The sequence below is a fragment of the Cryptomeria japonica genome, chromosome 7 (genome assembly GCF_030272615.1).
Source record: "Cryptomeria japonica chromosome 7, Sugi_1.0, whole genome shotgun sequence".
Lineage (NCBI taxonomy): Eukaryota > Viridiplantae > Streptophyta > Pinopsida > Cupressales > Cupressaceae > Cryptomeria > Cryptomeria japonica.
Window position 1 is genome coordinate 716773606 of NC_081411.1, and position 144179 is coordinate 716917784.

Below are 144179 nucleotides of genomic sequence, written 5' to 3' on the forward strand. Positions count from 1 at the left end.
ACTTTCAAGACCTTTAATATCTCAATGTATCAAATCCTTCCAAAAATTGACAGATAAGGGTCTCACCCTCGAACGTGTCTTGTTGGAGGAAGGAACCTTGAAACATTACCAAAAATCAACACAAAGTTCTTCCTCTTATTATAACGACAAGCCAAAATTCTGGTCCAAAAACAAAAATGTGGTCAATGATGTTATAACTAATGCAAAGCGGGTCCAAACCATGGCCGCTCCCCCAAAATCCACCACCAACAATCATCAATTCAACAACCAAAATCAATCACAAAAACCTCACAACAATGTCTCAATCCAAGGACGACCACCCCGATCGAATAACAGGACTCCAAGAGATTTCACTCCTCTGGTTGAGCCTATTGAAGTGGTGTTTCAAAAACTTGTCCAAGCAGGTATAGTGGTTTTTCCAATCACTCGCCCATTTGACCCCAATCAACCTAAACCAAGATGGTATAATGAAAATAAGTATTGTGAATACCATCGTATCAAGGGACATGATACACGAAAGTGTATGAAACTGAATATCTACATACAAGATCTCATTGATAGAGGTGAGATTGAAGTAGCAAATGCAAAACCTGGTAATAACAATGACAAACTCAAAATGTACCAAGAACCCTTCCTGAAGCATGATAAAGGAAAAGTCTCATCATCTAACGTAATGGGTTATGACTACGCTAATCACATAACTAGTTTTGATTTTTTGGTAGGTCGCATTGAACCTACAGACAATAATGTCAATGTCATAACCATCCAAGGAGTTAATCATCCTTCTTCCCAAAGCAGACCAAATCCTGCTCGGATAGTCATTCAAGGCACCATGCCTTCCACCTCCCATTTCCAGAATGACTACAATGCAACTACACACTGAGGAAGAGTCACCATCCAAGGAGTTCCTCCCCCATCAAACCCCCCACCCATGTCTTCCACCCGCCGATATGACCTCCTTGATCAACTTGGGAAGACACCCGCGCAGATCTCCATTTTGAAACTTCTCAAGACCTCCCGGTCCATAAAGAAATTTTGGAACAAGCCCTTCTCCAATCACGCGTTCCACATAACATCAACGCCACCCAATTCCAAGCCCTCATTGGAAACCTTGCTGCCCAGCAGCACATTGTATTTAACTCGAAAGATGCTCCTGCAGATGAAGACCATAACAAACCTTTGCACATCGAACCTCTTATTCACAAGCACAAGGTCAAACGTATCCTGATAGATGGTGGGTCCGGGGTTAATCTATGCACATACAAATTAATAAAACAATTGGAACTTTCTAAGGATCTGATAGCCACATCAGAAAGGATCACAATAAAGGCATATGATGATGCAGAAAGAATTTCAAAGGGCGTGGTCACCTTACCTCTTCAAGTGGGCCCCATTACAATTGAAACCCCTTGCCAAGTACTAGATCTTGACCTCCCCTACAGCATTCTCCTCGGGAGGCCATGGATTCATTCCTTGCAGGTCGTACCCTCCACCTATCACCAATGCATCAAATTCCCCTATAACAGAAGAGAGATCACTATCAAAGGTGATCCCCAACCTTTTCAATATTGCAAACTATTAGAGGGGAAGCATCTGTATCATTGCCCACTAAATAGACCCTCACCAACACCTCCATCTAACACATCAAATGTTGCCTTCACATCATCCCAACCAGATAATCAACTCAAGATCTTGGACAATGGCTATGGAGAATACAAATTGGAGGACGTCTTATTAATAGGCAACCTCCCTCTCTCTCCTAAGTCCTTTGACAAACCAAAAGAGATAAAAAAAGGACCCAAAACCAATCATGCAATGCCAAAACACCACCTTCCAGCAATGGGGCCCACTTGATAACGAGAGCCTCAAAGCAGATATCTCTTCATGGCTCTACCGGGAAGAAGATGAAGATCCAACAAGAATATCCAAAGAAATGTACCCAAAAGCATCTACCATAGTTGAAAAAATGGGTTACAAAGGACACGGCCTGGGACTAGAGGAGAAAGGAAGAAAAACACCCACAAATCCTATCTCCTACAGATACAATAGAGGCTTGGGGTACACCTTGGTGCCTAAGATTACTATCGTTGGTGCCCCTTCTAGTCCTTCTTCGGATATCGAAAGCGCTGGCGAAGAGGAATTCCATGAAATGCCTTATGAATATGAGAAAGATATCTTATTGGATGCTTACATCAATATCATCACCCTCGTAACACCTCCCACTTCACATGAGCTACATCTTCCCAATCTTGAACTAATTGACTGGGGCCAACGAGACAAACCCACTTTAGATATCTGCACCGACGATAATGCTCTCATTGCTCTCCTAATAGCGCAAAATATGGAAGATTGTAGCAGAATCGAGGGTATTCAACTACACAAAAAAGGGATACTTTGGTAGTCAAGTCAATGCCCTTAGCCACAAAAAAGATAATAAAAGAAAAAGATATGATTCCCTAGGTGAAAACCTCCCTGAGGCGCCTTTGGATGAACAAGAAATAAAAACAAAGGGCGTATCTGAAAGTGAAAATCTGGAAAAGGCACTTGACAATGAGGGATTTGACCTCCCTACCATTGGTTACCTTCCATAGGACAAATCCAATTTGTTGATAGAAGAAACAGACAGCATCAACATGGGCACCGAAGTCATTCTGAAAAATGTGCTCATTGCCAAATCCCTCACAGAAATTGAGAAACAAGACTTCATCAACTTCCTTACAGAGGTAAAAATCAATTTTGCATGGTCCTATTCCGATATGCCAGGGTTGGACCCTGCCTTGGTGGTTCACAATCTCGCCGTCCGCCTAGATGCAAAACCTGTAAAACAAAAATTGCGCAAAATGCACCCACATATTGCACTCCTGGTCAAGGTGGAACTCCAAAAGTTGTTAGACGTAGAATTTATCAAACCAATAGATTATGCTGAATGGGTCTCCAACATTGTACCTATCGGAAAGCCTACTAGGGGCATCCGCATCTGCACAGATTTCCGAGATCTAAATATAGCTTGTCCTAAAGCTGATTTCCCGCTCCCCAATATAGACATGATTGTGGACCTTACAGCAGGACATGAAATGTTATCGCTAATGGATGGGTTTTCTGGATACAACCAATTCAGGATAGTAGATGAGGATTAGCATAAAACTACATTCACAACACCATGGGGTACCTTCTGTTACCGGGTCATGCCTTTTGGCCTTAAAAATGCTGGAGCTACGTATCAATGGGCAATGACAACAATTTTTCATGACCTCTTGCACAAAATTATGAAGGACTACGTGGATGATCTGCTAGGAAAATCCAAGACAAGACAAGAACATATCCCCATTCTAAAATAGATCTTCGAAAGATTGGAAAAATACAAGTTGCGCCTAAATCCCAAAAAATGTGTGTTTGGCATCACATCGAGAAAACTACTGGGATTCATTGTTTCTCGCAGAGGCATCGAGGTTGATCCCGCAAAGGTAAAAGCTATTATGAAAATGCCTCCACGAAAAACTCTCAGACAACTACGCAGTCTCCAGGGAAAACTCTAGTCTATCACGTGTTTCATTTCACAACTAGCAGACAAGTGCCATCCATTTGCACACCTATTGTGTAAAGACACAAAATTTAAATGGGATTGCCTATGTCAAAAGGCCTTTGAGAAATTAAAAGAATATCTAGCATCACCTCCCGTATTGATGCCTCCTGCTCTTGGAAAACCCCTTATTTTGTATATATGTGCTACTGCAGTGGCATTGGGGGTATTATTGGCACAAACAGATGATCAAGGGAAGGAACATGCCATTTACTACATCAGTCGGACGTTGGTAGGATATGAACTCAATTACACCCCCATTGAAAGAGCATGTTTGGCATTAGTGTTCAGCACACAGAAACTACGACACTATATGCTAAATAATAAGACAAAATTAATTGCTAAAATTGATCCACTTAAATATCTCTTGTCCAAAGCTACTCTCATTGGCAGAACCGCCAAATGGGTCATGCTCTTAAGCGAGTTTGACATTGAATATGTGGACAGAAAGGCAATCAAGGGACAAGTCATTGTAGATCAGTTGGCTGAAGCTCCACTTCCAGGCAACCATCCTCTTCTCACAGAATTACCAGATGAGTTCATTATGACTGTTACCACATCCTCCACATAGAAATTGTATTTTGATGGCTCCTACACTCAAAATGGATCGGGGGCAGGAATATTATTGGTCACACCTCAAGGAGATGGCATCCCCAAATCATACAAGATAGCCTTTGCATGTACCAATAACATAGTAGAATACGAGGCCCTCATCACAGGTTTACGCTTGGCTATCCACTGGAAAATAAAGGAATTACAAGTCTATGGCGATTCCCAACTCATCATAAAACAAGTCAATGATGAATACAAGACAAAATATGATAAACTCCTTCCCTACCGTACCATGGTTGAAGATCTTAAGCAACATTTCATGGCAATCAAGTTTGACCAAATCCCACAAACAAACAACAGGGTTGCAGATGCAATGGCCACCATTGGCTCCCTCCTTCAAATGCCAGCACATAGTCAGAAGTGCGAGTTCTTGGTCAAGCAATTGTTTATACCGGCATAGGACCTACCAGAGTCTGAAATGGTGTGTGTTCTCGTTGGTCTCGAGTCCCCTTGGTACCAAGAAACCTTCGCTTTCCTCAAAGACAACACCATTCCCCCACACCTCACCAAAACCCAACAGCAAACCTTCATCCGCCGATGTGCCCGTTACACCATCCTTGTAGACACCTTGTTCAGAAGGCATTTTGATGGTTCCCTCCTAAGGTGTTTAGATAAACAAAAAGCAGAATGGGCATTACGCGAAGTACATGAGGGTATCTGTGGGGCACACTCGAGTGGACTCACATTGGCTAAAAAAATTTTGAGAATAGGATACTATTGGCCTAAAATGGAAGAAGATGCATAGAATTATGTGAAGAAATGCATCCCTTGCCAACAACATGGCGACAAGATTCATGCACCATCACAAGAATTGCAGCCATTCATTACACCATGGCCCTTCTCACAGTGGGGGCTCGATCTCATTGGGAAAATCCACCCTTCATCTTCCAACGGACATAAATTCATTATCACCGCCACCGAATACTTCACCAAGTGGGTAGAGGTTGTCCCTCTTACTTTCACCACCGGCAAGCAAATATCCAAATTCATCTTGAACTACCTGATCTGCCGATATGGCATCCCAAAAGTTATCATCATAGATAATGGTAAACAATTTAAGAACCAGGATGTCAAAGAACTCTGCCAAAAATTCAACATCCAACACCGCTTCTCCACTCCATATTACCCCCAAGGTAATGGCCAAGCTGAGGCTTCTAATAAAACCCTAATAAAAATCCTCAAAAAGACAGTCAATGAAGCGGGCCGTGATTGGCACCTCCAAATCCATCCTGCATTGTGGGCCGACCGCACCTCCATCCGCACCCCCACAGGTGCCACTCCTTATTCCCTAGTATTTGGTTCTGAAGCCATCCTTCCCCTTGAGATCGAGATCCCCTTTTTAAGGGTATCGTTGCAAAACATCCTACCAGAGGAAGAATACAGAATTGCCCACTTACAAGAGCTAGAATTATTAGATGAAAAGTGCCTCAAGGCCTTGAATCATCTTCGGGTATATCAAAACCGTCTACGCATGAGTTATCATAAAAAGTCAGAACCTGAGAATTCCAAGTTGGCTATCTTGTCCTCATGGAAAATCAAAAAAATCTACAAGAAAGAGAAAAGAAAGGCAAGTTTGAGCCTAATTGGCTTGGACCATATGTAATCACAATGAAATATGGATCAGGAGCTTATCAATTGGCTACTCCTGAAGGCAATCCTTTGGATGATCCAATGAATATCATGCACCTCAAAAGAATTTATGCTTAGTCCTCAGAAAGTCTTAAATTGTCAGAAAAAAAAAAATCAAGAAATTTTTTTTTAAAAAAATGAGAAAAAGATCCTGAAAAAATCATCACTTTGGTGAAAACCTGGCAAACAAGCACCTTATGACACAAAAAAATTAAAAAATCAGAAAAAGAAAGAAAAAACAATTCGTCCATTAGTGAAAACCACTTGGTGGCGCTATGGACAAGTACCTTGGTGAAAACCTTTGTGCAGACGCCAAGGTAAATAACCGGATCCACTGTCTATCATGTCGATACTACAAATCATCTGTCATCCAACCCACCCATGCACAACATTCCTTCTTTTTCCGCCTCCCAATAAAACATGCTTATGATGATGAAGTCTTCACCTGAGTCATGAATAAGGATGTCCCATTGAAACTGAGATTTTATGCCTCTGTGTGTAAGCTTCAAGGAGTCTTGAGAAACAATCCCAAGTCCATCTTAGTTCTACTCTTGGCAAGAGGTATCATGTGGTCGCAAGGAAGAGACTTGTTAGATTTTGTTAGATCTTTTCATATAGGCTTGCATCTTTTGCCCTACGATTGCCACTATTTACGACTACCTAGGTTCTTCCATATCCAAGTACGTTATGATAGGTGCATACTGGGGCATATTTCATAGTATGGCATGTTTTGGATCCTTCTTGTATAAATCGGTGACCTGGTACTAGTGTTTATCAACACTTACCTTCTCGTGTACAAGAGGTATCAGTGTGTTTGAGGGTTTCCTTGCACGAACCCACAACTATGTATTAGTGTTTCTTAACACTTGCATTGTTGTGTGCAAGAAATTCCCGTTTGTCTACAGAGTCAGTCCACGCCCTGCGTTTCTCATGGCATCCTGATTTCTATAATCAATGGTGCAAGTCACTCAGGGCAACATCAAACTAGGTTGGCTCTCCACATTTGTTGTGCACAAAATCTCACCATCATTCCATCAAACCCTAAACTCAATAATCCCATGGAGTTCTCAATTGCCCCCATTTTCCTCTGCGGTCTTGCATCTCGTATTCTTCTTTCCAAATACCTCACGACTACTTCATATTTGTTCCTCATCTATCCCTTCCACCTTAATTTTTCTCCCTCTATTTTTTTTTCCTCACATAATCAATTCTGATTCTGATTCATGTCTTATACAGGATGTATCCTTCCTAAAACCAGACACTCCGATCATGTCTTATACAGGATGAATCCTTCCTGAAACCAGACGTTGTGATCTGATCATGTCTTATACAGGATGAATCCTTCCTGAAACCAGACGTTGTGGTCTGATCATGTCTTATACAGGATGAATCCTTCCTAAAACCAGACGTTGTGATCAATCATGTCTTATACAAGACGAATCCTTCCTGAAACTAGACGTTGTGATCTGATCATGTCTTATACAGGATGAATCCTTCCTGAAACCAAACGTTGTGATCAGTTATGTCTTATACAGGATGTATCCTTCCTGAAACCAGACACTCCGATCATGTCTTATACAGGATGAATCCTTCCTGAAACCAGATGTTGTGATCAGTCATGTCTTATACAGGATGTATCCTTCTTGAAACTAGACACTCTGATCATGTCTTATACAAGATGAATCCTTCATGAAACCAGACGTTGTGATCAGTCATGTCTTATACAGGATGTATCCTTCCTGAAACCAGACACTCTGATCATGTCTTATACAGGATGAATCTTTCCTAAAACTAGATATTGTGATCAATCATGTCTTATACAGGATGAATCCTTCCTGAAACCAGACACTTTGATCATCTTTGTCTTATACAACATGAATTCTTCTTGAAACCAGACTAAATCTAGATCTTATCAATCGAATCAAATCAAATCTATCGGGATATCAATTTCGTAAAACTCCAAAGATCAAATACCTCAATTGATCTCTCGAGGGGGCATCACCATACCATAATCTATCAATCAAGAGCCGGGGCATCCTATCAAACCAATATCAGCATCAAAACAAGATTATTCTTTGAATCAATGTGTCATCACACCTCGCTTCAAAGAGGGGAAAAATGTAGACACTTAAAAATAATTATTTTAATTATTTTTAATTCCTTGCATAATTAATTAATTAATTATGTTAATTCAAATTCCTCTCAATATTAATTAAATATAATTAATATTGTCACTATAGCATATGATTGATTTATTTAATAAATCAATCCCTTTCTTTATTCTTCTAAAAAAATCAAATCCTCCCAAATCTTCCTCTTAGCTAATTAATTTCAATTAATTAGTTAACCTACATGATTCCTACAAATCATCTTCTTAATTCATTCTTCTAGAAACTCCCTAAACTCACTTAATATTATTCTTCTAATTTTTTATTCCCTCCACTCATTCTCTCTCCTAGTCAAATTCTTCTACAAATATTAATCCCACCTAACATTTCCTCTAATCCCCCTCCTAATGAGTCGTTAATGGTTAATCATCATGATTAGCCACAAAGTCAACTCTTTGTCCTTTGCATCCAGCCACTAGCTTTAAATGCTCTTTTCCTAGGTGAATGTAAGATTTTCGAAATCACACATTCCTCTAGGCATCCCCTCTCCCAAGGAATTTTTAATTCTTTTTTATTCCTCCAATCCCCATAATATCCTTTTTTGGAGAATTTTTAATTCCTCCAATGCACCTTGTGGAGGGTGGAGATACGAAATGCCTTTAAGGCATATTTCTTGGTCTCCACACCCTCTCTTGGAGCTTGTGTGAGCTCACAAGTAAATCTTAGCCCTTCATCTCGAATTCATCCTAGCCATCCATTTTCCTCTCCTCTTCCTATAAAATAGGGCTCCATCCATTCATTCAAAACATCTTGAAATCCAGTAAGTTTATGCTGCCCTTTTGAGCCCAAGAAATCATCTTGGCAACTTGATCATCTCATCCTTATCATTTTTCAAATCCATTCCATGTGTGCACAACATTGGAGAGCCATCCACATCCAGCAATCAAAAGAGCACATCAAGTGGAGCATTATCAAGGGGCGCCTTCACTTCATCATGCTCAATCCGAAGGAGAAGGTAAAATAGAAAGGTGAAATGGTCTTTTAGCATTCTGCATGTTTATTTTGTTATGTTTTGATCATTTGACCTTCAAATCTATTTTCCTCTCTTCACATCCAAGCTGGAAAAATTGGACAATGTTGAATATTGTTGGGCAGTCTCTGATTGTGATATTTCCATTTCTAATTCTTCGTCATCAAATTCCTCATCTTCTTGAGTTGAGTCAGTTTCAATAGAATGAATAACAACTTCTGGATGAGTTGATACCTGCGAGGTGGTAAGAGTATTACCCTCTCCTTGAAGTGTTGGTTCTTCGAGCTGTGCTTCCTCTTGATGAGGAATTTCCCCTTCTTCTAGTTCTTTTTCCTTCTCAGTTTCCACAATAAACCGCCGCTCTGGCTCCTTTGTTGTTGTCTCTTGCAATGCTGAAGAAGATTCACCTTTTTTAGACCCTTTGATTGTGAATTTGATTTTAGGTCCTTTTCCCTTAGATTGTGTCGAAGGGACTGAAGGTGGTGTTTGTTGATCTACTTTTCTTTTGGTCCTTGTTTTGGCTATAGCTGTTTTACTGACTGGACCATCACTGTTGTCATCATCACTAGAACCAGCAGGAAGTTGTTTCATTCTAAGATTCTTCTTCAACAACCATGCATTGGTATTTGCCAAAATAGGGGAAATTCTTTGAGTAATAGATTTACTCTCCTTTTTCAACCATTGCACCGATGGGAGTGGAGAATCAACAATTTTCCTTTCATAATAGAATGGGTCCACTATGTCATCACTATCCTCCATGGTCATTGGTATTTTAGCCAGATTTGGATTTTTCAATCTGCTCTATGGTAAGACGATTGAAATCCATTCTCCTTATGTCTTCTTCATCTTGACAATCTGCCCATACATCTTCAAACCTAAAAACATGGGTGTAATTTCTTTTGAGCTTATTCTTCATGCCACGAAAATCAAAATTATTTTGTGCTTTGAACCTCCTCATGGTATTCCATTGCATTTCCTCTTCCATGTTCTTGGCCTTGGGATTAGTCATAACTGAATACCGGCCAATAGATTCCAGGAATTTTAATCCAGTATTATGGGCTTGTGACTGCTTTTCGTGCATATAAATCAGTTGTCGACATAGATCCACGAGTACAATTTTGTCATATGGATATCTTGGCAAAATGAAAGGTTCTCCTGAGAAACATCCTATTCGGATGTAGGTGAATGTAGGGAACTGAAGAAAGACACATCCAAAATGAGAAACCTTGTTATATGCTGCCACTGACAGTCTCTTTTTCTTCAAATCTTTGTCAAACATACACTTCCATACAACAAAGAAAGTGTCATTGACTCTTTTGAAATGGTTCCCTTGATTATTGATCATGAGTTCATCATAATAATCCCAGATAGGTACTAACCTCCTATCACCTTTTGTAGATAAACCTAGATATTTCTTCATGGAAGTAGCTGCATATACAAGGTACGAGGTCATATAGAATTTCAATGTTATCTTAACCTCCTTCAATTGTGCACAGAGTGCATCACTGATCTGTTCACCCTAATCAATCTTGGTAGCTCCTTTCTTGATTATATTGATATAATAACACATCCAGCTTTGAAAATAATGAGAATCTTTCAAACCTTTCACCTGTGCCAACATGGTGACCATATCATTGTATTCCTCATTGAAGTCACTTCTATGGAAATACTTTGGCCATCTTGAAGTTGTGGAATTTCTAGAAGCAAAGAGAAAAATTGTATTAATTACTTTCTTACATTTTACCTCATTTTTCTCAAAATATTCTTGAGAAATGTCGGTCACTTCCTCGACTGGAGAACCCTTGAAGGCGTTGTTAAAGAAAACATTGTCTAATAACCATATTTTGATCAACATCCTTTACTTGTCTAGTATTTGGATTGAAATGATTCACCACTGCAAGTACAAAATCTGGATCGTGAGCTGCGACTGGGAAGGAAGCATATTTGTGCAGCTTTGATTTGATCAAGTTTGTCAGACATGAAGGAGCTTTCTCAACTCAATCAATGAACTTTTTCATATTGACATGACCAATTTCCGTATCCTTGATCTCTTTGATATTGGAATCTACTGAGCTTTCTAGGTACATATTCAAGTATTTATCATACTTGTACTTCATCTTCTTGGTTGATGGTTTGCTCGATGAGGATTCCAATTGACTTGAGGAAGGCTCTGATTTGTCTTGAGAAGGTTTTGACATTTGCAAAGCACTGCATTCAACATAGAAGATCATCATCATCAGAAACCCAAATTTTATCAAATGGATCAAAAATTCGGAGTCAGAACAAACTTGGGAACAAAACTGTCAAAAATTGGCAGGTCAAGGAAAAAAGTCCGATCTACACCTTAGGAGTTAAAAATTTGCACATCGGACTTTAAAGTCCGATGTGCAGGGGAAAACCATCTTCCTTGCATATCGGACTTTAAAGTCCGATGTGCAAGTTGGGAAAAAGTTATTAGCACATCAGAGTTTAAAGTCTAATGTGCAAGGGTAAGTATACTCAAAGGATAAACACATCGGACTTTAAAGTCCGATATATAAAATTTAACCCTCCTGCTAACACGTCGAGATTTAAAACACGACTTTTTAGCAAGAAGGATATCTCCTGCATATCGGACTTTAAAGTTCGATATGTAGGAGATATCTTCCTTCACCTGCATGTCAAGATTTGAAACCCAACATGCAGATGAAGAAAGAGGTAGGAAGAAAAGATTTGGAGTAATCGGATTTCAAAACCCGATGTGCTCCAATCTCCAAAACGAAAACCCAAAACAAAAAGGAATGACGAAAACGAAGAACAAAAGATGCAAAATAAAAGGGAAAAAACCCAAAAAGAAAACCTAGCTCAATCAAGGCAATTGATGAAAACCTTAACAAACAAGATGATTCAGAGCGAAATCGGAGGAAAGGAGCAGGAGGGCACGTGAGGAGGAGAGATTGCAAAATAAAATGAGGAATTAAAACCCAAATTTTAATAAATAACCCCAAAATTAACAATCAATGCCCCTATTAATTGTTAAGCGCGCCATGCATGTCGGACTTTAAAGTCTGACATGCAGGATTAAACCTGTTGCAAGTCGGACTTTAAAGTTCGACATGCAAGCCATTGAAATCAACCTGCACATCGGACTTTAAAGTCCAATGTGCAAGGGCAAAGACCCTACAGGTCGGACTTTAAAGTCCGATCTGTAGGAGAAGGGCCACCTGTAGGTCAGACTTTAAAGTCTAATCTGCAAGAGGAAAATGAAAACATTGCACATTGGACTTTAAAGTCCAATGTGCAATTCTTTCAAAAGGGAAAACCCTGCAGGTCGGACTTTAAAGTCCGACCTGCAGGCAAAACTAAAAAAATAAAAGAGCTTAAAAACAATAAAAACAAAAAGCGGAAAGCAAAAGGAGCTAATCGACGGAGTCAGTCAAGCTCTCCCAGAGGACGTGAGGTACGAAACAGACCAATTTCGTAGGGTTGCCTCATGATTTTAGCCGTGTTGAAATCGAGGACAACAAGGTTGAGCTTATTCAAGCTGATTCATCTAAGATTACATCTTCGAAGACAGTTAAGTCAATGAGAAATTGGAAAACTAGTCACAAGCTATTTGTACATAAATTTGAGAGGGAAATTTCTAATGGTGCATCCATTAGGCCATTCTAAATCCTTGAGAAAGAAAGAATAATAGTTAGAAGAAATAAGAATAACTAAGTTGGGGGCACAATTCTTTGGATTTGTATCATAGAATCTTGTCATTGTAGTTTAAATTAAAACAAAGTTTGAGTTGCCCCAATATTTCAAAATGAAGTGCAAGGGATCCCAAGGATCACTAAATGTTTCCATATGCATTTATTGAAAAGGTGTTGGATTTGAACCTTAGAATCATTTCTAGGAAGTTGTTATTCTCTTGGATTAGATGATTCAACCAAATTAAAGAACTTATAAAGCTCGATCCATTACTAAAAGATTGACCAAGCTAAGATAACTTATGGGAAACTAGTTTCCAATATTTCCATATATTATTAAGAGCGGTTGATCCATAGATTTTAAAATACAGGGATAAAAGAATCTTGTCACTCCAGTGAAGAGTGTTTCATATTTTTACCAATAGTAACTATTTGAATACAATAACAAACTAGAAGTTTCCACTTGATGAAGTTCCTTTCAAAGATATGTCAATCTATTTAGCTAAAAGAAAGACCCCTTTCATGTGAGGATTAATGATGTTTAATCCACCCTTCTTCTTTGGGATAATATAGTATGATCAAGAAGTAATTGAAATGTATTTTTATTCCCCATTTGGACCATATAAAACTTCAAATAAGTTGTATTAGTTGGTTGTAGCAGGTTGTAGAGGTAAACCAACAAGAAGAAATATAGAATTTACTAACCAAGGGGATTTTATTAGCCACCAATATTTGCCCAGCCCTAGATAGAAATTGATTTTCCAAAGATAACAATTTATATTTGTATTTATTTTAAAAACCCTCTCCACAAATACTTCAATTGAACTCCAATTCCAAAAGGAATGCCAAAGTATCTAGATATGATGCCATGTTTGATGCTACCATGATTTTAAGATCCAAGATTTAAGAGAGCTAGGATGTTTTATGAAAATTTTAGTTTAGCGCATAGCTAAAATTGAGTGTTCAAAACTGTATAAAAATTTCAAGGGTATCATGCAAATTATTTTTATAATGAAGAATATTTGTTTTATGAAAATTTTATTTTAATGCATAGCTAAAATTGAGAGTTCAAAATTATTTTTGCAATGAAGAATATTTCGAAGGAAAATCACTTTATCATTAGTGAAATGAGAGCTAAGAGTATCATAGTTACCTACTAGAGAGATGTCATTAATGGAGTGATTTGAGTAGTTATGTTTAGGAGATATCCCAAGGTAAGGTGTGTGAAATAAAATGGTGTATTGAAAAAGCAACCAATGTAGAATAAATTAAGCATCACGTGCATGCTATTCTGAAAACTAAAAAACATGTTCACATTATATGGCTTGGGAAGACCAAGCCATAACATGGGTATATGTTGTGGCTTCCATAATACATTTGTATTATTTTTTAAAAAATATGCTCACATCATGTTGAGCATAAAACGAAAGTGCATTTTATGCTCAACATAATGTGAGCATGTTTTTGAAATATAAAAACACAAAAAAGGTAGGTCCTCATTTGCAACCTACAACCTCAACTTGCAAATTTCACTATCTACATTTTTCTCTCTAGAATGTGATCTCGCTTTTCAAATTTCACATGGTTCTTCACAATGCCACATTGTAAAAGAGATAAGTGTTAAATTTTAGTGTATTAAAATTAAGTATGGTTTGGACTTAGAAAAAAATATTATTTTTGATTAATTTTATTTTAGATTTTAATTTTTTAATAAAAAGTCCTATAAACTCTAGTAATCCAAAGCCAAATCTAGAAGATGAAATGCTTGAAGAAAAGCTTGCAATACCTAAGTCTCCTCCTACACTTTAGATGAACCCTACACAAAGAGAGGAGGATTTGATAGAACATTTAGAACAAAATAAACTTCAAATTATTAAATTAGTTTCAAAATTGAATGCTTCAATAGTAGACCTCCACCAAATATTACTTTCTTTTTCATTGGAAGAAATGATGATCAATGTTGACATAGTGACAAGCAAATAAAATAATAATAAAAAGATAAAGATTCATGCCATGAATTTTATGTGATAAAATTATTGTATGAAGTGAAAAAGAAAGACATAAATAAAATAAAAACGTGTGCTCTTTTTATAGATAATCGCACCAATGCACCCCTTGTTGTGACATCAATAATATTTCTAAAACATTGGTGCAATCATAATAAGAGTGTTAGATTTAAAATTCTTGATATGTAGTCAATGAGGAATGGGAAAGATAGGGACAAGCTTTTTATACATTACTTTGAGACGGAAAGTCCTAACGGTGCAACCATTATGCCACCTACAATCCTTTAGAAGGAAAAAATAATAGCTATGTTGGGGAGCACAATTTTTTAGACTCCCATTATAGAAACCTTCTTGCCATAGTTTAGTTGGAAACATAGCTTGAGTTGGCCCTAGATTTATAAATGAAGTCAATGCCTTTCTTGAAGAGTTGTTTGGCTTCGAATCTTGGAATCATAGCTAACTAGTTATTATTTTTTTTGGGTCAAATGATTCTAAAAAAATGAAGAAGCTAAAAAGCTTGATTCATGGCTAAAAGTTTGATCAAACCAAGACAAATTATTGGAAACCATTTGCTAATATTTTCATTTATAGTTCAGAGATGTCGATCCATTGCTCGTAAAATATGGGACTAAAAAATTCTTATCACTCCATCATAGAGTTTTCCATATTCTTACAAATAGTAATTTTTTTAATATGATATCGAACTAGGAGTTTCTTAGGTGAAGTTCCTTCCAAAGATTTGCTAAACCATTCAGTTGATAGATAGACCACTTGCATGCAAGGATCAATGATGCATAATCAACCCTTCTCATTTGTGACATAATTTTTTAATTTTCTCATGTGGATCAAATAAAACTATGTATAAGTTGCATTAGCTACTTGTAGTAGGTTTTAGAGGGCAACAACAAGAAAAGATGTAGACTTGACTAGACAAGAGGATTTTTTTAGCCACCTATATATGGCCTTCCATACATAAAATGGTTTCTCTAAGATAATAATTTGGATATGGACTTGTTGAAAAGCCACCTCCATAAATCATTCAACAAAACTCCAATTCCAAAAGGTTTGCCAAGTTATCTAGTTATGATTCCTTGTTTGATCTCTTACCATTTTTTTGGGATCTTCAAAAGGAAATATTTGTAGGAGGTTTCATCCTTGTCTTTATCTCTTTTAAGGGGGATTTTTTATTCCCATGGGGTTTTCTTCCTTTCTCTGTTTATGATAGATCTTTATTTGTACATGGGTGTCTTATAAGGGTTTGTTCCTAGGAACCATCTTTTGATTTTTAGTAGTTATTACTCTCTAAGTATAACTTAAGAGTGTTAGTGTATGGGTTCATTCCTAACCTATACCTAGGCTTAAGTCACACTAGTGGCTAGGTCACTTAACCTTAGAGCTTAATTTCACTTTGAGGTTAGACAAATTTGTGTCTAACCTTCACTTTAGAAGTTAGCTATATTTTCATCTCACCTCATGTGTATAGATAATTTCTCATCTCACCTCATGTGTATAGATAATTTCTCATCTCACCTCACTAGAGGTTGGAGATATTATCTCCTCTCCTTATGGGAGCTATTTGCACACATGTGTCATCTACTTTGAGGGTTAGTCATAGTTGGTTCCTACCATTTCTCATCACACCCTACTTGTGAAAAGTTGTTATCAACAAGGAAACAAGATCTTACTCACTTACAATAACATTTTAGTAGTAAGGAAATCATATTTAGGTAGCTTATAATTTAGTAAAATTTTGTTGTTATAGTCATATCAGTAGTAAGAATTTTCTATATCAATAGAAAATTCATTTAGTTTTACATTAAATTAAGAAATAAATGTCTAGTTGGTTTTGTTGGTGTACATTATGTCTTATAATTACACTTTACTTAAGTTGACTTAGGGTAATGCATTTCATATTAGTTTGGATACAAGACACTTAGGGAAGTGTGCACATAGGGATGATGTATGTAGGAGAAATTACACCTTTTATGGTATTATCTTGTTGTTACATTCCACCTTCGGTGGGTGATCCACCTCATGCGGAATATTTTATTATTTCTCCTACCTACCCTCACCTACCCTTGTTTCTCATTGAGCCACATGTCATGATTGTGTGCTCACATATCCATATGGCCTTGCCTTTATAAGTAGGCTCATCTACATTGTATGTAATTTTGAATTATCCAGTTGATCAATATTTTGCATCTTGATTAGAATAGAGTTTATTCTGTTGGCAAGAGACATTGCATGGATGATAAAATATTGTCATTGATGACAATTGATGTCAAATATCCCATCCATAGTTCTTAATTTGTTCATACTAGAAGAGAGATTGAGTTTTGGTGAGGTCCGATGAAATATAATAGGACATCCGATAGAGTGTATAATAATTTGGTTGGTGGTTGAATTTTTTGTGTTGTGGATCTCAAGAAATAATTATGGGAGTATTATCTACCTTATTTCTTTTTTGTGGCCTCTAATGATGATTCTTGAGTAAGTTGGACGGTTCGGTGTACAGGGTTTTGGTTAGAACAATGTTCACCAATAGTAACGTGTGGATATTCGTTGTGAAGATCATGCAAAGTAATTTTGGTGATTGTAATTATGTTTGAGAATGTTTAGACAACATGTGGGAAGCATGTGGACAATTTGTTTTGGTCTACATATGCATTTGAGTTCGGATTGAGCCGACTTGGTATACACATTTCATTTGTGTGTGATGTGCTTTGGGTCAACATGAAGGAGACCTAAATTTATGTTGTGGATATACAAGAGCAGTTGATATGATCATTTTGTAGATCGGTGATTGTGTGGAAACTATTTTTGAGCAATTGTGCATAGTTTCACATGCACGTGTGAAGGATTTGTGCTCCAAAATTTAGCAGAACATCAAAGCAGAGCAGTATAGTAGAGCAAAGTATTTTGTGCCTAATCAGAACTATAATCAGGCATTTGTTGATGCTATTCAATAGTTCAAACCTTCTTGTAATCTTTGTAATCATTTTGTAAGGCAGTGAGCCTTCTGAGGTTGTAGCCCTTATTGTAATTTGAGCGGTGAGCTCTAGGCAATGTGCTTGAATGCATGTGCATTCCCCTTATGTAATATTTCTATACTTCTAACAGAGTATATTAATATTGTGGGTCTCAATCCCACCATGGTTTTTCCCTTAACCGAGATTCCACGTAAAAATCTTGGTTTTATGGTGTTATGGATATTTTCTTTATGTGTTTGCCTCTTTCCTTTATTCATTTGCATTAAGTGGTTGAAGTATCAGATTAAGAATGTTAAAAATTGTAGAACACAAATTTACCCCCTCACAGTGTTCCTTATTCCAACAATTCGTATCAGATCCTAGTTCCTCTGAAGAAGCCTAATAGCTTGAGGAGGACCTGGGAAGGTGAATCAATGGATTCCAGAAGTATTCAACATTAGCTTATTGTGGCACTTGAGGATCTTGATCAAGCCCAAGCTAAGATCCAACAAGTGAAAGCAAATCTTAGAGATGTTGAAAAATTCATCCAATCATTGAAAGATCATTTGAGCAAATCAAGGGAGAAGAGGAAGAAACTTGTTGATAAGCTAAAGGATAAAGAGAGCTAAAGCATTGATTATCAATCCCTAAAGGAGAAGACAGAGGAATGTGAGAAGCTTGCTAGAGAGAATGCACTTCAGAAGAATGAGATGGAAGCCATTGTGATGAAATTGACCAAGGAGATTGAAGCAAGAAAGAATAATGAAGAGAGTCTTAATCAGTCCCTAAAAGAAAAATCTAAAGAATGTTGCAGACTTGATTGTGAGAATGATCAATTGAAGCAGGAATTACATGAAACCAATGAAGATCTTGGAAAGCAGATCCTTTTTCTTAAATATGATCTTGAAGCGGCAAAAGAGTATAAGGAAAAGTTCAGAATTAGTTCAACCAAACTTGATGAGATGCTTGAAAGCCAAAAGAATGCTAATGACACAATAGGTCTTGGATTTGAGAAAGGTGAAAGCTCCAAATTACTAAAACAAAAGAACAATTCAAGAAGGCCTTTGGTAAGGAAACCTAATGCTCATAAGTTCAATGGTAACCTTTTTGTTTGCAATAAATTTGGTCACATGCTTAGTCAATGCAAAAATAGGGTGAATAATAGTGGTCCATCTTTCTTTGGTCAATTTGTCAAATGCAACAAGTATGGTCATAAGTCAAATGAATGCAGAAGTATGATGAACAACTTTCAAAATAGGAGAAATTTCAGATGTTATGCATGCGGTAGGTTTGGACATGTTGCTAATAAATGTAGACCAAGAGGAAATCAAATTAACTTCAGACCTAGACAAGGAAATGTCGTTTGCTATGCTTGGAGCAAATCCGATCACATTGCTAAATAGTGTAGAAGCATAAATGTGAATAAGAGAGGTCCAAAAGATAAAAATAAGATTGTGAAGGCTGATGAGAAGGGAAAAGTGAAAGTTGAAGAGATCATAGATCAAATGAGGAAGACATGGGTCAAAAAAAGTGATTCAGAAGCATCATGAGGAATTTGGCAAAAGGTTGAGGAATTTGGCTATGCATCTGACCTTGAGGGAGTTTTCATGAAAATATTATAAACCCCCTATCTTAGATCTATGCCTGATTCTGGCAGGTTGCAGATGTTATATTTGATCCAGTTGAAGTATTTTCGAAAGAGTTTGAGCCGAATTGAAAATCCGCAAAAGATTTCTTGAAGATCTGTCTATATGCAGGGTATCTGAAAGACTAGGGCAAAGAGAATTTATTATATCTAAAAGTTAGGTATGAAGATGATAAGAAGTAATTTAACCATACATTCTTCACCTTGCTTTCAAAGCAAAAGAAGAAAAGAGCGCTCTGCAATCAGGATTTTCAAATAACCAAAGCGAGAAGAAGATTTGGCATGAAATTTTTGCATATGGTTGTTAAGGCATTTTTCAATGAACTCTTTAAATTTGAAGCTTAACACTTTAAAAAATGGCATCCTTTAGTGCGGCAACCCCATTGGTCATTGATGTCACTAAAAGGGCAAGACCCAATTTCAAGAAACACCCTTACATATCAATGGAGAATTATCCACAAGGTGCGTTCTCATCAATTCCATACAATCTTGCACATAGAAGACATTAGGGTTATAGTCATTGCAACATTGAGGAACTTGGAAGCACTCAGATGTTGAATTTATACACCCAACACATGATTGATGGGATAGGTAGCTTGAAATATGAATTAAAGTTGATAGAAGAAAAGGGTTTTGCACAGTTTGTCAATTTTATAGTGTTTGATGAATTAGAATGGGTATGGTACATTCTTAGTAGGATGCATGATGAATTAATGTGGTTGGATAAGCCACACAAAACCACAAAGAAGATCATTCAAGCTATTACTGGCTTATGCTCAACTAGTGGCTTGTCTGTGTTGAAGGCAACAAAGAATTAGATGGTCACAGACACTACTGGTTCCAAGTTGGACAAGAGAGTGATGACAATTAATGATATCTTGGAGTTTGATGTCAAGTTTTCCTCTATGGTGATAGGTTACAAAGTCTACCATTCTATCCAAGATAACTCAATATCCGGAATGACCATTTATGCAGCTTATGAGATGATGAAGGAGGACAATAAGTATGATTTGTGTGAGTTGCTCCAGAGTGAGCTTATGAAGAATTTGGCCAAAATTAAACAGAACAAGAAACATATCTTCAAGTATGACACCTTGATTCTATTCTTATACTTCTATTTCATGAATGAGATTCTGAGAGTTGGAAAAGTGTAATGGGCTTATGACAAACCTGTGTTGGTGCAAACCAAAGAAACACTTTATGGCCTTGGAGATTCTAAGGTTTAGAATGCCACACTCTGGGGGTACTTCAAGAATTTTCAGAGCATGATGCAGAGTAGGGAGATAATCCATAAATCAGTGGTGGAGAAGTATCAGGATACCATCTGCTTCATGGTTGATAAAGACCAATGTCTGATGGAGGCAATGGAACCTGGGACTTCATGGATCATGCCCATGGGTTATGAGGTGGAAGAATAGATCCTTGAACAATATGCCCATTTATTGACCAAACTGGTGGATACAACAGAAGAAAGGTTTGGAACCTATGCAGAAAAGAGCTTGGACATACATGCTAAGTTCAAGAAGTAGAAGATACAGAAAAAGGTGAGGAAGGAGGTAGAGAAGTTGTTGGAGAACCTTGGGATTACCAAGGAGGTGGTTCAGAGAGCTAGGGAACAGAATATGCTAAGTGAAGAAGATATTGTAAAGCCAAAGAAAGCTAAACCAGAAGCCCCTGCTCAAAAGACAAGGCAATCAAGGAGCTCTGTAACCTCCTTTGATGCTCAAAAGCTTATTAGATTTGAAGCCAAGCCATCCAGTGAAGGTAAGAGGAAGCAAGTAAGATTTGTGGATGTTGAAGACGATGAAGAAACAAAGTCCAATGAAGTTGTGAAGGAGGTGAAGCAAAAAGCTAAGGTCTTAGAAGTCACAAAGGAGAAACCATCTGGTAGAATAAAATCTGGTAAGAAACCTAAATCATCCGAATTTGATGAGGTATTAAAGAAAGGAAATCTTGAAGTTAAACCTCCTATATCCTCGAATGAAATTGTTAACGAGGTAAAGAATGGTAATCAGAAGCCTCTGATAGAGTGGTATGACAATTTTGATGCAAATTGTAAAACAACATTAGAGGAAGCTACTGTAGAATATTTGAATGTGTATAGTAAAGCTCTAATTGAGATAATGTCAGAGATTCCCAAGAGTTTGTATGAAATTTTGGTTGCAAGGAGACTAACAGATAATAAGGAAGAGGAGAGATTGAGAGAATATGTGTTAGTTAACTTATGTTCAGTGATTTCTAAGGGGAGATAGCTAGAATTCTTAAATTAGCTAAGAATGAGTTTTGAAGTAAGACAAGGGTAAATAAGATAATGATTAGAAAGATAGATGAAGTTGTACAGGACACCGAGACAATTTTGAGGAAAATTTTTATACAGGATCAATATGAGGTTGTCCCTGAGAAAACTCAGGATGATCTGGAAGAGCAGACAAAGGATGATACTCCTTCTGTTCTGGATGTGCAGGCAGATGATCATGTAGACATGAATATTTGGAAGATATCGGAAACGAGGATGCAGTGAACAAGGAAAGAGAAGAAGAGCAGGAGGGAGATGACGCAATTGAGGATACTCTAAATCCTCTGGTAGTCACTGGTGTGAAGGATGATGAACTGCCTAAGGCTGATGATGAGAAGGAGGAAGTTGAGGTAAAGGTTGAAGCTATTATGGTGGCAAGAGACACTTAAGAGTCAATGAAGGGAAAGCAGACCATGGATGATCTAGAATTCATCCAAGGACCTATCAACCTAGCCTCTTTGTCCCCCCATCCAGAAGCTCAAACTAGCTACATTTGCCAAGGCCAAGGCTAGTGAGGACTTGTTGAAATTTCACTTAGAGGATAGTGAGCTGCTCACTCAAGCATCATGTATCCTAGAAATGATATTTCCATCATTTCATAAGGACGCATCAGATAGTCCCTTCGGTTAGCTAAGGAGTTTGATCAAATTAGTGGGTACTCATTTTAAGTCTCTTGAGAAGTCAGCAGAGGAGAATGTATGTAGTGAGTTCAATGCCAAGAGGATGAGGACATTTAAAATGATGATTGTTGGTGATAGAGCTATATTGGACACCTGCATCATGAGAATTAAGAAGTATAAGGAAAATGAAGAGCAGTTGGCAGGTATATCTCAGTCCCTTGATCCTTTGACAATCTCTATAAGAAGCAAGGAAGGTCAAGTAATATCTCTACTTGACAAGATGAGAAGCTTGAGCCATGGAAAGGAGAGAGTCATTGTCAATTCAGAGTCTCATCACTCCTAAGTTAGAAACATTGCTCAGGAGATTGCAAGATGCTCAGAATGCCATGACTTACAAAGAGCCCTTAGATATAAGGTTAGTAGAGATGCAAGCCTACCTATTCAACGACCTCATATCCATCTTAGAGAGTCTAAAGAAGGGTTGAGACAACCATTTGGAGTTGTTGAAAAACATTTTCACGGATCTTCAAGCTTTTGTAAGGATTGTACATATATATGCTCTGTATATAAATTTTATGCAGAGTTTTGATTTCTGGATCCCCATCTTTTTCATTGATGTCAAAGGGGGAGTGTAGGCGAGTGAAAAATGTTCTAATAATCTTAGTGGGTGTCTTTTGAAGTTTTTGCAATTTTTGGATTTTTGGTTGCAGTGTATAGTATTTTGGTTTTGGTCTGACACTTAGTCATTTTTCACTATGTTGCCATCAATGCCAAAGGGGGAGATTGTTGGCAAGAGACACTACATAGATGATCAAATGTTGTCATTGATGGAAACTAATGTCAGATAATTTGTTCATATCGGAAGAGAGATTGAGTTTTGGTGAGGTCCAGTGAAATAAAACAAGACATTCGGTAGAGTGTACAGGTAATTTGGTTGGGATTTCATTTTGGTTGAATGTTTTGTGTTGTGGATCTCAAGAAATCATTATGGAAGTATTATCTACCTTATTCCTGGTTTGTGGGCCTAGGTGATGATTCTTGAGTAAGTTGGAAGGTCCGGTGTACAGGTTTTTGGTTAGAACAGTGTTCATCAACAATAACGTGTGGATATTCATTGTGCGGATCATGCAGAGTAATTTTGGTGATTGTAATTATGTTTGAGGATGTTTAGTTGACATGTGGGAAGCGTATGGACAATTTGTTTTGGTCCGCATATGCATTTAAGCTTGGATTGAGCCGACTTGGTATACACGTTTCATTTGTGTATTATGCATTTTTGGGCTGACATGAAGGAGACCTAAATTCATATTGCAGATATATAAGAGCGATTGATATGATCATTTTGTAGATTGGTGATTGTGTGGAAAGTATTTTTGAGCGATTGTGCATAGTTTCACATGTGCATGTGAAGGATTTGTGCTCCATAATTTAGCAGAACATCAGAGCAGAGTAATATAGCAGAGCAGAGTATTTTTTGCCTAACTAGAACTATACCCAGGCATTTGTTGATGTTATTCAATAGTTCAAACCTTCTTGTAATCTTTGTAATCATTTTGTAAGGCAGTGAGCCTTCTGGGGTTGTAGCCCTTATTGTAATTTGAGCAGTGAGCTCTAGGAAGTGTGCTTGAATGCATGTGTATTCCCCTTATGTAATATTTTTATACTTCTAATAGAGTATATTAATATTGTGGGTCTCAATCCCACCAAGGTTTTTCCCTTAACTGGGTTTCCACGTAAAAATCCTAGTGTTCTGGTGTTGTGGATATTTGCTTTCTGTGTTTGCATCTTTCTTTTATATATTTGCATTAAGTGGTTGAAGTATCAGATTAAGAATGTTAAAAATTGCAGAACATTTATTCGCCCCCCCTCTCAATGTTCCTTGATTCCAATATATTCGTATAAATATATTTGTCTCTCTTATTGTGCTATTCATTATGATCTAGATCTTGGCTATATTTGACAAATTCTTACATGGTATCAGAGCCATTGGGGCTTGATTAAATAGGCTTTTTGGAGAGTTTTTGGAGCATTCAATTTTTGTATTTGGGGAGCTACACATTTTGGGGGCATCCTATGGCGATTTCTACCTCACCATTGCATCTAGGAGGCCATTTCCATGAATTTTGAGTATAAATTTGCCTATATTTGGTGAAAAGTGTTTTTCAAGCTTTGGAGAATTTTTCTAGCCAATTTAGCTAGACGTTACGGATTTGTCAAAAAAAATAAAATTAAACGACGGGCTTTTGCCGACCCTTTCCTCAACCACCCCTTCACCGATGATGCAGTTCTTCCTGATTCCAGCAGGCAGTTCTCCTTTCCGAAATCGACATTTTTTTCGACCGACGTTGTTGCTTTCTCGTCGGGCTTCCTTTTCATCTGTCATTGCTACTCCCTCTCCTCCACTTGTTTCCTAGCCCCCATTGTTGCATCTCTCACCGGCCCACTACAGTGCTACCAAACATCACCATCGTTGGTCTCCTCTTTGTGCCACTGTGTAATGAAGTTGCCACACGACAATATAGTATTTGCTTCTGCAGCCTCACATAGACACATGGCACAATGTGAATAGCCCGTACCTGCACAACAAATTGACATGTGTCATGATCTCATTAGTTCAGACAACCCAGTCATTAACCACATAGGACACAGACCAACACATTTAGCAGACACACAACAATCACTGATTCATCCATGCAATTGTATAAACGACACACCATTAGTACAAACTATCCAGTCATTGACACGTCACTCATGCGCAGTCATCATCTATACAGTCGTACCTGAAATGTGTCATCTGATCATTAGGTCATGACATCCTCTCCATACTATATGGACAACATGTTGGTAGGGGAGGCGAAGTTCTTATGATAGATGGATGATCGTCAAATTCAATCACATGAAATTATGATGTCAACACTACGTCAGGATTTCTTAAAAATTTATCAGCCCCTCTCCAATGAGCTTTTTGGTTTTGCAGGCCAACTTTGGAGGTCGATAACTATGCTTCATGAAAACTTTTTTTTTTGGGGGGGGTGTCTTGTGTGATTGTGCCTCTCTTTTCTTAGTGCTCTTTCATTTTGTTTCTATGGGTTCTCCTAAACTTCCACTTTTAACTCCTCATAACTATGCTTCATGGAAAATTGATGTATGGAGTAAGCTGATGGAAAAGGTATTAAATCACTATATTGATGGAACTATCACTACACTGGCTAATCCTGATGCTCGCATGGAATGGCTACTAAAAACATTATGGCTATTGGGACATTGAGGAAGTATATATCAAAGGATATCATCTTTCACATTGACAAGTGTATAATAGTTAAGGATGCATGGGATGTCTTGGGAAAATTTTATGGCCAAATTGATGAGATTAGGGGCTATCAACTTGATAATGATCTCACCATGTTGGATCCCAAGAACTTTGATACAATCCAAGATTATGTCACCAAGGCAAATGAGCTAAGAGCGCAGCTGAAGGATTGTGGCATTGATAAGAAGGATGCATAGTTGGTCTACAACCTATTGGGAAAGATTCCATCAAAAAATGCAACAATTGTTTCTAGCCTCCAAACACATTGCTTGACAGTGGGTAGTTCCTTCACTATTCCCACATTTGATGCATTCACAGAAATGATGTTGGAGCAATCAAAGTTGTTGAGCATGGGGATTCTCAAGTCTTCAAAGTCCATGGCTTTGGTGGTTAATCAAGAGAATCAAGGAAAGGATTCCAACAAGAAGTAGAAGAAGTTCAACCCTAAGACACAACAAGATAGAGCACAATATTCCTCTCCACAACAAAAGGATTCTACATCCTCACCTAAGAGGAAAATATATAAGGACAATCTTTATTGTTCATATTGCAAGAAAAGTGGTCATGATGAGCAGTGTTGCCACACCAAACAAATTGATGAGTTGGCCAACATCCTCAAGAAGAACAACATTGATTTTCCATCCACTTATAAGAAGAAGGATTCATCTCCTTCACCTTCCTCAAGCTCTTTGTGCTACTACAAGTCATGATTCAAGGAGATGGCTTCTAGATTCGGAAGCTTCTCATCATATGGCATATGCTCTCTTCATTTGAGTTTTGCCACATGCCATCGATTTTGATGGGAAATCATACATACATGAATGTGATTGGGAAAGGATCTATTGCTATTAGGGATAACTCCTTCAATGATGTGTTGTGTGTACCTCACTTAACAAACAATCTTCTTTCCATCTATCAAATCACTCATGGGGCAACAAGGAAAATTGTGGAGTTCAAACCTGATTCAATTATCATTATAGACTTGGAGACTAGAGCTATTATTGCTACAGGGGTGGTGGATCATGCATCTCGATTGTATTCCTCTGAAGATTTTGTTCCTATTGATGAGGATGATTCTTCAATGTTGATCACACTTCGTGTGATGATTCAGATATTCAGGAGAATTTTGGGCACTTGAACTTGGGTATTCTCACATGTGAACCCGTTCTTGAGCCTCACATTTCATCTTCTCCTATTGATATCACATCACCTACTGCACTTGTAGTCACATAAATATGTCCACTTAATTAAATGAATACTTAGTATTTATTTGATTATTTAACCATCAATTAATGAATTAATTAAATTAATATTTAATTAATTCATCTTAACCCTCTTCTCCTATTAATTAAATAAATTATTCAATTTATTTGATTTAATTCACTTAACCAAATTCAGACCATTAATTAAATAAATAAATCATATTTATTTAATTAAATACTCTCTCACATTTAAATAAATTAGTATTTATTTAAATCCCCCAAAATCCCACCTCTCACATTTAAATAAATTAACATTTATTTAAATCACCTTTATCCTCTACCCACTTGCATTTTCCTACAAATGCAAGTTGCACAATTATTTTAAATAAATAATTTATTTAAATCACCTTTATCCTCCACCCACTTGTATTTTCCTACAAATGCAAGTTGCACAATTATTTTAAATAAATAATTTATTTAAATCACCTTTATCCTCCACCCACTTGTATTTTTCTACAAAAGCAAGTTGCACAACTATTTTAAATAAATTATTTATTTAAAATCCTATTTATCCTCACCCACTTGAAACCTTTAATGGTTTCCCTTAAAGTATTCAAACTTGATGGCTTTAAAGTCTTCAAACTTGATGGCTTCCTTCTATAGTCTTCTTAAGACTTTAATGGTTTTCCTTAAAGTCTTCAAGCCTTTAATGGTTTCCCTCAAAGTCTTCAAGCATTTTAATGTTTTTTCTTCATTTTTCTCATTTAAATAAATTAATATTTATTTGAATATTTATCCAAATGCAAATTACACCATTTAATTGAAATAAATGATTTTATTTTAATTGAAAATACCAAAATTTCTCCCACTTGCATTTTCCTACAAAATCCACTTGCATGCCTAAACCCCTTCTAGAATTTTCTAATCACTTCTAAATAACCTAACCCCTTCTCTAAACTTTGTCACATTCCTAAGCAAAAGGGAAGTCACTTCTCAAACCCTCAAAGTCTTTGATAACCATTGAAGGCTTTCAACCTTCAACCACTAAATGGCTCAAAGTCTTTGATAACCATTCAAGGCTTTCAACCTTCAACCACTAAATGGCTCAAAGTCTTTGATAACCATTGAAGGCTTTCAACCTTCAACCACTTAATCCCCAAAGTCTCCAATAACCATTAATGGTTACCTCAAACCCTCCCACATGGTTAAAACATTTTTTTTGACTCAACCTCTACCCAACCCAAAGGTCTCATCAGGCCATTAATGCTTTGACCATGATTATCTCTTAAACATTTGCACAAAGGTTTATCCTTGGTTTAACTCTTAATCCAGTGGGTAATCTTAATTTGGACTTGACCCTTAACCTCTAGATAACCATGAGGTCTTCTCAGGCCTTTAATGCCTCCAACCTCTTCTCTCAACCCAATCCTATGTTGACACTTGTCACCATTTTATTGGTACCAATTGTGCACATGGATCCCCAACTTTCAAACTTGGCCCTTGATTAAACCATTCAATCTTAACCCTTCATTTCCCCATTTCTTCTATAAATAGAACCCTTCTCCTCAAGCAAAAAGAGGAAGCATTAGAGTATTGTTGTTATACTGGCATTAACATAGAGCTTTCTCATAGCATCACTATATACACTTGCATAGCATTTGCTTATCATATTCAACTATCTTGAATCTCCATATGGCATCCATGGCTAGTGCTAAAAGTTGAGAGCTACACTCATTTGGGACTTGGAGAGGAGAGGAACAAGGGAGGAGCAACTATGAGCATCTTGATTAGCTATTTTATTCTATGTTTATATGGTTTCTATTTCATGCTTAATATCTCTCTTGATATGCCTGTTTAGGATAATCTTTTGTTGCTAACACTAACGTTTGTTTCTTGTGCTCTTGTGTGTACGTTAGTTTCTTGTGCTCTTGTGTGTGTTGCCATCAAACAGATTTTCTAATCCTTTTTGCAGAGCATCATTTGGTGAACCTGACGTGAATCCAAACACCAAAAAGATCAACTTTTTTTTTTAACCAATAACATGTCTGAATGTTGAAAATGTCACACAGGTTGCATTTTTGACACTTTTTTGGTGCGTTTGACATTATTTTGGCGCTATTCACCCTATTTCAGTGCTTTTGCCTTCTCTTGTCTTTCCCTTTCTTTTAGTGCGTTTCTGTTAAATAGCGCCTCTGTTCAAATGCAGACTAGTGCTATTGTAACAGAACGTTGTACAAATCACCTTGTAACCAAAAAAAAAAAAAAATTAGGCTTGTAGAAGCCCACCAAATAGGTGGATTTTACTAACTATTTTTCTCTTTTGTGCATATTTAAATTAGATTAAAAAGTAGATTTATATTTCTTACTAACTTGTTTTTGAAGTTGGTTTAAAAAAAATGAATTCACTTTTTATTTTGGTTTAAAATTAACTTCACATTTCAAATTTGGGTTTTTAAAAAAAGAATCACACATTTGTTTGGGGCTCTTAAAAAGAATTTCATTGTTCCAAGGTAAAAAGAACCACAAACTTATACAAAACAACTTTATTTCTTGCAAGTTAGGAAACAAACTTTGTTTTGGTGCTTAAAATCAACAAAACAAAATTTATTTTCTTGCATCAACTTAAAAGAAATTTACAATCAACACTTTGTTTTGGGGCAATCTAAAAAGAACAAGCCATTTTTCCTTCAAGCTCAAAAACAATTTTACTTCAAGCAAGACGTGTTTTCAATTCAGTTGACTAGGATTTCAAAGTTCCTAGTTTACAAAATATTTTGCCTTTGAAGTTAAAAAAACACCATGACTGTTGGAGCAACATCTCCAAATAGTTAGATCACATTGCAATGACAGATTAAAAAGAACAAGTGTTTTTCGTGCTTGGCACACTTGTGCAAAGAGTTGGTCGAGTGGTCCTACTTCTAACACACACTATCCTCTCCCTTGGCTTTCGTGGTCCTAGGTGCAAGAGAAAAGTGTTAGTAACACTTAAAATTTTATCTTTTTAAGAGAGGCCTGCCAAGGGATCGATACTCTTGGGAACGACCTCGAGCGGTAAATCCTTCGAGCCGCTATAGAAATCAGGTGAGAGCGAAAGCTGTAGCCTTGGGTATAGCTGTTCCTACAGTGTAACTGGCCGAAAGGACAAATGGGCCCCACCACCAGTTACAAGGCTCTTAAGTGAGTCACTGCAGAATGAACTTATGTCCAAAAACATCGAACATGACTAAACACCTTTTAGTAGTAGCCCACCCATTCTATTGATTGAGGATATTTGCGATATAATTTAGCGCAAGAGCATAGATGGTTTTGCTCCCAAGATACTCACCATACATATTTCCTTGAGTCGAAACATAGCTTTTTGAAAAGTCACTTGTGGCTTGATAAAAGTGGTGACTCCCCCATCATAGGGATCATCTATTTGTTATGCTCGTGCAAGACTTAGTATATCACATCCTTACCTGCCACGGCGGGATTCATAAGGTATGTAGTACCAAAGTCGAAGAAATATCAAGATGTGGGCTAAATTTATCACAACTGGCCATTTGACCTTAGGGATAAAAAGTGTTTGAAATGTGTTCGTTTTAAAGACCAAGCGCAAATTGAGCTGACTTCGGGCTTTGGAAATACACCTTAAAATACATCTAAAGGAAGGGTCATATACAAGTCCAAAGATTGGGTTGATCTAGACCCATACTCATTTGTGCCTTTGAGGCAACATTTTGGTGTTTGTGCGCTTGCTTTGTTTTCTTGTCAAAGAAACATCAAATCAGAAAATCAATCCCCAAAAAAAAGTATTCATCCAACCAAACATCTTTAAAAAACAACCAAAAACATCAAAAACAAGGTACAAACAACAAAGAGTCAAATTTTATGAACATTCTTCACATCTTGCGAAAGAAGAAGCATCATCAAAATATCAACTTGAAAAGAAGACCATTGAGCTCAAAAGGCTTTGATCAAAAAGAGGAAATTCTTCTATATCAATCGACAAATCTTTGTCTCCCATAGAGTCTTTCTAAATCGCATGCGTCTATACCTTCAAGGTAAAACAAACGAATTTGATTCAGAATCATTAAACCGTAGAGATTTTATGCAATATAGAGCTCTGAGTTATCACAAAAACCAAGGAGGAAAGATTAATCCCAACTTCTTCCCAAACGTCTGTATCACATACAACATAGCTCGAGAAATACCACCAACACCCGAAAGGGAAGAGGTAGAGTTTGTCCCATTTGTAACACAAAGTTTTTATTGAAGTTGAAAACATTTCATCCATTATCTCACTCATATATCATCACTTCATCATCAATCCATTCCAACTCTCAAAACATTAAGAGGTTCTTGCTCCAAGTTCTCTTTTTAGATATTGCTTGAATCAAACGCATCACATCACTTTTTAGATTGTTTCTACATCTAGGATAAGCTCATCCTAAGAGACACATCTACGCAGGTTAAAACTAGTTCATGAGTGAATCCTCTCATTACTAGGTAGTTAAATTTGTAACACATCTCAGATTTCTCTACACCTTATCACATCCAACCTTATCAAAACAAGCAAGCAATTCAAAGAAGGAATTTCGGTTACATCTTCCTTAAAAGTGCTAGAGATCTACATGCAACACAAATCACCAACCATCAATCTTTCATTTCATCAAACAACTCATCATCATCTTCAATCAACTTCAACAAAAGCTTGCAAGCAAAATGGCTCAAACCCGATCACAGTCCAAGCAACGAGAAATAGAAAGGGAAGAAGAAGAAGAGGAAAATCTCAATGAATTTCAAGAAGCACTTGGAGGAAATGCAGATGGCGAAAACCCAAGTACTCCCACTCCTGTAACAATAGAAAGGGCTCAGCATAACCCTCTCTTTAACAGACTTTTTGATGAAATACTCAGGAGCAATGCGGATGCTCACTTCTTAAGACTCGCTCAAGAAGGAGCAAAACTCCCCTCTGACTTTGATCTTGCCCAATTAAGACAAGAATCAGAAAGACAAAGTCGCCATGAAGAGGAAAGAGGTAGAGATCCCATCAGATATAACATTCCTCAAGGTAACCCACCACCTCCTCCTCCAAATGAAATGGAGATGTTGCGGCAACAAGTCGAGAATCTCGCCCAACAGCTTCATAGTGGTGTCAAGACTAACCAATTCTCACTCAATGACATCTGTCCCTATCCTTTTGATAGGAATCTTTACATGCCACCATTTCCACGAGGATTCGAAACACCCAAATTTGAAAAATATAGAGGAAAGGGGGATCCCCGCGATCATGTCCGAGAATTTCATTTCGCTTGTCTCGAAGTAGCATATGAAGACACATACCTAATGCGCCTTTTTCCCCAAAGCTTGGGAGGAACAACCACATCGTGGTTTTCCCGACTACCAGGTGGCATTAGAACATTTGAGGAACTCATCCAAAAGTTTCTAGCTCATTACTCTCATAACATTGAACACGACATTACCATGGCTGATCTGTGCAACACTAAACAAAAACCAGGTGAACTATTCTCAGTATTCCTGCAACGATGGCGCCAAATGTCTAGCAGGCGTTCTCTTCAGTTACCTGAACGAGAACTAGTGGAAATATTCATTTCCAACTTAAACGAAGAAATGGAATTTCACCTGGATGTCAAAGACACAGACTCTTTTAATGATATGATCACCAAGGTTTGAAATGTGAAAGGGCACTTATCAAGAAAGGACTCATCAAAATCTTTAATGAACCAAAAGATGGTCCTCGCCCACGCTTCAATAGTGATAAACCAAACTTCTGGAATAAAAACAAGAATATCGTCAATGATGGGGTTGTGGATGCTAGGACTATACAAAATGCACAACCTGTGGTTCGGTTTGCAGGACAAAATCCTCCACCTCAGAATAACACAAATGTTCCTTCCAATCAAGGTTGCATCACATCTCATGATGAACCTAGACCTCGTCAGCAAAAATAGAAACGCACATACACTCCCTTAGGGGAACCCATTGAAACAGTGTTGCGACAACTCCTCTCTCAAAATTTGGTCACTCTACCTAAGCTATCAAACTATGAGCCTCAGGTCAAACTAGCATGGTGGAGAGATACTGAACACTGTGAATTCCATCAAGGAAGAGGACACAAGACAAGTAATTGTCACCGATTGAAAGATCTCATTCAGGATCTTATTGATCGAGGAGAAATTGAAATTGAAGGACATAACCCAAAAACAACCAATAATGATCATCTGATGTTCAAAAATCCACTTCCATCACAAGATCAAAGGGATCCTTCCACTTCCAGACGAGGCACTGATACCACTGATTATACGTAGGCTGCATATAATTACACTGTAAATCATCTGTATGATGCCAATGAACAAGTTGCAACCATAACCTTCAAAAATCCCAACTCAAATTGCAATGTTGTTACACGTCGTGGCAAAGTTACCATCAAGGCAACTCCACAAGGCACCACCTCCATCCCAAAGCAGTACAATCTTGTGGAACAATTAGACAAAACCCCTGCACTTATATCCATTTTAGAGCTTTTGCGTCTATCGCCATCTCATAAAACTATCTTGGATCAAGCACTCCAAGAAGCGTCAGTCCCCGCAAATCTAAATACGGACCAATTTCAAGCCATGGTTGGAAGTCTAAAGTCATCACCTTGTCTCACTTTTTCTAAAAGTGACAACTCTTCCTTCCAACAACCACATAATGCCTCACCCCACATCGAAGGATTTATTAACCAGCATAGGATCAAGCGAGTCTTGATCGATAATGGAGCAGGCCTGAATATTTGCACACTGCAGTTGGTCACAGCATTGGGATATGCGGTCGAATCAGTGGATCCTCGTCAGAAGATCACAATCAAAGCCTAATACGATGCGGAGCGTTCATCCAAAGGAGCTGTGGTACTACCAATCCGAGTGGGCCACGTGGTAAAGCACATCATTTGTCAGGTTCTGGACCTTCCTCTGCCATACAATCTATTGTTAGGAAGACCTTGGATACATGCCATGCAAGTCGTTCCATCTACCTACCATCAATGTATCAAGTTCCCACATAACGGTGTAGAGATCACAATTCTGGGTGACGCAAATCCCTTTGCATATTGCTATAATATCAACCATCAACCAGAGATTACTGTTCCTAATAATAGAGAAGCCATTTCCTCCACATCATATATAAGTCCCGCCTCTCTTTCCCGTTCAAACACCATTATACCCAAGCAAGAAAAGCTTAAGATGAAGATAGCAGAGGAAGGTCCTGGGGAATACAACTTGAGTCAACTCTTTTGTGTGGGACAAATGCCCACTTCTCCTAGAACTCATGGTAAACCACAGCAGGTACTCCAGCAACCACTAAACATACCAGCATGTGCTTTGACACCTTTCGTTCTTGGAAAGAGTCAAGAGGAAGAAACACAAGATGAGGACCTGGCGGAATGGATCTATAAAGATCCCATCACCATTGATAAACCACGAGTTACACTTCCTATAGAACAGTATGGCAAAGGTCTCCTCATTATGCAAAGAATGGGGTATGATGGTCAAAGTGCTTTGGGATATTGCAAACAAGGACGACATGAACCCCTGCTGCCGGAATTCAAGCCCAAAGGTAATACAGGCCTCGGCTTTGAAAAAGAGATCTTTCCTAAACTCAAGTTCAAAGGAAAACCTAGCAAACCATTTTGTCCACCTACTGCAAAGCGGGCACCTTTCATAATCAAAGCACCCTCAAGCACCATCCCAACAGCCCCACTGAGGCTCAAAACCCCAACACAACTATCACCAATGCCACTCATCCCATCAAATGAACTCGTCATCTCATTAGTCGCACCATTAGCAGTAGTAATTGTATCAGCACCCACAGCAGCATCTATAACACCAGCAGTCCCAGCAGAAGCAACGAAATCAATATTACCAATACTCCCTATAACAGATTCCTTGATCCCCCTCAATCGCCCTGCAACACCGATCATTACAAAGGTACATCAACCAATCACACCTGCAGTATTTAACTCAAAGGACATCCCAGTATGGTATAGTAATCGGATGCTGGAAAGTGATTCAGAGACTGACTCACATGAGTGGGAATTTGATTCTGTACAGCTTAACACTTCAGATGAGGAAGACACATCACCACCTCCACCACGCAAAGATATCCTTGTTTACGGAGAAGCACAGATAAAGACCACTTGGGTTCCTGAGCTGGAAATGTCTTCCACAGACCCTACGTCTCATCTTACGCATGATTCTGATAGAGAGAGTACCATTAACGACCTTCACCATAACGTCTTAACCCTCACTGATACATCTAATGCACTTAACCTAATCGATGAAGTAATGCCCATTATCCACCCTGAACTCATCGAATGGAACCAACCAAATTCCCCATGTCTTGACCTCTTCCAGAACGATGAGGCCATCATTGACTTTTTGGAATTAAGGGATAACCTACCAAGCGGGGATCACAAAGCTGGATTCGCCATTGAACTTAATAGCGCAACATACTTCGAGGCGGATGCCAAACCTTTTAGCTGCAAAAATATAACAATAAAACATGGATCTTCTAGTGAAAACCACACTGTGACACTATTTGATCCAACAAAAGTAAAAAGAAAGAGCATATCCAATGGTGAAAACCTCTCTGAGGCACCTGAGGATGAAGGGTTTGACATTCTCCCTGCTAATGCACAACAGGAACGATCAACGATTCTCATCGAGGAAACCAAAGAATACAATGTGGGGACTCCTGAAAATCCTCATCTCATACATCTAGCATCTCTTCTCACTCCAGAGGAACAGCCTAGATTTATAGAGTTCTTCCAGAAGCATCAGATCAACTTCGCATGGTCATATGCAGACATGCCTGGGCTTGATCCTGATTTAGTCATGCATCACCTCACCATCGCAGAAGGAGCCAAACCTGTCAAGCAGAAGCTTCGTAAGATGCATCCCCAGATTGCAGTGCTAGTTAAAACAGAACTCAAGAAACTCCTAGATATTGGTTTCATTAGACCAATTGATTATGCAGAATGGATCTCCAATATTGTGCCAGTTGGCAAACCAAAAGGGGGCATCCGCATTTGTACTGACTTTAGAGATCTAAATAAGGCCTGTCCTAAGGATGACTTCCCCCTACCAAATATCGACATCATAGTGGATCTAACAGCGGGACATGCCATGCTTTCACTCATGGATGGTTTTTCAGGATACAATCAGATAAAGATCGCACCAAAAGATCAACATAAGACAACCTTCCCATGTCCATGGGGCACATATTGCTGGAATGTAATGCCTTTCGGCCTCAAGAATGCAGGAGCAACCTATCAAAGAGCAATGACCACCATCTTCCATGACATGATGCATACCATGATGGAAGATTATGTGGATGACTTACTAGCAAAATCACTCATCAGAAAAGGACATCTCCACATCTTAGATAAAATCTTTGATAGACTGGAACAATATCATGTTCGACTCAACCCAAAGAAATGCATCTTTGGAGTAACCTCCGGGAAACTTCTAGGATACATTGTCTCAAGCAAAGGCATTGAGGTCGATCCAGCAAAGGTTAAAGCAATCATGGACATGCCACCTCCAAAGAATATCAGTCAGCTAAGGACACTACAAGGACGACTTCAATCCACCCGAAGATTCATTGCACAATTGGCTGATAAGTGTCACCCATTTACACATCTGCTACACAAGAACATCCACTTTCAGTGGGATGCCCGATGCCAGCAAGCATTTCAAACGCTTAAAAACTATCTCATGAATCCACCATTGTTGATGCCACTAGATCCAAGTAGATCGTTGTTATTATATATCTCAGCGACAAGTACAACATTGGGTGTACTACTGGCACAACATAATGCAGAAGGAAAAGAGTGTGCTGTTTACTACATCTCTCGCACACTGGTGGGCTATGAACTCAATTACACGCCTATTGAGCGAGCTTGCCTAGCAGTAATCTTAGCAACCACTAAACTGAGGCACTATCTGTTAACACACAAGGTACAACTCATTGCAAAGATTGATCCACTCAAGTATTTACTCAGCAAAGCAGCATTGATAGGCCGCTTGGCCAAATGGGTGATGATTCTAAGTGAATTTGACATTGAGTACATAGACCGTAAAGCTATCAAAGGTCAGGTTATTGCAGATCAGTTGGCCGATGCACCACTCACAGGCGATCATCCTCTTATTTCCAATTTTCCAGATGAAGAGATATTCATGATCACAGCAGCACAACCATGGAAACTATATTTTGATGGTTCATACACTAGGCACGACTTGGGGGCAGGCATTCTGTTTATCACACCTCAAGGTGATAGCATCCCGAAGTCTTACAGGCTCACATTTCCATGCACAAACAACATAGCAGAGTATGAGGCCTTGATCACAGGACTCAGGTTAGCCGTACAATGGAAATTACAAGAACTACAAGTATATGGCGATTCCCAACTAGTCATTCGACAAGCAACAGATGAATATCAGACCAAAGATGATAAACTCATGCCATATAAGCAAATGGTGGACACTCTAAAGACATCATTTACTACTATCACTTTTGAGCAGATACCAAGAGATCAGAATCGAGCTGTTGACGCCATGGCTACCATCACATCTCTACTAGATCTTCCACATAATTCAACACGTTATGAGTTCTTGGTCGAACAGCTTTGGATCCCCGCTTATGATATCCCTGAATCCGAGATGATATGTCGCCTTGTCGGTCCTGAATCCCCATGGTACGGTGAGTTCTACACCTATCTTCGCGATCATACCCTTCCTCCCAACCAATCGAATAACCAACGAAAAACCTTCATTCGCCAAACTGCTCGATATACCATTATTGCCGAAACCCTATACCGACGCGGTCTTGATGGTACTCTCCTTCGATGTTTGGAACAAGGTGAGATAACAAAGGCTTTGGAAGAGGTCCATGAAGGAATTTGTGGGACTCACTCAAGTGGTCCATCACTAGCCAAGAAACTCCTGCGCAATGGATACTATTGGCCATCTATGGAAAAGGATTCCTACTACTTTGTCAGAAAATGCAAGAAATGTCAAGTTCATGGTGACCTGATACATGTACCAGCTCAGGAACTGCAACCAATCACGACACCATGGCCTTTCTGTCAATGGGGCCTTGACCTTGTGGGTAAAATCCATCCATCTTCATCCAATGGCCATAAATTCATTATTACCGCCACTGAATATTTCACAAAGTGGATCGAAGCTGTTCCACTTACCCAAGTCACCGGCAAGAAGATCGCCTCATTCATCCTCAACTACATCATCTGCCGGTATGGTGTACCCATGTCCATCATCACAGATAACGGTCTCCCTTTCAAAAATTAGGATGTCCGTGAACTTTGTGAGAAATTTCATATCCAACACCGCTTTTCCACCCCCTATTACCCACAAGGCAATGGTCAGGCCGAAGCATCCAATAAAAACATATTAAGAATCCTCAAAAAGACAGTCAATGATGTCGGCCGTGATTGGCATGTTCAACTAAATCCAGCGCTATGGGCATATCGAACTAGCATTCGAACCCCTACAGGTGCAACTCCTTATTCATTGGTCTATGGTGCAGAAGCTATCTTGCCTATTGAGGTCGAGATACCGTCACTACGGGTTTCCTTGCACAATCTCATTGATGATGAAGCTTACAGAGTCTCACGTCTTCAGGACTTAGAGTTACTTGATGAGAAGCGACAAGCTACATACAACCATCTCAAAGCCTATCAACAGCGCATGAGCAGAAGCTACAATCACCGAGTTAGACCTCGTACATTTGAGGTAGGTGATCTTGTTCTACGAGAGAATCCTCGCAACCAACCAAACCGAGAACATCAGGGCAAGTTTGAATCAAACTGGCTGGGCCCATATGTTGTCACTGCTGTGTTCGGGTCCGGGGCATATCGGTTGGCTACATCAGAAGGAGAACCACTTGCAGATCCAATCAACAGCATGCACCTCAAACGGTTTTATACCTAAGCTGTACAGAGCATCAGGCTCCCCTACATACCAGAAAATACCAAAAACATTCAGAAAAATGTCCTGAAGAAAATACAAAAACATTCAAAAAAAAGTAAAGAAAAATCATGCATCCAAACGGTGAACAACCACTCCGGTGGCACCTTGGGTAAGTACGGTGGTGAAAACCTGGCAAACAAGCGCCACTCGTAAAGGCTATGGCTCCATTGTCTTTCAGACTTGTTGCGATCACATCTACTTCATACATACATCCATCCATCCGAAAACCATGGCTTGTTATTTCTCTGCAATTATGATAAATACTACATGCGTCTAAAACATCCCGCTTGTTCATAGTCATGTCTAAAACTGGGGGCAATGCCTTTAACCTATTGATGGAAGTGGATTCTACATTGTCTTATGATTCATTAAGTTCTTCATTCAAACAATCATCAAAAATCCAAAAACATTCAAAAATATCTCGCAAAAATACCAAAAACATTCAAAACAATTCAAAATCCAAAAACATCGACAAAACCATTGAAAAATCACACAAAAACATGGAAACACCTTGTACATACCCATCCATGCAGATACCAAAATAAAAATTGACAAACTACTCACATAGTGACCATTTACCAATCAACCACACAATCAACATCAACAATCAAACTCTCTTCAACAAGGATGCATCCTTCCTTACCAAAACAAAGACAAAAGTGACGTTTTATTTGACAAGAAATTATGTTAAGCTATCAAAAACTTGGTTGATTTGTGAGTACAATCATTTGTTTATCTGTATCGGGATCTTTTCAGCATTGTTTTGTTTTGTTTGCGCATTATTTCCAATGAAGTTCTGGGGCATGTACTAATGGTGTCTACATGGGAAGTTCACTAAGCTATGTGATCATAGGCAAAAATACAATCATAGATCACTACGGCTTGCTGACTACAACGTATACCTCGACCATATGAGCATGAACCATTACCAAGGATCCATATTCTTTATTCTTTATGTATATATTGTTTGTTTGCAGGTACAATTCTCTTTCTTTGGTTCCTCCTACCTCATCCAAACTGGATAAAGGTTTTATCTCTTATTACGGTATGCACTTGTCTCAGGATATGATCAGCCTAAGATCAAGGAGGACGATCCAAGTCATGCATGAAAGGAGATAATCCTTGTCTGTTCCGCAAGCAATACTCTGGTCAACTTGATCCATTATATCAAGTTGCTTGTATTAACTTGCTATATAAAATCCATGTAAGAAATACTCTGGTCATCTTGAATCATTATGTCAAGTTGCTTGTATTTTCTTACAACATTTTAAAGCTCAATGATGAAAAATAAAGCACCATGGATCATCATTCCATCTCATTTGTCTATATTGCATTCCATTGCACTCCATCCATCCATACATTCATAAATAGCTGCATATCATTCATACATAGTAATGACAATGGATACTCTATTTTCCTCTTCTTCCATAGGAATGTAATAGGTCCTCCATATCTTCTATCTAACATCAAATCCCCCCTCACTCTCCCTATCTTGATCATCAACATCATCCTAATCCCTTCATCGCTTCCCATCCTCACTCATCCACAAAATTAAGCTAGTTACTCTATCTACACAGATACATCGACTCCCACACACCTATACTATCAACAGATACTCTGATCAAGTATCTTTGGGTCTCAACAGGTAATCGATTATGGTAATCCTAGACTACATCAGACATTTATCACAATGACCTAGTCTCAACGGGGTTGCCATGATTCACCACAATCATCCATCCCACGCACACACTATCAATTGATCAACCAATCAAACACAATCCAATGGACAATTACATCAATTGTCTAAGTCTCAACGAGTATTTTGCTTCAGATACCTTGACTTCATCGGGCAATTACATCAATTGTCTAAGTCACATCAGGTCACTTTGATTCACTTACTCGGACTTTATCATGTCCAAGCGACCAACTGACATCAACTGTCACGCTTTGACTTGACTGGGGCAATTAAACCGATTGCACCAGATTGTCCAACCAATTTTGATCAATTGTATAGCATCAATCCAAACCCCACACTACATCTGCTATGTATCTCTTGCATGACCTCAGGGTACTCGCTGGCTTGTTGTTTCTTCATATTCACTCCATTTTCTCCCATTCTTTCATCATTAGTTCTAATTTCTTCTATTCTACATCCCCTCCACTTTTCATTCTTTTTCGAGAGACCGCCCGATTTTTCAAAAAAAAAAAAAAAATCATAATAAAATTCGGCCCATCTCTCGAGGGGGCATACCACCCATTAAATTTACATTTTATGGGGCATTTCTTCACACCTATTTTTCTTTCTTTGAAACGACGCGATAAACCACACCGTCTCAAAGAGGGGCAAATGTGGTCACATAAATCTGTCCAGTTAATTAAATGAATACTTAGTATTTATTTGATTATTTAACCATCAATTAATGAATTAATTAAATTAATATTTAATTAATTCATCTTAACCCTCTTCTCCTATTAATTAAATAAATTATTCAATTTATTTGATTTAATTCACTTAACCAAATTCAGACCATTAATTAAATAAATAAATCATATTTATTTAATTAAATACTCTCTCACATTTAAATAAATTAGTATTTATTTAAATCCCCCAAAATCCCACCTCTCACATTTAAATAAATTAACATTTATTTAAATCACCTTTATCCTCTACCCACTTGCATTTTCCTACAAATGCAAGTTGCACAATTATTTTAAATAAATAATTTATTTAAATCACCTTTATCCTCCACCCACTTGTATTTTCCTACAAATGCAAGTTGCACAATTATTTTAAATAAATAATTTATTTAAATCACCTTTATCCTCCACCCACTTGTATTTTTCTACAAAAGCAAGTTGCACAACTATTTTAAATAAATTATTTATTTAAAATCCTATTTATCCTCACCCACTTGAAACCTTTAATGGTTTCCCTTAAAGTATTCAAACTTGATGGCTTTAAAGTCTTCAAACTTGATGGCTTCCTTCTATAGTTTTCTTAAGACTTTAATGGTTTTCCTTAAAGTCTTCAAGCCTTTAATGGTTTCCCTCAAAGTCTTCAAGCATTTTAATGCTTTATCTTCATTTTTCTCATTTAAATAAATTAATATTTATTTGAATATTTATCCAAATGCAAATTACACCATTTAATTGAAATAAATGATTTTATTTTAATTGAAAATACCAAAATTTCTCCCACTTGCATTTTCCTACAAAATCCACTTGCATGCCTAAACCCCTTCTAGAATTTTCTAATCACTTTTAAATAACCTAACCCCTTCTCTAAACTTTGTCACATTCCTAAGCAAAAGGGAAGTCACTTCTCAAACCCTCAAAGTCTTTGATAACCATTGAAGGCTTTCAACCTTCAACCACTAAATGGCTCAAAGTCTTTGATAACCATTCAATGCTTTCAACCTTCAACCACTAAATAGCTCAAAGTCTTTGATAACCATTGAAGGCTTTCAACCTTCAACCACTTAATCCCCAAAGTCTCCAATAACCATTAATGGTTACCTCAAACCCTCCCACATGGTTAAAACATTTGTTTTGACTCAACCTCTACCCAACCCAAAGGTCTCATCAGGCCATTAATGCTTTGACCATGATTATCTCTTAAACATTTTCACAAAGGTTTATCCTTGGATTAACTCTTAATCCAGTGGGTAATCTTAATTTGGACTTGACCCTTAGCCTCTAGATAACCATGAGGTCTTCTCAGGCCTTTAATGCCTCCAACCTCTTCTCTCAACCCAATCCTATGTTGACACTTGTCACCATTTTATTGGTGCCAATTGTGCACATGGATCCCCAACTTTCAAACTTGGCCCTTGATTAAACCATTCAATCTTAACCCTTCATTTCCCCATTTCTTCTATAAATAGAACCCTTCTCCTCAAGCAAAAAGAGGAAGCATTAGAGTATTGTTGTTATACTGGCATTAACATAGAGCTTTCTCATAGCATCACTATATACACTTGCATAGCATTTGCTTATCATATTCAACTATCTTGAATCTCCATATGGCATCCATGGCTAGTGCTAAAAGTTGAGAGCTACACTCATTTGGGACTTGGAGAGGAGAGGAACAAGGGAGGAGCAACTATGAGCATCTTGATTAGCTATTTTATTCTATGTTTATATGGTTTCTATTTCATGCTTAATATCTCTCTTGATATGCCTGTTTAGGATAATCTTTTGTTGCTAACACTAACGTTTGTTTCTTGTGCTCTTGTGTGTGTTGCCATCAAACTGATTTTCGAATCCTTTTTGCAGAGCATCAACACTTAATGATGCATAAAATGCAATAGTGTTGCCTTCTTGTGATTCAATGCAACGGGGTATTCCTTGGGATGACTACTTGACAGACATGGCAGGTTTGTTTGTGGAGTCTACATTGCAGATTTGGGAGACATCATTGATGACATTCATCTTCTCTTTGATGAAGATGATCCTTTTTCGATTGTTGCGAGGGAACACTCTGACCCTCTTGTTCATTCTCTACATTATCATTCTTTCGAGGTTGACATGATTGTGGATTCTTATGCACAACATTTGGAGGAGGTCTATTCATCCTTAGAGGAGACATGTGAGTCTTTAGATCATGTTCTATATTCATCTCCACTAGATTTTGGAGCGCCTTTTTTTAGCAATGTGGACCAATACACCTGATTTGGAGGGGGCAACTTTCAGCATCGACATGGGGACACTTGAGCAATTTTCAGAGGCTCCACACATCATGAGTTTTTTTCCTACATCTTCCCTTCATGATTGGGGAGACTTCATGCACTCACCTTTGGTTTTGTTTCTTCCCAAGGGAAGGAATGTTGTTCGATGATCGTGGAGCAGTTTTGAGCCTCTACCATTGGTGCAGATTCTACATTGAGGGGTGGCTACTTGGTCTCTCTTCTCTCTTATGGGGGGACCTTTTCCTCACATGGGGTTTTTGTCCTTCTCATACTTCTTTGAGAGTTCTTTTGTATAGTTTTCTTCTCTCTTTTGGGTGTGAGTTTTTTCCCATTGGTTTTTTCTCTCTTTCTTCGTCTGTGAGAGATTGCATTGGTTTGCATGCATTTGCATTTATACATGGGTACCTAACATGGCTAGTAGTCAGGACCCATCTTGCATTGCTAGCTTGAGTCTATATTCCCCTAACATGGCTACTTGATGAAGTTATCAACAAGGAAATAAGATCTTACTCACTTACAATAACATTTTAGTAGTAAGGAAATCATATTTAGGTAGCTTATAATAGTCATATCAATAGTAAGACCTTTCTATATCAATAGAAAATTCATTCAGTTTTACATTGAACTAATGTATTTTGGTTCATTTATTTATCTTTTCAAATTACCAATTCAAAATAGATTGCCCGTCCCTTGAATTTTAACATCATCAAGATGTCACTTATTTCTCTCCAAAGATTAAAAAGACGATTTCATAGACATTTTTGTTGAAATTGTGTTAGGCTATAGATGTAGTCGCACAAGCACGACAATATTTCAAAATCTTGTTTAGAGTTTTTAATATAAAGAAATTAAATAAGATTTTGACTATTTTTGCATATTAATTGCTTTAAAATAAATGTTACATATTTTGTTAAATTTAACAAATACTAATTATTTTTAAAATAAATATTGATTATATTTTGATAGATAAATTTATCTAATCATGATTATCTTAGAAAATAAATTATTCAATTGCTTTTGAAAGTAAGTTAAACTAATACTAATTAATTGAAAAACTTATACCAATTATTTCATAATATAATTTACTACTAATTGCTTAAATTGAATAAAATCAACTAATATTAATTACTTTTTATAATAAATTATAGTAATGAATTGAAAATTACCTTTATAATACTAATTGTGTTTTTAACAATTACCTTTTTAATAATTTGCATTGCAATTTTAGCCAACTTTATTTGCTTTACTAAATTAATCTATGCTAATTTCACGAAAACTACTTTTGTAATATATACATTTAAGTAATACTAATGAACTTAAATTTTCTTAACTAAATTAATCTATGCTAATTTCATGAAAACTAATTTTGTAATATATATATTTAAGTAATACTAATGAACTTAAATTTTCTGTGTTAATGGATTCAACAACGACTGCCTCTTGTGCGCACAGGTTTCAAATGTGCTTGTACTCTTGCCTGTTTTTGACTCCCTTTCACATGCACAAGTTTTCTCTCCTTGTTTCCTCATGTGCTGAACTTGAGCTCTTTCACCTGGCACTAGTGACTCTATTGGCCTTCCCTCCTTGTCTATCTTGGATGTGTCACTGGTAGGAGTTATTGTTGTGTCATCGTTGAGGACTCCTCTGGGGATCGTCAGGACTACTAAAGATGCTGTTGGGGTCATTGTTTCTAAACCACCTTTTGCATTTGGAGATGGGTTGTCAAGACTTATGCTCGTGTGGCTATTGCCATGGTTGCTGATATCATTGACACCTAGAGTTTTGCCCATGTTGTCTATTCTAATGTTTGTTCATCCTCCTAGGGAGAAATATTGTTCTCTTCTTTGTGTGAGTGCTGGTTTGTGGTCAAGATATGGTGAAAAAGGAACTTCTATCAATGTAGGGGTCTGGTCTGGTCTAGGGGTCTGGTCTGGTCTATAGAGTCTTCAATCTCTGGACTCTTCAATCTGACCTTCACTTACTGATCTTCAATTTGATTTTGGATTCTTGGTGGCCCCTCGTGACCGATAAGATCAAGATTTTCCCCTAACAATAGAAACTTGGCTTTGGACAAGTTGTAGACTTGAGAAACACTCTCTCTTTATTAAACCCCATCTATCAAAATCTTAATATAAAATAAAATTTGAAACCTTAAAGTTACAATTCTTAGAACTAACAATAAATTTTAGAATTATATTATTATTATTTATTTATTTTTTTAAACTATTTTTTTAATTTTTAGTTTTAAAAAAAGTAGAACCAATTTGGAATCATTCTTCAAAATAAGTTTAACTTAAATTTACAAATTTATTTTAAAATGAAACTTTTTAAATATTCTTTCAAAATAAAACTAAATTAGTTTATATAACTCAAAATTTACTTCTGCATTTGGAAAACACCCACCTTTCTGTAGAATATATTGACTGAAAATATTGCCATTATATTAAGTTAGTCTAAACTATAGATTTAAATTTATTTTTAAAAAATTATATGAAAATTGATAATAAAACGATAAAACAAGAAGGTTTGTATAAATATGTAAAATTTTAATAAATAAAGAAATTCATAGTTAAAAAGACAATAAGATTTTTGAATTTATAGCACTAGAATTATGATCTATATAACATTAATATATGAATTACAGTTAAAATTGATTAAATTTTTCTTTTATTAATGAAAATATTTACAAGTGCATTTCCTCTGGAACACGAAAATGATGTAACATCATACTCACAGTAGTATGATAAAATTAAATAACCCACATAAACATTAAAGTTGTTTTCATCGATTTGTCTGCTTATTTCAAGTGGGGCTCAAGGTTATATATCCATGAGGGTTTTCCATTTTGAAAACTGCAATTATTTCCAAATTTTGTGTAACATTTATTAAACTAAAAATAAGTACTAGAACGGTATCTGATCTCTCCAATGTCTTCTCGCTTCTATTCTTATTTTTGTGTTTTAACTTTAGGCTAGCTATAAGGCTTTACGATTGAACTCCAAATAAAAATGATTCCTGAATTTTTCAAAAACACCACATGAAATTCTTTTGAACTTGATTATTAGGATTTGATACATTGTAAAATGGTCATGTAATGTGCTTGATCAAGACTTTGCTTCAAAAATGCCACTTCCAAATTTTAGATTTTAAAGAAACAAGACCAATAGTGGTTGATATCCACCATATCTACAGAAGTGATTGAGGCCATTTGTCCATAACATAAAGGAGAACAACAAAACCAAGAAATTTAGAAAATGCAAGAGAAACAGATTCAATTCATATATAAATCAATTAACTGAACCAAAATTATTCTTGGATACCAGCCTGTCACCAAACATTCTGATCATCAGGAGAAACAGGATCACCAAGAATCGCTTCAATGGGAGGTCTTGCTGGCTGTTCTCTTCCAAGAGGAAAGTTCCAAAATGAATCCGAATGCTCAAAAAATATGTAGAAAAGAATAGCGGATATGATGATCATCGTCAGCAGTACCAAATATATCTGCCAATCTACATAAGATACAAAGTTGGAAGTGAAATTCAAATTAGCTCTTTAAGTCAATATACCAATATCTAAAAAGAAAGTTGTCAACGGATCAAAACATCATCTAAAGAATCAATAAGAACTAGCAGACCTTTCCAATCTGCTCCACACTGAATTGGATTGACTCTTGCAGCCCATTCATCTGACATTGACAACAATGCTCTGCATAACAGAAATAATCATGCACGTCAAAATTGTATTTAACAAACAAGGAGAGATAGTAATCATGAAGGCACTCATAATAATTATGACATGATTGTAAATTGTTACACAATAATTACAGTACTAGAAGCAATTATATTTGATCAAGAATCCATCACATTTTCAAATTTCAATACATTGAATTGAAAATGTTCATGGTATTTATCTATTTTTGCACTAACTGTTCTGTCATGGGATAGTATCCCCTTAACTAAGGATTTATTTGCATATTTAAAATCGATTTATGCTATTTTGCATATAAAGAATAGAATATGAAAGACTTCAGCACAGGTTAAATATAGTACTGCTAAACTATTTATTGATTGTGGATATTTAACACCTGCAAGAAGCTCCATTGGGGTCGAGGGGGCTGAATAAAAAGCCTTCAGAATGGGCATTTTTTGTTCCTGAACCAATCTCTGGTTTGCGCCATATCCACGAATAGTAGGTCGCTTCCGCTTCCAAATAGGATTAAATAGTCCCACTGTCCACTCTTTCTGATTTGGATCTAACCAATCCGTTTCTTAGCCCAGTCACCGCATATCCAAACAAACTATGGTAATCTGCAACTTCTATCCTGTGACTCACACTTTATTCACCTCATCTGATTCCGCCTTCATGGAATGAGTAGAGTATTTACACCCTTATACTCCCACCCACGGGCTTTATAGGAGCTATCTTTTCTCTCTGACCGAACAAAGTCCATCGATGGATTTGAATCATGATTATTTTGCAATTCGAAAATGTGATCATGTAGCAACTCAGCCTTGAGGGTCTTAATCACTCAACTCTAATAACCCGTGAGTTCCACAGATGGCGAAGCTATCTAGAGGCACTTTTCAGGTTGTAAAATTCAAGGACCGGGTCCTTGTTCTATAGAAAGAAGAGTAATGACTATTATTTGTAATTTTGTATAACTATGATACAAAAGGCATATTGCCTAATGACAAAAACTCCACGGTCAAACAAGAGATGTCCGGGTTAGGTGAAAACTATGGCCAAATTGATGCCAGACTTTGAAAATCATGAGTTTTCATTCACAAAGCTTTGGCCAGTTATTACTCCAACAAATCAAGGCTTAACAAAGCTAGTAGATCTGATTTTTTATACATTTTATATGACAGAGAGGAAACATTTCTATATATTATTTAGAAATGTTCATCTGTGAGGAAATTTTGGACATGGATACAAACTGAGTTCAATTTTTCATTTGACACTTACGTCCTGGTAAGGTCTACTTTTAAAAAAAAACTACATCTAATGCAAAGTTCTGTGGCACACAAAACAGCCATCTTATTTTGATTTCCTTTGGAGGTTGAGATCAAGGATGCCTTTCATCAGGACAGATCTTTGCTCAGCTGATGTAACTCATCATTTTTCAGAGTACTATCTATGTATTTCTTCAAAAAAATTCACATTTTACTAGGATCATGTACTTGAATTATTAAAGACATCTGAATCAGTTTCAAGGTTGTGCAATCTCTATACAATTTAAACAAGGTGGTAATCCTTTTCAAAAGAACAGGCATATTTGCACCATCATATACATTTAGCAAGAGCTTTAGCAAATCTTGCTTCCAATGTTACGGTTCCAGAAAAGGGCAATTACAAATGGCTATGGCAAAGTGGCTCAGTTAGATTTTGAAATGGTGCATGAAAGCATAAACCCAAGAAAATGTAACATAAACCTTCTCAAAACATGAAACATGAAACATAACCTAGTGGTTTTGGTTGTCCTACCTCTCTTCCATGCCTTATTTTTTGTACCAACCTTGGTGTCCTATCCTAAGACTCAGTTAAGTCTTCTGGTTGTGTTTTGTAATTACGCTTTGGTGCGTGCAACAAGTTTGTCAACATGGGTTGCAAGGGACACCTTGGGTATGTTAATTTGCTATGTGGTCTTGTTATATTTGTCATGCAAAAAAACGTTTCTATCATCTTTGGTCCATTAATGTCTTTAACGAAAACTGGGGCACCACATTTGATATCAACAACCAAGTTACACCACTAGGTGCTCTGGTTTATGTGCTTGCTTCATTTAAGCAGTTGGTTATGATGTTTTGGTTCCTTGCTTACCTTAGTGTGTTGTGTAAGATTATGCATGTGGTAATCTCTCCATAGGTGGTATAGGAAGGATGCCTCCTAGATCGTACTACCCTCGTGTAGGAAGAAATGTTGGCCTTGATTGTGAATCACCAGAAATTCAAAGCAAACACTATCCTATAGTAAGACCGGAGCAACTTGAAGAAGTTGACTGCACCATAGTTAATGATTCCCCTTCAAGAGGTATTGGCTAGGTTGACACTCGCTAGGAGGGAAGGCAGTCAAGATTCTCACCCATCTCAAGCTAGAGAAGAAGTTCTGCATGAGGATGGAAAAAGGGCATCCCTCAACAAACTAGAGTGGATGAAGTACTGTTGCGAGATGTGCCTCACAAAGGTGATAGACAATTGGCAGATGAGGATAGTTTGCCAATAGTTCACATCAAGGACCTTCTGCAAGCTAACCCACCCACCTTTGAAGGTTCTATAGTTGGAATAGAGTCTAAGAATTGGGTTTTGGCCCTTGATAGGTGTCTTGTAATATGGAAGTAACACTAAGGCCTGATGTACCATTATGCACCTACATGGATTTGCTTCTACTGGGTAGCAACAAGAGGAACAAAAGCATCACCTAGATATTGCAATAGTGTCATGGGATACCTTTTTGAAATGGTTCCATCCCCGATATGTTTCTAAACATTGCAGACAACACCGTGTAGATGAATTCGATGAAATATGACAACTAGGAATCATTGTAGATCAATATGATAACCATTTCTTTGAACTAAAGCAATATATAAGCTTCATTGAGGATTAAGGAATGTTGGTGCAAAGTTTTGTTTGAGGCTTGAATGCTCAAATAAGTGGAGGCATTTGGGTATTAGAGGTTTTCGTCGAAAAGGCCAAGTTAATTGAAGAGAACATGGCTAAGGGGCATGGTGGTCAAGTCGGTATTCAGCATATGGTTCCCTACCAATCAAGCATGACAATGCAGGGTTCTCAACACCAAACTAGGGATTATATAGAGCATCTACAAGACCATCTAAGAATACACATTAGTAGAGGAAAAAGTTTCAATAGACTCCTTTGAGTGGACAAGGTTCCGGTAGACCATTCCATGGTAGACCTCGATCTCAACGATAGGCCCAAGGTCATTAGCCAAATTCTAATCACTCAAATCTTCATTAGTATAGTGCACCTCAATCAGGCCCTACTAGAGTTATAGGACCCTATTATTCTTGTGGACAAGGACATTATATAAGGACTTACCCTTAGGCATCTTCCACAATTGGGATTCATAATGCAACAATGTCAAACCCAAAAATGGGGGATGTGGGTAGATTTCATAGAGTGTTTGGCACGGTAGGCAACTGCCGAGTAAAGCATCAAGGAATAAAGGTTGAACTTGAAACATCAGGTTTGTTGGATGGTGTTTGTGCTTCTAGTTTTATTTAATGCTGGTGCTTCAAACTCTTTCAAATGCCCATCGTTGGTTGAGCATAGTAGGCTTGAGGTTGCAAGGCAAGGTGATGAATGGCAAGTTGAGTTAGCTACTAGTGTTAAGGTGGATGTAAATTCTCTCAGAAGTGGTTGTGTGTTGGACCTCAGGGTCTTCACCACCACATCATTTTGCGAATTCTACCATTGGCATCCTATGGGATAGTACTGGTGATGGATTGGCTTGAAGCACACCAAGCGAGTAATAATTGTCATCGTAAGATTTTTAAGGATGTCAATGACTTTGGCCATCTAGTGGAGATAGCAAGGGTGCCTAGACCCATATTGTTTTGCATAATTTCTACTATGCAGCTGAAAAGGAGTATGTAGAGGGGGTGTCAGATATTAGCTATCTCGGTGAATTATCTTTTGAAAAGAGAATGCCATAAGGTATCTCTTAATGATCATCATCTCTTAAGGGAGTTTGATGATGTGTTTCCTAGTGCAATTCTGAAGTATGCTGCCTACGTGAGATGTGAACTTCATTTGCAATTAAAAGAGTTGTTAGAGAAAGGGCATATCCATCGCAATGTGTCTCCACAACTACATCAATTATCTTTGTGAGGAAATAAGATCTCTTCGGTTGTATCAATTACTGATAGTTGAATTAGATGACAATGAAGAGCTGCAATCCCTTATCAATAGTTGATGATTTGTTCGATCAGATGATGTGGGCTAGGGTATTTTGAAATATTAATCTTAAGATTGAGATTCTAATAAACATGGGGTTAATGAAATAATTTAATCAATATTTTTCTGTGCTAGAATTGCAACAATCTCAAGGGTTCTATCTAGTGACAAAGGATGTAATGAATCGGGGAGTCAATAAGCGTCAACATGACACAACTCCAGGAGTTGGTGAGCATCAAACTATCTTCATGGAGGGAGCTTCTCCCAATTTTCCCATTAGCCATTGGGCTATTGCAGTGACACTCCTTGTCTTATGCCTAGTACTTTTGATCTTTTCTTCCCATTGGATCATGTGTCCAACATTGATGTGATCATGTACGCACAATCAACTGAATGATATAGTTTTGCTCCTATGTATGAGTGTTGAAAGTGTGCGTCTATAGTCCTTGTTTGGTGTGAGTGTTTTGAGCCCTTTGTGTTCATCTCTTAGTAAAATGGGTTGGGCCTGAGGTTAACACATTGTTGGGTTCCACTGTTGGGGATGCAAAGATTTCTAGGACCTTAGTTGTGTGTTGGGAGTTTGACCATCTTGTGGTTATGGTAAGCATTATCTTTGTTACTTATAGTTCATTTATAGTTATGTTGCTTTTATTAGTTTAAAGAGTGGAGATTGCTAATCTTTCTATTTCTTGGGATATGTGTACTTCGAGAGCTTATCATGTGGCTTGGTCATCACCCACTACCTCACAAACATATCCCCAAGACCATTTGCAAACAACTCAAAAAACAAGAGAGTTATGTATTGTTTCATAGAAACAGGAAGCTTGTTGGTTTCTGACTTAAGAGTATTTTTGTCTCTATTTTGCATTTTACAAATGTAGTCCAATTGTCAGCTGCAGTTGGGTCTCGAAACCCAAGCCACAAGTCCACCAATCTTTGTTGACAATTTGCAGGCTGATTTTGAAACCAAAGTTGTAGGAGTCCTTGTGCATTTTGCAATCAATATTCAAAACCCGAGGAGACAAACTTACCTTTGAAAAGAATTTAAATTAATTTAAATAAATATTCTGGCCGACCCCCTAGAGATGAGCACCCATCGTGTGCAAGCAGATAAATTAAATAAAACTATATTGTTGCTGTGTTGAGTCGACCTCCTTGAAGACTCACCGCTCTTGGGTGAAAGGATGTCTTTGGTATGGTATATAAGAAGACAAGTTTGAGATGAGGGTGGGGGAAAAATTATGGAATATCATTCCTATTTAGAGCAGAACAAGAAGAATTACATCTGATTCAAGGGAAGTAGTTCAGCATCAGCATTTAAAAGAGCGGATAAATTCCTAAAATATGCAACCGATCAGGCAGATAGAGATCTGATTAGAAAAATCCTTACTTGTTGCAGGCTGTAGCATTACTGTTCAATTGTGAGCAAAAACTAGGGCATTTTTGAAAGAGGACATTACAAATGGTATCAGTGCATGATTCTGCCAGCCTGAGGGACATTACAAGTGGTATTTGGTGGGTATAAATAAGAAGTTATTGGAGATCATTTTATCATGGATTCAATTGATTATCATTCCGATTAAAAAGCAGATCTGAGCAGATTTAGTAACCAGAGTCAAAGGCGAATTGTAGCAAATCAAAGACCAAAATTAATGGTGGTCTGTAGCAGACTTAAGGATCCTTTGTGAGCAGAATATTGAAGGTTTAATAACCAAATTATTTCAAACTATCTGAGCAGATTTAGCAGCCCTTATGAGTATAGAACATCGAAGTTCATGAGCAGATTCCGAAGCAATTTATTGCAGACATTTTCCAGACTTGTGAGCAGATTTAAGCAGATTTGTGAACAGATTGTATCAGACCATATTGACCAGAAATTTTTGAAGAACATTGAGCAGATTTTGAAGGTGTTCTGTTGCAAATCTTAAGGGCGAATATGTACAGACCATTGAGTAGAGTATAAACAGATTTAAGAAGCAATTTTTTGAGCAAATTGGTAAGGAGTTTCAGAACTTATTGAATAAGGAGATCAATCATTTATCCTTTTATTTCTTTTGAGGTTGGTGCCTCATTTTTAAAAAGATTGGTGTCTCTTCCGAAGTAGGTGCTCAGTAGTGGGGATTGTGTCTCCAGGGGGTTAATGCTAGGTTGGTATACCAAGTTTAAAGACTGTGACAGTAGTGAAAGCATAATTTTACACATGGGCTCATGCTGCAATGAGAATTTTACAGGAGACATATCAGTTATTATAGTGAATAAAGATTGTAGACACCTAAATCTGCACACTTAATTAAATGAATTTTATTTATTTAATTATCATTTATCCACCTATTAATTAAATTAAGGTTTAATTAATATCCCCTTTTCTTCTATCCAGCCATTAATCAAATTCAACATTTGATTAATTCCCCTTTCTTCTATTAATTAAATAAATCCTATTTATTTGATTAAATCCTCTTTCCACATTTAATTAAATTCATCTTCTGATATAAATAAATCAATATTTATTTATAAATAACCCCCCCCCCCCACCCCTTGTGTTTCCCTACAAATGCAAGTTGCATCCATTTTTAGTTGAAATAAAACATTTTATTTTATTTAAAACCCTATTTCTCCCACTTGCATCCTCCTACAAAATCCACTTGCATCCTAAACATTCTTCTAGAAGTCCTCAAATCCCACTTAATGAGCTTTATTTTTGTAATCATGTCACATCCCTAAATTTGGGGAACTCACTTCTCCAAAATTGGAAGAAAGTCTTCCAAATGCATTTAAGACTATCTTTTTCAACAAGTTAACTTGTTGAGTTCCCCAAATTTATAAGGCTCTTACAAATTAAACTCCAAAGTCTTCCAAACCATTAAAGGCTATTACAAAAGCCTTGAAGGTTTCTCCCTTCACACAAGCTAAACCTCCAAAGTCTTCATTAAAGAGCTTTTAAGTCTCTTACAAGACATCATCCCTTCAACATATCAACCCATCATGGCTTGTCTCTTTGACCATCTTTCAACTTTGCACAAGAGTTGAACCAATGGATAATAACCTGCATCCTTGGATAATAGCTTTACCCAATAATCTCACCCACATGGGATTAACCACCATGTCTTCTCGGGCATTTAATGCCTCTTACATCTACTCTCAAGCCTCCTTAGGGTGACACTTGTCAGCCTAGGATTGGGTTGAAAATCTCGCAAGGATTGAAGATCATTCAATCCTAACCGTTGTTAAGATTACTCAATCTTAACCCTCCAATTGCCCATTTCTTCTATAAATAGGCTCCATTTCCTTCATTATTCATCAATCCAAGTCTTCATGCATCTAAGTTATAGTCTCATTTCATCAGGCATTTTAACCTCTTTTTGATAATAATAATTAGATTAGTTTAGTAGCATCATAGCCTAGATTTATCATGTTTTGCATATCATGTTAGTTTCATTTCCACGCTAGCTTAATATCATCTTAATCTCATTTTCATGCTCATTTAGCTTCATATCAATATCATCATCCTTGCACCATATCATAGCTATTTCAATATCAGTATCATGCTAAGATCTTAGTTGCTTTGCATTTACATCTTTGATCACATATCCCTCATTCTTTAGGTAGTCATCCTAGAGATCAAATTCTCTTCCAAGATGAGAGCCACCTTGAATCTGAAGGATCCTTGGAGATAGAGAACAATGGAACGGTTTTAGAAGATTAATGATTTTAACTTGTTTTGCTCATTAGATCTTTCTAACATAATGTTTCATTGGTATGCTTGATGTGTTTGCTCTTGTTTGGCTGAACCACTCTTTCAGGTGTACAAGATCAATAGGACAATCTAAAATTGTTGGAACAATCCAACAATTTCTATATGGAAAACTTCAAGAACATAGTCGCAGACTTATATCAAAGGCAGAGTTGAAAGATAAGATGACAGTCCATAGAATGTGATAGAGAAAGGCCAACCTTGTGTTGCATGGATGATGGTATGACAGTCCAAAAAGAGACATTCATGGCTTTCTAAACCAAGAAGAGGACACAAGAGGGACAAAGGTTTTGAGAATTAACCTTACATGGAAGGGTAATGAGAAGTGACAGTCCTACGACTGAGATAAGAAGCAAGTAAGATTACCCCAAGGGATGGAACTAGTCATAGTTAGACATTCCTACCTCTTGTGGAATAAGAAGCAAGTTAGATTACCACAAGGGATGGAATTGATCATAGTTGGGTGTTCTTGCCTCTTGTGGGCCAAGTGATGAATTGATTACCCCAAGGGATGGAACTAGTCATAGATGGACGTCCCTACCTCTTGTGGGCCAAGTGATGAATTGATTACCTCAAGGGATGGAACTGGTCATAGTTGGAAGTTCCTGCCTCTTGGGGGCCAAGTGATGAATTGATTGCCCCAAGGATGGAACTGGTCATAGTTGGACATTATTGCCTCTTGTGGGCCAAGTGATGAATTGATTACCCCAAAGGATGGAACTGGTCATAGTTGGACATTCTTGCCTCTTGTGGGCCAAGAGATGAATTCATTACCCGAGGGATGGAACTGGTCATAGTTGGATGTCCCTGCCTCTTATGGACCAAGTGATGAATTGATTACCCCAAGGGATGGAACTGGTCATAGTTGAACGTTCAAGTGATGAATTGATTACTCCAAGGGACGAAACTAGTCATAGTTGAGCATTCATGCTTCTTGTGGGCCAAGTGATGAATTGATTACCCAAGGGATGGAACTGATCATAGTTGAACATTCCTGCCTCTTGTGGGCCAAGTGATGAATTGATTACCCCAAGGGATGTGTTGGTGTACGTTTTATCATCTACCTGACATTAGAATAAGATACCCAAAGGTATTCTATCCTCTCTTGAAAGATCACCGCTGGCAATTCCAAGGTCTATATGTGCGAACAAGTGACTTTAGTGGGATAGCTACTTGGGTAGTGTATGCTGAAAAATCTCAAGGGGGACTTATGTTTACAAATGTCTTTCAAGCTTCTAGACTTAGGTAAATTTGTCAATTTCAAGCTCTCTTCTTTTTTTTTGGATTTTCTGGGATTTAGACTTTCAAAAAAGAGAAAAGGGGATAGGGTTAAGAAAGCTGATCTAAACCTACAAATTCTAGAGATGGTATTAACTGGGTGCTCTCGGGAAACCGCACTTTGCTTCGCCACACTAAGGACAACTACACAAAGCGGGTGCAATCTTCAATTGGTTGTGCTTATGATAGAAGTTTTGGCATACACAGGGGATAGGCTTAGACTAACTTTGCCTAGTGAAATGGAAATCATTCATTCACCAAAAGTATGAGCGGAGATACATCGTTAATTAATACTTATCAAATCCTTCATTCAACTCTAACAACTTTTAAAACAAATCTAGATTAACTTCTAATTAATGTGTTGAGAAAATTGAAACCATGCTAAGCACTCAAATAACAAAGATTACAAAGCCTTAAGAGAAAGCACACATGCAATGTATTATTTGAAAAATGACCTTCACGCAACAATATATCAAAAACCTCACACTCTCCAAATGAGAGGAGGTAGCCTTATAGTTTTCCAGAAAACAATGAACGACTGAGATCAAACAGTGATCAAGGGCCCAAATTGAAAGTTACAGACCCTAATTAGGGTTTCTCAAAACTCTATCAATTAAAACAGACAAAAGAGTGACATGTGGCATAGTTGTTATTATCATAGTTGGACTACTCGCGACTCGGCTCGACTTGCCAAGCCCCTGAGAAAAAAACGAGAAAAAAACTCGGGAAAAACTAGGAAAAACTCGACAACATAAAAACACGCTTAATTTTAATTAAAAATGCATTTTTTTTTCCAAAATTTAATGAGAAGATGCATCCAATGAGTCAATAAATGATAACACAAAAGAAACAAGCTGATTCTAGATATATTTAAATGCATAGTGTCTACAAAATCACATTCTCATGAGGAATGCTGATGGCTGGAAGCAAAATAGTAAGTAGTTTTTGTAAAACCAAAAGTAAATACGACATTACAAATTACAATTACAACTTCCTCTTCCCAGCTCTAGCTAAAACTATTTACTATTCCTCTTCCTCTTCCCAATGGAGATCTTCCCAGTTCTGAGGGTGAGAAAAAGAGGGGTAGAGAGATAGGTCTAGATCTTGGTGGAGATCTACAGACGCGCAATATTTGAAATTTCATCATTCATACTGATAGTTTCAAACTTTCAACTCTAAAATGTATAATACCAAGATTTCTTCAATGCTAATTATGTTGTTATATGGAGCCTAAACAAACTCGGAGGTTAAATTTTCCCTACTTCCATCAGTGCAGTTTCCCCCTATATTTTTCGATGGGGGTTTGGGGGCAGCGCCCCCAAGTTGGGGTCAAGGGGCATCGCCCCTTGCGTTGCCCCTTGCAGGGGCAAGGGGCACCTTGCGCTGCCCCTTAACCCTGCAAAAAGTATAAAGGAAAAAGACATATTGAAATGCCACTTATACTTAAATGTTATATTTCATGTGTATATTCCGATGAAGAGAATGAAATTGACCTGAAAAAACAAAAAATGATAATTTTTTGACATGTTTGGACCTCTTTTTTTAGTCTAGCCGACCGAGTTTTTGCTGCGAGTTAAAGTCATAAAAACTCGCAAAGCTCAAAAACTCGGCGCGTTTTTGAAACTCGTTGAATACTCTGCGAGTGTGCCATCTATAGTTATTATCACTGAGGTGAGTCTCCAGTTTCCCCTTTTGTAGATTCAATGTATTTGGACACAATGAGTCGAACCTCTTCCATAGTGACACTTCGCAAGTTACTAATCTAGAGGTCGACGACGTCCACATCATCAATACACATGGCAAAGATGCATTCCCACTCAACTGCTTGGGCAAGAAAGTTTTCGTCAATGAGGAGAAAACTCGCAATTCTTGAGAGATTCCCCTCATCAATCATCCCCGAGACTTCGAAAAAGCTCGACTGAATTTTGGCTCTCAGGTTCTTTGCCTACAGGTGTTTTTCTCAATAACCCTCTTTTTGCCAAATTTCTGATGCCACACGAAACACTTTACTTAGATTTCTCTAACATTTTCTCAATTTCGAAACACTTAGTCTCAGATTTCTTCAGGACCTCAATCCTGGTGACCAAGGCACAATACCAAGTGTTAAAATCATACTTATCCCTAGCCTAGATGACACCTGCATCTATCAAGTCTTGCTTTGACAGACCTCGGATAATCCTCAATTGTGGAAGTATTTCGTCTTGGATTTCCTCAATATCCTCCCAATTTGCAGCTAAGTCTTGAATTCTGCTGACCAATGACGAAGCTGACTCTTGTGCTGATACCTAATTTTCCACAAGTATGTCAGCACGTGCTGAAGCATCTGAGGTCCATTCCTTAACTCCCTGAATATGCCCTTCATGTCCTCAAAAGCTTTCATTGACTCCCGCGGAAGAGGTTGCGGAGGGGTAACTGGTATATCATGATAAAGTGGCTTAGTTAGATGGAGAAAATATTTTCTCCATTGCTGATTCTCTTCCTCAACCTTCTTTTTTCCTTTTCCATGGCAAGTCTTGCTTTAAGAGTGTTGCAAGAATCATCAAAATCTTGGATCTCTTGGGTCTGAGTAGGCTTACCCAAATTAATAGTGATGATTTTATAATCCTCAGGAGTGTTGTTATCTCAAGTTTTGCCTTCTTTGGGTACAGCTACCTGCACTGATCTAAATCATGCGCTATCTCTTTCAATTAAAGAGAATCTCTTGGCTAGTTTGGGTTGTCTTATTTCAATCAGTTTACTCACCATAGCCAGGAATGTTGTTGTGTTCTCCTCTGAAAGAGCTTCCTTAGGAACCTTAGCCTTCATTCTTTCCCTTAGCCAATCTAGAATGGTTGATTGCTCCATGGTATCTTTATTAAATCCACCATCTATTTATCCAGGTCCAGTAACTATACGATCAAGAAAAACCTATGGAGGCTTAGATGCTTCAACCTCTATAGCTCTAGTAAAAAATGGTTCCTTGGCTGGATTTTGGACAGCCTCTCTCGTTATCTCTTCAATCGACGGAGAAGGCACTCTTACTTCATTATCTTCTATATCTGTGTCCATCTCATGTTCTTCAATTGTATTCTGGTCAAGCACAGCAGATGCGGCACTCAAGGTCGAATGGCCATCATTTGATTCACATCTTTCCCCAGTAATTTTCTTTCCTTTTGCCTTTTTAGAACTTCTAGCGAGTTCTTTTCTCTTCCGAGACCCAAAACTTTCTGGATTCTGAGCATTGCCTTAAGAAATACTATGGTTGGAAGACATAGTCATCCATTACCATCAAATCATAAGTCAAGGCAACACCTTTGGACTTTAGCTTCTTTGTCTTCTCAGATGTCCACCACTTGGAGTATTCAACCACTGACTTCATAAGGTCTGCCAAAATCTGATCTTTCCTCGTCTACCCAATCAATCAAGGCAAGTGGCTCATTTCTTATCTTCTCAAAACAGGGTTGTTCAAGTTCAGGACTGTCTTCTACTTCATCAGCGACCCTGAATACTTTCGTTGCTCTCACCATGCTTAGGGAATTCTCAACCAAAATCTTCTTATGATTTTGAAGCGATCGGTTGCATTAGCCCAATAATCCTCCAAATCAGTTTTGTGTTCAAATACAATTGCTTCTACCTTTTTCATCTTACGAAATGGATCAAAGTTTCTTCTTACCTTGTATCGATAGAAGAGATACCATGCCAGCTCTTTCTCCACAGTGGCAGTAGCTTGTGATGATGGACATGTCTCCAATCCATTTCCAATAGTGAGAGAAGATGTTCCTACCTTCTTTTGCTTCTCTCTCTGAACCGTCATAAAGCTCTCCAATTGCCTCACAACTTCCAACAACACAACTCGGTGGGTGGGATAAATTGGGAGCTTGTAGGGAGATCCAGAAAATCCTTGAATTTTGATATAGGTGAATCTTGGGTATTGGATATACCAATACTTGAATCTGCTTATGAGGTCATTAGACTCTTGAGAGAGTCTCTGATGTAATCCACCTTGCAGTGTTCGCATGACATACAAATTGGGATTTGAAGGACTACTCTGAAAGCTTTGATCAATCAACTACTTATCAATTTTGATGTACCATGCACGAGGAGCCTGTTTGAGGCCATAGAGTGCTTTGACTAGTCTACATCCCTGGTGTTCCTTACCGGCAATCTTGAAACCTGGAGGCTGCGTCATGTAGACGACTTCCTACAAATCACCATTGAGAAAGGCACTCTTGACGTCCATTTGATGGACTTTCCATCCAAATTGAGTTGAGAGAGCGAGGACAAGCCTAATGGTACTCATCTTGGTTGTGGGAGCAAATGTCTCTTCATAGTCGATGCCCTCCTTCTGTGAAAACCCTTTTGCCACCAATCGAGCCTTGTACTTATCAAGGCTCTCATCAGCTTTATACTTGACTTTAAACACCCATTTGCAGCCAATGGGCTTCTTTCCTGGAGGAAGATCAGACAATACCCAAGTGTTGTTTTTCAAAAGACTATGTTGCTCAGCTGCCATAGCCTTTTCCCGTTCAGGTACACCTTTAGCCTCTGTATATGTTTGAGGCTCATAAATACTGTGAATGTTGGCCACAAGAGAAAAATTAACTATGTGTTGCTTGCTCTTACCTCTAACTGATCTACCCTCAATGAGCTCATCATCATGAAGATCACCAATGGTCTTGGCCTACCACTTAGGCTGGAGAGTAGAAGTACCAACATCTGCTGCAGGATGAAGATTACCTAGAATATCTGGAGCAAGCTCCTCTATATGTGAATCTAGAAGATCCTGAGGAAAGTCAGGGGGTGCAATGTCATGCCTAGGAGACCCCACAACTTCAGAGTCAATTGAATCCCTCCCATCAAGTGGAGCTAAGGGAAGACGAACACCCATACTTACAGCCTTTGGAGGTTGATTCTTACTGCTCAAATCAAGAGAGGAAGGCTGAAAACATTTCTATGCTCCAACATAGCCCGAGCCATCTCAGTGACTGTATGGTTCTGTTGACGTGTATTTTGTACACAATCATACACAGAATAAAATACCCAAGGGTACCTTATCCTCTCTTGAATAAAGCCTCTGATTGCTGAAGATGTCGCAAAAAAGGATCAATCAGGATGACTCCAATGTTCTTTTATGTAGGGTCTCTACGTGTGGATAAGCACCAGTGGTTGTTGTGAATGCTGTTTCATCAAAGGGCCTTACATCCTTGAGCTGTAGGAACAAGATTTCCCTAAACTAATAAGTTCTCAAAAAAGATCAAAAGGTAGAGTTTGCAAGGGATAAATTCTAATCTAATCCTAAGAATGACCCAATGTAGGCTAGACTTGGTAAGATTCTACCAATTTCAATATTGCCATGAAATAACAACCCAACTGAAATTGATGCGATCTTCTAAGGTAACAAATGATTTTTCAATTCATCAAGGATCATAGACACTACCACAAAGGCACATATCCAAAGCTCAATGACGATTGAAGGTTTAAGTAATTCAAGTCTCTCCAGTTGACCACACAAGGCGTTCCTACAATCAGTAAGAAGCTAGTGGTTTGGAATGTGAATCTCACCAAAATCAAGCCCAACACTTAGTCCTTCAAACTTAAATACTACTTCGACTGAGAATGATTCAAGAAAACAAACAACCATGAAGATAGCCACAAGAATTGCAATAAAACACCATAACTTCAATATTTTATTGATCTCAAAGCCAAAATAGACAACAATTGTTTGAAATTCTTTTTTCAAACTCAATCTTGCTACAAAATAACTTTCTTCTCTCCAAAAGCTCTAAACTTCTAACTATTTCTTATTGCTCACTATTTCTAATTTCTAATGACAAAATGAAAATGAATGAGGGTATATATAGTATCCTCAATTACAATGAACGGCCCAGATCAAAAGAAGATCAACGGCTGAGATTCTGACACCTAAACCCTAATTAGGGTTTTATTACAAAAGTTCCCTTTTTATTGAACAATATTAAATGCATAGCCAAATATTTAATTTGGCACAAAAATCTAGGAAACATAGACCAATGATAATTAGGGTGCCATGTCATCTATAACAACCTCTCTTCTAGAACCTTATTCCCTTTCCAATGCTCCTTTTTAGCATATGCAATGAATCTGGACACGATTCCTTCAATCTCAGCAATAGGAATCTCGAGAAGATTCCTCATTCGTTCTTCTAAGTGAATAATCTGATCAAAGGCCTTGAGAAGAGCTGCATCCCATTCAGGTTCGAGTTCCTTGATTTTCTCAATCAGGAACATAGTAGCAAACATTTGATCTCTTTGTTCATCTGTAATAACAATCTCATCTTTGCAAAAGATGACCTTAACCCTTTCTTCCAACTCTTGAAGATCCACATCTGTCTCAACTTCGATCCTTCTGCCAAGAATAGTACATAAAACCCCAAACACCTTGTCCTGGATTGGATGGATGACCTCCTCCACTTGATTGCATTTGGCGCTGGTGTCCTCGAAAAGAACTTCCTTCATCTGGAGTAAGGTTGACCACTAGAGTAAATTATGAGCTCCTCCATCCATTATCTTTTCTTGTGCTAAGGTCTTCCTTGGTGTTTGCTTGATTACTTGAAGAACAGGAATGATAACATCTTTAGTATGAGCAAAGGCGGCTACTGTTATCATTAGGTTGTGGATGATCTCAAGGACCTGGATAGCCCGATGAATGGTCTGCATCATTCTTGTTGCAAACTCAACGGCAACTGTATGGGATTTGTCAATCCAAGAGCTCATAAGCTGGACCAAGCTCTTAACTCTCTCTGCCTCACCAACTAATTCAAGGGGAAGTGCTTGCACAGGAGATACTGCTGGATCCTGACGTCCCAAAGGCTGACTGAGGTGGCTAAAGTAGCCTCTCCAAGCACCGACCTCTCTCTCAAGTTTTCTATTCTTTTCCATTTCTTCTCTAAGCTTGTCTTTAAGTGCCTCAAATGAATCAGTGGCCTCATCTAGTGTCTGCTCCGCTGTGAGTGGACCAAGCTCAAATGTTTCTACATCATACTCTTCTACAAGGATTTCACCTTCATACTTGTCCACTGATCTGCAACTTCCTGGATCCTGTCTCATCTCTGATCATCTTGGACATCTTGGTAGCCTTCCTTCTTTCTGTCACTTCCTGAGAATTTCCAACAAGGCTTTCTAAATCAATTACATTATCTTCATCTTCGATCACAATCACCCTTGTTAGTCTCTCCTTCAACCAATCTGGAATGGCGGACCTTGTCTCTCTAACTTGTATTTCTTTAGGTAATGGCTCTTCTTTCCGGAGAGGAGATGTCGCTTCATCATCATTCTTGTCTTCATGTAGTTCATTGACCTGGGGAGATTGACTTGATGAACGTTGAGATGCCTGTCCTTCTTCATGTTTATCATTCTGAACCATTGATTCCATAGATTCCTCCACTTCAAGTGTCCTCTTCTCTTGTCGAGAAGATGTGCCGGATGAGCAATCTCGATTGGCTTCTTGCTTCTTCTTGGAAGATTCTCTTTTCTCAGGTCTTTCCTTCCTCTTCGCACCTCTAGGATGAGGATTGCCTTCACTTACGCTTCTGGGGTGAGGATTGCCTTCGCTTGTGCTTCTAGGATGAGGATGACCTTCACTCGCGCTTGCTCCTCCCTCTGCCGACCTTTCCTCCAAAGTAAAAGTCATAGGTATGTTTTGCTCTCTCAACTTTTGATGTTGCACATCAACCCATTTGCGAGTACAGGACAAAACTGGAGCCATCAAAGTTTTTAAGTCCACAACCTCAGGTTCATTCCAATCTATCTTTACTGCCTTGTCCTCTCTATCATAGGATGACTGAAGGTGCCTGCCACTGTCCTGAGCTTGATCGGCCACTCTGTAAACTTTGCATTTCCTGATGAAATCCAAAGGCAATCTGGAATGCATCTTTCTTTTCACTTCTAAATCATCTAAGAGATTCATCCAAAAGTCCTCTACCTGACATTCATGCTTGTATTTTCTACCAACTGTCTCTTCTATATACCCATAAGGATCAAAGTTCTCTCTCAATGAAAAGAATGAAAATGAATATAAGGCCAACTCTCTTTCCGCATCATCTAAAGTTGGAACATTAGGACATACCTCAACTGAATTCCCTAGTATGATAGGTATAGGAATCCCATTTCCATGCCTGTGTCTGAATGCCTTCGCATAAGCTACCAACTGCCTAGTCACCTCAAGTAGTACTATCCTGTCTGTCGGATATCTTGGCAACATATATGGAGGTGAAGGACACCCATGAACTCTAATATATGTAAACTTCTGGAATTGGATAAACCAAGCACCATACCTCTTTACAAGTTCCTGTGCCTCTTGAGACAGCCGATTGTGAATCCCGCCTTGCAATGTCCTGGTGATGTTCATTGTGAAGGTATCATTGACTAACTTGTAATTACTTCCTGGTGGATGGTGCAAATGAACATAAGAGTCACAAACTCTGACTTCTCCAGGTCCTCTTCCAATCGCTCCTCTGTGAGGTAGTCCTGCATATTCAAAACTCCTGATCAAGGCATACATGATGTACAAGCTCATGTGGAAGGATTTAGTAGCCTTCAGTCTTCTCAACTGTACGTCCAAGCAATGGCTAATGATTCTAGCCAAATGAATTGTTCCTTTTCCCTGAACTATCACTTGGATGAAGAAGAACATCCACTTCTCAAAATAGAAGGCTTGAGGAGCCCCTGTAACTCGATTAAGTAAGGTTATCAAATCTCTGTACTCCTCCTGGAAGTCGATCCTAGGTGGTGTGTTGGGAATCTTGCTCAGGCGAGGACGACTTTTGAGTAACCAATTCTTGTTGACGATGCTCAAGCAAGTGTCTGGATCATCTTCGTACATGGATCTAGCTCCTTCCAAGCTTTTGTAAATCATATCTTTATGTTCTCGTAGATGAAGAGCTTCACTGATAGCCTCATCTGAAAGATAAGCCAAAGTGTTTCCTTCCTTGGACACGATCGATCTTGACTGTGGGTCATAATGGCGAGCACACTCAATCATCAGCTCATGGCACTGGATTGCTGGAGGGAAGCCGGCTGCCTTGATAATGCCACTTTCAATTATTCTCCTTGCGACAGGTGATGGCTTTCCAATATAAGGGACCTCTCGAAACGTCTTCACACTGAAGTTTCCCAGGTTGGTATCTCCAATGTTACTCCATTTTGACACGATCTTGGTCTCCAATTCTTCATTCTTTTGATCTTCCTTCATGAGAGCTGGATGACTAGTGGATGCTCCTATCTTCGGGGTCGCCATCTTGATACCTACACAACATTTCATAATAAGCAATATACCTTGGAACGTAGAAATATAGACTGGATTTAAGTTTTAAATTTAGGAAACTTCATGATAAATCTTTGAATTATCATTTCCTAAATATGACGATGCAATTTCAAAATTTCAAAATTTGAACAAGGGAGATCTTGCCATACCTCTCTTTGAGAACTAGCTCTAAAAAATGATGCAAGAATTAAGAAATTCGCTAGGCAAAATGAAGATCGAAGTCTTCTAGCAAATGCGCCTCCTTTATCAACTTCACCAACCTTTGGGTCTTCAACGCCTTGAGGAAAACTCGCTCCACCTCCAACAAAGTTCGCACTCCTTCTTGGATTGAAATTCGCACTTCTTCTTGGATGAGATTTCGCTCCTTTATTACTTCTTCAAAATCGCATTTGAACAATGATTGAATGATGGATTAAAATGCTTCCAAAATACCTTTCTTATATAGGCGCTCATGCATTGCAATTCCCATAGGCCGACTTGGAAAATAAGCCTAAAATAAATAAAAATTAAATAAAAGAGGAGGCCGACCTTTATAAAAATATTAAAATAACATCCCAAGCGCTCTCTTTTTTATTTAATTTTAATAATAATTAATTTAAATACCTTTGCAATTAAAAATTTCGATTTTTTAAAGGCCTAAATTAATTATTAAATGCCTTATGCGAACTTATTAAATGCCAACTTAATTAAATATTTCACGTTTTTAGCGAATTTGGCATTTTAATGTAATTTGAAAAATATTGGCGCCTAAGCATGGGAGGTATTTGGGACATCAACAACATCGCTCTGGTCCCTGGGTGAGGGACAGGAGCGAACTTGTACGTTAGCCTTGTATTTCTTGCTTTTTGCGTTCAAAGTTTTATCCTGGACGTCCAAAATGGCCTTTTCGCTTGGAATGTTGAGTTTGATTTATTCCATCTTTGGAAGGATTGTATCTTAAAATATTTTCGCCCTAGTCCCTTGGTGAGGGACAGGAGCGATCCCACCCTTTGCTCGTGGTTCTTGTCTTTTCCAATCGCCAATTCATGTTGCAGGGCAATCAATGATCTTCCTTGTTTGTTCTGTGCAAGCCAAACTCGTTTCTCCAATACCAAATGAGCTCTTCCAAGGATATTCGCCCTGGTCCTTCAGTGAAGGACAGGAGCGCTTTTTTGCTTTTGAGCTTAAAATTGTCGATTTTGAGGTTAACTCCTTGTTCATCGTCTTCCTAAAGACATTTTTGACTTTGCATGACCTCGCCTTGACGTGGTTTTGGAAAGAAATGATTGATTCTATGGAAATCGCCCTGGTCCTCCAGTGAAGGACAGGAGCGATCTTTAGTCCATGGCACAAATCCTTAATCATATCAATATCTAATTATCTTCAAGGCGTAAAACATTGTTCCTTAATCCGTCTTGAGTCTTGCAAACGAAAGTAGCACTCCAAAATGTTAGACAATCAGGCAAATTTGAAGATTTCGCTCTGGTCCCTTGGTGAGGGACAGGAGCCCCTTAGCCCATTTCATCAAGTTTTGTGGTTTTTTTGTAACTTCGTTCTTCTTTGAAGCATTCCAAATATCATCGCCATCATGTGCCTTGGCCTGGATTTGACCAAATTTGGAAGGGAAGACTTGATAATGCATTTTTCACCTTGGTCCCTAGGTGAGGGACAGGAGCACCTTGGCCATTATAGGCTCCACTTGTGTTTTGCAATTTTTCAAAATTATCTTCAATGGATCGATTATGCCTTCCTTTACTCCTCTCAAACGAAAAAACTTGCTTTTCCTTTGCCAAAAACTTGTCTTGAGGAAAAATCGCTCTGGTCCCTTGGAGAGGGACAGGAGCTTCCTTTAAAATTCGCCTTGGTCCCTGAGAGAGGGACAGGAGCGCCCTAGCCAATTTGGATCGATTTTCTCCATTGTGGTCCATTCAAGTTATATTCCATGAGCAAAACATACTTTCTTTGTCCTTCTCAAATCGCGAAATCATATAATCTTGCAAGGATAAGGCAAACTTGGAATTCAAGCTCCGGTCCTTCAGTGAGGGACAGGAGCAATTTTGTCATCTTAGCATATTTCCTTGCTTGTCGATTACTCAAATTATATTCAATGGACAAGACATGCCCTCCTTGATCTCTTCCAATCATAAAATTGTCTTGATCCTGCAAGAACAGTGCAACTTTGAAAAACAAGCTCCGGTCCTTCAGTGAGGGACAGGAGCGTTTTTGGTCCTTATGATCAAATCTTTATAATTTTCATCTCAAATTTCCTTTGCTAGGGAAAATACCATCATTTTGCAAGCTATGAATAAAAGTCCAAATCCAAAAATGTCCAAGAAGGTGTGTTTGAGAAAAAATCGCTCTGGTCCCTGGGTGAGGGACAGGAGCGAACTTGTCTTGCTAGGCCCAAAGTTCAATCTTTCGTTGCCAACGACGAAGTCTGGATACTCCTTTATGCTTATTTCATCCTTCATTGCGTCCTTGACGCTTCAGTTCGATCAACCAAGGCCCAAAATGATCTAAGAAAACCATTTCGTCCTGGTCCTTCAGTGAAGGACAGGAGCGATTTGGTCTTAAACTTTAAAAACTCGTCATTTTGAGTCTTCAAAATCTTCAAAATCTTCAATTCACGTTCGATCATATCCCCTGGCGACCCTGCATAAAACAATTAAAACAAGTCAATAACCAAGATGCATAAAATATCACTTTCGCACTGGTCCTCCAGTGAAGGACAGGAGCGATTTTGCCCTTATAAGCCAAAATATCAAAAAATTAGGTCATCATGCAGGGTTAGGTCGTCTTCAAGTCCAGGAATCGGTTACCTTGCTTCCAAAATTTGGTTAAAGTTTGCCCAGACAAAACGTATAATTTACTCATTAAAATGCTAACCCTTAGACCTAACTTGAATTTGCCCTCAAAATCTTAACTGGACCCATCCTGAGACATACTTGACTTCCTGACAGACTCAAGCTATTTCAAAATTGCAATCTTTGGGAGGATGCTTAATAATCTTTCAAAATTAGACTGGACTCGGCTTGAAAATATCAAAGGGAACTCCTAAGGCTTAACCCTAGTCCAGACGACTCACTCACTTACTCAAAATCCCAAAAGCAGAGAGAAGAACAGGCAAAACAAAAGCAAAAAGAGGGGGTCCCCATTTTAATGGGGCGATGTGTGAAATGGTCACAACAGGTTCCTACGCTCAACAACACCGTTCTGTTGTGGGATGTAAGGTGTGGTAAGCTGATGCTTAATGCCATGTGATACACAAAAGTTGGTGAGCTCTATAGACCAAAATTCCCCTCCATTGTCAGACCGAAGAGTGACTATCTAACAGCTAGACTCATTTTCCACTAAGGCCTTAAACTTCTAAAACATGGCGAACACCTCTGATTTTTGCTTAAGAAAATAAACCCACATGCATCTGCTGAAATCATCAACAAATAATAGAAAATACCTGTATCCAATGACTGATGGAGTGTTCATGGGACCACAGATGTCCACATGAACGAGCTGCAAGACCTTGGATGCTCTCCAAGCATCTGTTAGGTCCAACAATGAAAGCTAATGTACTGAGAGGGGAGGGGTGAATCAATACTTCAAAACTTTTCTTTAAAAACAATCTTACTGATAAACATAAACTGTATATAGTTGATCTCATAATATATAAAGCCAAAACACAATTATAGAAATTACATCCATACACATTTCACTCCATAACACAAAGATTTTGGTTACGTAGAAACTCTTGGTTAGAGAGAAAAACTGCGGTGGGGATGGCACCCACAACTTCACTACTGCAATAATAAAGGTTGCAGACTCTATGTGCTCAATATGAAATTACCATGCTCATAGCATACCTCGGTAATTGATAGATAAACTCGGTGACCTCTTCTGTATTCTCTGTCCCTTAAACTGTTTTCTGAAAATCTTCTGGGTGACCTCTGAATACCTCTGTTCAATCATCACATCTTATCTTTTCACAAGATTTTTATCTTCAACTCACCATCTTTTCCTCCTTTTTTTCTTAGATACTCAAATCACTCTGTATATAGATCTCTAAGGCGGTGATCTTGTTCATACATCGATTATACAAACATGTTTTATCGAATGAATAAACATAGAAATTATTTCATTGGATAAACTTCCTCAAAATCATACAAAATCCATAAGTGCAATTCCCTATGAAATAACGGTTCCCTATTCTTGAATCTTGTAACACGTTTGCACATATGTGTCCAGGTTCATTGAATCTGGTAACACGTTTCCACTCAATTCAGATTAACTCAGTGTACCTTCTTTGCTACTTGGTGGACATAGGAAATTTACTCGGTAGACAGCTCGGTATATATCATCTCGGTGACTAGCCTTTCTTCTGTAACTGACACCCTTAGTGCTTACCGACTGAATCTTTCTGTAGTATTAACTAACTAGGGTATATAGGATGACTTTGAACATAAAACTAATGACAACTTAGTAAATAGTAACAACATCTCCATCTGAAAACGGAGTCCTATGTTGTTTTCCAGCTTGACACGCTCCGTAAGCTCCATGATTCTGAGTTTGAATCTCAGGTAACCCTACGACTAGATCCTCTCGAACGAACTGAGAGAGATAGTGGACATTGAGATGCCCATATCGCTGATGCCAAAGAGTGTTGATGGATGTACTCCTAGCTGCCATGGAAAGCTCTTGAGAACCAGTAGAATCAACAAGTCTATAAAGACCATGATCCTCAATACCAACTGCAACTGTAGTGCAAGTCTCCCTATCAACGATGTTGCACTTGTGCAACTCGAAGACGACATCTAGCTGTGGTGAATGTTGCATAATCTAACTGACTGACAGTAGATTGAGCTTCATACTTGTTTATGTGTATTTTGTACACGACCAAACACAGAATAAAATACCTAAAGGTACCTTATCCTCTCTTGAATAAAGCTCCCGAATGCTGAAGATATCGCAGAAGGATCAATCGGAGAAGCTTCAAGGTTCCTGTTATGTAGGATCTCTACTCGTGGATAAGCTCTTTGTGGTATGATGTGATTTTGCTGGAATCACAAGGGGACTTACACTCGATGACCTGAACGTCTGATTTGCTGGAATCACAAGATTTCACTAGTCTAGATTTTGAAAAAAAAAGTAAAGGATGGGGCGAGGAAAGGATCTAATTTTGACACTAAGAATGTAGGAGCAATGAATAACCTTTGGTGAAATTCTAACTAAGTCTTGTTTTGACATCCCAAGACCATCTCCACAAGGTTAGTGCGATCTTCAGAGGAAAGCTTTATGATGTTCAGATCATCGCTATAAGCATAGACACCATCAGGTTGATGCATATCAGTGAAGAAGCGACAATTGAAGTTAAGCTTAAGCTGAATGATTCCAATTGACTACACAAGGCAAGTCTGCAATCAACAAACTGCTAGTAGTATGGATAGACAAATTTCACCATCAATCAAACACATTTCTTCCACTCATCTAATAACATGAAATCAAATATAAGAAGTATAGAGACCATGCAAATTGTTGAATCGACCCATAGATTTCACCATTTCTTCAATGAAGTTTTACAAGCCTTTTACAACAACATCTTGGCAACAATCTTTGCCTTATCTTTCTATTCTACTCTAATTGCTATTCTATCAACTGACTATTCACTATTTCTAAGTATTCACCTTCTAACTACTAACTATTGACTAACTATTAGCCTTTACAAATGAGGAGCCAGGGCTTATAGAGTGCCCCCAATACAATTCGATGGCTCAGATCAACTTGAGATCAATGGCCGAGATTTTACAATGAAAACCCTAATTAGGGTTTGTTACAACAAACTCAATTCTGGCCAATGAAATAATTGCATTATTTGGACACATGTCTTCTCTGGAATATTCGACCAATGGATAGCCGGGGTAGGTACATTGAAGTTTGTGTCATCTTTGATGAGTCAGGTACATTGAACCTGGACACGCTGAGGTGGATCAACCCAACATGGAGGAGTGATGACTGGGACGCCACCTTGCCTGACACTCGGAACTTGGCCGATGTTCAATTTGATGATGTTGGGAAGCTAGCTTTAATTAACTCTTCTGAAACTATCTGCTTATTCAACGAACCCTTGCTTTATCTTCCTTTGTCTTTGATGTGCAGGATGGATGATGTACCTTGGACTGGAAGATGTCGTCCTTGATGATGTTGGACTGGAGAAGGTCGTCCCTGTTGATGCTGGACTGGAGAAGGTCGTCCTTGATGATGCTGGACTGGAGAAGGTCGTCCTTGTTGATGCTGGGCTGGAGAAGGTCGTCCTTGATTTGCCCTGGTCCCCTTTTAACTGCAAGACAAACAAAAAGATGATTAAGGACACATAATAAATTCATTTCAACATAGCATTTTATACCTTAAATCATCAACAAGAAGACATCAAAATTAAGTTGTTCAAGAGTCTTTCCAGGGATAGGCCCTATAGGAATTTCGCCCTGGACCCTTTGGAAGGGTCAGGAGCGAGTTTTGCATTCTTGGCTCAAAATGTTCTCACTTTGCAACCGTACTTGCTAGATACATGCCCAAGGACGTCCTCATTCAGAACCAACACCAAGCTTGATGTAAATTTGAGGCAAAAATGGAGGTTTTAAGAATTTCGCTCTGGACCCTTTCGAAGGGTCAGGAGCGAATTTTTTGCTTGTAGTTCACTTCTTCATCATTTCAACATCAATCCACCTCACAAGGCAAGGAAATACTTCTCTTCTTTCATCCAACCCAAGATTAACTTGATTTTGCAAGGCAAAATAGGTGATTGAAGGATTTTCGCCCTAGACCCTTTGGAAGGGTCAGGAGCGATTTTCCTCCTCTGGCCTAAAATCATCAATTTTGGAGACAAAAATCCATTCAAGGGCTTCTATCATCCTTGTCTAGGCCTGACTTGGCACAAATGTGAAAGGAATAGGTGGATTTAGGATTTTCGCTCTGGACCCTTTGGAAGGGTCAGGAGCGAAAATCTCATTCTTGACTTGATCCTTCATCTTTTCACCTCCAATCTTCTCTAGAAGGTAACTAAACATCATTCTCATGCAAGGAACAAAGTCTTAAGCCCAAGCAAGGTCAAAAAGTAGGCTAGTAAGGAATTTCGCTCTGGACCCTTTGGAAAGGTCAGGAGCGAAATTCACCTTCTTGGCTAGAATCCTTCATTTTTTCAAGGCTTTCAAACATTTCCAAAGTCCAAACATGTCCACACTTCCCTTCAAGATGCCTTGCAACTCAAAATTTGGTCAAACTAGGGAGGAGATGAGCCTTAGGAGGATTTTCGCTCTGGACCCTTTGGAAGGGTCAGGAGTGAAATTCACCATTTGGGCTTGATTGTTCATTTTTTAAACTTCAATTTTCTCCTGGAGGAAAATATAGATCGTTTTCCATCAAAGGAGCAAGGTTTCAAGCCAAAACAAGGGAGCAAAAAAGGTTTATGATGAATTTCTTTGTGGGCCCTTTGGAAGGGTCAGGAGCGAAATTCACTTTTTGGCTAAAATCTTCATCTTTCAAAGTGTCCAACTCCCTCCCAAGGCAAGAACATACCAATTTATCCTACATCACACCAACACCTAGCCAAAACAAAGAAGGAAATAAGAGCTACAAGGATTTTCGCTCTGGACCCTTTGGAAGGGTCAGGAGCGAAAATCATGATTTGACCTTGATTCTTGCTTTTTTCAACTCTAATTTTCTTTGGGAGGCAAACATAGACTACTCTCCTTTCATCTCCATCTTGGTCTTGACTTTAGCAAAGGGGAAAATGAGTGTTTTCAAGAATTTCGCTCTGGACCCTTTGGAAGGGTTAGGAGCGAAATTTCTATTCTAGGCTCAATTCACCTTCAAACTGACTTGACTTTGTCTTAGACTCAATCCTAGATCCATTTCCTTCCATATCCTTGCAAACTTGCTCGACCACTCTTTGACTTAGGCGAGATCTTGAGTCTTTGGTGAATTTTCGCTCTGGACCCTTTGGAAGGGTCAAGAGCGAATTTTGACATTTTAGCCTCTTCGTCAGGATTATTTTATGGAATATAACATTTAAGTATAAGTGACTTATACTTTAAGTTATATTCCATATATACTTCCAGGATGTTTGAGAGTGGTTTCGGACCTCCAGGAGTTATATTGCAAAATCTAGTTTTTGGAGGATTCTTCAATTTTCCAGACTTAGTCAAATTTCAGGATCAGGACATTCCAGACTTAGCCAAATTTCAGGACATTTAAAGATCAGGATGACATTCCAGACTTTATCACTCACCAACTTGACCTAGCTCGGACCTTCAAGAATGATACTCACCAAGCAAGACACAATTAGTAACAAGAGCAAAACCAGGCCCTAAGGAAGACTCTCAAAGAAACCCTAATTCTGGGGCCCTATGGACTCACCCTGGCTCAAGCAAAGCCTGCAATCCAACGATCCCCTCGACAGCACTCATCCTGCAAAGGCTAACAGACAAAACCCTAAAAGACCTAGAAAACAAACCCTAGAAAGCAAAAAGTAGGGGTCCCCATTTGCAATGGGGCGATGTGTGAATACATCACAACAATACCAAGTACAAAGTATACATTGAGGAATATTAAATCCCTCCCACCAGATGAAATCTAAGCATTGCCCTTGCTGACAACAGTATACTCTTCGCCTCCACCAAAGATCACTGAATCAGTGAAAGCACGTACTTTGTAAACCAAACCCGACGATGTGTGAAATGCCGAGAGGCTCCAGAGTCAATGTACTAGGCTGATGATTGAACATCATCAGAGGAGGTTTGGGCCATGAACGCATAGACAGTAGGAACACTGTAAGCTCTTCTTTTTGGAAGACTGCTGAGGTTGACCTTGACCTTGTCCTTTCTGTTGGAAGGACGGAGCTTTACCCTTGTACTTATGCAAAGTTGAGGCTGTGAAGGCCTGTTCAATGGATGAACTAGTGTTGCTTCCAAACTGTTGCTTCCATCGATCCTACTGTAGCAGCTTGTTGCAGAGATCAGGAAACTTCAAATCAACACTAGTAGAGGAGATATTGAGCGTATCAATGAAATGCTTGAAGGATTTGGGAAGGCTTTTCAACGTGATCACTACCAAATCCTCTTCCACCATGGTTCGGCCTATAACTTCCAATTGATCACAGATGTCCTTGATCTTCGTAAGATGTGCCTGGATAGATGACTTCTCATCCATCATGATAGAAAACAGCATATTCTTTAGAAAGAAAGCTCGGCTCTTGTCGGGCGTTTCATGAAGATCCTTCAAAAGATCCCAGATATTTTTTGCTGCTTTACCTGAAGGCACTTGTGGGAGTTGATCATCTATGACAGAGAGTTTGATAAGCATGACAACCTCTCGATTCTTCACATCATGTTTGTCTTGTTCATCACCTGTTGTTGTAGGACGAGATTCCCTGCCCAAAACAAGTTGATCAAGGCAACGATACTCAAAGATGGTAAGCATATGCTATTTCCAGGTGTTGTAGTTGCGGCCGTTGAACTTCTGACTGTGTTCCAACAAATGTTGGTTAATGATGCCATCACGGAAATTGAGGTTGATTGAGGTCAACTGAGTGAAAGCAAGAGACAAAAGAATCTGATTTTTTAAAAAAATCAGAATAGAAGCAGCTGCTGAAAAAATTGAAACCCAATAGGAGAATTCTGGCACGAATTCCAAGGCGCAAATTTTGAGTTTGGAAGAAACCCAAAAATTAATATTTTCTATAAACTTAAAACAGCATAAACAATGCCCAGAAGACAGCAAAATTCCCGACATCCACATAATTAGCAAAAATTGCGAACTATTTTTAAATTCCAAGGCAAATTCGTTGGCACAAAATTCGAGGCACCCAGAATAATCCGAGACTAACCCAGAAAAGCTCTCAAAAAACTCACCAAGAATCTGAAAACAAAATGCAAATCTGACGACTCAAAAATCGAGGCATGGAAAACAATGCACCCATAAAAATCTGACGATGACCCAATTGAGGTCTTGAAAAACCCACCAAGAATTTGCAACCAGAATAAAATTTTGTCTTGAACTGAAGGGTCAAAACCCTAGTCGAAAATTGCAGAAACCCTAGGAAAAATTTCAACATGCAAAAAAAAAAATCCGCCCAGGAAGAGAAAAAGAACCCACTCTTTTCAAAAAAAAAAGTTTAAAAAAAAATCTTTTCAATAAAAACTTCGAAAAATTTTAATAACAAAAACTTTCGAAATTTTTAATTTCCATCCTCTGATACCATGAAAAAAAAATTGAATGAATAATTCAATAATCAGATAATTACATTGAACGATATACACACATATATATAGAGTTTACAAGACGATGTTCTATAATTAGAACATAACGTTAAAGTAAAAGTCTAAAGATCTAAAAAAAGTAAATGACCATTAACCAAGGAACTAAAAATAGGTGACTAACATAGAATTAAATACTCTAATACCGATGTGGGTCAGATTTCCACTTGAGGGCAGAGTTACAAAAGGGACGAATCAATTCAAATGAAGATGAATAACAAAGTAGTCCCTATAGGCATCAAATCTCCACCAAGTGAAGAAATGGACAAAGATAACGTGGATGTTTTAGGAACTAATTTGCCCTTATGATGATCGATTTCCCACCAAGGTTGAAATAATGTTTATCCCATAGGTATTTGATTCAATGTTTGTTTGTTTTGTAGGTCTGCTAAGAGGAAAGGAAGCATGATGATCAAGGCTTGAGGTGAAGGAGGATGCAGCTTGCAAGGATACCAAGAGCTTAGCACTTCAAAGCGACAAATGATGAAGGATCATCTCCAAGATGACAACCATATTGCAAGGATAACATCACAAAATTCGAGTGAGGAAGATCGACATTTCAAGGATGGGAAGAGGATTTCAAGACAAGGATTTTCAAAGGCAAAGATGTGGACTAGATTGAACATGAAGAAGACTTCACCCTAATGCCGAGCAAATGAAGGAAAGCAAGTTCAAGACATGAGCACAAAGGATTTCACTTCAAGAAATCAGGAATTACATCATGGAATTTCAATATAAAAGAGCGCAAGGATTTCACTTCAAGAAATAAGGAATTACATTATGGAATTTCAATATCAAAGAGCGCCAAGGAAGGAAATATTTCAAGATTTCGAGATTGGAAAAAAATTCCAAACATGAGGATGAAATTGTTCGAGGTAAAAGGACAAGTCAATCAAATCTATAAGGCAAGCTGAGGTGTCATTCCAGTCACCATTTGTTCAATCAAAGGGTACCAAGTCAACGTTCATTCAAGGAGGAAATAAGTGACACGTGGCACTACATCAAATATTATTTACCTTACTTACCCTCATCTCTCATTGGTCAATGTAATGGTGGTTGTAACAAACCCTAATTAGGGTTTCTATTTGTTGATCCTGGCCATGATTGTGAATCAATTTGAGTCATTCATTGTAATGAGCTATCTATATAAGGCTCAGTGCTCTCATTTGTAAAGATTAATAGTTAGAGATAGAAGACTAGAAGAGTAGTTGTGAAGGCAATTAGGAATTAGAAGAGAGGAGTAGGGTAGGAGAAGAAGAAATTGTTGCTAATACTTGTAAATGAATATACTCTTTTCATTGAAGATATGGTGAAATGTGTTGTTTCAACAAGTTGCATGGTTTCCAATTCTCATTTGCTTTTATGTTGATTAGGTGAATGAAAGATTATGTGGGTGATTAATGGCGAAATTCATTTAGTCCACACCACTAGCTTCTTGTTGATTGTAAGTTCGCCTTGCGTGGTCAACTCGAATTTTATGTGAACTTAACTTCAATTATTGCTCGTCCATTGGTATGCATTGCCTTTATGGTATTGATGTTGATGGTAGTAATTTGAACATCATATATTTACCTTAGAAGATTGCACTAGCTTTGTGGAGGTGTTCATTCAGTCAAAGCAAAGTCTAGTTGAGTCTCACCAAGTCATCCACTACATCCTACATTCTTAGGATTAGATTAGATTCTCTAAACCCTTTCCTTTTGATCTTTCTTTTTTAGATGAGTTAGTCCCACGTTCCAGCAACGTTTAAGTATTCAAGCATTCAAATACAACGTAAGTCCCCTTATGATTTCAGCATTCTCACATCAACCATTGAGCTTATCCAAACGTCCAAACCTGACATTCCGTAACCTTGGAGTTGTCTCATTTGATCGTGAACCATATCATTTGAGAGACTTTGTTCAAGAGAGGATAAGATACCTTGGTATTTTATTCTGTGATCGTATGTGCATAAAAAACACAACAACGGGACGTTCCTACCTATTGTGGGCCAAGTGATAAATTGGTTACCCCAAGGGATAGAACTGATCATAGTTGGACATTCCTGCTGCTGGTGGGATGTGAGGCGAATGGCCATGATTTGGATGTGACGTCTCTCAGGCTTAGTTGGGCTGGGCAGTTTACTGGCACACTTTCAAGTTTCCTACTGAGCTAAGCAATGATTGGTTATAGGTTAATTAGCTACTCATAATGTTTATTGTAATCTGCATGTTCACTATGTCTACATATATTCATGTGTACGCTCTATGTTTTCATGTGTATGCTCCGTGTTTAGTTCATGCCTGCATTCTCAGCTTGTCTATTCCATGAACCTCTATGATTATTGCCTTGGGTTGATCTAGAATATGATAATAACAAGAGTAAACCAAAAAGATATGAATTTATTTAGGGTAATAGAAGTGTGTCATGCTTCTAATCCTCATCTTAATATATATTAGATCGCACATGCTTTAACGCAAAGAGATATCCACAGTATGGTGCAAGCGTTGGGTCAACCAAATACCAATCTCCAAGGGTTGATTTATTCAGTTCTTAGAACCCTACATTTCTTGACGACAAGCAATCTTGGGAAGGGCAAACTGTCATGCCCCTGCCTGAGGTTAGGGCTAAATAAAAAACAAATCACAATATTAAATAATGAAACTCAAAAACAAGGAAAGAATAGAATTTAAATTAATTTAAATAAATATTCTGGCCAACCCCCTAGAGATGAGCACCCATCGTTTGCAAGCAGATAAATTAAATAAAATTAATTTTTTGCTGCGTTGGGCCAACCTCCTTGAAGAGTCGGCCCTCTTGGGTGAAAGGTGTCTTTGGCATGGTATATAAGAAGAAAAGTTTGAGATGAGGGTGGCGAAAAAAATATGGAATATCATTCCTATTTAGAGCAGAAAAGGAGAATTACATCTGATTCAAGGGAAATCGTTCAGCATCAGCATTCAGAAAAGCAATCAGGCAGATAGAGATCTGATCAGAAATCCTTAATTGTCACAGGCTGTAGCATTACTGTTCAATTGTAGGCAAAAACTAGGGCATTTTCAAAAGGTGACATTACAGTAGGAGTGCAATCTAAAATCAGCCTTCAAAGTATAAGGTCCTTCTATGTCAGTGTTCGAGAAGGATTGTCATTTGTAGTTTATGCAAAGTGTAAATAGAGTCCAGACTTTTATGGGATTGTAACTTACAATTGCAACCAAACCCTGAGTCTAAGTTGCCTGATGGAGCTGCAATGTGCATTTCAGATCCAAAGTCCAACCTGTAAGCAGTTTGCCATAGGAACCTAAAATTGATGGCTCTAACCTTTCTCCTTGTCAAATGGTTTCATAGAGATGTTATGAACATAAACTAATGGTTTTTATTGTCCTACCTCTCGTCCATAGCTTGTTTTACATGCCAACCTTAGTCTCCTATCCTAAGGTCATGTCTTCTGCTTGTGTTCTTGTAATTATGCTTTGGGGTACACGCATATCGACATGGGTTGTATATAACACCTTGGGTATGTTAGTTTGTTATGTGGTCTTATTATACCACTTTTGCCATGTGAAAAATTTGTTTGGTCGTCTTTTGTTCGTTAACGTCTTGAGTAATAAAAAAGGGTTTTTACATTACAATGTCGTGCACCCATCAACATCATAGTTACGTGTACAAAAGGCCCTTACTTCCTTAGGGCTATTGGTTGAGGTAGCCTACAAACATATATGGTGAACTCCTTGTTGTGTGCATGCAATGAATAATGCACCTAAGGACATGAGAAAAATCAATTGAATCAAAGGGGTTGCTAATGATGTTAAAGATGTGTAGATGATTATCTACAACAATCACACTTCAAATGCAATCTTTTGTATCTTCTCCATAAAGGAATTTCTTAAGCCTATATAGACAACATATGTATTGGGCTTCAATATCTTGGAGAGGATGCTTGACTTGTAGGAGGAATTACAACTAATCGTCATGTTAGTAGAGTGGAATTGATGGCCTAGTTTAAGTCATAGAAAAGGAAGAGCATGAAAGAGGTGGAGAAGAGTGACAATTTTTAGGCTGATACAAATTATATTGTCTCCATCATTACTCTAGTCTTCAAAGTCATTAGATATGGGGACACTAATGCACTTAGCCTTGCAAAGGTATATGAGTGCATTAATAGTATGATTGGCTAAATGAAGGCTTTTATACAAGAGAAAGACTATAAATAGCAAGTCTACAATGAGCATATTCAACCAATCATTCATCAAAGATGGAAGAAGCTCAACACTTGTTTGTGAATGGCTACCTATGCATTGAACCCTAAGCGATACATGCAAAGGTCTAGCTTACCCCTATACTATAATATTTCAGAGGACTTAAGATGATGAACTATAGGAACTTGGCATCAATTTAATAATAGACTACTTCTCCAAGAAGTGTGGACAGCTCCCAAAAGGATAGAATCACATTTTGAAAGCATCACGAGTCTCACCAAGATCACCTAAACTTGTTGCCATGAACAAAACTATTACTTGATCAATTCTATGCTCTCCAAGAAAGTTGGAGTTCCCCTTGCCCATCAATTAGCCTACGACAAAACTTGAAAATAAACTAGTTGTTCTCAAACTGACTATGCTTGAGAAGAGGAGATTACATATAGTCCTGTGTTTTTCAAAAAAATTGGCAATTTTTTCCTTATATAACCTCAAAATTCATTTTTCTATAATTTTTCAGTTTCAAACTTTACCAAGTAAATGCAAACATACTAAACAATTTGTGACCATCGAACTAGGGCAATGATGGCATGCATTTGGTATTGCTCATTCAAATACTCATTTTGCTTATTTTCCAATTGCAATGTGAAAGTGGTAGGGTTTTTTTGTTCTAAACCTATTAAACTCAAACCTAAGTTTGTAAGCTACTAACAATGCATAATGTCATAAATCCTAACCCTACGCCTACGTTTTTGGGTTAAGGTTCTGGCTTTTTATATTTTCAAGACAATGCTGCCATGTTTCTATCAAAACCTAACCATAAAATAACTTTTACTTTAGGTTCGTAATAGGGTTCAGAGTTCCCAGACTCGCCGCGAGTCAGGCGAGTTCGCCGAGTTGGTGAGTCGAGCCAAGCTCGGCAAGTTTTGCTGACTCACGGCTCGGACTCGGCGAGTTTTGCCAAAACTCGCCGAGTCCGAGCTCCAGGACTCGGCCGTGCGATATAGGCAATTCCGATTTTAAAAAACAAAAAAAATAAAAGCTTTTTCATTTGTTTTTTTTTACCTTTCTCTTTCATATAACCCTAAAAGGTCTTCTAATTGTTAGTTGTGAGAAGAAGAGAGGAAAAGTGAGAGAGAGGAAGGAAAACAAGAGGCCATAGGTTTGCAACCAACAAGGAAGAAGAGCATCAAGGAGACCACAAATCACATTGGGGAGGCCATAGGCTTGCATTGAGAGCATCAAGGAGTCCAAAGCAAGACTTCTCAACTCATTTGAAAGAGGTAAGGTAGATTTTGCTTTTTTTTTTAGGTATGTTAATGGATTTTTTTCATTTGTTTGTTAATTTTTTTTTAGTTTAACAGTTAACTTTCCAAATCTTGAATGTTTTTATTTTTTTAGCTTAATTACAATGAGAGAAGTAGAATAATAGCAAAGTGCAAACCCTACATTTTTTTAGAAAAAAATTGTAAACATGTATTTACAATTTTTATTTTTTTTAAAGTAGGGTTTGCTAATTTTTTCTATTAGTTTATAACTTTATTAAATTTTCTTATTGCAGCAGCCTTCACGTTTAAAAAACATTTGTTTTTCACAATGCCTAAAAAGGATGAGGCTTGGAAATATACTGAAGACTTTATTGGCAAACAAAAAAATCAAACAAAATGTTTTTTTTGTAAAGAAATTAATTTTGGTGGCATCAATAGATTTAAATACCATATTGCCGGCATACCTGGCCATGATATTGAGGTATGCAAATTACAAACTCCTGAGGCAAAACGTTTCTGTTATGTCCAATTAAAAACACATGAACAAGAAAAGTTAACTAAGAAGAGGCAATTGGAAGAGTTAAGTGCTATTGGCTCCCATGCACCCACATCCGCATCTGCATCCACATCCGTAGGCTGTGTTGGAGAGGGTTCTTCCATGCCTCCCTTTCACCCTAGTGCTTCTGCTAGTGCTAGTGCTTCTACTTCTACTCCTCCTAGTGGCACTATTACCTTTGGCCCTAGAGTTCGGAAATCCAGGTTGGATAGTTATTTTGTGCCGCGTAGTACTCCTGGGGGGCACAACCCTCGCTTGAGGGCATGGGTTGGAACAAGGAGGTTCATGATGCTGCAAGAAAACAAATTTGCAAGTTTTGGTGCTTTTGCAACATTCCATTTATTGCAGCCAGGTAATTCTTTTTGATTTGATTGCTTTAAGTTTAAAAGTAAATTTATAGTTTGAAGTTGAACTCTACTTTGTCTAATCATAATCTATTTGTGACAGGTCTCCTTATTGGCAAGGCATGGTAGATTCCATAACCATTTGTGGTGCGGGGTTTAAAGCCCCTACCGATGCTGAGTTAAGTGGCCCCCTCTTGTTACAAATGGTTGAGGATATGAAAGTTGAGCTAGAGGACCACCGACAGTCTTGGAGCCAAAAGGGTTGCACCATCATGACAGATGGTTGGACGGATAGGAGGAATAGAACACTCCTAAATTTTCTTGTTTCCTGCGGAGGTGATTGATCATGATTCATTCTAATTTGTACTTCCCTAAATGCATTGAATAAATTAAATTTTGATTTGTTGAAAGTTTGAAACTCTATTTTCAGGATCCACCATGTTCTTGAAATCTATTGATGCTTCCTCACATGTGAAAAATGCCACATACTTATGTGAGGCTATTGAGGAAGTCATACAAGAGGTGGGGGAAGAAAATGTGGTGCAGGTGGTGACAGATAATGCAGCAAGTTATGTTGCTGCAGGTAAATTTTGAACTTTTCAAGTCTTGATGGAGATGCATCTATGATTATTTAAAATTTTCTTAACACATCAAAATTTCTAATTAACTTAAAATTGCTGCAGGTAAACTTTTGATGGAGAGGCACCCGAAAATTTTTTGGTCTCCTTGTGCGGCCCATTGCCTTGACCTCATGTTGGAGGATATTGGTAAGCTTGAATGGGTGAAATCAATAGATGAAAGGGCCAAAAATATCAGCAAGTTTATCTACAATCATGCATTGGTCCTTAGCATTATGAGGCAATACACAGGGCAAAAGGAGTTGGCTCGTCTTGGTATCACGAGGTTTGCCTCAAACTTCCTCACACTGAAATCCTTGATAAAATCAAAGGCGGCTTTGAGGCGTATGTTTGTTGGTGAGGAGTGGACTTCCTCATCCTATGCTACGACCACTGCAGGGATAGATGTGGTAAATTGCATTTTTGATGAGCCAGGTTTTTGGACCCCCTGTGGAGAAACCGTGCAGGTAAATTTATTACAATTTAACATTTAGTATCTACTATCTAGTATCTACTATTTAGTAATTTAATTTTAATTTATTAACAATTTAACTTTGCAATTTTTCTTTTTTTTTAATTTAATTTGTGACTTAATTGTTTTTGTTTAACATTATGTGTAGGTCACTGAGCCCCTCGTAGTTCTCCTACGAGTTGTTGATGGGGAGAAGCCCTCTATGGGCTATATATATGAGGGTATGGATAGGGCCAAGGAGGCCATTAGGTCCATATATGCAGGAGATGAGGATAAGTATGGCTCCATTTGGGAGATTATTGATAGGAGATGGCAGAACCAGCTTCACAGGCCCATCCATGTAGCAGCCTATTACCTCAATCCGGCATTTCGATTCCGTGATGACTTCAAGGCGGATGAGGAGGTTCTTAGTGGCATGTATACAGTGGTTCAAAAGTTGTGTACTGATGGCACAGCCTCAAGTACAATGCTCCAGCTGGATAAATATAATAATCGAGAAGGGGCAATCTTCGCAAGCAGCATGTGCATAGAGGCTCGAACACAATTGCAGCCAGGTAGAAATATATATAAACTTAAGATTCTTAAGTTTATGGCTTATACATTTTAATTTTTTATTTTATAATCTAGCCTTAAAGTTGGAAATGAGTTTGATTTTTTTTTCTTTTTCGTTATTTCAGATAGATGGTGGTAAATGTTTGGGCCCTCAACCCCAAACCTTCAAAAAATTGCCATCCGTATTTTGAGCCAGCCATGCAGCGCTTCTGGATGTGAGCGCAATTGGTCCATGTTCGAGCACATCCACTCGAAGAGGCGTAATAGATTGTCTGTGGAGAGGTTGAATGATCTTGAATTTGTTCATTACAACCTCCGTCTTAGGACCATACAGATTTTGGATACTGACTCCTCTCTGATCACTTTAGCGGAGATCGATCCAGAGTCTGAGTGGATCACTGAGTCTACCGATCCCGTCTTCACTGAGGAGGACCATGAGTGGGTTGACTAGGCAGACAGAGAGGCTAAGGCTGTGGCTATGGCAGAGGAGGAGGATAGAGCACGATCCGGCACAGGCACCTCACAGGCGGAGACTATGGCTTCTCAGTCATCCAGGACCTACCTTAGACGCATTTGTAGGAGGCAGACAGACTACTCTGAGGCTGAGGATGAGCTAGAGCCTGAGCCATAGACTTGTTTTTGTTTACAGTTATATATATATATGTTTGGGAACATTTGATGTCATGGATTTTATATACATTTGACAACATTTATAACTCTATATATCTATGTTTTCTATTTCCTTCAGCTACAATTTACATTTCTATGCATGTGATGGATGTATGTTTATGTATGTGATCAAATTAGCTTCTATTTGATGATGTTATAGTGTCTTTAAGCTTTATTCAATAATGGGTGCATGAAACAAGTTTTAAATCGTTAAAAATCTCTAAATTTCAAGGGTTTTTTATTTTGCCAAGTCATAGCCGAGTCGTCGCTGAGTCACGAGTCGAGTCGGCCTTGCCGAGTCCGAGCTGAGTCCGAGTCTGGGATCTTTGATAGGGTTAGATTTACTATTTTTTACTAAAAATAAAGGCTGACAGTTCTATTTCCTATTTAATTTCTTTTGCTAAATGCTACACTTGCTAATCTAAACCTAATCCTAATAGTCCTCAACTATTTTTTAGTTTACAGTTAGATTTTTTTACCTTTTTTAACTAAATGTAAAGGCTGTTAGGTGCTTTTATTTTTTATACTAAACAAAAAGATCGCTATGCATTTCTTTTTTTAATTTCCCTAAGGGTATGCATGTGTTTTCTTTCTGCTCATATTTCACCATGCCACAAGACAAATTTTGCAGCGGCTATGATTGCATGCTTATTCCAATTTGAATCAATAGCAATGTGTAATATTGCTACATTAATGTTTTCATAATATCATTATTACCATTCTTTTCCTTGCACTTAACATATGTAGTAATGATGAAACAATAATTTGTAGAAAAAATAAAAAATTACTATTATTATATATATATATATATATATATATATATATATATATATATATATATATATATATATATATATATATATATATATATATATATATATATATATATATATATATATATATTGTATTACAAAATGATATTAAATATTTATCATTCAACATATATTACTTTGAACAAAATGATATTAAATATTTATCATTTAACATATATATTACTTTAAACAAGTATTACCAATTAAAAGGAAATGGTGCCTAATATTTACGTTGGGCTCTAAGTCTATTGGTCAACAAGAAAAAGAGACATCCCTTGGCCAAGTAGACGTCTCCATATGAAGAGACGTGTTCATTTGCCCATACCAAAAGGTATTTAGGACTGGACAAACTTCCATCAAAAGCCACCAAAAGGATAAAGGAGGAAAGAATTAAGGAAAAGATCGCAGAGCAGGTCACGCACATAGTAACAGTCTGGTCGGTTTTCCTCGTATGTTCAATCCAATCATTGCTGACTGTACATTAGACAGTAAAGTTATTTTTGTATTTGTTATTCAATATATATGAGCACTTAATAATTTATATATATAGAGAGAGAAAGAATAATTATATGAATTTATATACACGAGGATAAATTAATAATCCATTCTGAAAGTTAAAGGTAGGCAATACTTAATCAGATTTACAATGATACAAAATTACAAATACATCAACAATAAATAAATAAATTTATCAAGAACATAACTACCATTTAATTTAATACATCAAATAAGAGTTAATCGATTACACAAATAAAAGGATCATAAATAAATAGATAACAGGATAAATAAACAATTGATAAACAGAATGTCTTAAACTGACCTAAAACCATAATCAATTCTGTATTTCCTATTCCTCAAGGGAGATGGGTGCTGCTAGAAAAGGGGCAAAATAAAACCACTTCAATAGGAAACCCCAAGGGTGAAAGGACTCCTCCTCAAATCTGGACTGCAGGCCCCAAGGGTGAATGGACTGAGTCCCGGTAATCTTAGTTACATTGAGGAAGTGTGTCAAGCACCATAGGCAGTCAAGCCCTCTTCTGGGAATAGGGTCAGATTGGTTTGGGTTTAGGTATGGTTTCAATAAGTTATATTACAAAGAATTAGGTAGTTATGCTCAATTAATAACAATAGAAGGTAGCAAATATAGATGTCGCTCTTGGAAATTGACAGTGTATAAATAGGGGGACATTACAAAATGCAATTTGTGTGGGAATGAAAGTGGTTGTGGAATCAACCATTTCAAATGACATCTTACAAAGTTGTCAAGAGATGATGTGAGAGCTTGTAGGAGGTATCTTGAATCTTGATGATGTGATCCACCATGTGTTATTGTCTCTTGAGGCCTTTGCAAAAAGCATTGTGAAAATGACAAAAATTACTGTTGATGCATCACATGGTCATATAGTGATGCAGTCCTTAGTTTGGATAGGGAAAAAGTTCAAGTTGCAGAGCACAATACCTCTATTGCCACATCATCTTCCACACCATCTATCATTTCCAAAAAACCTAATACTTGTGTGGAAAATGTGAATGCCTTTTTTGAATTTTGCACCAAGGATGAAGCCCAACCATCATTGGAGAGATTGAGGAAAAAATGTTTTTTGCACAAGAGAAGAAAAGACCTATGTGTAGTATGTCAATGAGGCGCATCGCCATATTAAATTTCAGCTTATCTTACTCCATTAATAGAACTTGTCCTCCTCCAATGTGCGTTGTTGTAGAGTTTCTTTTAGTGAGAAAATAACCAATGGTGGAGGATTATGAACAAGGACATAGTGCGCTTAACACACAAACCTAATGCCAAGATAGACATGGACAATTATAGGCTAGAATTAGCTTGGATGCTTGTGCTTAACAAAATTCCCTTCTATGATAATTTGATGAATTAAGCGAGGTTTTCAAGGATACTTGCATTATGTTTTGCAAGAATTTAACAAAATTTGTGGATCACTTGCTATTACATTGTTCCTTTTCCTCTACAATTTGGAAACATGTTCTTTCAATGATGGGGTTGAGTTGGGTCAATTATGCTCCCCTTCATTCGCATTTGTGCAATTGACCTAAAGGTTTGCAATGTATGTGTCCTCTCTAGAAGAGTGTTTTAGTGTGTACTTCGGGTATTTGGCTAGAACAATATAGTCAAACTTTTAATGGCATTCTTTTGCCTGGCAGTAGTGTTGGAGAAAGGTGGAATCCATACAAGCTTATGTAATCCTTGTCAAGTCATCTAGGTCTAGTTCACTCTCAAACCATGACCTTATTTTGAAAAACTAGAACATCTTGATCCAAGCCCTAGTAAAGGGCTACTAAGAAGCAATAAATAGTTAGTGAGACAAAATGTAGCTTGGTTGAAATCTCTAGCTGGTTTCCACAAGCTTAACTTCAATGGTGCATCTTAGGGTAACCCTGGCTTGGCTAGGGCTAGAGTGGCTTGGTTGCTTCCCTTGGTTCAGAGCAATTAGTGTTGGATATCAAGTATTTGGTAGTGATCCAAAGCCTGCATAAGGGATCTTATCAGAACTTGAAGAATCGACACTTCTCAGATGAGGCGATGGAATTGAGTAAATCTTTTGATGAAATCTTATTCTCAAATTGCTATTGAGAACCTAACTTGGTGGCAGATTTTCTCACCAATGCAAGAGATGATCAAGAGCCTTTCTTGGCCCTTTTTAGTGAGTGAGTGGAATCTTGGTCAGGCTTAGACAAAGTTTTGGTTTTATGCCACTTTAGTTGTCATTTTGGTCCTTCTCCCTTGTACCACACAGCATAGATATGACAGACTAAAAATTTTTCCCTAGTCTTTCTTTGTGTGAAAACCATTTTATTTCGACTAGAGGAAGGGTTAGCAGCTTAAGTTAAAGTTGACCTAGATGAGATATAGGTCAAGCTAGAAGCTTTGAAATCCTCACGTATGATGTTGGATGTCAATCTTGTTAGGAAGGAGATTTTGACTATGTAAAGGGAATAAAAGGATACTAGGATAGCAAATCCTTCAATTTTCATTTATACATGGTTGTGGATAATTTAATGGTCACCTACTCCCGTAGGTGTTTGGAGGTGTTTAGCACCTTTTTATGTGCTGGTTTGAGTTAAGGTAGATTGTTGCATGCAAAGAAGCAGGTGGAACTTTTTTGGGGGTAAGTTCTCGGCCCTAGACTCTAATTGTGCAGGTGCTTCCTCTACAATGGGTCTGGAAAGAAGTAAGAAAGTGGCAATTGTTGATCTAGATGGTTTGGGTGTAATTAGTATTCGGGTGTTGGTGGTTGGGGAATCTCTATGTAGGTTGGAAGCTCGCCCTTTGTTGGACGTATCCCTAATCATGTTTTGGTAGACATTAGCTTTAGCTTCAGTTGGTGGTGACCTTTCTGTCATTGTGTTTTGGTTGGCTCAGCCTTTGGTTTTTGGCTATGTTGTATGGTGGTCATTATGTCTGTTTATACATTTGTTTTCTATTTTACAGGCAAGGGCCCGTATAGATCCCTCACTAATTAATTAAAAAAAACTGTCTATATGCTTAAATGAGAAAAATAATTGTAAGACAAAAAAATCATCAATTATGTAAGAAAACTAAAAGTAAAACCTTCTAAGAATTTCATTGAGATAAATCTGAATAAATTGACTTCTAAAATTGCACTGACCTTCCATTGCAGGAAAATTCTATTGATCTGACAGTTGCACCAACATGTGCTCTTTTGATTGAATGTTGCACTTGCATTTTTTGCACTTCTATTATAGATATATCCCCTTCAATGCTTCCTCTATGCATAAGATTGTTAAAAAGTGATCAGTATAAATTCATTTCAAATTTGCGCAAAAATTAAAGCTATTTCGCAACTTTTGGCTTCACATTGTCTCTTAATAAAAGTAAATTTAAATACTTTCAAGTAAACTGTACAATATTTTTGTTCTTGAAGAACAAAAAATTATATGAAATGATTGCGAAAGAAGTTATGCTGTATCTAGTGTACAAAAGATGGTGTGGCTGGCCTCCATGAAAATTTGTGGTGAGAGAATTAATGAAACTGGCATGGCATTAGCTATACATGTTGTGATACCCTGTGATTAATAATATATAATTTCTTCACATGCAATGATACAACTGATTGACAACATACAAAAAAACTGTCTAAGAAGACATAATAACAGACAAAAAGTAAACCAAGCAGATAAAACAACTCAATTTGCAGTATGAAACCGTAGATGACTATTGCATACAGCAAGAAATAAAAAAATTTCCAAACTACAACTTGTCATTGCCAAGATCCAACTACATCTCTGAACTTTCACACTAAGATTTGATAATTCACAGAGAACTTTATAATTCAATTCATCATGGTCCTACTGAAAAATAAAAGTGAGATATGGCATCCTGCTAAATGGTAGGCATTTGAATTGAATTGATGACATCCTACATTACTGAAAGAAAAGTTTGAAAACTTGGACTTGGCATAGACTAGGCATGGACTCAACAACAAAAAATAGGACTTGGCAAAAAAAACAGTAATTTTACAAAAAAAGAAAGAAATTAATTCATTTAGAGAACATAAAAGCCTAAATTGACTATCAATTTGTCAAAATTCAAACATTACACGTCATATGATCTTCAAACACTCAATGTTTGAAATTTCATAATTCATACTCATAGTTTCAAACTTTCAAATGTATAATAGCATCATAAGTTTATAAATGTTTACATATAATGATATGACAAAATGAGAAAACAACCAAATACAATCTACATCTTCCTCTTTCCCCTCCTATCGTAACTCAATTTGTCAGGCCTCGAACTAAAAGGTGCTAGAGTATCAAAATGATGATGAATTGTTTCTTCGACATTGTCTTTTTGGATCTCAAATGCTCATCTTCTCCTCTCCTTCCTTTCCTATTTTGCTGTTCCAACCTGTTTTAGAAAAGATCGGACAAAAATAAAGTCACTTTTAATGTTTTTTGTCAACCTAGTCACACCCAAGTGGACCCGAGAAAACATACCAAAAACTTGGGAGTCCGAGTTTGGGACTCAAGGAATCTTGGGGCGAGACTTTGACGAGTACTCTCCAGAACTCTTTTGGACTTGCTGTGGGAGTCTGTGGTGAGGGGACTCGGCCAAAGATAGGACTCCAATGTTTGGAGAGTTCTACAAAGTACTCACAAAGCCCATTTGTTTTAATGTTGTAGAAGTAGTATATCATATATTAATGTTAGTATACCAAAATTGGAATCCCAAAATTCAACATGCTATCACATTAGAGAGGTCAGGTACAAATTTTGAAAAATCAATTCATATCATCAAAGTGAACATGTATTTGGAAAAATTATTAAAAGTACTAATTAAAATTGAAAATAGAATACAAATGATCAATGATTAAAAAAATAAGATTTTGCTTTCTTTCATGTTATCAAAGGCAAAAATTAAGGCCAATTTATTCAACCTTGCACGCTCAATCAAGATAGGATGTAGAGTTCAATGTAATATGTGATTATCATTGGAAAATAATTTAAGAAGTGAGTATCTGTCTTGAAACTCAGTTTGTTTATGGGATCTACTCTCTTAATCCTAGATCCTTAAATTTTTTGATATTTTTTAAGTTAAAATTCTACTCTTTCTAATTTCCTAAAGGGAATTCTTTAAGATATTTGAAGACAACTTTGTATTTGAAGACCTTTACATGTCCTCAATAGTATTCCTTGCCTCTCCCAAAATTGAACCTATTATTGATGTTTCTATGTATTAATAGATTGCTTCTTCTTGGTTCATCAAATGTTTTAGAGAATCCTTGTCTTCTCAAACCCCTTAGATCTGGTTATATTCTCAATGATGCAAACATACTTTACAATTTTACAATGAAAAAGAGATTCAAATGAATTTCCTTCACATCATTCATAAGTAGTACTTATTATGAACTGATCACAAGATGAATTTTCTCCCAAAGGTTTGACACAAAATGAGGCCCACTTTGTTGAATAATATGTGAGACAAAAGCCATTATGATTAGAAAGAAATAATAAAATTGCAGTTGTATCAACAATTAGCCAAAATTGATCAATGTGGGCAGGGGATGATTATAATAAACACAATCATTTGAAGAGCTCATCTTGGACCAGTTTTTGTTTGTGATGAGCTATTTTAACAGTTTGTCCCTACTGCCTGCTGGATCTAGATACAATCCACTCGAGTCGCATCTTGGTCTAGTGTGAGAAGCTGTGTCCAAGAGTCGTTTTTTAGCCTGTGGGTTCATCCTGAGGGAACCCCGACAAACCGACATTGAACCCTGCAAAGTTTCTGAGAATCTTGAATTAATCAATATTTTTTAATTGTTTTTGGATGCATAAAGATATATCTGTTTCCCCCCAAAAAAGGATTGGTGGGCACAAACTTTTAACAGCCTTTGTCCTCCTAATCATGTGCTGCCCTCCCATTCACATGTTGCCCTCTTGCTTGCACATCTGATTTGCAGATTTATTCATAAGATCATCACAAAAAAGGTCCGTGAGGGGGAGTTCACTGTAATGTCCCCTTTTGTTTGACCCTCAAAAATAATTAAATGATTGTAACTAAATTGTCAAAAAAAATAAAAATTATGAGACAACTAATTTTAATTATTTAAAAGGTTCACTAAAACAATTAAATACTTCCTCAACTATTTTTATAAGTGACTTTATATTACGGAGATTAATAAAAGGTCACTTTATTATTAAAATGGATTAAAAATATATTATTTCTGGAAGTTCCAGGAAAGATTATAAAAGGAGGAATGAGGGAGTCATCTGGATATGCTTGGTTTCATTATTTCTCTTGAGAGTTTGAGAGCTTTTGCCTTTCGATTCAAGAAATTTGAGGATGGAAACCCTTGGAATTTCTCAGTGGATTGGACGAAAACCCAGTTCATCTTTGGGGGTGGATTCATGTCAGGTGTCACATTCACGCTTCAATGCAAATTGGTGAAGCCTTCTTCAAAGACCAATTTCTGAGGTAATCAATAATTCTTTTGATTCAAAAGTTTAATTTCAGTATTCAGATAATTTGGTAAGAATATATTGAGATATTTGGGTTATCTTTTAATATAATCCATAAGTTCAAGGTTTGGAGAAATTATTTTATATGGTCCAATAATAGGAGTAAATAATCTCCTTGTGAGCTTTTGACGTGAATCTTTGAAGAACTGGGTGGTTCATTCTATTGATATCATGGCAAAAGGAACTTTCTTGCTTGGAATATTTAAATCGTGATCTTTGTCTTGGCATGGAGTTGTGAATGTTTGGGCTGAGTCTTTGGCTGTGGTTGGATAAAATTATTTGGAAAGGCTTATTATTATTAATTAGTCTGAAATAATCCCTAGGCGTGGACCTTCACAGGAATGTTAACTGGCATGGATTATATCAATTTCGTGGGCGGCTATTCTACTTCTTTTGATAGACATGAGCTAAACCTTTGCTTTGTTTGAGGGACTCTGATTTATGCTCACGTGTGTATCTTCTTCAGCTGTGAGACTCCCTAGCTTTGCGCGGCTCCTTCAGATTGACATGAGGAACTTGAAGAGTTTGTGTAACGTGGTTATCATATGCCTAATCAACGGAGCTTTGGTTCAGTATTCCTAGAGATCAATTTTGATGTGAAGACATGTTGTGCTTGTGCGTGGAATAGCTGAGTGAGGTGTGGTGTCCTCTTTCCTTGTTGGCGTTAGAGGCAATCTTCATTCATAGCACAGGTTAAGGATGTTGGCGTGAATAAACTACAGAAGATTGAGTGATGAGTTTGTGCTCATTTTGGAAATTCATTTGAAGAGGTATTGCTGGAATCAAGACTTCAAAAAGAAGATAAAGTGTGGTGTGAGCTTCTGTTGCACGGTTGAGATGTAAACAGTCCTTCATGACAGACTCATGCTCTTGACCACAACACATCTGCAAGTCACTTGGTTCTCAAATATGGAAGGTGCAAATAAATAAGTGACAACTGGAACCTTCACTGCTGCTACGGGATTTGTGAAAATTGCTATCTCCTTATCGTAGGAATCCTTTGTATTTATACTTAGGGCCTTCAACACAAGCATAAATACTTGGTCAGATCTGCATAGGCTATTCTATGTGTAAACTCCATCAGACTATCATTTGCTGCAATAAAGAGAATCTTACAGTGCTCATGAAAAGGAGGTTGTGGCTGAAGAATCAGGCACAAACTCAGAAATATCTGAAGTTGGGATTGGAGACACGGATGAATGTATGACTTCTTCTAAGGGATGTAAGCTTCCTCCCAAGGCATGAGACTTCAATACTATGCAGGGTTTTGGCTGCAATACATTCTTGAGGTCATTTCCAGTATTTGAAGACTGCAGCATTTGTCATTTCCAATTATTATGTATTTCAGACTGAGTTGCAATCGAGGTCATCCTTTGCAAGCTTATGAAATAATGAACGTAATTGCTACTGTTGATTTTAGATTGTCATCTGTGATAAAAAAGGCAGGAATTTCCAGTTTTGAAATCTTTTCTTACTTGTGAGCTTATGAGTTCTTTTCTATATTGGTAGCATGCTATTTCTGTTCTGTTATTTAAATGCTATAAGCACATACATCTTCCTGAATGTTTAAACCCCACAAACCTCAAAACAAACAGACAGCGAACTAGAACTCAGAACAGAAATACAGTGAATTGGTTGTTATCAAATTTGAGGCATTTGGGACAAAAGTGAATTGATAGGGGTTAGGATTCAGTTTGCATGCGATATTGGACAAAAGTAAAACAGATGGATTGGTGTTCTTGTAGTTCTAGAAATCTAGTTGGGTTCCATTCAATCAAGAGTGAGTGCTAGTTCAAGTAAAAGACAAAAATTCATTTGGTTATTTAAATATTATTTATTCATGTAAGTTTACATACTATGGGAGATTACAATGGTACAATAAAAATTTATTTATTTGTTCATTTACTAATGTAAATTTTAGTTATGATTTATTATATTATAATTATATATTAATTTTATTTATATTGTATAGGGTTTATAATATTAAGAAACATGAATATTTTTGTTATTAATTTATTTGGTTGTAAACATGTAATGTTTATAATTTTTATATATTTTTGTATAGACAAATCCAAAATGAACCCAACCCCTAAATTCTTCTTGACCAATTCCACAAACCGAACCAGCAAACCTGAACCCAAACCAGTAGTAGGATTGATAACTTGGACAAGAGAACTGAAAGAGGTCAAATGTGTACGAAAGAGACAGACAAAAACAAAATCATCCAAAGACTGGCCTTGCGGTAGTTTTCCCTTGTGACGAGAGAATTGATAGCATAATAAACATACAAAGCCAGTTCATTAAGTGTCTCTATAATCAAAGATCTTTGAGATGGACATGGAAACCTTAGCTAAGATGATGGGGGGTTGTGATCACCTAGTCAATAATTCAGTAGTTACTCTAAATGCGCAAAAATCAATCACATATGATTTTGAACACTTTAGACAAAGTGTTAGCATTTAAGGAGAGAGAATCATTAAAAATAAAATTATAACTGCTCAGAAGCTATGTTACCCCGAGTTTCCGGGACACGGGGGGACGGGGAAACGGGTTTCCGGGACTTTTTTTTCCCGGAGCAGGGGACGGCTATATATATATATATGGAAATCTGAAATTTTAAATATATTCATGAATTATATATTTATAAAACATTGTAACACAGTAAACATTCATCGTAGCAACATAATAACATTTATAAATCAGAATCTAGACTCTAAATCTAAAATCATTGAATCATCATAGAACTAAGAACATAGCATCAAACGAATCAAATCGAATCATCATAGAATAAGAACATAGGATAGCATCATGATCAAATGAATCAAATGAGAGTTCAAATTTCAATTTCATACATTCATAGAAATTAAAAAATATTGCTGCATTAAACATTTCAATATTAAAAAATATCGTTGTTTTGACTATCGCTGCATTTCAATATTTAAAACACCGCTGTTTTAATATAATTATATAAAAAAAAAAATTTATAAAAAAAATTGTTTTTTAATGCCTCTTGCTGACGGAAATGGCCGCCTGTCCCCGGGGCGGTCGAGGGAGCCCCGGGGACGGCTTGGCCGTCCATTTACAATCAATGGCCTCCGACCATATTGTTGACCATTTCCGAGTTTCCGGGACAGTTTCCAAAAATTTTGCTCGGTCAGGGACGGCTTGGAAACGTTTCTAGCCGTCCCCCCATCCCCAAAACCGTTTCCATTTTTGAAACGTGTGCCTTTAGGTTGGAAACGCATTTCCAAGTAACACTGCTCAGAAGTGGTTAATTGACTAGCTGATGGTACAAAGCTAGGATTAAACTTTAAAGTAATGGGTAAGGGGGAAGTAACTTGCAATGTCGGATGCTGTGAAAAACTTTGGAATATAAAAATTTCTTAACAGAGATATTATTGAGAAATTATGCAATATGCAGCACATCGAAATTTACTGAAGCATGGGAATAATGAAATCAAAACCATATACTTGAAGATGGATAAATTATAAGCTGTAGAAAATTTTGTATCATGCAAGCTAACTGGAGAATCCTGTTTCAATGAATCATCAATCTGAATGATTTCTTCCCTACAGTGATTAAAACAGGGAATGATTTACAATTAGACAGTATACCATTATATACAACCGGAAAACCCATGTGGGCTTATATTTTATTTATATGAATAAATTTTCTATGATGTGACTAATATGAGTGGACAAATGCTTCTAGGAGGACACTTTCCACAACCCTTAATCAGCACATAACAGCCATAGAGTAAACAATGAAAGAAGTTATCACCTATAACAAAGGCAAAAATAATCAAATAGCATGGCTTCATCTTCCCATGAAATATTTTTTCTAATATGATTGGGTAAAATAGATTGAAACAGAACAGATTAATCCAATGAAGCTCTCTTGTGAGAATATCAAGGCATGGTGGTCCAAACTATAGGACTTAGGAAGCTTTATGTCGAAGGAGTAGTTCAAATGCACTTGGTTCCAGAAGATACTAGAACTCCCAATTGATCACAATTTTGGTAATACCCACTTTCTATAAAATGATTTCAAACTTTCAAACCTTCAAAATTTTAAATCAATCATCCACATTTTCCCTATTATCTTGTTTTGATCCTTTCCAGTTAATAGCTGTTCAAAATTTTGGTAAGATTGCTGCCTATGCACATAAAAGGTTTGCTGACTTAAGTTATAAATCTTACATAGCAAGAAACTTTCCATTTCGACTGATGCCAAATGCTGAGATCGGTTTGTCAAAGAACTTCTTCTGCCCTAATTTCTTCCATGTAGCCATATTCCAAACTGCGATACTTGATTTGCCACCTGAATTGGAATATAATTATTCCAACAAAGTTTGAAAAATAAAGTAGCCATAGAATGCACAATGTAAAACAAGAGTTGTGCATTTCAGATGCCTGTGAGCGAAAGCATACCTCTTGTCACAGTGCAAAAAAGGAAAGGCTTAGTTCCATCCCGAGAAAATCTACAAAAGTCAATGCTATCACCCTGCAATTCATTCATAAACCCAATTTAGAACAACCAACAATCAAGATACTGTTATTCCTTCATAATGGAGCAATTATTAATTACTATTACACCAAACTCTACGACTATAGAATGCATTCAAATTCCACCTGATCACGTGCTAAAGTGGCTATTGGTACAGTCTTTGTGATGTCCCAAACTCTTGCAGGGCCAGCATTGGACGTTGAAGCCAAAAAGGCAGAGTCCAAGCTGAAATGAATTAAATATTTATAGCTTAGAAATGTAATAAAGAAATACAAAAAAGTCATAGATGATAAGCATCAGGTGCAAAAGATTCTACCTGAAATCTAAGTCTTTGAATGAACTCTGAGCTTTTGGTTCATCCAGTAAAAGCTGCATGCTTGGCCATTCAAAAACACGAAGGTGCCCATCCTGGAAAACAGATGAGTTATTCCTTAGAAAACAATCATACAAGATAGTTTATTGTAATTGATGATCAGATAGCAGTGATTGATAATCTCTAACTATGCAAAATAACAAAGATGCCTTGCCTCTCCTCCAGCTGCCAACTTGCATCCATCAACACTAAATGTGAGGCATTTCTGAGGCCCTACTCCTAAAAGAGGAGATAGAACTTTATCTGATACCTTCAGCTTTGATTTTAAATCATCAAGTTCAAAGTACCTGCAGGTACAGTCATATTTTTGTATTTATAGGGCCTTTTCTACAGGATCTGACATGCGCATGTAATTGAACAAAATAATAATGCAAAAATGAATGTCAGTACTTCCATAAGTATAACAATACCCATCCACTAACTGTGAATCTAGAATCACAAGATATATGAAGAAAATTAAACAGAAATGTAATGTCCCCTACTAGGAGGCTGCCTGTTTCTCAATGATTAACATACATTAGTATACATTGTTATGCTTTAAATCAGATTATTAAACTAGAGAACAATTGATTATTCATAATACAATCAATAATTATTATATTAGACCCATCCTTACATCTTTTCTAACCCTAACGAGGATGAGGAATTACTGTCATAGGGCGCTTGGAAACCACCTCAGCAAGTAGGCCCAAGAGTTTCATGAACACCCATCAATACCACCAATTGGCTCAAGGGTTTCATGAACACCCATCAATACCACCTCTTGGGGCTCACCTAATTTGGGACGGAATTACTACACCTCTCCTACACAAACCAACCTATCCTTCCAAAGGCATTAACAAAAGATTAAAGACTGTGTCATTAATATAACATCTTTCATTAATTATGAATGTATGTGCTTTGATATGTATGTATATTCAATCATTTCTGATATAATAGTGAATTCATTATTATTAGTCAGATAAATATATATATATATTATATTATGGGTTTATTCTATTTATATAATCATATGCATATTTATTATCATTTTTATTTGTATAATCATATGTATATTTATTGTCAATCAGCATAATTAATCCTTTAATTCATAATGGGCAGATACAACATACCAATCTGCTGTTTGTAAATAACTACTTGCCAATGAATGATAGATCCGAAGTCTGCAGATTGATATTCCTTATCACTGCCTTTTTCTCTCCTTCCCCCGTTCCTCCCTTCTAAAATGAATACTGATCCTCTTATATACTCATAATATCGAATGGTTGCATCTCTTGTTTGGAATGGACACAACCTTACCCTTTCTTAAGTGCACCTCTTGTTAATGATTAGACATTCTTCTAGTAATCCTACTTCTCCCTTTGAACTAATCGCTGCCTAATGATTACATTTCTTTAATTGCTGACAACAGTCATCGATATATTTTTGAGGCTAGGTCTTCTTAAACACGAATCGTTGATAATAGAGTGATTATGATGATCACTCAATATATAGTTTGTTCCTTCTACCCCGAATTCTTGGTGCGGTGAAATCGTTGCTGAAAAGACAATGTTACTTCTGCATTTTGTAGATGATGATATCGATGTTGAATTAACTTCGTAAATGGTCGATATAATATTGTTGAATATAGTGATCGCTCTCCTTGCCTAATGTCATTATGGCTATGATCATGCTAGATCAATGTTATAACATCAGTATGCATTATACATCTTCCTATGATGATTGATAAATGGAGTGAACTTAATGATTGAGATGTGGGATTGCTTTCGGTTAAGTTGTCCACACTAGTTCAATGTAATCGATGACTCTATATGACAACATTGGTTGCAGTCTTCGGTCTTGTTTTCCTTAGTCATAACTCACTCTATGTGTTGGCTTTGAATGTTGTTATCATCTATAAAGATAATACAAGTAGCTTTGTCAAGATTATTGCCTTATTTTACTAATCTATCTAATTATTGTTTTTGCTATTGATTTACGCGAATGTGTCCTAGGTCTGCCCTGCTTGGACGACACCATGTTTGGTCTCAGAACTGGGGACATGACAAGAAACCATAATGCTACTGAATTATTTAAAGCAATTGTTTAATCTCTGCATTAGAGACTTCAAATGCTAAAGAAGAAACAAAGCAACAGTATCAAGTAAGATTGCAAGACAAAGTGCAAGGCTCCATATAAACCTACCGGAAATGAAATCAAATTAGTCCCAAATCCAAGGACATTATGATTTCTCACCATGGATAATGCCATATCAATACTAGAAGTTAAAACCTGCATATCTCCAGTTTCCTGTCTGTCTCTAGAGACTCATATTTAATAAGAGGTTACAGATGAAGCGTTTTGACTACTCCTAGGACTGTCCACTTAGGCATCCTCAGCCCAAGACATTCTCCTATGAATATTATTAGATCTTCCATTCAACTTGTGGTGGTGAATGATCTTGCCAGCATAGTATTGAGAGTTGGACTCATCTTGCCAAGCACATTTTAGACTCACACTCAGATTCATACTAGGCTGAAAATCACCGAGCACAATTTAGATTCAAACTGAGACTCAGCAAAAAAACTCAACAAGAACCAACAAATTAAAAAACCATAAATGTGACATGTATCTCATTGAATAAATTTGATTCTCCTTCCTTAAAAAGATTAGTAACATTACTCATATACGCAAGGAAGTGAATTGACCATACGTACTATATTGCTTATTTATGGATAAACGAAGGTAGAAGGGACCCTTGGCCACTAGGGCACAAGTAGGGACACACTCCCAAGGAATGGAATACATGTCAGTTACCACCTTTGGATTAGCATGTTAATGAGGGGGTTTAAACCTGGGTCATCATCATTGTCACAAAACTCGATCACTATTGTTGGAATATAGCATAATAGTATAGTAGGTTAATAGGGAAATAGTTGTTGTTAGTAATTATACAGAATTGTTAGTAAACACATAATAATGGGAAGTTCAACCAATTAGGTAGTTGGAAGTTGGTAGTTGGTAGTTAGTAAATTACAAAATGAAGTTATCTTTATAAGCCATATGTTGTAATCAATGTGAATCAATCTAATCTATCCTGAATGAATAAATATGATATTTTCATTTTGCTGCAGTCATGTGAATTTCAATATGTTAGCAAAGCGCAGTGTCTGATGGAGTGGATATTTGAATTGTGTCTGATTGGTTGAAAGTCTATAGTGGGGCATAGTTTGCGTTAACAGGTAGCCTTGTCAGTGTCCATATTAAACTGTGTTGTGTAAAATTCTGCGTTATTATGTCATATGAACTATGGCAAATGGCATTGGCAAAGGAGGCATAGCGTCTGTGACTGGTGCAATGGGGACAATGCAGAGGAATCAGATTTTCCTTGAGTTGGCAGTCTTCTTCAAGAGACTAAGACCAAGCTGAGTTCTTGGAGCATTTAAATGCACAAAATTTTGTTACACAAATAAAAATTCCAGCCATCACAATTTTTCAAGAATAATGGAGAAGGATTTTAAGGGATTTCTATCAGCAGCCTACCAAATCTGCAGTTAGATTTCAAGCATTTTAATTTTTTATCCAATTTTCCTGAAAATGATTGGAACATTGGTGTGTTATTCACCTATACACCTATACAAAGTTCCTAGTAAGACAAGATGTGTAAACTTGCAGTTCATTTTGACATTGTTTGACCACAAACTAGTAAATAATTTCAAATGTCACAAAGTTTAGCATGGAGGCTTGTCTTAGTCAAGTGTTGCAATGGATGCAACTGCCAACTGCAAGGCATTCAGGCATTTGAATTAAGATCTCATTGCCACATCTTTGTCTGAATGGTTATTCAAGTGTGTATGAAGTGCAGGTGCACATACAGCATTGTTGTACATGTGGTGACAACTACGAGTATGGAATGTTCTAGGGGATGCTCAAAGGTAGTGTTGTCATTTTATGACACCCTTGGTCCATCAGTGAGAACCGATCAGAGATATGTTCTATGGACCAGCGTTGCCTCAATTGATCAAAAAGAAAGCAGAAGAATCATGAAGTATGAAGTGTTGCCTTGTCCGGAGGAAGTTCCTCCCTTGGCCTTTTCTTCCTTCTCCGGAACCCCGAGGTTCCGAGGTTCTTTCCCTTTGCCTTCTCCTCTCCTCTTCTCCGAAACTCCAGAACCCTGAGGTTCCGAGGTTCTTTCCCTTTGCCTTCTCATGTTCTCCTTCTCCGGAACTCTGAAACCCCGAGGTTCCGAAGTTCCTTCCCTTTGCTGCCTCTCCTTTCTTTTCCTGGAACTTCGGAACCCCGAGTTTCTAAAGTTCCTCTCCTTCTTTCCCTTTCTCTTCTTCTCTCCACAACCCTGAGGTTCCGAAATTCTTTTCTTTTCCTCTTCCCTTCCCTGTAACTCCAAAACCTCGAGGTTCCGAAGTTCCCCTCTAGCCTTTCTTCCTTCTTTTCTCCAGAACTCCGGAACCCCAAGGTTCCAAAGTTCTCTTCCTTTGCTTCCCCTTCTTCTCTCCGAGACTCCGGAAACCTGAGGTTCTGAAGTTCCTTCCCTCCTTGCCTTTACTCTCTAGTTTCCCCGGAACTCCGAAATCCCGAGGTTCCGAAGTTCCTTTCCTTCTCTTCCTCTCTCTATCTCGGAACCCTGAGGTTCCGAAGTTCTTTCCTTAGCCTTTTTTTGAGTTCTCCAGAACTCCGGAACCCCGAGGTTCTGAAGTTCCTTGCTGCTCTCCTTTCTCCTTCTCCAGGACTTCGAGACCCCGAGGTTCCGAAGTTCTTTCCTTGTCTTCCCCACTTTGGGAACCTGAGCTTCCAAAGTCCCCGGACTTCTTTCTGACTGGTGACACTTCCGGATGGCGTGATCGACACTCAAGGCTTTAAATGCTCCAACAGTTTTGGTGACTTGCGCACTTTCTTTTGTGGAGACACAGGGGTGCATTTAATGTTTTGGCAGGATTTCCATCAAGGGAGGTACGAAGCCATGCTTGGTGACTTGTGTCATGACTGCATACTCTGACTTTGGAAGGTCAGTCAATCCACCTTCTCAAGGTTGCCTTTTGTGGTATGGCTAGGTTGCTTGCAAGTACTGAGGTCAAATGCATACACTTCCCTGCACTTCCAAACTGACATACAGGGGTCATGATCACTCTTGTAACCATTTTTCTATATAAAAGTTGTTAAGCCTCATTGTAAAGGGTTCTCTAGTTGTTGCCTTGATCTTTCCTATGCTCTTTCTCTTCTCTTGAAGACTTGTAATTATTTTTGCATTTTTGCAACTATAAGTTTGGCCTTTGGCCTTTGAATGAATTGAAATTACATTCTTGCCTTCCTTCAACTTATGCATGTTGTGTATGTTTCCTTGCCTTCATCATAGGTGTATGTTTTGTGGCTCTTCTCTCCATATAGGTTGTGTTAACTTGTTTTTTCTGAGTGTGACTTGTGGGAAACCTTCTCCCCTCTTGGCATTCAATGAATTCTAACCTTCATACATGCATTGGGGTCACTCATAAAACTGAAGTTTGTGCATCCCCTGGGTGTTTCAGTTGATTTTTTGTGTCATTTTGGTAGGGAGAGGAACAATCTCTTCTTGGTGCATCACCTCCTTTTATTTCAAGCATTTCTCTCTTCCCTTTACCTCTGCAATTTGTTAGGATAGGCCTAGGAGTTAGTTTTGAAGTGTTGAGTTGGTTCAAAACCTACACTTGGATTGAGAAGGAAGTCGGCCTTCTCCGGAGATTCAACCCCCTTGCGCAAGGTCCCACACTTTGCGGCTGTTTCCATGTTTCACAAGGTTGATGAGTTGATGCTCAGCAAGGGTGCGAGCTTTTGTGATAAGAATTAGCATAAATAGCTATAAGTAATCAGTTGTTTGTTTATTACTGCAGCCCATAGTTGGTGTTTGGTTGTAGTGGAGGAAGATATGTATGCATTTAGGGAAGTCATTCAACAACCATTTGACTTTAAGTGAGTGCAATATCCAACCATATGTGGTGATTTTACATGGGGAAAAGTCATGTTTGGTACTATATGTGGTATGCTGATGTCATATTCTGGTCGTCTTACTATTGGTATTCTGCATGGTAGTTAGACAGCCGAGACTGTTGGAAATTGGAATTCCATAAGAATGTCTAAGTGGCTATATCTACTTGCTTGTACAGATGGGAAGGGTTGAGGATGACTGATACATTGTACCTTGAAGGTGTGAAGGTGTGACAGGCCTTGAGTTCTATGGCCATCAATAGCTTGTGGAGTGTATGGAGGCAGTCAAGCACATAAAGAGCCCAAAAAGTAAAAGAATGGATCGTAGATGATGACTAGTGAGCTTGTGTGGAATATGTTTTCAATTTCACTAAGCCCATCATGAGCATGATTAGGTATGCTGATACTAATTGCCCATGTTTGGGTGTAATTTATGATGGCATGCACTCCATGGTGGGGAAAATAAGAACAATAATAGAAGCTAAGGAACATGACCCAATGGAAACATTTTTCAAATTGTGCAAAATATTATCGTTGACTGTTGGAACAAAATGACCAGCTCCTTACACCTATTAGCATTTGCTTTGTTGCCAAAGTATTATAGCAAAGAGGTATTTTCATTGCAAGGAGGGTGCCACCATATAGGGATGGGGAGGTTGTTGTTGGCTATAAGGCTGCATTTAGAAAGATATTTTCAGATAGGGATATCCAAAGCATTGCCTTGAGCAAGTTTGGCCAATCCATATCTTCAAAAAATCAAGATGTTTCCAATCTTCTAGACAAATATAGGAAAAGTGCTAATGAGTGGTGCTATCTAAATGATCATGGCTTCATTTACTTGCAGCCTCTTACAATCAAAATACTCTCCCAAGTATGTATCCTTTTATTTTTTATTTTTCTGGTTTTTCATTCGATGGTATTACGTTAAATATTATATTTTATAATAATATAATTTTATAACTTATGTTTAAATTTTTTAATTTATAAAATTAAATACTAAATGTTGTATGCAAACTCAATAGGTTGCAAGTTCTTCTTCAGCTGAGCGGAATTGGAGTACATATTCTTTCATCCACTCGATCAAGCACAGCCCTTTGGGTACAAAAAAAGGAAAGGACTTGGTCTATATACACTCCAACCTTCATCTCTTGTCACATAAGAAACTTGAATACAATGAGGGTGTGACAAAGAATTGGGATCTAACCCCGAAGTTTGCCGATCTAGATGCTATAATTGAACAGCTTACCGAAGTCTCTATAGATGAGGCAGCTTCTACACTTGATGCACCTAGTGGGAGTGGCAATCTAGTTGATTGTGGTTCAAATGAAATAAAACCAAATGTTGACCTTGATTCTTTTGACGAAGAAGAATATGAAGCCTAATAAATATTGATTGTAATTTGAATTTTCATTATGTAATGACATTTTGAGACTTTAGTATTCTCATTTTCAGAAGTTATGAATATGAGGTGTGTGTGTGTGTGTGAATAGGTTCCAATTTTGATACCCACACTAGTACCAGAATTGGCAACTTAGCTTTTGGCTTGACAAATGCTCTAGCTACTTTTCAATCATGTATGAATTAGGTCTTCAATAATCAATTGAGAAAATATTTTTGGTTTTCTTTGATGATACATTGATTTACAATAAAACCTAAGAAAAACACTTGAAACATTTAGATGTTTTTCTTGCAATATTAGAGCAATAGGCTCTCTTGGCAAAGGAATCCAAGTGTGAGTTTGGGATTATAGATATTTTGTGCTTAGGCCATGTCATCAATGCTCAAGGTGTTCAAGTGGATCAATAGAAGATCCAAGCCTTTTTGGATTGTAGCTCCTACCACATTGACATAGTTATGGGGATTCTTTGGCCTTTGCGGTTACTACAAGAGGTTCATTAGAGGTTTTTGAAAGATAGCAACATACCTAACTAATATGACTAAAAATAGAGCTTTCTCATGGAATGACAACACCCAAAAGACCTTCAAGAGGTTCAAGGAGTTGATGAGTTCATGCCTTTACTTACTATTCCAGATTCTCATAGCCATCCATAGCATTTGTAAGCAAAACATTAAGAGATTCAAAAATGGGATTCTCCATTACTGATAGAGATGCTCACCATCATGCATGCTTTGGCCAAGATCCAACAATACTTAGTTTGAGGAAGGTTTGTGGTGAAGACTAATCATAACAACTTGAAGTTCTTCCTTAGCCAATTTGATTTGAATGATCAAGAACAAAACTGAGTAAGCTTCAAGCATATGATTTTGATATAGAATTTATGAAGGTTAAAAAAATGTATTTGTTGATTTTCTCACTTAAAAACCTAATCTACACTCCATTTCTACTATTTCTATTGATTGGAAGGCTTCAATCACGGCAGAATATTCTAAGAATCTTTGCTATGAAAATTTTAGATGAAATTATGAAGGATAACAAGTACTTAGTAGCAGATGGTCTCACATCTTTTACAAGAATAGAATTTTCCTAATTCCCAAATCTAAGATGAAGGAAAACGTTTTGAGGGATTTGCATGATATGCCAAGGCAACTAGAGCTCTAAAAGACATATGGGTAGATAGAGAAAGCTTCTACTAGAAAAGGACTTGAGGGAGATGTTTGTAATGTCCCCACTTTGAAATAGAATTTAATAATAAATAATAATAATAAAATTTAAATATTAAAAATTAAATTAAAATATAAAAGAATATAATTAATTAAAATTTAATTATATTAATGAATGGTCAAAAGACATGGAAAGAAAAGTTGTGACTCCCTCAACAATAAGATATAAAAGGGAGAAATCAATGATGACGATAACCGAAATGGCAGTGATTGAAGGCAGCAGGAGCGGCAGTGGCTGTAGGAGCAAGGATACCGATGTGTGAAGTTTAGGCGTTCAGGTCGCGAAGATTGGTTCATGGAGCGATGAAGCAGATATTGCCTTTCCCATTGAAGCAGGTAGGTTGCAACCCACTTAGAAACCAGCTAATTCTGGGAGAGCAGGCATGTTCCATGGAGACAGATACTCCAGACCACGGATGAATTATGGAAATCCGTATTCAAGTGGCATCCAATGCCTTATTGACCCGCATAAATGGAAGGAAAATGGTTTCATTTGGAATAACAAAGGTCGGTATCGCAAGACCAAGTATCCTGCTTCCAAGTTCCCCCGAAACTGGCAACCATCGCCTGAATCTAGCATCCCCGATGCGGCAATTGAGAGAGGCAATCCACACTCTGAACCCAATCTGCTCCCTCCAAAATCTCATGGTAATTTCCAAATGCGGAATGGGCGCTTCGGGCAAGATAACTCTAGGGCGGACCATGCCAGGTTTTGGAGATCTAACTTTCATCCTAAAAATCGGAACCCTTGGTCGGATCAAGGGGGAAACACTGATTTCCGAAGACAGACCTTTCTCCCTCTCGTCCCGGTCATCCTAAACCGGTAAGAAAAACTTCAAGACCTACTATCTTTTTGGATGAAAATAAAATTAATTCTGCTAGGTCGAATTTGCTTGAGTTTTGCTTTTTCATCAAGTGGGGTGGTGGAAAACGGGTTAAGGGCAACTTTGAATCTTGGTGTAGAGCACAATGGGGAAAGGAAATTAACATCAATATTCTCCCAAATGACTTCTATATGATCGAATTCATGAGCAATGAGGAGAAATGGCAAGCTAAAACAAAGGTCCATATATCTTGGATGGCATTGAAGTTCACATCATTGAATGGCAGCCCAATTTCAATCCCCAGACTCATGTATTACCGAACAGTAAGGTATGGATAAGATTCTACAACTATCCCTCGGAGTACTGGCACATTGATGTCATTAAGGATATATGCAAAGACCTTGGCACATTTGTATCGGTTGATGACATTTTGGAGGACAAAATATGGGGAAGCTTCCTCAGAATATGCATTAGCACAGATCAAATCACCAAGATCCCCGATGAAGTTAAAATTATTGGTGTTGGGAAGTTCTGGATCCAAAAGATTGATAGAGAAGATCAGTTGCATATTTGCCCTAAATGCTTCTCCTTGGATTGCACCAGCTTAGGTTGTGATGTTTCGGCTACGATACAGAGACGTTATTCCTGTATGCAATTTCCTATTGAAGAAAATCTGCGACCGGAACCTCCTATCTCCACTGATACTGGGGAGGATTTTTGTAACGAAATTCATGATAATGAGAATATTCCATTGACTGAGGCAACTCCTTTGAACATAGCTCCTCCCTCCTCTGATCAAAGTGAGAGCCAACAAGATCTTCTCATGCTTCTGGAAAAGACTAAAACCTTACAGGCGGATATTGAATCCAAATTAGCGGATTCGCTACCACCCTCTCCTCTTGAAACTGGGAGTCAGCTGGTAATTGAAGATTGCAAAATTCACACTCAAGGAAAGGAGGCTAGAAATGTGGGGGAGTTGGGAGATAAGACTTGCTCTTCGCTGGGTATTGAATTGGAAGATGGTGAAATTGAGTCTTCCTCCTCAGAGTGGGAAGAAGACTTTGAACCTAACTCTGATCTTATATTGGAGGATTCCACAAAAGGTTTTGGGAAGTCGGATTCAACCATTGACAAACCAAACTTTAAGCCAAAAGGAGTGTGGGGGCGCAAGTCAAAAATAATAATGCTAGCAATTGCTGGTGCAGCTAGTCAAACCAAACTTAATTTAGGAAAGGGAAACGCCCTTCCCCAGGAACAATGAAACTCTTATCTTGGAATGTCAGGTGCCCCTGACAAATGGTGCTTGATTAAGCGCCAGATGGATGACACTAAAGGAGATATTTGGCTACTACAAGAGACTAAATGAAGTAAGGCTGAGATTGATGCAAAAATGAGAGTTTGGAAACAGTGGAATGGTCTGTTTAGGCAATCGGATGGAGCCTCTGGTGGCTTGGGAATCATCTGGAATCCCATGAATGTTAGTATCTCTCTTGTTGGGGAAGATAAGTATTGGAAACATTGTCTGGTAACTATCCTAGGACGGAATGAGAATTTCAATCTTTTTAATGTTTACAGACCATCTTCTGCTGGTGATAAACGTGCTCTCTGGGATCTTTTAACCATTAGACTTTGCAATATTTCCGAAGGCAGTTGTGTGGTAGTCGGGGACTTCAATGCGATCCTTTCTGGCAATGAAAAAAGTGGGGGCATTCAGAGGACTGGTATGGCCTAGAAGGATTTTTTGGAATTTGTTGGGAAGAATCACCTAATAGACATTGTTCCTAAAAATGGAGTTTTCACATGGACGAACAGGAGATCGAGTTTTACTAATATTGCTGAATGGCTAGACCAGTTTCTTGTTACTAGTGATTGGCTAAGACAAAATCTTGTATTAGAGTCATCGATTCTCCCGCTTATTGGATCAGATCACTACCCGATCTGTCTCGAGGTCGCCAAGGGACAAGCGGAGGGAGGTACTCCTTTCCAGTTTGAGAAAATGTGGTTCAGAGTGCCTGAGCTATATGATCTTATATCTGTTTGGTGGAATGAACCGGTACTAGGGAACAACTCGAGATTATTCATACTCAATAAGAAGCTCAAGTATATTAAGGTTAAGATCAAAGAATGGAATAGGAGCCATTTCATGAATATTCATATGGAGAAATTAAGAATTAAGGCTGAGTTGGAAGAAATAACCAATTTTGTTATTACTTCAGGAATGAATGAGGATTTATTTAACAAAGAAAATACCCTCAAATCTGATCTAAATGAAATCATTCGGTGTGAGGAAATCCATTGGCGACAAAAATCAAGGGAGTTATGGCTTAAGGAAGGTGACAGAAACACCAAATTCTTTCATAGATCGGCCATTGCCATTCGCAATAGAAACAAAATATCGGAGATTAAGAGACCGGATGGTTTCATTGTCAGGAACTATGAGGACATTGCATAGGAAGTTGTAAGATTCTTTGAATCTTTAATGAATGGTGGTCACCAGAATGATCATGAAGCAAGAGCCAGAATTCTTAACTCAATCCCATCCATAATATCTGATAGTCAAAATACAACTCTCTTTAATCCTATTTCAATTGATGAAGTAAAAAAAATTGTCTTCCAGCTGAATCCCGATAAGACTCCTGGCCCTGATGGCTTCCCTGCAGCTTTCTTCCAACAATTCTGGGATATCATTGCTCGAGATCTACATCTAGCAGTAGAAGAATCAAGAAAGAAAATGACTATGTTAGTTGCTATTAATCACACCTTTTTGGCTTTAATCCCGAAAAAGCAAAACCCTCAATAGATGAGTGATTTTAGGCCCATTGCTTTATGCAACACGGTCTATAAGATTGTAACAAAGATCAGAGCCAACAGATTGAAACCCCTCCTTAAACACATCATATTAGATGAACAAAGTGGATTTGCCCCTGGAAGATCCATTGCGGAAGGCATTATCATTGCCCATGAAATGCTTCACACGGCCAGGAAAACCAAGGATTCCTACATGATTTTAAAACTGGATATTCTAAAAGCTTATGATATGGTGGACAGGGGTTTCTTAATTGATGTATTCAATAAATTTGGTTTTTGCAAGGAATGGATCACATGGGTCACGAGTTGTTTATCATCCCCCAAATTCTCCGTTTTGGTTAATGGCTCATCTCATGGCTTCTTTTCCACGTCAAGAGGAATACGACAAGGTGATCCAATGTCACCATTTTTGTTTATCATTATGGTTGAAGCCTTAGGTCGATCAATAAGAGCTCTTCAACAAGATGATCAATGGATTGGAGTCAATGTCGCAACAAGGGTTGAAAAAACGACTCACTTGCAGTTTGCCGATGATACCATTTTGTTTGGCTCGGCTTGTAGGAGAGAGGCAAGAACAATTAAATCATGCCTCAATGATTATTGTATGGCTTCCGGGCAGAAAATCAATTGGCACAAATCTGAAGTGTTTTTTGTCAACACTCCGATTAACTTGCAAGGTGCCTTATCAAGGATTCTTAATCTCAGAGTTGCAAACTTCCCAGGGAAATTTCTTGGAACCCCCCTCTTCATTGGCAGTAACAAAACTTGCTATTGGAAGCATCTTATTGATAAGTGCAAATCCAGGCTTGCAAATTGGAAAGGCAAGTGGTTATCCTCTGCTGGGAAACTCACTATGATAAAATCGGTCCTCTTTGCGCTACCGATTTTTTCCATGGCATGTCTAAGATTACCGATGGCAATTGAAGATGAATTGATCTCTATAATGAGAAATTTCCTTGGAATGGCTCGGATGACAAAGGGAAATTTCCTCTAGTAGCTTGGAAAAAGATCTGCCAACCAAAAGAGGCAGGGGGTGTTGGCATTCGACGAATTTCGATTATGAATTTAGCTATGGGTGCTAAATTGGTTTGGGAAATTTGCAGTGGTGGTAAACAAAAATGAGCAAGGATTCTAAAACATAAATATTTGGACTCCCTGGAGCCAAAAAGGATTCTCACTATAAACAACCCCCCCAGAGGTTCGGCCATCTGGAATTTTATCGTGGAAAGCAGGGAAATCATAAGTGATCAGGTTCCCTGGGATGTCAGGAAGGGAAGGGATGCCTCCTTTTGGATTGATTCTTGGGCTGGTGAAGCTGCCTTATGTCTCAATCCTTCTCTGCAACCTATTATGGTAGAAACTTGTCGCCTCTGGGGTCACAATATTTGTGATTATGGTTATCCTATCCAAGAAAATGGCATGGCTAAGTGGAAATGGAACTCCTTGGATCCCTTGGACTTGGATCAGCATCAGAAAGACTTGTTTGTCGACATTCTCAGAAAATGGGTTATTTTCCCTTCCCTTGAAAAGGACATTATTAGGTGGTGTGGTTCCTCTGATGGTAAATACAAGGTATGCTTTGGTTACAAATTGAAAGAAGCAGCTATAGACAAAAAAGATTGGCCTGTTAATCTTTTTTGGCACCGACATCTCCTACCCAAAGCAAGTTCATTTGCCTGGCTGGCTTGTCAAAAAAAGATTCTAACTAAATAAAGGCTCTATTCAATGGGTATCAATGGACTCAGTAGATGTATTTTATGTCAAGAGCAAGAAGAGACTGCGGATCATCTACTTCTCCACTGCAAGTTCTCCAGTCACTGTTGATGGCATTTCATGGGAAAATTGAGAATCTTTGGCCCCTTCCCATCAAGGCTGGATGAGTGGTTTTTGCAATGGCCTAAACCGGCAGGATAGGCTATATTTGCTGATTTACTTTATATTTTACCATCTCTTCTAATTTGGGAAATTTGGAAAGAAAGGAATCGCAGAATTTTCCAGGGTAAAGAGATGAGCTTAACGTCTCTATGTGGGAAAATTGAGAACCATCTGACTGAGCTCCTGAATGAGGTTGCTCAATCCAAATCATTAAAGAAAAATATATATACGGACAAGGATTGGAAGATTAAGCTGGCACTTCCAAATCTACTCATTCCACCGCTTTTTGGCAAGGGAACCCCAGTGGATCAAGTCAATCCAAGATTGGGTGTTAAATGGGAAGCGCCAGAGCCTGGGTGGTGTAAGGTAAACTTTGATAGTGCTTCTGCAAGAAACCCGGGTCAAAGTGGTATTGGGTGTATATTGAGGAACTCCGATGGTATCTGTATAAAAGAAATCTCTGAAAAGATTGGAGTTGCCACTAACAATGAAGCTGAATTCAGAGCGGCTTTAAGAGGACTGCAGCTAGGGAAGGAGCTTGGGGTGCAGAGAATTCATCTGGAGGGAGACTCATTAAATGTGGTTAATGCAGTCCACTGTAACAACACCCCTAGTTGGTGCCTTAACCAGTGGCTTCAACCGATTCTAGTGCTGCTAGCCACCTTTGATGAATTTTGGATTAGCCACATCTATAGGGAAGGTAATGGAGAGGCTGACAAACTCTCTAAAATGGCGATAGCCGATGGTGACCCCCCCTTGGCACTCTGATTGGGTCTTTCTGACTAGTTTGTTACCCCAATTGAACTTCCACCGGTTGATATGGCCGGATTATCTTGCCAGTAACGGTGCTTTCCGATTGAGTTTGTCGGTTGTGGTCTCAACTGATTGTCTTCTCCTTCCAGCTGATATGTTTCTCTGATTAGCTTGTCGGTGATGGTGCTAACTGGTAGTATTGCCTCCACCGGTTGATATGGACGCCTGACTGTCTCACTGATTGTGGTGCTCACCGGTTGAGTTACTTGCCTGTTGTGTTCTCCATTTCTCCTTCCGGTTGAGATTTTTTCTCCGATTGAACTACCGATTGTGGCGCAAACCGGTGCATTGCCTCCCCGGTTGCCGCTATATTTTTACTTAACCTAATGGTCGTGGCTCCCGATGGATTGATCGATCGATTGATTTGTTCACCAGTTAAGGTTTCTTCTTGTCACCGAGACGTGGCTCACTGCCGTCATTATTGGTCTGTGTCGGTTTGGGCCCCGTGGCAATTGGATATGTGTGTACTTTTAATTAGTATCTAGTTACGACTAGATCCTTTCAGGATATGCATATAATTACTTGATGGATAAAGTCGATCGACATTAAGTTGACGAGCTTTGGCTCAGAAGATGTTTGGACACTATCATTTCACGCGTGTGTGTATTCAATTGGCATGAACTACTTGCCTGGCGCCCGTATCCCCTGGTTTGATGACTTGCTATTTAACAATGGAATGCCCTCATTTTTCCATCAAACATTTGTATTCTTCACTCGGTGACTTGCTATGGAGACCCCAATTCTCCTTGAAGCTACTTGTCGACAAATGGCCTTCTTGAGCGAAATCACTGACAAACGTCTACAAGAGGTCCTCTACTCTCGACACCCTCTTATTCTTCACAGCCTTAAAAGGATACTAGGGAAGGAATTCCTTATGGCTTATCATAGGTACAGAGCCAATGCCGATATCCCGGCCTTTTTCCTTGCAATGGTGATATACATGGGGACTAGCAAGCAGAGAGCAAAGCTTTTAACTCAAATGGTGTTTAAACACCGCCTACTGGGGGAAATTGATGCCGCGTTGGACAATATTGATGCCATCCTGAGAATACCGCTTCCCCAAAATTACTATATGTCCTTGGCCAACGGGGCGAAGGTGAGAAAGTTAGTGATTGTGAACTCTCTAGACTTTGATGCTCTTCAAGAAACTTGGCCTGCCATTACCAGGAATATTGAATTTCTGCTTAAGGCAGCAAGCATTCAAAATGGCTTCACGTCGGAATGGAGGGAAAAATATCTTCGAGATGAACGGTTAAGGGGTGCAGAAGGATTTGGTATTCTGGAGAATGGAGATTTGGTTGATGGCAATGACTGGGGGTTTGGGCTTGGCGAGGAGTGGTTCCCAAATGACTACCGACTCCCTAGGGAGAAAGCAGAATCGGCGGCTCACTCGACCTGTGGCACTAAATGCCCTATAATCCTGGATGCGGCTCGTGCTCCTGTGGATGATGACTCTGAAGACTCCCATTGATTCCGGTTGTCACCTCTCTCCGGTTTCTCTATTCTGGTTATTGTTTTTTTTGTTTAAAGGCCTCTGTTATCTACTTCCAGCAATTGTCGACTGGTGTTTTGTACTTGTCCAGCCTCTATTACAGGTTTTTTTTTTTTTTGTATAAGGAATAGAGCTAGGGTAGGGGGTTTTCTTCCTGGTTCTTTCCCCCCTACCGCTCACACTAAACCAGGCCTTGTATTCTCCTATTTTGATTAATACAAGGGTGCTGCCCCTCTACAGCTATTTACTTATTAAAAAAAAAAAAAGATATAAAAGGGAGAAGAGAACCTTACTTGAGAGGTGAATAATTTGGAAATGAGAAGTGCTAATCTGATTTAAATAAGAAGTGCAGACCTGATCATTAAAGGTTATGTCCCTTTCAAAGGGCAGAAATAATGAAGAATTACACTGTTTCAAAAGGTTCTAATGGTGAAAGGGTGTGTCTCTTGCCAAAGGGCATGCATGATGAAGAGGTGTGACCTCTCCCTCACATTGAGAGATATAAAGGAAAGGAATCAAAGCATCCAGCAACATCACCATAGATTGGATCAGATGAGAAGGGTTACTAAGTTACAGGCAGTAGCATCTTTGTTCTTGGTGTCATAATTAATTTCATATATAAAAGATAGAGGAAGACCATTCAGACTGCCAGCAAGATAGGAAGGAAAAAAGGAGAAAGGATAGACAAAGAAGCTGCTCCATCAGACCCGCACACAGAACACTCAGCAAAGGTACAGACTCTGCATTACCCTAGTTTTACCTGGAATATATTAACACAATGACACAATTACTACAATCCGATAATGCAAACGATCATCTGGTGAATGATCATTCACAGTAAATATGGTTCAATAATGCAATCGATCATCTGATAAATGATCAGTAAATATAATTTTATACTGAAATCAGTTAATGAACATAATCAAATATGATATCATAACGAGGAATACGAGTGTGATGAAGATGAACTCTATAATTCTGTCAACATTAAAATATGGTAATATAATATAATGGAATGAATCTAGTTTATTATAAAGCTGATATTAAGTGTAATCTAAAGATTATTACAGAATCTGATATGACACAGTAATCTAAGCTAACATTGATAATTAAGGCTGTGATAAATATGATGATACTAACAGTAAACTGATATAACTCTACAATGGAACTTATAATATATATGAGATTGTTTAATTGATTAATCATATCAACTACATATTATTGCTTAATATGGGACCCTCTCTTAGGTACGCCACTCCATTATGGATGCCTAATCCCTGCCACATGGAGCCAAGAGGGATGAAGCATCTGCTCTTGGGCTTAAGAGGGGAGGTGGTTGTGATGAGGGGGAATGGCAATAGGACACCTCACTGGGTACGCCACTCCATGATGGATGCTTAACACCTGCCACATGGAGCCAAGAGGGATGTGGCATCTGCTCTTGGGCCTAGGGTGGAGGGTCTCTTGGACAACCTATCCAGCTAGCTTACCCTAGTGCACTAAGGATTGGATAATAAAGAATGGCAACTAACCTACAATCTGATTTTATCTAACAAATATAATACTAATGGTAATTAATACATTAAAGAATTGTATCACTCAATCTAATTCATTAGTACATGTTTCAGTTTATAAGTATTACTTCATATATGTTCTCTAATTTTGTGTTGCAGGAAAAAAGTATACAAAGGTACTCCCTTAAAACTTAATTACCTATTTCAGATTTGAAAAAATTTAAGATAATTTAGAATTTAACTAATTAGGGGACATTACAATGTCCTCAAACATATTAAAGAGTGCATAACTTGCCAACAAAATATAATACAGCATGTTTATCTTGCAAGATTGCTACAGCCTTTGCCTATTCACAATCAAACATGGGAAAATGTGTCCATGGACTTCATCACAAGCCTCCCTATGGTAAATGGCAAGAATTGCATTTATGTTGTAGTGGATACATTAACTAACTTTGAAAAATACTTTCCCATCCCTACAAAATTCAAAGCACATTAAGTAGATGATCTAGTTTTCAAAGAAGTGTTTAGATTACATGACGTGTCTAAGAACATTGTCAATGACAAGGATTATATATTCTTCATTTTTTTTTGGTAGGAGTTGTTACATTTGAATGGTAACAAGCTCACTCCTAGTACCAATTATCACCTACAAAATGGACATACAAAGATAGTGAATCAGCAGGTAAAAACAATATTGGGTTGAAGGATATTTGAGAAACTATGTCACAAATCAATAGGTAGCATGGATCAAGTGGTTACACCTTCGAGAGTATTGCTACAACACCACCCATCACATTTCCATCGATATTACTCCATTTATGGCAATATATGGATATGAATCATATGATACACTAGCCTTTCCTAATTTGTTGTCTACTAATAGCAGAGTATCAACAGCTAGCCACAATGAAACATGGCAAAGACATTTTGCGATCACTTAAAAGTCATTTGCACTAGGCCCAAAATCAATAGAAGCTTTACATAGATCAGCATTATATTAAGAGATCATTTGGGGTAGGAGATATAGGCAAATTTCTATCAAGCAAAGTGGAGCTAAAACGCGCAAACCTCATTTTATGGACCATACAAGGTTTTAAGAAGGGTTGGTGAAATGGTTTATGAGTTAGAGTTGCTAATGTGCACCTAGATTCACAATCTTTTCCACGTGTCCTGCCTCAAAAAGGCACTTGGTGAGCATATTGCACCTTAGTTGATCTACCATCCCTAGATGATGAGTGAAAGGTTATTTTAGTTCTAGAGGCCATCGTACGGAAGAAGAAACTAAGGGATAGGACCATCAATTAATACTTGGTTTGTTGGAGGAACCTACTTGCAAAGGATGCTACATGTGAAGGGCCAGAAATATTTGAATATCCAACAGTGCATTACTTGTGGGCAAGCAATTCTGAAAAGGGCAGACTTGTAATGTCCCCTTTTAGTTAATATAGCCTGTGTGGACCCAATCCTTTTTTTCCCCAATAAGGATAGAGAAAAATGAATAAATTTAATAATCGGGGCCATGACCTCAGTCACTAGGTCCAACAGTCAACAAATTATAATTAAAAAATAATTAATCCCAACATAAAAGGGGGCGTGAAATTCCATAAAGGAGTGGTCATTTATAAGGAGCTACAAGTTGACTCTCAAGACAATGTGGGAGCTATATTTGGAGGATCTTGCCAGTTGCCAGAATTAGAAGATATTATTTTATGGTGTTATGGGGCATTAATTTTTGAGAGCCCAAGTGGGCCCTCCTACTTTTATGCAGTGAAGCGTTTGGTTGTTTTTGAAGAACTGCCAATTTCCATACAATTTCTGCTACAGCTTGAGCAAAGTGTTCACCTATCAGTTCAAGGAGAAAAACCCTTAAATTTGGGAGATCGGAGGGCGAAAACCCTCTGATTTTCTGATTGCAATCTCACTCAGAGGTTGTAATTTGCACTATAAATTATGCTCTATCATTCTAGCCATGTATGCTGTTTATTTCACATATTTCAGTATATTGGATTTGGAATAATGATATTCAGTTTCAGCCTGTTTGTGACAAGTCAAATAACCAATTTCTTATCTCATAAAACATGGCAAACGTCAGGTTTATATTAAAGGACGAACAGAAGAATATGTATAGTTGGATTGAAATGTTGCTAAGTACAACTCTATCTTTTTTCATTGTCTTCGGAACATCTTCCTTCGATGATTTGACATCGATGACTGTTGAAACTTAGAAATACCTCTACTAACTCTAAAGAAGGAGAACAATTCCAGTATGAGGAAGATTTTATGAATGTCACCACTTTCCTTTCGACACAAAAACCTTGGATAATTAAAGTGTGTTTTTGAATACTGATGAGGGATATTCATTTCTAAGGCGTATCTCATAGTAAAGCAACATATGGAATGGATGTTGATAATAGGGTGTTCAATTCTAAGGCATCAAAGTGAACCAATGTGAATCTTGAAGTATGTTCAATTCTAAAGCATCATAATGAATATACATATATATGGAAGCAGGATTTGCTTTTGCGTTGGTATTGGACCAGCGTTTCGGGCAAAAAGAGAATCAATTGGACAAATTCAGGAACAAATGCCTTGAAGGTGTCCAATATGATAGCAAAAATACTGTTAAGAATGTTAAAAAGATAATCATGTCCAACGCATAGATGTGAAAAAAACAATGTCTCAATTATACAGACAAAAGGCATTAGGTCAAAATAAATTGTCAATTAGCCCGCGCACCCCCACCAAAAAGGAAGGAAACTGGAATACTTACTTGCAGCATTTAGAGAAGGAAACCACCACTCCATCGCCTCCTGGGTGAGCAGCTATACACACAGGGCCTCCTTCTTCTCCTCCTCCTTCCTCTTCCGCCCCCTACACACACACACAGCACTTTCAAATTCCTCCTACAAATGCTTTACTTAAATTGGAATGAAATTCAGGGAACACATACCTTCGAACCAAACTCATCAGTCTTAAAATTGTATAAGGCAAGCTGTAAAATTCCAGTGGTGCCATCTGTTTTTGATTCTGCCTTTCCCAATACAATCAACTTGGATTCATCAGCACTTGAAGTGGGTACTGGTAACCAGGAAGCACAAGTAATTTGAGAGTGATTCGAGGAGTGCCCTCTCCTCCGTCTCAATTCCATCGTCATTCAAATTTTGGTTCGACCTTTTCTTTTGAATTTATTTATATACTTTCAACCTCGATTCTTAAGCCCAATCCCTTATTCCAGAAAATGAGTTTGTCACAAAATCAGAAGGATCTATAGTTCTGAAATTGAGATTCAAGTTCGCTCAATGTGTTATGAGAATAGCTACTGTGGTTAATGTAATTAATCGGTCAAACAGTTAATTGGCGCCCCTTCGATTAATTCGAACCCCACACGCATCGGGCGGTTCTCACCACAAGAATCCGCGGCGTATATTCTTATATTCATGCTTGCCTTTCCATAATTAAAATCTATTAAATGAAATCGTGGGTTGTGGGCACATTTTTTCTTCTTGTTTCTTCTGTTTTTTCTGTTTTTTAATCGGTTTTGGGCACTTTTATTTGTCAATTGACTCTTTACCGTTGGATCGTACATATCAATGTACCAATGAGCCGTTGACAAAGTCTCTTTCCACCCAAATTGAATGGAAGAGCATAAATATTTATAGTTTTATTAGCCTAAGTCCATATTTATCGTTTGTAGCTAGCTTGTGTAACAATGGTAATAAATATTGATGTCTTTTAATTATTGTTTTTAACATTTATTTATTTTTTATTATTGTTTTTAACATTTATTTATTTTTGTTAATGTTACTTTTGGTGAGAGATTTACTTAAAAATTATTGGCAAAGATATTTATGTTCAATGCTAAATTGTTTATTTAAGAAAGCCATTCAAGTGTTTAGAGATTTATGGGAGCCTTTTAGTTTCCCATGGAAATCATGGAATCAGTTGAAATTATGCTTCAATCTTAATTATAAAGACAAGATTATGGTGTTGGAACTGCAAAAAATTGTGCCTCCCAAATCTCACTATCCTCATGTCTTCTAGTTGTCACTCGAGTTTTCATAAAGATTGGAGGTGGCCTCATGGCAACAATATTAGAACCTTTCCTCTCAAAATCCTCTACAAGTAGCGTGTGTCATGCTTACCCCTTTCTCACTAACTCAACTTTATTTGGAAATGTAACCTTACTAGATCTTATTGGAATAAACTCAGCTTGCAAATTTGGAAGACAAAACTGACTCGCAATTTCAACTCACTACTTGAAAACTTTTGTATGCAAAACTCCCAATGGGAAATAATCTAAAATACCTTTGTCCTCCTCCTTCCTATCATATTTTTGTGATAAGATTGAAACTTGCAAGTATTGTTTTTGGTTTTGCTCTCATGCTAAATTATTATGGAAAGCCTTTATTGTAGTCTTACCCACCCTTTTTCATTTCCCTTGGAAATGGAAATTTTCTCTTCTAGGGTCCTCTAAAGCCTATAACATGTTATCTAGCTCATGTCGACTTATTAAAATTAAAAACATCTAGAAGATTTGTTGTCAGACAGCCTTGTCTCTCTCTTTCTTGCCTCTTGAGATAGAAATCCTTATCATTTGTTCCGACCTTCATATACAAGTGTTGAACATAGCATCTTACTTGAACGAAAATAGCCCTACCAATGAAGATTTTTACCACCGAGTGAATGACTTGAAGTCTCAACTTTAGGCCAAGATTTTGCTCAATGCTCAACTCAACAACTTGATGAGAACTTTGTTTGCATCTACAATAAAGTCATTTGTTGTACACTATGCAAGGGAGGTGGTCTTTAGAGTTGCTATGGATTGTGCAGGTTGTTTAAAAGAAGACAAGAATTTGTTTCTTCCATGGACGAGGATAGAATAGGTAATGGTTGCAACAAGGAACATACAAAAACAATGAATGTAATTACAGAGTGCACAATGTTTGCATCTCAATTTTCAAGATTGTATTATTGTTGTTTTGTGTATGTTTTAAGTACAATTTTTTTGTATGTCAGACTCTAAGACTATGTTGTAGATGTTTGTTCGTTGAGAGCTGATTATAGCTCATGATCTTTTGTGTCATTGGTAGTGTGAAACCACCTCTTTGGACAACAACCATATCATTTTTTTGTTATTGTGTTTTACTATTATGTGTTGTGTTTGATATTTACCTAATGTATATTTTTTATCTTCTTAATCCAATATAAATAAATAAAAAATAATAGTAATAATCTATTTTTTTCTTATTATTTTCATGTTATATGTATTTACACATCAATCTTAATCATTAAACATTAATTATATGTGTTATCATTATATTTTATGTTTTGTCTCTACTAACAATTTTAGTAGGGGAGAAGATCCAATAGCTGAGCATCCTAACTTCATGTCTCTCAAAATCCTATGTGGCAAATTCAAATCACGCCCAATATTTTACAACTACTAAAACATACTCACTAGGTGCTTTTCCATACTCATTCTTTTCACAATCAATTATATACAATTGTAACATTTGTGTTCGATATAGACATTGTTATGAAAAGGTCGATGAAGTTTATCAAAACAAAACCATATTATGTATTATACAAGCAAGTTAATACATAAATATCATGGTCAACACCTATAAGAGATCATACCAACACATCATTTATGATTACATATAGCATACATTTGAAATAACAATGTTGGTATAAGTACCAAGATCATTGCATTACTTCAATAACAATATGTTGAATAATCACATCTAATCACATGTAAAAGGGGTGTGTTTTAAATGTTTCCCTTGAGACTAAACTTAAAGACAATAAGTAGAAATTTACTCTCTATTTTTCTTATTTTTAACATAATTTAAGTTTTCTATCATAAGAATATTAGTCAAATAATCAAATTCTTTATTTTTGTAAAGCTTTATTGATTAAACATTTATCTTAATATACATAATTATTTTCATGAATAATCATTTTTAATATCAATCAAAAAAATAAAATGACCTATAAGACATTCATTTCACATCATTTTTTAAATAGTAAAATGTTTTTATTTTATTAAATAAAATTATAAATATTGCTTTAAATTATTATTATAATCCTTATCTAGTCTTTATAAGTGTGTGATTGCATGCAATCTTGAATACATGGGATGCTACATGCATCACTTAATAGATTCATCCACCCATCTCACCCATTAGCATGTCAATCTTACATAGGTTATTACATTTGGGCTCTCTCAATGTAGTTGGAAGATGACAAATCACATGATAAACATTGTTTAATATTGATTTAAGCAAGTAGAATATAAATTACATGTTGGTCAACATAAACTTTCAAATCAAATCAATGTTGAAAGGACTAAACATATAGACCACATATACAAGGAGAAAGTCTAAAGATGACAAAGTTTACCAACAAAAATAAATAATATAGTCAATAGAAAGAAATAAACCAAGGTTGTAATTATACACAGTTAAAGTGACACTCATAATCAATGTTGAAATGTCTAAATCTAAAATTCATAGGCTATGAACAAGTTAATAGTAGTTTGAGCATTGTTCATATCATAGAAATTTTTTCTAATAATGTTGTTTTTATTAGATTAAAATTTTAAAAGTGTCCAATGACTAATAGGACTCTTTGGCTATTAAGGCCATCTTAGAGGCAAAATCATTGTGTTTACCAACCATAGCTTGTAGCTAAGTTTTTAGACTAGTGACCTATTTTGTAAGCTCCATATTGGCCTTGATTTGTTCCTTAAAACCCTTAGACACACTTCCCATTTGAAGGGATAAGCAAGATCAAAGAATCTATATGTCAACCTCTAACGGAAGGATATAATGTAAGAAAACAATCAAACAATACAACATAAGATTTTTTATAATCACTTGATAGAAACAACCATTTGTCACGTTTGAAGAGGGAGGGAAAACTTCCATGACCTAAAGAATTTAGGAAAAGGTAGCAAGGAACATAAAAGGATTGACTGGAGCTAATGAACATGATGAAAGAACCTAAAATAGTGCTTGATGAACTCTTTATTAGAATAGAAGGGACAACTGGGATGCCAAAAAAGAAGTTGAGGTGATCCCAAACAAGAAGCTTGGTACAAAGGAGTTTCCTTGTATTGAATTCAAATTGAACATCAATTTTAAATTGTTCTAATTGTTGGGAATTAGTGTTCACATAGGTGTTAATTAGTAATATAAAATAAGTATTATAATATTAAGTTGTTGAAAAACAACTTAATATTATTAATAGTCACATAATAAATTGATAGGTTTGTTGAGTGTTGAGAATATCAAAACATTCCCGTAGGTTATTTGTTATTTGATTATGAGTTGTTAAACAACTCATAACATTAACATGTTCTTATAAGAGTTTACTATATTGTAGGAGATTGAACTCCTTTATATAATGAATTTGAATGAAGATGCACGTATTATTTAGCTTTTGATTATTTGGCTTCTTTGTCTCTCTCCATATTTCTAATATGGTATAGAGCCAAAGATTCTTGTACGGAGGTTATAGAATTGAGAAAGAAAGCACAAAAATTAGAGGAAAGTAACTCTTAGTTGCAAGAAAAAGCAAATCGTGATTGTGTTGTTGGATGCATGGAAATGGATAATCGACAATCCAAGTATTGTCTAAGTAATTAGCTTACCGTATTCAATAGTGGTGATTCCAATTTGTTAGAATATTCATTCCATAATGTATCAGTCCAATCCAGTAATTTCTTGCCTCAATAGTTCCATATTATTAATGAAAGGAGTCTGACATATCCACTCTGTTTATATGAAAAAAGTCTAGTCATCTTCCAAAGCGACGGGGAAAAGAATGAGGCAATGTCTATCCAGCCCCTACGATGCACCAACATACAGGCATGCAGTTATATATATATATATATATATATATATATATATATATATATATATATATATATATATATATATATATAACATGTAATGTATGGGTAACATGTATTGTATGCATAGAATGTGGTAGACGTTGCCATACAATTATATGTATGTGTAACATATAATGTATGTATAACATGTAATGTATGCATAAGATGTCGGTGCATCGTAGGGGCTGGGTAGACATTGCCAAAGAATGATGGGGGATATCCTATATTATGCGGACATAATAAAAATAAATAGACCCCAGAACCTCTCATAATCTTGTCTACCAACAAACATTGTTGCTTTCCTTGAAAACAGTTTTTTATTTTCCATTTTTAATAACACAATGCAATAACATTGAATGTACATGTGGAATTGTGGGTTTCTTAATATTTGAGTTGAATAATAGATTGTTACAAAGAAAAAGTAGGATTGATGTATTCATTCTTATCTTGAAGTTTCGGCACATATGATATTATCTTGTTTTTTCATAAAAAAGTTTGTATTATAATGTGTAGTTTTGAATACTCTTGAAAAGTAAAAAATAGAATTTGCAAATAAGGTGTAGAATATAAAATATTATATATCTGTGAGGAAAATTTGTAATGAAATAGAAATAAATACAAGGTTGAAAATAAAGTGTCAACTTAAAAATATTTCAAATAAATAATGTCCAACAATTATTGTTTTTGTATGGGTCATTAAATTTAAAAAGTTTTTATTGTAGTTAAACCATGAAAAAATAGATATATATATAGGGTCCATAGATTATTGTTTATTGAGAAAGGAAAAATTGACATGTCTTTTTGTTCAATGTCATTTTAAGTTAATTTTTATATAGACAAAATCTACAATAAATTTTACTAAGTACAAACTCAAAAAACTTTAGAATCATATATTTGAAGAGTCAAAAAAAAAAATTGTACAATTTTAATTATATAATAAGTTGTAGAATCATTTTAAGTAAATAGTATGCATATGCCTTGTTTATAGGCCTTTCATAATAAGAATGATCTCTTACCATGATAAGAATGATTCTAATTAGTGGAATTAAATTTCACATGCATACAAGGAAATAATTTAGGATTTAAATACACAAAATTGGAATGAAATTCACATCCACACTTTAAATAATGAAACTGTATATAATTATATAATCAAAGTTATCCTAGCTTACACAAGACTAAACATGACATCAAAGAGGATGTACTACAAATTGGGAGGTAGAGATTCAAATATTACAGTATCATTTGGATGTAATGGGTCAATGTCACTTAGTTAAATCAAATATGTGAAATAAGATAAATTTAAACACACAACCGGACATCTAGGAAATTGATGTGAGATTACAGACAACTTACAACAATACTTAGATGTCATTTCACATATTTTCTTGGTTCCATATTATAGATAAGTGTTGTATACTTTGCATGTTTCTAATAAAGTGGGATATTACCATTTTTTTGGTGCTATTTTGGGTTCTTTTTTGCTTGCCCCTTTGATATTCAAGTTTGAATTTTATACACCCTTGTGTCAACGTGAGAAACTCTACAAATGTAGCGCTTCATTTTCAAGATAGCTTATGATATTTAAGAAGCTATCCCTTCATATGATTTTTATTAGACTTATTAATCTATGAAAGGAAAGGGAAATAAATTACTTGAAAAAAATTAAACTACTTAGGCAATTTTCTAATAGAGTTATTGACATCAAGTTTGCACATGACTCATTTATCTTATAGACAATGTTTTCAAGGGGCATGATCATGCATGGTTTCAATATTGGAAATTGTTAAATTCAAGAAAAAAGCTAACGCAACTAACACAAATTAAATGAATGATTACCAATAAAATCGTAGAAGCACACACAAATAAAAACAACTAAGACAGATAATCATAATGACTGATCCCTTTTACACCACATGTAGAGGGTTAACTAGTATGGACACAAAGAGTTTAATTAACTAGAATTCAAAAGATCATTCTATTAATTTAAAGGATTGAAAATTAAAAAAAAAATCCTAAATAGATTACTGTGCAATTTTTTCCTTGCTATTGATAACCCCCTTATAGTGATGGAAGCATTGTGTTATATAAAGAAAGATATCCCCAAAAATATATCGTCCTTAAAAAATGCCTCCAAAAGAAGTTATTCAAAAGATGTCAAATATGAAGATCAACATTGGGAAGGATTGTGTAGGGCATGGAGTAATCCTATGAAATCTACACATTATAGTGCTTGGTGCAATACAAAAATATTTTAGTATCTAAAATTCCCATCACATTGATGGTAGAATGAGTTCCCATAATATTCAGCCATAAACTATACAAGAAATTATATTCTCAGATAGGGATTGGCTACTTATAGGAATTAGATATAAATAAAGAATTAAATTATGCGTGTATCACAACAATGATTTCTTGCAAACTATATAAATGCTCTTGGCGAATGATCTACTAAGTATTAAAATATTGGTATTTCCTTTATTTTAGTACAAGTCCTAGTGTTTGTGGCATGTTTTTTATTAAGTTAAGCATGGTTTTGAGATGGTCTAAAACTTTGTACAAAAATAGAATCAATAAAATATGGTATAAATAGAAGATAAATGTAACAAAATAACTAAACATTTTCGAACATCAAGTTAAATTAGAGATTTCGGAAAATTTGCATAACTTTGTATCTAAATAATTAGCATGCAAAGGAGAAACTATCTTAGCACAATCAAAATTCCTCCTTTGAACAACATTCCAACAAGAGTCAACAATTAGATCTAAGCCCTTAAGACAAGAACAAAGAGAAACCTCCTAAGAAAAGTTGATACATTGTACACCACCATTTGAGGAATGAGGAGATGAAAGAGCCTTAACAAGCACATTAGAAATCAGAGACACACTAGGTCCAAGAAGAGGAGTTTTCAAAATAGATGATGGTGATGCAAAATATCCAAAAGTAATAGTTGAATCATCAAGATACATAGTAAGATTCCTAGGAAGAAAATTCTTTCACCAAATTGAAGGAGAGAACTTATGAGAATCAATGAGAAAAGTAGAGGCCAAGTGCCTGTTAGAAAAATAATGCTTTCAACGAAAATTAATACCTTCATATAATCAATATTTGATTCCAAGAAAAGTCATTAACCTATAGTGTGCAACCTCACCATGCAAATCTTTTCATAAACTGACTTTCACCAAAATACTAGCTAATGTTAGAATAAAAAACAAGTGTCAATTTGGTATCCTTGAAATTGTAAAGTGGAAAATTGGATCCTAGTGACTCCCCACCTAGGAGAGAGAAGGAAGCCACTAGGATGATTTTCACTTGGGAGGAACTTTACATTCAAAAGAGGGGTTGAATCCACTAGATCCAAATCCAAGAGAGACAAGGATCTGAATACTAAGTGCATTGCAAGTGGTTGAAATGTGATTTACCCTCTTTTGTAAATGAGAAAGTTGACTTGTTGACTATGTGGAAAAGAGAGAGGAAATGAGTGAAATGAGGTGCTACTAGTTTAGAATCGCATTGTAACTTCAGATCTGAGCTAATTAAACTAGCACAAATTTACCTTGTGAATTTGGAGAAAAGTCGTCAGGACCGTGACGGGAATGTACATGGCCCACCACAAAATCTGTGAAACGAAAAGGGTTCTTCCATCTCTGCAAATGAAGCCCAAACCTGCATTATAGTTGCGCACCTGCAACCTACACATAGAAAACAAAAGAAAGGGGGGTTGTGGATAGGGTTTTGCCTCAGTCAAACCTCGGTTGAGGAATCAATCTAGAAAGAAAGTAATTGCAAATGCTTGAATGTAAACAATGGAGATGTATACCTTATAGATCTGCAACTTGTTGATGATGATTTCTTTGCTTCTTGAATGCAACCACAAATGTTGTATGAAATGGCATGTAACATGACAAAACCCTAACACACAAATGCTTGCAAATGAATGTTGTAATGTTGCTCCAATAGATGAATGAAGAAGACTTGAATGCTTGAATGCTTGATAATGACCTTGAAATCTTGCATCTTCTCCTTATGCTCTCTATCTCTTATCATTTGTCATCCTTCTATGCGTTATCCATCTGTCTATCCTTTGTCCTCTCCTGAATGAGGGTATTGAATTCCCTTTTATACATGCCTCAAGGATTAAGTTTTAACCATCGAAGGCCGACAAAGTGGAATAACAAACCCCGAAGACAAGAAGTGCATAGGAGACCAGGCAATCCACAAATAGGACCACCCTAGGAGGTGGGGACGGGGGCACCATGCCACTTTCCTAGGGGGACACGGGCACCACACCCCTATCCTGCCCTATTTTGGGCCCCAAATAGGATACAAAGCAACCACAAGACATAAAGGAGAAAAGGAGAAGGGTTAGAAATGCAGAAGTAGGTCTTGGCTAAGGAATGAGATGTCATCACCAAGGTGAGGACCCCAAATTTGGTTAAAATTGCAGGGGTCACAATTTTATGCACTACATTTAGCCCCCACTTTAGCGAGAGCATGGCTTACGCCACTACTGCCGGTAAAGTAGAAGAAAAGAGAGATGAAGATAAGGGATGCATAGCAATGGCACAAGGAGTATAAGACATCACTAATATTGAGGAGCAAAAATCCCACAGTCTTAGGGTCTTAACTCACACCAACATATGCAAGAGCACACAAAACAAAGACAAAGCACAAAAAGACACACGACAAGAACAAGACACAAGACGTCAAACTAACTAGTTGAAGAGACCTCAAGCTCAAATGTCTCAACAACTAATTAGGACACAAAGACCAATGCCACCACATAAACATGAGCGGCCACATAAAAGAGAAAAGCTGACATCATCCATGAACTATCAATAGTAAAACTATGAGTTCATGAGAAGAAGAAGAGAGAGAACATGAATACACACTTTGGTGATCCATGAGAAGAAAAGTGAAAAAGAAAGAGACTGTGGATGTCTCACCCGTAAAAATAGGTGATCCATGGAGAGAAGGACATGGAAAATCTCGCCCCTAGAGCTTACCTAGGTGATCCATGTAAAGAGAGAGAGAGTGAGAACTTCATTAGTTCCACTCAACCTCATGCGCATGTGTGCAAGTGAGGTTCGAAGTGCGTCATAGGAGTCTATGCTCGAGTACGCTACAACCTGTATAGAATGTATAGTACAAGTGTCAAGAAAGGTGTGATATCTCGCTCTAAGAGACCATGCTCTGGTTCCAAGAATAATCACCCCGCATAAGAGAAAAGTGGCATCATCTCGCTCTAAGAGACCGTGCTCTGGTTCTGAGAATGACCCATTGTACAAGAGAAAAGTGGTGACATCCTTCTCTAAGAGGTTTCCCTCTAGTTCCAAGAATGTCTCACTGTACAAGACATGAAGAAGTGAATACATTTTGCTCTAAGAGATTGTTCTTTGGTTCCGAGAATGACCCACTATACAAAAAGTGACAACATCTTGCTCTAAGAAGTTTCCCTCTAGTTCCAAGAATGTCCCATTGTTCAAAAAGTGATGACATCTTGCTCTAAGAGGTTTCCCTCTGGTTCCAAGAATGTCCCACTATTCAATGCATGAGAGAAGTATAGTATAAAGGAGCAGTGTGGGTGCCCCCCCTTAATATGTCCACATAGGTTTATGTTGATATCTTAAGGAAAGCAGAACAAGGATACCTACCTTCATCACAAAAAAATATCTACCATGCAACAATGTCATAAATCCAAGCAAGAGAAGGAATACTCTTCAAGAAAGGATAAGATAGTTGAAAAGAGATATCTTTGTTGTAAGTGTAAAGGTGATCCTTGGAGGAGAAGAGATCTTTGTTCAAAAAGACATCTACCCCCAAGAGGAGTTGTCTTAGACAAATATAACATCTTCTATAACAAGAAAAGGAAAGAACAAGAATGCAGTCCTTCCTCCTATTTCTAGGTGAAAGGGATTCTTGATGAGGGATGACTCACTTTTAGCCCCCAAAGGGATGGTTGGATTTATCATAGATGTATATTACCAAGTGTGAGATAGATTGTAATCAAGGATTAACACCTCTTGTATAAGAGAGAATCCTTAAGTCAATAACCAACAATTCGACACAAGGAATGACATCAAGTAAGAGAACTCACACCATCCACTTAATAGGGTAAAGTGGATCCCTAGAGAAAGAGAGAGAGAAGGATCATTGCCCCCCATGCTAATGGGACAGTGAGAAGAGCTTACACAATCTACTAGAGAGTGATTAAGCATAAGCAAATGTACAATGAACTTAAATGAACGTATGCAAGAAAAGACATTAGTAATTGCAAAATACATGTCTCAAGAAGTGGTAATCTTCGAACAGAAGAGAGAATAAGCATCATATATTCCCCAAGGGTTTTAGTCATAAAAGCATACCATTGTAAGAAATGATAACCACATATGAAAAATACAGCCCCTAAAGGAAATAATGATACAAGGGAAAGGAGCGAAAATCCTTGGCCCCCAAGTGAGGAGAACAAGGAGACATATTACACATTTTTTGATGGTGATTAGTCCCAAGTGGAACAAATCCTTTCAAGGAAAGGATACATACCTCCCAAGAGATCATTCCCTTCTAAGGGGTATATCATACTTACAAATAATCGAAACCATAGAAGAGGTAAGATTTCCAAGAGAATGAAGGAAAGAGAAGAAGTGTAGTACTCATTAATTATGCCCCTCTCCAAGCAAAGAGGGAAAACAAAGAACAATTATATGCTCACATAAGAATAACCCAATGCAAGAAAAGAGATCTAATAATGAATAATGCACAAAGATAGAGATAAATGAATAGAAAGAAAGGACTTCATGTTGCTGCCCCAAAGTATGTTAAAGTGAAACAATACCACCACTAATGATAAAGAGCCCCCATTACATGGGCTAATTATGCCATAGGGTGAAGAGCAACATGAAGGGAAAAGAAGTGCTAAGGCACGATGTTTTTACCAAGAAATACAACTAGATCCTCTATGAGACAAATGTGTGCAAGATCATACTGTAGTTGAACAAATTTCTTAAACACTTAACATTTTCCAATAGAATGTGAATATAAATCATGAAAAATGCAATATTCAATACCTTTCACTTGGTTAAGATTTTTGTTTTTATTTTGAGGAGGAAACGAAATGTTCTTGTCATATTTCAATCTCCAATAGATTCTTGCAACTAATCTATTGGGATGGTAAATATCATCTTCCCATGAAGAAGAAGGTTTGTTACAAGAAGGAGCTTCATTATCCACAATTCTAATTTTACCACTATATATGCCATCTTGAATAGATTTTTGAAAATTAGGGCAATCATCAGCATTATGGTCATGGGTTTGATGAAATGAACAAAAAGGATGCTTTGAAGAAGAAGCATTCTTGCAGGCTCTCTTGATTTGTTGTTGTTGAAGGTAATATTTAGAGTTTTGAAGCCTAAGGAATTCATCCATAGAAAGAGGGGTACCACTTCCTAGGCCTCTTGTAGTAGTTTGTGTAGGAGGATTTATAGGGACATGAATTCCATGCTCAAATTTCTCAATTCCTTGTCCTTTAAAACCGTGTTTTGTGATTATATGAAAGCCACGACTATAAGAATGTTTCAATTGACTAGATGGAGGAACATGATCATGAATTTCTTTGAAATTTGATGTGTAAGAAGGTAGAAAAGGATTTGTAGATGAAGGAGGAGTATCATGTGAAATGACAATCTATTTTCCTTTATCAAGCTTATCCTTTTTGGAAGATTGGGGAGGAATATCTTCATCATAAAAAAGCTCATTTTTAGTGATTTCTATGCGAGGAGAAAGGTCATGAATAAAATACATGACATCATCCTCTCTACATAGACTTTGATGTTGAAGATAGGTCCTAGGAGAATAAGGAGGATCTAAAGATGTAAGAATGTCGATGTTTTCATATTTCCCCCCTTGCACAAGGGTGTGTGTAGAAGAAGAAGATGGATCCATATTACTTTCCAATGCTTTTTCTCTTGTAGAAAGATCATTGGCTAAAGCATTAGATCTCATTTCTTTCACACAAGATACCTTGGGAGAGGTACAAGGGTTAGGATCTCTAGGTTTAGGATCCACAAAAGATTTAACATGATTAACATAGGAAATGCATGTTGTTAACAACATCACCATAATGCAACATAAATGATACATGAAAGCTTTGAGATCTAATAATTTGGAAATCCTAACAACACATGACCAAGTCCTATGAAGAAAGAGAAGCAACGGGAAATGGAAGAAACTCTTATCTGACACATGATAAATATATGCAAAAATTAATGTGTTCACATGTGAAAGAGCAAGTAAATCCAATTTATTAATTGCCATTAAAAGTCTCTTACGTGAAATCTGAATTTGCTAAAAAAGCAGATCTAAAATTAGGACTTTTTATGAAATTTAATTTTAAGATGTGAATTTTGATGATTTTTTAATTTGTGTTCGACCTTAGAGAGTGTTAAAATTGATAAAGTACGCTGATTTTCTAGATATGAGCAAAAAAATACAGTCAATTTCGTCTCTCGAAATTTCGAGAAAAAAACTGAGGACCGTGGCGGGAACACACACGGTCCGACCAATTTTTTTCAAAATTTTCGAGGATGGTAGAGATTATGATTTTAATGTGGAATCCAAAAAAACAGTCAATTTGGAGATGTCTAGATCAGTCAAAATTGCAGTAAAAGGTCAAAATTGAAAAGATCTTAAAAATTAGGGTTTTATGATTTAACCACTAAATTTTCAGAATAAAGAAACATATTTGAATTGCAATTTTGAAATAGAAATCATATCTAAAACAAGTGATTAAAATTTTACACTTCACAAGCTTAATTTTCTCAAAATGAAAAATCAGGGTTTTTATGCAATTAACCTCTAAAATTTGCAAATAGATCAAACTTGAAAATGAAAATTTGAAATTCAAATTGCAATTAATCAGATCTAACAATGAGAAATCAGAATTAATATGTAAGACATCGGGTTCACCAAAATGTAAAGTGGAAAATTGGATCTTAGCTAGTGACTCCCCACCTAGGAGAGAGAAAGGAAGCCACTAGGATGATTTTCACTTGGGAGGAACTTTACATTCAAAAGAGGGGTTGAATCCACTAGATCTAAATCCAAGAGAGGCAAGGATCTGAATACTAAGTGCATTGCAAGTGGTTGAAATGTGATTTACTCTCTTTTGTAAATGAGAAAGTTGACTTGTTGACTATTTGGAAAAGAGAGAGGAAATGAGTGAAATGAGGTGCTACCAGTTCGGGATGTGTTGTAACTTCAGATCTAAGCTAATTAAACTGGTGCGGATCTGCCCTGTAGATTTGGAGAAAATTCATTGGGACCATGGTGGGAATGTACAAGGTCCGCCACAAAATCTGTGAAACGAAAAGTGTTCTTTCGTCTCTACAAATGAAGCCCAAACCTGCAATTACAGTTGTGCACCTGCAACCTACACACAGAAAAGAGAAGAAAGGGGGGTTGTGGATAGGAGTTTGCCTCAATCAAACTCCGGTTGAGGAATCAACCTAGAAAGAAAGTAATTGCAAATGCTTGAATGTAAACAATGGAGATGTATACCTTATAGATCTGCAACTTGTTGATGATGATTGTTTTGCTTCTTGAATGTAACCACATATGTTGTATGAAATGGCATGTAACGTAACAAAACCCTAACACACACACACACATACTTGCAAATGAATGTTGTAATGTTGCTCCAATGGATGAACGAAGAAGACTTGAATGCTTGAATGCTTGATAATGACCTTGAAATATTGTATCTTCTCCTTATGCTCTCTATCTCTTATCATTTGTCATTTGTCTATGCACTATCCATCTATCTATCCTTTGTCCTCCCCTGAATGAGGGTATTGAATTCCCTTTTATACATGCCTCAAGGATTAAATTTCAACCACCAAAGGCTGACAAAGTGGAATAACAAACCCCAAAGACAAGAACTGCATAGGAGACCGGGCAACCCACAAATAGGACCACCCGAGGAGGTGGGGATAGGGGTGCCACACCACTATCCTAGGGGGACAGGGGTGCCACACCCTTGTCCTAGGGGGGGCAGGGGCACCACACCCCTGTCTTGCCCTATTTTGGGCCCTGAACAAGATACAAAACAACCACAAGACATAAAGGAGAAAAGGAGAAGGGTTAGAAATGTAGAAGTAGGCTCGTGTTAAGGAAGGAGATGTCATCGCCAAGGTGAGGACCCCATATGTGGTTAAAATTGCAAGGGTTGCAATTTTATGACACTACATAAACATTTTTTGATTTCAACATATATCTTTTTTTCTAGTCTATTTGAAAATATAACAGGGCCCAACATGAATTCCAATGTTAAAAACTAGAAAAAGTCAAAATAAAATATTAGTGTCAAATTTGTTAAACACACAACAAGACTAAGATCCGGGGGGGTGAATCAGTCTAGACCTCAAACCAATTTACTTCTAATCTTTTAAACTTCAAAACACAATCAACTTATTACCACATTTATGAAACATAAAACCACAAATCGCAACACACACAATAACATCGAATACATTTGGAAAAACCTAAATTGGGAAAAACCACAGTGAGAATCACACTCACAATATGAATAACTAATTCCATTTTTTTAGGCTTAAGGCCAAGGATCTCATTGCACTTGATTGAACTTGTAAGTCTAAGGCACACAACTTTAGAGAAAGATGCAAACAAATTGCAATACTGAGACATGAAATCTCAAGGCAAGATACAAAAAAAATGCACAGGATGCTAAGAGAAATTATCTTTTGATAGGTACAAGGAAATGTTAAATTGAAATGAACAAGATCTCATGATCATGAAATTGTCCTTGAACCACCGTGTCAAGCGAACAATATCATGGAATTCACAACTCACTTCATTCACTATCGCACAACACTATCAAACTAAAAGATATGATCATTAGAGCTCATCACAAACTAAAAGTCACACATGTGCTTGCACATAATTTCACAACAATACACACCAATCCATGCCTTAACTCAAACATTCACACATCTATATAGATTTGATTATACATTGAAACAAGGTTATCAATAACTAACACACAAATATTTTTTAGATTTTTTTTACTATTTTACTATTTTTCAACATGTATCAATATATTCACAATTATACTTTTGGGAAAAAAATTATTAAGGGAAATATACCTACAAAACATAATTTATAAATGGCTTCAATTTATCCCCAAAAATTAGAAGCAAAAGTGGTTATTTGTTAGCATTTGATAGGTTCAAAGGAGACTCTATTGAGGGTTTTGTTTAATACTAAAGAAAATCCTTTTCAAGGGTGTTTGATTTAAGAATAAAGGGATTCTTTCCAAGGGTCTCGTATATGTCATGTCCCTTTGTGTTGGTACCACATCTCTTTTGCAATAGGTGTGTATTGTTGCAAAGTCAATTTTGTCTAGCCAACAAGCACCAATGCATGGGACACAATGGTGAAAAAGGTTTGAGGCATTGAAAAATAAAAATCCTATAGAAAGGCTTGTTAATTGTTCTTTTGACTCTTACTTATGGGAGGATTGCATTTATGAAAATTAAATTTATGTTCAAATTTTATTGAACTCTCATATTCTAATTGGATTTTTCATATAACTTTAATCGAACATTAATATGTATATGATCAAGTAGATGCTCCTTATTAGAAAACCCCTATACTATTTTACTTTTATTAATGATTTCTCTAAGGGGACTTGGGTATAATTTATTATGCACAAATTCAAGGATTTTAGTTAGCTCAAGGAATCTAAGGCTTTTATGGGTCCAACTAGATAAATAAAAAAATCGACACTTTTATTGGGGAACTAGAATTTGATAGATAAAGTGAATGGTACTACATAAAATAAGGCAACTCTATGCACCCCTAATAGTGAAGGGTTACCAGAAAACATTGATAAAATAGGCTAGTAATGTTATCCTTGGGGTTAGAGTGGATTACAAAATTGTGGGAAAAGGTGATTAGCTTTCCAATCTACTTAATTAACAAGCTCTCTAACTCAACATTTTTGGGTGTAAGACACATGTTCATGTGATCAAGGGGGACAGCTCAAATTTAGATTATAATTTTGTGAAATATATTTTCATCTATATCTTGATAGTTAAAAAATATATAGGTTTTTAGATCATCTAACCAAAAATATGTATATAACTAAAATTTTATATATAAAGATCAAGCCTTCTCTTATAGTTGAGCAAAAAGATGAAAGTGCAAATTCTATAATGTAATTACAACTAAGAATGATATAGTTGTACTTTGATAGGCAGACTGGCAAAATGGGTTATGGTACTAAGTGAATTTGATATAGAATATGTTGATAAAAAAGCTATCAAAGGATAGGTCATTGCTGATCAATTAGTTGAAGCACCTTTACAAGATGACATACCATTGCACATTGGATTTCCTGGTACAGACATTCTTACAATAAGTACAAAATTTTGGGAGTTGTACTTTGATGATTCTTATTCACGCTATGGATCAGGTGCGGGAATTTTTTTCATCACACCTCAAGGACACACAATTCCAAAATCATATAGACTAAGGTTTTCAAGTACAAACAATACTGCAGAATATGAAGCATTGACTATTGGGCTCAAAATGGCTATTGAATGGAATATCAAGAAATTACATGTCTATGGTGATTCACAGCTTATCATCAACCAAATAAATGATGATTATCAAACTAAGGATGACAAGAGGATGCCCTACAAACAGTTGGTAGAAGAGTTTGAATAACACTTTGAAGAAGTATCATTCACTCAGATCCCAAGAAATGAGAATAAAGCAGCAAATGCAATGACTACAATAGCATCTCTCTTACAGAATCAAGAGAATCAACAACGTTATGAATTCCTAGTGAAAGATATATTAACCCCTACCATTCAATCCCAACATACCTACATGATTTGCCATATATCCAGAACCAATCAATCATTATACGACCAAACTTATCAATACTTAAAAGAGAATATCCTTCCTCTTGACCTATCCTGTAATCAGAGAAGAAATTTTATCCGTCAATCATCCCGCTATACTATTATTGTCGATACCTTATATAGGTGAGGTCTAGATAGTACTTTATTGAGATGTCTTGAACAAGAGGAATCTGAGAAAGTTCTTAACAAAGTTCACGCAGGTATTTGTGGCACACACTCAAGTGGATTAACACTGGCTAAGAAATTTCTTCATATGGGTTACTATTGGCCTACTATGGAGAGAGATTCATTCACATATGCCAAGAAATGCAAACAATGCCAGATCCATGGGAATCTCATCCACGCACTAGCACACAAATTGCATCCTATGGCAGGATCATGGGCATTTTCTCAATGGGGCCTTGATTTGGTAGGTAAGATAAATCCTTCATCCTCTAATGGACATAAGTTCATTCTGACTGCTATTGAATATTTCACTAAATGGATTGAAGAAGTACCTTTGACAAAAGTGACAGGAAAACAAATATCATCATTCATCTTGAATTATATAATATGTTGCTATGGAGTTCCTATGACCATTATCACTAATAATGGATGACCATTTAAGAATCAAGATGTGAAGGAATTGTGTGAGCGATTCCATATCCAACATAGGTTTTCTACAACATATTATCCACAAGGAAATAGTCAAGTTGAGGCATCAAACAAGACTATCTTGAAAATCTTGAAGAAAACAGTTATTGAAGATGGAAAAGACTGGCACATTCAGCTACATCCTGCTCTTTGGGCATACTGAACCAACATTCGCACACCAATGAGGGCAACTCCATATTTCTTAGTCTATGGATCAGAAGCCATATTACCAATAGAAGTAGAGATACCTTCTCTATGAGTTTCCTTGAAAGGTCTTATACCAGAAGAATAAGAACGAGTCTCTAGACTTCAAGAACTTGAGTTGATTCAGGAATGTCATCAAAATGCAACCGATCATTTGAATGCATATCAATAGAGAATGACAAGAAGTTATAATCACAGAGTCAAGCCACACATTTTATATATTGGAGATATAGTTCTAAGGGAGAATCCAAGAAATCAGCAAGACTGAGAAAACAAGGGTAAATTTGAACCAAATTTGTTAGGTCCTTTTGTCATTGTAGCAACATATGGCTCAGGAGCATACAAGTTATCTACTCTTGAAGGTGATTGGTTTGATGAACCTATCAATTCCATCCATCTCAAGAAATTCTATGCCTGAGATATAAAGTCCTGGAAAAAATCAATAAAAAATATATTAAGTCCTGAAGAAATCAGTAAAACTCATAAAAGCAAAAAAATCCCTAAAAAGGCATAAAACAGTGAAAATGGGAAAAAATCAAAATATGAAAAAAATGCAATAAATTTAGATAGTAAAAACCTGGTAAACAGGCGTTATCTAAAAAGTGAGTTCTTTCATCTATGAGATCGCTTTGCGCACCTATCCACTTCATCCTATCACATCTATCACTTCCATCTATCCTAGCTCATCCATTTCATATTTCGCATCCATTGCTCTGAACCATTAGCAGAAAATATGTAGCTTACTAACAGTTATCAATTTTTGATATACTTGTCGTATTCATTGTCTTAGATTTTATCAAAATCAATCATATATGCATTGAATCCCACCATGGTTTGGATCTTGATCAATTCGTACATCCATAATAAAGTTTTGTTTCCGCTAGGGGAAAAATCCTAATTCCTTTTGCTAAGGTGATCTTTTGAATCTTTGAAAATCCAAAAACATTCGAAAAACTTACAAAAAAAATAAAACACTTAGGGTTTTGAAACATATAACAAGGCAACAAACGAAGATCAAGGCATTTTATAACAACTGAATCGTGAAACTCAGAAAACAAACAATCAACCAACAAGTAATAAAGGATTATCAATGAGAATTCATCAAGATGATTATATCAGTTAATGACCATGAGAACATGTGAATGACATACAAGATTCAGTGTTTATATCTTGATTTTATTGCTAATCATGTACTCTATGCGACTCAAGGATGTCCATGACTAGAGAAGTTATGACGGGGCATGATTGTTTTTTGATTGTTGTCTGTGGTTTATCTCTTATTAAGGTATGTACTTGTCTAAGGATATGATCGGCAAAAGATCAAGGAGGACGTTCTGAGTCATGCATGAAAGGGGATAATCCTTGTCTGTTCTGCAAGAAATACTTAGGTCAACTTGATTCATTATATCAAGTTGCTTGTATTAACTTGATATATCAAAATCCATGTAAGAAATACTCAGGTCGGCTTGAATCATTATGTCAAGTTGCTTGTATTTTCTTACAATATTTTGAAGCTCAATGATGAAATCAAGCACTGTTACAAGACAACATATAAAGAATGGAAGTATCATTTTAGTTAGATCATTTTTTAGATTAGCTCATTATTCATCTGCATTATAAGCATTCATTGTCAGTTGCATTATAAGCATTTCATTCCATTCAGAGATCAACAATCATAAATAAAGATTGAGTATACTTGTACACACAAAAACAATTTGCATTTGATCATTGTAGGTGCATTTATCTTTAGAATCATTTCAATCATCATTCATTTTCATTTGGTTGCATTTCAATCATTGCATTAATTTGCATCCCATTAAGTGAATTTCATTGATCATGTGTATTATATCATTATTATTTGCATTAGGATCATTATCATTGTAATTATTTTTATCCATTAAGATCATTTAGTTGCATCTTTGCACTTAGATTCATAATCATTATAAGAATTACATATAAGAAAAAAAAGAAAGAAAAAATTTCATATCAATCATTTGTATTTCAAAATCATTAGAAGCATTCTTATATAGATCATTGCATTTGCATCAATTAAGTAAAGCATATCATTTACGTTAGTAACCATTAAAGTGCATCCATGATCATCAAAATCAAAAAAATCAAAACCATTTTTCATTGCATCATCATATAGAGCATCATCATCATGAAAAGAAAAGAAAAGATCATCATAACATCATCCATGTAATCAATGCATATAGATGATCATCATATAGAGTAACATACATAATAAAAGATCATCATATAGAGTCCATGTCTGCATATAGATCATCATAAAACAATAAAAAGTCCAAGTATACAATGATATTGGATCAAAAATACAAGTGCCTCGTCAATATAAATCAAGTCAAGGTTGTCCTGTGCCACTACCACCTGACTCTGTCCGCCTTTATGGTTGTGGGCGAGAAGATCCTCCAGATGTATGTCCCACATGATCACAACTCCTTTGAGGAGGTCCTGTGACTCCACCGCTGCTAGTATCCATCCTCACAGTGGTATGATAGCTACCTGCCCTTTGGCTCTCTGCAACTAAATCCTCATATAATCATCGCTAATGTGTTGTCTCCTTCCCGACCCGGAATAGTGCTCTGACGGTATCAACTGAGAGTGTGCCAAATCCAACTTGCTGAATGTGATCAAGAAGACCTTGAGTATCATGTCATCTCCTAACCGCCTTGTCTCTCTTTGTCATGAGTGTTTGTACTTGTGTTCTAAGATGATCTATCTGTGCTCTGAGACTATCCAAGGTCTCCTGCTCTGGCACATCCCACTGAGGAACATGACCCTGGATCCCCTCATCTCCACCTCTGTGTCCACTTGCTGGAATCTCAGCTCGAGTAGCTCTCAGAACTTGTCGTCTAATGAGAGGAACATGATCCTCTGAATCCTCCTACTCTCCACCATGAGCTGCAATAACCCTAGGGTCTGGATAAATCTAACCAAAATCAATGCCTCTCCCGCAACCCCCATCCAGTCCAGTGCTCCTGCCTCCTCCTATAGAGGGTAATCCTCTCACTCATCTCATACCTACCCTACCAGTGTCCCTCCCAATCCATCCTGCATCTCTCCACCCATGGGAAGTGGTCTCCCAATCCCGCCAATTGGTCCAAAAGGTCCTCCACGGACTCTCAATCGACCTCCTCTCCATCTGGGTCTCCTACCGCCTCCACCTCCATCTCCTCCCTCATCTCCATCACCTCTGATCTCCTGAGAAGCTCTAAGCTCTTGTCTTCATCTTCGTCTCCTAATGATGGGATCATCTGAATCATCCTCCCCATCTCCTGAGCTGGGAGGAGGGTCTGTTGGATCAATAATCCGAGGAAAAGGGTGTGCAAGCATGTACCGAGCACAATCCACAGTTACCCCAAGATCTAGAATGTGTAATCTCAAACCATAAGCCACCCTAGGAGTAGTCAGAAACTTTGCGCATGTTATCTCAACAGACAACGATGGTCCCCAATCTCGCCTATCCTTGTACCGTCGTGCATATATAGTGACACTAGTAGACATGTGCTGAATGATACCAAACTGTCTCAAAATGCGACTAATCAACTATTGCTCAATAATGTATGGAGTACGACCAATGAGATATCTACTCTGCATAATATATGGTAATGTTCGTGCATCATCCATCCATGACTCACAATCACTATAAGGTCTCCAAATGACACTATCCAATGAATCCAGAACCCAATGCCAATACTTGATCTTACCTAGCTTATGTTGAGTAAGGATACTTGCACATAAATAGACATATGGATGCCTCTCACCATGAACTCTATGATGGATAGGCCGAGTAATAGCAATGTGCTCCCAACACCAGATCTCTAAAAGTGTGCATCATGTAGACAAACTAGCGCTATCATCAAAAACACTAATGAAGATCATGATACAAATGAGCAAGCATGCAAACACCCCACGCATATCAAGTCTGATGTTGCATCATGCTCTGAAGAATCTCACCCCAATCAACAACAAAACCTCGAGATCTTGGAATAAGGTACATACTGGATAACCATAGTCAGGAGGTCGTTGATATTGTCGAATGCACTCAAATCGATGGTTCTCGAACGGAATCACCATTTTGCCACCTCACCAAGACAATTATTTTCACTCCACAAGCTAACAAGGATGCAAATGAGATTAAAATTAACCTAGGTCAATTTTATAATTACCACATGGAAGGGTAATTAATGCTTTTAAGTGGGGCAATTTCATTTGTTTTTCACAAATAAAATTGAACAACCTTTTCAATTATCGTGAGATCAATCGCTTATCCAAAATTTTCAACAAATTCACGATCAATCTCCCGAGGGGGCACACAATCATGATTTTTATCTCCATCAAGCGCACTATCGAGACTTGACTTAATCTTTAAAACAATGTTGTCTCGACATCATTTCAAAGAGGGGCAAAATGGATACACATAAAAATGGCTATGAGCAATTAAATAAATATTTCATATTTATTTAATAATTATTCTTCTATTAAATAGTTGATTTGAAAAGATTAATTTATTTAATGCATTTCATGTCTTTCTATTAATTAATTTATCAATTAATTAAATATCTAATATTTAATTACTCCTCTAATCAATTAATTAAATATCTAATATTTAATGATTATTCTTCTATCCTATAGTCTCAAATATTAAATGATTTCTTAAATTATTTAATTTATTTCCAACTCACCTCCCATCTCCACTTCATTTTTCCTTTCCCAACTCATCCATCATGTGGCTAAATTAATTCAACAAAATTAAAGTAAATAGAACATTTATTAGCCACTTATCTCCAACTTCCAAAATAAATGAAATATTATGTAGGTACACATATTTCCTAACCTTCTTCTATATCGTCTCCAACCATCCCTAGATTCCCTCAGTTAACAACCCAGTCAAGGTGAGATGAGTGACACTTGTCTTCACCTTCCCCCTTTCTCTCAACCTTCATCTTGTTGGAAACCAATAACATTGAGAGAGGTGGGGTGGGGGGTGAATCAATGTTATACCGGAATACAAGATTTTAGCCTTAACAAAACATTCATACACCAACCGGTATACCGGTATAAAGAATTGAAAGAAGTAATGCAACCAATAAGCCAAACACATAAATGAGAACCATAACACAGATTTATACATGGAAAACCTCAATGAGGAAAAACCACGATGGGATTTGTGACCCACAATATCAATTCACTGGCCATATGAAGAGATATTACAATATATGATGGGCCTGTACTTGCAGAAAGGCTTACAGCCTAGAGCATTGTAAAATTCCTTAATTTTCCATTAAATATTTATCCAGTTCGATGTCAATATGTTTTCAACATAATCAGTAAATTGTGAACAGAACGATGAATAACATTCAGACAGTGATATTTCCTATACATTCTAACTTATTTCCTCTTTCCGTTTGTGGGTAATTTCATTGTTTAACAGACAAGATATTCATTAAGGAATTGTTCGTTATTCAAATAATGTATACAAAGTGCACCTGATGTCCATCTGTAACTGTTGTTGAAGAACCCGTGTTGCTGGTTACCAGAGTTCTATAGGGGTTATGGTGAAACATAAAGAAGAGGGCTTCCCGTATATACTTGCACCTTGCGACAACCTTTCCACAGATATCTCCTTTGGACACCACTAGTAACGCAATGCTATGTTTGCTACAAATGGGCCAGTGAGATGAGCCAGTGAGACCTCCGTTGGCTATTATCGCCACTCCCGATTGTGATACTTCCGCACACTCTGATTATGGAGGTTCGGCGCTACACCATCCCTTTCGTGCAACTCGGCCTTGACTTTTGGCTATGCCTTGAATATGACGCCGCTGCTCCTTAGGGAATGCTTTCTGTGTGTCTGCAGGGTCACGTCAGAGTCATACCCGATATCGGGTCCCTAATTTCCGCGAGCAATAGTGTTTGGTTTAGACTCTGCACCCGATATCGGGTATTGGAAAAACGAAGGAAGAACTGATTTTTCAAGCTATTTCCGTTAGCCTGCGTGTAAGATGAATTTTGTATATTGCCTCGTCAATTCTCTAGAAGTCTCTCCCCGTGGGTGTTATTGGAAAGTGTGTGTCCACGATATGTCTTCAACCAGTTCTCACACTAAAGAATACTCAGTTTATAATTCCAATAGGCCAAGTGGATGGCAAAAAGAATTTCTTAACATGCTCCGATCTCTTACGATGATCAATTTCGCTTCAATGATATTTTTCTCAAATATTCTCCTCCCCTCGTCTTGGCTCTCATCCATCCTTTTATTGCATCAAGTAGTTAGAAATCCCATAATAGTTAGACACTATTTATGGTGTTAATCAAAAGATATAAGATAATGTCTTTTAATCATAAAGCAAGTGAATATTAATTATTTATATAAATGAATGGGAGGATTTATATAATATAATTAATATTTTTAATACAATATTCAATCATTTGTTAGGGGACATGACAGTCTCCCCTGCCTCTTGTTGCTTGCCCTCAAGCAACTCCAAAACTCACTCATTTTCCCAAGTGGCATCATCATGGGGTAGATTTTTCCATTTGATCAGATATTCTCGGATAGTTCTGTTTCACAGTTGCCTGCCCCGTGTTTCCAAGATTACTTCTGGTATCATTTTGAGCTTCCCTTCATCATTCAAAGGAGCTAAAACCTCGAACACTGACACCTGCTCTCCCAGAGCTTTCTTGAGACAAGATACATGAAATACATTATGTATTTTGCTATCTACTGGCAAATCAAGTTCATACGCAACTGTACCAACCTTCCGTACTATCTGATAGGGACCATAAAACCGAGGCCTGAGTTTTTCAGATCCACTACGTTTGAGAGAAGATTGTCGATAAGGTTGCAACCTGAGGAATATCAAATCACCTACTTCAAAATGGCGTTTAACTCATTTTTTATCTGCATAGATTTTCTGTTGATTCTGAGCACATTGCAAACTCTCCTTAAGAGCTGACAAAATGTCTTGACTTTCTTGGAGCCAATCACGAGTTCTAGGTACATTGCTCTATTCAAAAGCAAGATCAAGGAAAGAAGGTACATCATAGCCATATAATGCTTTGAAAGGAGACATACCAATTGACATATGAAAGGTAGTATTATAACAATATCCACCCAAATATAACCAACGAACCCAAGTCCTCTGATGACTGGCCACATAATTACAAAGATAACCTTCAATCCATTTGTTTACTATTTCCTTTTGTCCATCGGTTTGTGGATGATAATTGGTGCTATGATTCAACTTTGTACCTGTCAATCTAAAAAGTTCCCCCCAAAATATGCTAAAAAATCTGTTATCTCTAT

At 37.2% G+C, this 144179-nt stretch overlaps 1 protein-coding gene across 1 annotated transcript; it reads right to left on the bottom strand.

Moving 5' to 3' along the window:
* Positions 1-46392: 46392 nt before the first annotated feature.
* LOC131040248 (SEC12-like protein 1) lies at positions 46393-118589 on the bottom strand. Its single transcript, XM_057973140.2, has 10 exons — positions 118121-118589; positions 117941-118041; positions 97419-97551; positions 97208-97299; positions 97017-97116; positions 96816-96888; positions 96585-96705; positions 89009-89128; positions 47036-47106; positions 46393-46910 (listed from the first exon to the last, which is right to left on the bottom strand). Exons 1-10 carry the CDS (start codon positions 118322-118324, stop codon positions 46729-46731), a joined length of 1197 nt encoding a protein of 398 aa, XP_057829123.1. The 5' UTR covers positions 118325-118589; the 3' UTR covers positions 46393-46728.
* Between the last annotated feature and the right edge of the window lie 25590 nt (positions 118590-144179).

Coding starts and splice junctions, on each gene's coding strand:
- LOC131040248 (XM_057973140.2), bottom strand. CDS start 118,324: ATGACGATGGAATTGAGACGGAGGAGAGGGCACTCCTCGAATCACTCT. Junction 96,889..97,016: donor CCACTTTAGCACGTGATCAG/GTGGAATTTGAA, acceptor AATGAATTGCAG/GGTGATAGCATTGACTTTTG. Junction 89,129..96,584: donor AATGGAAAGTTTCTTGCTAT/GTAAGATTTATA, acceptor TCTTATGCATAG/AGGAAGCATTGAAGGGGATA.